Genomic DNA, 144179 nt, shown 5'->3' with positions numbered 1-144179 from the left:
AGGCGACTTCCGCTCTTCAAACAGAAGGGAATCAACAAAAACCATTGGCAGGACAAAAAAGGTTAATATTTATCCCAGCCTTCAGCACCTAGGAGCATGTTGTTTGAGCAAAGCAAAGTACTCTTATTCCTCTGAACGTGTGCCTGGGTATGTGGATGCGTGCATGTGTGTGTGTTTGAGAGAGAAAGTGTGTGTGTGTGTGTGTGTGTGTGAGAGAGAGAGAGAGAGAGAGAGAGAGAGAGAGAGAGAGAGAGAGAGCTGATTACATCAGTGTTGTTTGGGGGAAAGTGGAGTGCTTATGGGATGGTGAGTGGGTGGAGTATCTGAGAGGGGGGGATACAGACCTTCTGCTCCACCCCACCCCACCCCCATCCCAAACTCCAAACTCAACCCCACCCCCCAGAACCCACCCAGCCAACCTCTCCCCCTCCAGGCTCCAAACAGGAAAAGAGCATTCATGAGCTGAGTGGAATGCGTGACGCAAGCTTCAGCCCTGGAACAAAGGCAGAGGAAGCAGAGCTGAGGCTAGGTGACACCAGAGGAGAGGAAAGGGGGAAGAGGGAAGCAAAGAGAAAGAGGGAGCAAGGCCCCAGAAACCAGGAAAACGAAGGACAAAGAACCGGGAGAGAGGAAAAGCAGAGGGAGAGAAGGTTGAAAGTGTATTTTACTGTTCTGTACACAGACCAGTGAGCTGCCACCTAAAGACACACACACACACACACACACACACATGAAAATGAGTTCACACTCATCCATACACACATACGCAGGTACACACATTCAAGTTCACACCCACCCAAACACATGCCTTCTCTCACGCACAGGTTCACACCCACACACACAATCAAAGGGTGGAGGTGTTTAAAAATGGGTGCCTCATTTTGTGGGTGTGAAGGGGGAAATCATAAAGGATTATGCCCTGCCCTACTGTTAACCTACAAAAAGGGACAGATACAAGCTTGTCTTTAAACTAGTTCATACTTCTCCATTGTCCCCAAAGCAAAAACTATAACAACTATATACACAAGATTAAACTAGTCTGGTATCGCCAATTCATCTGGTGACAACATCATGGCATGGGAATACACCAGAATTGCTCAGTGATAGAGTGATATCCTTGAACTGGCTCCTACAGCATGGTCAAATTTACAACATGTAATCCACGTCTGCAAAATTAAGTGAATCAAGCTCAAACATGGCTTCTATAATAATCAGAATCAGAATCAGAATCAGAATAATAATAATAATAATAATAATAATAATTATTATTATTATTATTATTATTATAATATTCATAACAACAATAATAATAATAATAATAATAATAATCATAATAATAATAACAATTATTATTGTTATTATTATTATTATTATTATTATTATTGTTGTTATTATTATTATTATTATTATTATTATTATTATTAACAAATGTATTGAATACCTCTTTAAATAAAATATTTTAGACCTCATGAGATAACATGACATGTTACAGAGATAAAAAGACAATTCGCTCTTTGTTTGTGGTGGCTGAAAAGCAGCAGTCACTTTAGCTACAGTAATTTCCTGCCACAATCAATGTTTACTTAACTTGTTTCTAATAGTGTAATTCCCGCGGACGGCAACCATTATAACCCACATCGCAAGAACATCTCAGCCCGCCAAGCGGCGATATGTGGCCGGTATGCCAGCTAGTATTGACTCTGCGTGACATTCTCTTAGGACAGCGGTAGTAATTGCACGCTGAAAGTTACAGAGAAAGAAGTGAGTTTGTCTGGACAACTATAGCTCCATGTTATATGAAAAAGTTATACTAGCCAATGGTAAATACTTTAAGCTTGTTGCCAATATATTTTAAGAAATGAGCTAATTGAACATCTTTGTCATTGAAATCACAATGGTATTGACCAAACAGTCTTCATGATTTCCGTGCAATTTCGTGCAGCTACCCGAAATTCTCAACTATCCAAAATAACCCCTAAAAATACTCAAAATCCCGATTGACCTAATTTAGGATTATGGGTTGTATTAGGTTCAAAGATGTGTACTGACTAACTGCCAAAAAGAAAAGAAGGTTACATTTCACTCTAAATATTGCCCACGATCAAACTTTTTTCAATCAAGATATTTAAGCGCTAAGAATAGACTACACCAACGACTCCACACATTTATACATTCATATAATTTATAAAAGTAGTGGTGCGACCGAGACAGGTGTTGTAGGCTAAAAACTTCACTTATGTTGCTTCCTAGCTTGCTTTGTAGCGAAGATACAATATAGCGAGTGTTCCGGTGGCTGTGGCATCCCATGGTTGCTAAGAAGAAGAAAATAAACCCAACTCTATTAAGGCTATGTAGCCTATGTGGATAAGTGTGATTACACAGCAACATAGCCTACAAAAATAGCCTACATAACACAATTTAAAAGAAGGAATCACGCAAACGTACTTCACAGACGAAACTGTATCGATGGTTTCGGCTTCGGTTTACAGTCCAGTGACACGAACAGCCTGGAAACTGAGGTGCTGTTTTTCGTTGGCTTAGTTTTAGGAATCCGCTTGGGAGAAAAAGTGACGCAGAGAACTAGACCCGGTTATGTCACTGACATCGGTGAATGTAGCCCATGTAAAGAAACGCGAAAAATACGGAAGGCTATTGAGCTGACAGGTCCCCTTCACTACACAAAACTTTCCGCGATGTTGTGAAAATTCCAGCTCACTTTTCTTTAAAAGGTCCAGAGTAGATCATATGCGTCACATGATCGTTTCGGGTTGTGTTCTTAGGGCGGAGTGATGACCGTGAGGGTGGAGACGCAGGCGGTTCATGGCCGTAGAGGGGATATGAAGCCACAGGGTGGTAAATGGGCGGAGGAGGCAGGGGTGGGGTAGGGTTATTTCACCGAAGTCCCTTTTTTAAAATCTAGGTAGCTACAGTCGAAGGGAGAAATTCACATTGTAGATATGTGTGACAGCTGTTAAAATCCTTTATTCCAAATACCTCTATCTATCTATCTATCTATCCATATATCTATCTATCTATCTATCTATCTATCTATCTATCTATCTATCTGTCTGTCTGTCTGTCTATCTTTCTGTCTGTCTGTCTTCTACTTGGCCATTTGCCAGTCATGGAGATTGACCTGAATCATTTTGCTATTAGTCACAGTAATTTGGCCAAGATAGTTGCATTACAACTACAGACTGCTGTCACTGCTTGGCCAGTTCCTGTCATCCCAGTCTCAGAAGTGTGAGTACAAACTTGTTTACTGTGAGTAAGAAGCACGTATTTTTCTTATTAGATACCGGAAAATTATGACCAGCACTTCCTTGTTGATTTTTTCCCCAGGTCACACCACATGCGGAGTATCCAAGCGACAGACTCGCTCGCTTTGTCAGCTGTGGGTGGTGTTGTGACACGGCAGGTAACCCGGTGTCTGTTTACAAAGGCGATCAACGTAGGTAGAAAATCATGTGAGGCCGAGCGGTCTGCTCTACACTGACGCGATGCACTTTGTGAAACAGTTCCTCCTCACTCTACAGAAGCTGTGGTAACTGGGGCTCTTCAGTTAGGTCCCATTCCTTTCGCTCACCGGGCTGGAATCACGCGGCTGGCTTTCGTTCAAATCCCGAACTGACAGTTATTATACTTTGCTTATTTTGACACCGACAATGACAGGCATGGACAAAGCGATGCTGATGCACCAGTTCTTTTTTCCCAACTAGCGTTTGCATCTGGAAAAACAAAACAAAACAAATGCAATGGTACCTTGTTTGCTTGTTTGTTTGTTTTTTGGAAGATGTAAAACTGCTGCCTTTCTCCAACAGAAAGAAATATGTCAGCGTGAAGATGATATTCACAGCTCTTTTAATGTGGAGGAAGAGAGAGAGAGAGAGAGACAGAGAGAGAGAGAGATTGAGAGAAAGAGGGAGAGAGAGAGAGAGAGCTTGTGTGCTTTAACTGAGACATACCCATCAAGGACTGTTCCCCTGTTAGTCATTCACAGTTTATCTTTTTCTACCCTTTAGTCTCCTGTGATGTTCTCTTCAAAGGAGCCCCTGTTATCTGGTCCTCAGATCAACTATCTGCCTTTTCACTGAGTTCACCACCGTGCCCCACAGAGCAACCCATTCCCGGGCTTTGAACGCAAAGCCTGCTGTTGCCGGGTATGGAACCCAGCCAGGTCCCCATCGCTGCTGTCTGTTTTTCCATGCTGCCTTGCCCAAATTGCGATCCGCGATAAGAGATCATTCCAGTGAATTGGTTTTTCAGGTTATTTTATCGTAGATCTCCAGTGCGGGTAATTCAGCGCCTTCTGACATGTGAGCTTCTGTGGAAATGCATCATGTTCTGGTGTTGTCAAAGAACCCGGAAAGAGAATTAATGTTTTGCCAATATTCTTCTGACAGTCAACTGTAAGAACACATTTCTTGGGGAAATTAGGGTTGGCCAGTTGCACAATGGGGTTGATGTTGTGTAAGGGCGTCTTTGTTGACACTTTGTTCGTTTTTGCTCCTTGAACATGGGTGCACAGGAGTTTATTCTCAAAACTGAATATCCCACTCAAGTACCTGTAATTTGCCAGTTTTTCCACGTTTCTTCTAATGCTGACCCAGTTTAGAAAATACTTATGTGCAGAAAAACTCAGTTTTCTTTAGTGCCTGTAATTGTGGGTAATTATCCCAAATCCCACTTAACTCCAGATGTAAAGCAATGAAGAATTGTGACACATGCAAAGGTAATTTCTCATATTTTTATAGATTAGCCCAACTATGTATCCTTTCAACAGCTGGTAGAAGCCCTGCTCTCAAGGGGAACCAAACTTGGCAGCAAAACATATAGTGACTGATGGTTTGGCTCGGTGAGAATTACCTGCTTGGAAATGGCCGTAACTTTACATGTGGAAAGCGCTGATTACAGACGTAGTTCTGTGCTCTGAAATCCATTTGAAAAGGAATGTGCTTTAAAGCTCAATAGTTTCTGGCTCCAGATTGGACATCATTAGAGCAATCCTCTTTACCTGTTGTTTTGGTCTAATTGCAAAACATTTTTTTATAACTGAGCTTTCAAACAAACCCACACACACACACGTATGCACACACACATTTCAAAACAGGAAATTGGGAGAAAGGGCATTGATCTACACATTTATTATATAAACAATCACTTTAGTGTGATACAAATTGGAAGCTTTATCCTGTTCCAAACCTGGGGGTCAGATGTGTAACATGACAACACATCATCCATGACATTTTCATAGCGAAATACAATATGCACACAGTAGTGTGAAAAAATGTGGGCCCCCCTGGTCAAAAAACCTTTTACAATTAATATCTAAATGACCTGTAAATTGTATAACGTTAAACATTGCTTCACATTTTAGAGCAAAATTACTTTTTAATAAAATGTTTACAGTTTCAAAATAATAAAAAAGGAAAAAGTTTGGGAACCCTGTCGGTTTGTACTCTGTAACTCCTCCTTATGCAACTATAACAGCTTGTAAATGCTTTCTCCTAGCTGCCCTTCCAGCATTTGCCATCAGACCCCTTCAACTCATCCAGAATGCAGCAGCTTGTCTGGTCTTAAACCTTCCCAGACACTCCCATGTCACCCCCCTGCTTACTTCCCTCTACTGGCTGCCTGTCATGGCTCGCATCAAATTCAAAACATTGCTGCTATCTTTCCAAGCAGTTAAGGGGTCAGCCCCAGCTTACCTCCAAGAGATCACCAGACCCTACATGCCTGCTAAACCTCTTCGTTCAGCCACCACAGGACACCCCCTCTCCGCACTTCCACCTCCCGGTCATGACTACTGTCTGTTCTGGCTCCACGGTGATGGAACAAACTCCCCGTGGAGGTCAGAACAGCAAGGTCTCTGACCACCTTCAAGCCAGACTGAAGACGCACCTCTTCAAGCTGCACCTCTCCCCACCCCTCCCTACCTCACTGTAATCCTGATTGGTAGTTGTTGTTGTTTTTTCAGTTCTAAATAGTGTGTCATTACGTGTATTATAACTTGTTTGCTAGGATTATATAGCTAGATATTGCTAGTTTTGTTTGGTTATTAAGATGTTTATTCAAATGGAAGTGTATATCATTCTAGTTTGTTGTGCTGTATAAAAACATTTATTCAATATAAATATAATCCATTAATCAGATTAATCAAATAGGCCCTAGTCCTTATCTTTGTTGTACTCTTAGCACTTAAAGTTGTACTTCCCTCTAGGGTCTTTCAGTGCACTTATCCCTGGCTATGGGTATGCACTTTGCACTTTGCTGTACATCGCTCTGGGTAAGAGTGTCTGCCAAATGGCAATAATGTAATATAAAGCAAAGAGTCTTTCAATTCTCACTTTTATAATTTTCCCCCATTCTTCCAGGCAGAACACGTCTTGCTCAGAAATATTCGTCAGCCTCCTTGCATGTATGGCATGTTTGAGATCTCTCCACAGATTTTCAATAATATTAAAGTCTGGGGACTGTGGTGGCCATTCCAAAACCGTCATCTGTCTTCCTTGGAGGTACTTCATGGTTGATTTAGAGGTATGCTTTGGATCATTATCTTGCTGGAATACCCCACCTCTCTTCGACTTCAATGTCTGGACTGACCTTTGAACATTAGCCTCTAGAATCTCTTGATATTTGGTGGAATCCATTCTTCCTTCCACTCGCACAATATTTCCTGTGAAAAGGCTTCACCCTTTTCTCTCCAAACATACCATTGGTGGTGGCCAAATCGTTTTTTCAGTCCAAGGCACATCGTTCCAAAAGACTTTAGGCTTCTCAATGTTTTCTTTTGCATACTTCAAATGCGTAATTTTGTGTTGAGGTCACTCTTTCTGGCAACTCTGCCATGTAGGTCTTTGTTGTTTAAAGTATGTTGTATTGTTGTCATGTGAACAGCTATACCTGTGTTTGCTACTCTTTTTTGCAGCTCTTTTACAGTGATGTGTGGGTTCTTCTGAACATTTCTCACCAGGTCTCGAGCCATTGTATCTGAAATCTTTCTTGGTCTTCCAGACCTTGCCTTGACTTCACAGCCACAGTGGAAATAGGTAGTTTGAAACATTGAGAGAGTTTTTGTAGCCTTCTCCTTCTTGGTGAAAATCAACCATCTTCATTCTGAAATCCTTGGACAACTATTTAGAGGAACCCATGGTTGTTAACACCAGACAGAACAGCCACTGTTGTTGGATACTTGGCATGGATTTACCTCAGAATAAAAAGTTCAGCCCCAGAATTATACTCATATTTAATACTCAATTATAAAAATAATAACTTGTGAATTAATCATTTTAACATGTTGCCCACCTTTTCTCATGCCAAAGAAGAGCACATTCCTCTCATCACCTCCTCATTTCTTCTTTCTTCTAAAAAAAACTGAAACTGAAACTATATTTCGTGAAAGACAAGTTTCATTAACCGACAAGATTCCTGTGGTTAGGGTAGCTCCAGGGGGAGTGAATAAGCAGGCAGTTGAGATAAGATGTGTTACAGGTGTCTGCAAAGCAGGTAATGAGAACAGGTGATGTCTCCCATAATGTTTGATGTTTTTCAGGCAATTGGTGCATTTTGACATTAATGTATGTATGTGAGAGAAAGAAACACATTTGTTTCAGGATATGTGTGTTATGTCAAAATGTGTTTTGTCATATGTCAAATATGTATTTCTGATTGTTGCTCATTCATGTCCTTGCACGCAAGATTTTAAAATTGTACATGCATGTGTCAAAACATTCAGCTTGCAGTGTATGTATGAAATAACCTGAGATCACAGATTTATTTTTCTACAGTTTCCCCTCCTTATTCTCCCATTTGAAATGGGCAGTTACGAGGCGAATGCACACTTCTGAGATATTTGTCCGCAGGGCAGTGACTATTGCAGCAAACAGCCTTTACAGGCTACATCCAGGAGCCACACATATGTTTATTGTGATATATTTTGACATTAATTTAATCCCTGCAATGAGAAATATATATTTATTTCATAATTATGTTTTTATTCCAGGATCTGACACTGCATTATCCTCAGGAAACTCCAGTGACGTTTAGGGCTTTTTCGACAGAGAGTACTGTTTCACATGCAAATGTATATACATTTAGTGACCACTTCATTAGGTATTAGACTCTTTGCTTAGATGTATTAAGTCTTATGCTGCTGTAGCCTCTCTACTTGTTGTAATGCATGGTTATTTGTGTTACTGTCACCCTTCTCATTAACAACCCATAACTCAACTCATGTTTCTGCCCACAGAACTGCTGCTCAATGGATGTTTTGGGTTTTTTTCGCACCATTCTCTGCAAAATCTAGAGACAATCCCAAGAGATTAGCAGTTTCTGAGATACTCAAACCACCTGGCACAAACAATCATTCCACGGTCAAAGTCACTTGGATCACATTTTCCCATTCTGATATTTAGTCTGAAAAACAGCTGAACCTCTTGATCACGTCTGCCTGCTGTTATGCATTTATTTGCTGCCACATGATTGGCTGGTTCAATATTTGCATTAACAAGCTGGTGTTCAGATCTACCAAATAATGTGATCACTGAGTGCACTTCTTCCACCACACATTATAGAGATATGTTTCAGGATATTGTGATCAAGACTCAGATATGGAGTGAATCCAGGCCTGTGTGTCTTTATGTTGTTTCTCAACTTCCAAATCAATTTTCCACTTGTGAGAGGCGCCAAGAGTTAACATAAATCTGAATAGGAGAGGTATTTTGTATTTCCTGTTCTTATATGTTTAAATATTCCTTACTTCCAAAAAAACATAAACTCCAGAGGCACATATATGCAGTTCTTTAGTACAGAACTTGATGCAGGTCTACAGTATGACACTGCCACCATATATTCTGTAAAGATAAAGTAGAAGAAGGGCGGGGGAGGGGTAGGGTTGAAGCCTGGGTGGGACTGAGGGACCTCGCTTCCTCATTCAGTTGTCTGGGGGAAGGCGATAGGTTAAAGTTTTTATATTTCATATGCAACATTACAGTGAGCTAATGACACAAAACCAGCGCATTGAATTGTGGGGTATGTGCAGGATGGCATGTCCAACATAAGTGTGCTGTCTCTGTAAAGTGCATTCCAAGGATGGGTTTGGTCCGGAGTGCACAATTAACAGCTTCCCAGAGGCATACAGGCTTGGTTCAGCCCGTATTCCACACCCTGTTTGCCTATAGTGTCATAAAAAACCAGTGATATCATCTGCAAGCTAAAAATAAATGGCATACAAATATAAGTGCTCAAAACTGTTTCTTGGAGGTATTCATTCACTCAAAGTCAATGTTTTAATATTGTCTTTTTTTGTATAACAACCTTTTGTCAGGATAGGGTTTTTAAAACTGTCGCACAGACACACTGCAAGTAATTTTACTTACAGCCTGGAGAAATAACAGGTAATAGCTAAAGTTTCTGCACTGTTTTGTTTTAAGCTAGAACATAAACCTATTTACATATCAAGAAACAATCATCTAAAAACAAAGGAAGTAGATAGATATATGACCCTCCCTTGATTTGCTGCATGTTTAGATGTGTAACCTTTATTTATACAGGGAAGCTCGACTGAGCGATGGGAAGCCCTGATTGGATATGTACACAGCAAACTTTGCGAAAATAGATAAAAACGTACAATCAATAAAAATAGCAGTATAACAGAAAAACCTACTGTTATAGAATAAGTAACATACTATAAGTAAAATAAATTATTAATCGTCCAGTCATTTTATTATTAAAATTAAAATTGTATTAAGTCAAATTATTGTTCAAGCAGTAACTCTTTATCAAGAACAAGTGCATTCAGTTGAATCATCATCGAGACACTATGTAAGATCTTTAGTTGGAATGTGTCTGGAATGCAACTTCACAGATTGTATACAGTACATGCAGGTTGCTTACTATTTAGGACAGGTACTGTGCATAAGCATAAGTTGGGTGCAAACTCTTATGCAGGATGCTGTTTCCAACCAACAGCACACAAATAGCCTCATTAACTCCACCCCTACCCCTTTCATCTCATTAAAGTACCCAAGATAGATTAATTGTGACTGAACCAGGATCAGTAAAGAACCACTTAGGCAGAAAGAGTACAGGAACAGAAACTGAATCAGAATCAGTTAAGAACAAGAGAGTCACTGCAATCATTCCAGCATTTTACACCATTACCCCCTCTAGCACCCTTGAATGGGTGTGGTAACGTGTTAGATAAACAGACTGCCAAAATTCCTTGGAGGAGAGAGGACACGACAAGCCGTGGAAGGGTAAGTTGTAGTTACCCAGTACCTGAGTTTCTCAAGAAAAGCACTAAAGTGTCAATCAACCCATGGCAGGCAGACTCCAGGCGTTCTTGTTGAACTTCAGTGACTTCTACGCTCAAAGAAAGAGGAGAAAGTATGTCCTCGAACAGGAGCCGCTACTTTCTGACAAACGGCCTTTAAGCGCTTTTCATAAAGAACTAGTTTTGAGCTCTGAGGAGGAGAGAATAATCCGGGTCGCACTCCGAGGAGGTGCCAGTCCACCATCTTAGGTGGGGTCTTGCTTTACATTGCCTTTGTGTCGAGTTATTTGACCTAAATTGCTTTACTGAAATATTCTCCTACATAAAAGGATCAGATATTGAGTGTAATATATAGATTAATAAATATCTCTACGGGGCTAAAGAAGCATTGGAGGAGGCTCACCCTGTTTAGGCCTTCTTTCCCTGCATGGATTCGCCCCACAGTCTGGCTTCAAATCCGAACCTTTCCATGAACACGTTTGCAATCCTGTGCGGTACACCACATGCCACACATCGCTCGCCATGTTTCGTGTGCCACACCCTTCTCAGGAAAGCCAGTGAGGGCTGGTGATAAACATCCAAAATAAATAGTAAGCAGCATGCCGATGCCATTACACAGAAGCAGAAGAGAATGGCAAGAAAGAATGATTGATCTAAAAGTGGCATGATCTGAAGGGGGGGGGTTTGATCCCTGCGATGGCGCCATCTAGCCTGTGTTTCCTTCTCTATCCTCTCCCCTCTGCTTTCTCACTGTTTGATTAAAGCACATAAAATGGAAGGGTTATCTGCTCTTTGAATTAGAAAAATTTCTCTAGAAAATGAGGTGTTACCCAGTCTCTTCAGATTAATCTGATGTTGAAGTTGATCAGTTGGTCAGTGATTTGGCACTTTGTGTAGGTTCACATTCAGGTCACATAATAGGTGTAGATGATAAGTGCCAGGCCGGCAGACAGAGAAACCAGATGCAACCAGGAAGTAGGTAGAACTGAGGCTTTATTTTCGTAGTTAGACAGAAAGAGTTCAATCGCCGACAAACAATCACAGTGGAGATTGGCAAAGATGAAGGGTTTGTACACAGAATAGCAATCCAAGAGGTTTACGGTACAGAGTCAGCATTCAGAAATCAGAAAGTCTACTTACATGAACCTGACAACGCAACATTGGATGCTGCCTAGCCATTTTTTTACTGCCAATATATCAAGGATCACAATGGAAATACATTTGGGGCTTTAATGCGCTATCCTTGATACTGGAGCTAATATGTTATCTTGAGATTGCCTTACTTTTATTGTCAACTAAACTAAACTAAACTAAACTAAAGTTCACTCTCTCACTGACTCTTCCCAATGATGCAAGTCTGAGGTACAGTAGCCTTCACAACATGAACAAGAATGAGCAGTTCATGCAGTAACAACCTTTCTCCACTAGAGGCAGTACATTATGAATGGGGCCAGCAAGCTAGAATGAACAGTGCAGAACAACAATTCTTATTTCCCCCATAAAATAGCTTTAAGTACACCAAAATGGCCACAGAACCCTGCAGAGCCTTCTGAGGACCAACAACTTGAAGAGCTAATGTCCTACAGCCAGGCCAAAGTCTCAGGGCCCTGCCCATCCTGGTAACCAGTCCAACAGCTATTATAACAAAATGAGCGAAATGCAGAAACATTCTGGTTAAACAACAGTAAATGGTTTCAGTGGAATTTTTAACCTTCCTGAAATTCAAGTGCAAATGCAACCTGACACCAAGGCAGCTAAGGAACATAATTTTCACATTTCGGCACTTGTTTTTTAATGATGTTTTTATGTCTGTAAAGCACTTTGTGCTGTATATGCTTGAAAAGTTTATTCACGACTAGAACTTACTGCTGCAACTGTCCACAGTCTCTCAATCCCACAGTCAAACATACAGATACTTTCACTCCATTCTCAGAGTAAATGTTCAGTGTTAAATCAACGTTAAGAGTACATATGCTCCCTATTTGACTATTATGTACTGCTAGAGTTGAATTACCACTAGACATTTTACTGTGCTGATCAAGTTATTCAATCACTTCATATGGGAAGCAATTTAAGTTTTACACAAATCTGTGTAAAAATTTACAGGATCTCAATGAGAATGTGCGGTATTAGATTTTTACTTTGATACTTTTGATTCATCTTGAACAAAATTGTTTTGGACCTATGACAATTTCCTGAATGTTGACTGACAGTGGTTATATGCCTGATCAGAATGACATTATGACAGCAGATTTCTATAACAAGCAATCTATAATAATCAATCATTTGATTTTGGGCCAGGGGAATTAGATGGATCCAAGGTGATTTTTGTAAACCGGCCCCACACTCTCTATCTAACACACACACCATTTCCTATTTTTTAAAGGAAAAGAGTAAGTTAGTAAACTAGTACAGACTACATAAAAATTTGTCAGACAATTAGGCTTTTAGGGAACTCTTTATTGCTGATTAATTAATCTTATCGAATTAACAGCAATACTCATTGAACCCAACAGTTACAGTAGGGATTGCATGATTCATATATTAACTATTTACTACTTGCAGCATATGTAATCTATTGATCATCTATGGTCCATATATAAAGTCTGATAAATGCCTAATAAAGCGCTCGATAAGTGTATAAACTCTCTGGTCAGTGATCATATATAAACTCTCTGGCCAGTGATCATATATAAACTCTCAGTTCAGTGATCATATATAAACTCTCAGTTCAGTGATCATATATAAACTCTCAGTTCAGTGATCATATATAAACTCTCAGTTCAGTGATCATATATAAACTCTCAGTTCAGTGATCATATATAAACTCTTTGGTCGGTGATCATATATAAACTCTTTGGTCGGTGATCATATATAAACTCTTTGGTCGGTGATCATATATAAACTCTTTTGTCAGTGATACTGCCAGTCTCCGGTTAATAACCAATGCATGCATGCAAAAGTGCACACAAATGCAAATTTTGTTTGTTGGCAAGAAAATCAAAAGCTATAAGTCATTTTTGATATTCTGACCTACTGCTTAAAAATAAAACCTGCAAAGGGCCTGTTAAAAGCGAGACAAAATGAATAATATATCATCACATTAAATTCAGGAAAGTCATGTCATATAATTTTAGATGATGTCACCATACGCAATGTTCCTGGCTCATGCCCAAGAATCTGTCTGGAATCCATCTCCGCACAGTGCGTACGTGTGCTTCTACAAAAACAGAAGCACATAGAAGTGGTTCTTCTGGATCTAGCTCTACCCTGTCCCTATGTTGCTCCAAATTTCGATCACCGTGGTGAAATCATTAATTCTCAACCTGTTCCTCTGCAATCATGTTGAAATCTGTTATTAATATTGCTTTCATTTATGTTAATAAGAAAATATTATCGCTTATCAATATGGTGTTCATCACACAGGCCCGTTTAATGAAAACCCAGCTAGTTAGGCTTTATTTGATCAGTTCATGGTAGAATGAGGTCAAGTCCATCATGTATAACCATGCTCAAGTTTGCAGAGGATGGACCTCCTTGCTGTGAGGCGCCAGTGCTACCCACTGCACCATCCGTGCCGCCTTATACCATAAGCAGACTGGGTCAAATACATAATTGTTTTGTCATTTCAAATACTTTACTATGTGTTACTGAGCTTATCTGGATTATTGAAACGTACGTATGTACAAATTCTGCCTTCTGGTCCTCTTCTTTGGCTCATTTGCGCCAGACAAGATCAAGCTCTCACAGAAACGTATTGTTTGACCCAGGTCTGAACATAAGGTAAATGTCACCACTGGTAAAGCTAAAAATCTTGGTCCTTCCACAATGTGCTGGTTACTATTTCAGATGAAAACTGTATTTTTGCATTTTATTCAATTTTCTGTTAATGACGTTGGTCAATACAAGAGCTACAGTAGCTCCCTACAAGCCATAAAAACATAGCTATACTGCATTTCTGCACAAAGCATTTTATTAAACTGATGATTTGTATATTACCCATATTCCCACTATTTGTTGAAGAGAAAAAAAGTAATAATAATAATAACAATAATAATAATAATAATAATAATAATAATAATGATAATAAACAGGCGTGGCGGCCCTGGGGACCCGCCATTTGCGCCGGAGTCTGTTATTAAAAATTCCACCTGCGAGGGCAGTCCAGCCAGTTCTGTTTGGTCTAAAAACTGAATCATCTTGAACAGCAACCAAAGTGGTAAAAACGGTATTTGTTTGAACATACGAAACATTCACAAATCTACAGTAAGAATTTCCCAAATTAATAATTTTCCTGGTGTTCATTTTTGTGGAATTAAGAATGATTTCAAGCCCCAATGAAACATGCTCGTTGCATTTTACATGAACATGACTGACTGAATACATACTAAATAATGCACAATTAATTCACCATGAATCCTCATTTGTTTTGTCAGCTTAAAAAGCTACTTATGCATTTGAATCTGGCAGCCTCTGCAAGACGCTGAAAAACTAAAGCATTACACCTCTAATTGAGCAATCAGTATGAGCAATAAAAAACATACCTGCATAAAACGGTTTGAAATATTTTGCTATCATTTTCCCTTTCCCACAGACGCTCGTGTGGCCCAGTGCTGATCTATTGCGATAACATACTTTCACATCACGGTTTCCATAGCTACCATATTTACAAAACACATAAGCCAATGTATTTTATAAGAACTGCATATTTCTTTGCGACTTGTTGAATGATTGCTTTCAGTTGCCCGTCATGCAGTTCAAAAGGAGAAAAGATTGTTTCAGGAGCCTTCTATTGCACTGCTTTCAGCTTCCAAAGATTAAGAAGGAATAGTCCAATTGTGCATAATATATCACTTTCTGATAGCCTGTTTTTCTGCCTGGCTTTTAGATAATACAACAAACAATATCTACATGTTTATGCAACTGCCAAAGTCAAGTCACTGTTGATGTAATCACAAGAATGTATTTCTTAAAAAGATATTTCTTGAATATATAGGATTAACTGTGGCCAGTGGACAACTTCTGCTTTAAGACTTCTCGGTATTCTAGTTCATTTAGTGTGCAATTCCCAGGGAGGAATCTTGGGATGGGACCCTTGCAGGAACTTATTTCAAGATATTTGTAAGTATTTGTATTTGTCCTATTTTCAGATTTTCAAACGCTGTTTTAGGGTCCTGCACGGTCGCAAAAAAGATCATATAAAATATTTTAAAACTCAACAGGATCGAACAGTGAGTAAGATCTCAATCGGATAATTCCATGCCTTGGAAAAATCTCTAAGAGATCCTCTTCAGATCAATTCAGATCTTTGTGGGATCTTGAAGAGGTGCCCCATGCTCCTACAGAAACCTTGTATGAATCTAATCGGATCTCATATGTATTTATTTATGTTCCACTTGAATCTTAGTCTCTTGCAGTAATTTGTTTAAATTGCATCCCTGTTTTACTCCAGTGTGGAATAGCCGACATGAGTGTACATATCCATCACTGCAGCCTCCTGTGCAGGGTGGGGAGTGAGTGACCAGCCCATGGTGCACCTGCTGTGGAGCTCCTGCTCCTGCAGTGCTTCCTGAAACATCCGCCACTGGCAGGGTGCACCACCACGGCCAGAACGGACTCGTATAAACTCTATGAGGGGTGAACTAACACTGGACATTTTACTGGGTGCCATGTTGTGGGGTCCATCATTTTCTTTGTGGAATGCACGGTCCTGAGTATTGCGGAAGTATTGCCTTTTTTTGTGGCGGACGGCATTCGCTCAGGCGGTAAGAGCAGTCGTCTGGCAGTCAGGTTGCCGTTTTGATCCCGCCCTGGTGTGTTGAAGTGTCCTTGAGCAAGACACCTAACCGCCAGGCACTATATAAATGCAGCCGTTCACCATTAATGCAAGATATTTGCGGTGTATGTGAAATGTTGTTATCCAGGAATTGTTGTTGCCTGTATTAAGATGCTTGTGGGGTTCAAATTGAATAACTAGTGGAAAATTGGATCATAATATTGCAAAGTAATCTCAGGTGAAAGTACATACATTCTTTTTAAATTTTTTTAATAAACTATGCTATGCTGAAAATTGTGATGAAAATTTTTTTTTAAGACAATACAATTTTATAACTTTTTACTCAATTTCATAAAAACTAGAACAACTGCATTCCAATCTCAATGGCTGTAAATCAAACAAATATTATCTACTGATCTTTCAAAGGTAATCAACCGACATCTGCATCTAGTGCTTCAGTCGTTTTTTGACGGGGTGCTTTGAAAACATACATTTCTGGCCTCTTTAAACTATTCCTTTGAACTCGTCGCTGTGTCCTTGCGTCACATGCTAAATCCTGTCTCTAAGCGCTGGTTGCAGATCAGAGCCAATGCCACAATTTGACAAAATGTTTTGGTTGAATTCGGAGGACTCACTGATCCTGGACCAATTGCCTGCGGGCAGAAAGCCTCTGGAGAGACGCGAAAAACACGGGCGATGCGCAAAGGCAAGTGAAGCGAAAAAGATCAACCAATCATTTGCCTGCATACCGGTCACGCCCTGGCCCCGCTTTGCATGTTGCTGAGTTTCTGCGGTTGCTTGTCAGAAGGGTGTGTCTGAGATACTATGTAAAAATAAGGCTGGCGGTACAGTGCCAATAAAAATAAATACAAATAAAAAAAGACTAACTGAACTCATTGAACTTACTACATTACTTGTCTTCCCACATTTTTGTGATAAATTAAAAAACAGTGTGTTAAAACTATTCATTGAGCAAGTGAGGCAATAAATGACCTTTTCTCAGGGGGGTAAAAAGTACCGAGAAATAAGTTAACATGTGGGTACGGTGTAAAAATGTCACTCAATTAGAGTAGCTAAAAATATATTCGAGTGAAAGTACCGTAAATCCTCAAATTGTGTCCGGGATTCGATTTGAAGTCGGGCCTCGGATAATAGCCGGGGGCGTGGCCGATTCGGACAAATAAAGGCCGGCCCCCAAATACAAGCCGGGGTAATATTGCCTACCAGTAGGGCTATCAGTCCATGAGCACTAGAAGACATTGTTTCGATTTAACTCAATGAAATAAAAGAGCTCTTCTTAATATTTTATATTGTTCATTGGTTTAATACTGTTGCCAATGAAAAGTCGTTGTCCTACACCATGGGTCTCCAACACGTTGCTCTCAAGCTACCAGTCGCTTGCCGCCCCCTTCTGAGTAGCTTGCCAAAGGCTGAAGCAGTGTACATTTAAACACAATTGCTTAAATTCCTGCCTACGAATTTAATCAAAAGTAAATCAGGCAAATTTAAAAATTAACTCAATTTAGGCTACTTGGCTACGCAAAAAGGTTTCCATGTATTTACAGCACAGCGCACGTTCAATGAATGAATGAAAGCGACTGCCTTGGCTCGCAATAAACAAACGGGTGGCAATCCCGACACTCTTTCAACTATAAAGCTTAACAGTGAACCATCAAATACCCCCCAGATTTCAGTGCCCATCAGTCCCAACATTTAGCAATAGAATCAAATAGTCCAAAAGTCAATTAAATCCCAAACCAAAGCGAAAATCTTTTAATAGCCTACCGGTATGCTGCTCCAAACGAAACGTATGTCTCACAATAAAACGCACAGATCCTTAAGAATAAAATTCTACAACAGAAGCCTAATAAGAAATAAACGCCTGCCTCGAATACAAGCCTGCCCCAAATAAAGGCCTGTGCTTTGTGCAGCCTGAGTAAATAAAAGACCCCGGCCACAATTTGAGGATTTACGGTAAAAGAAGTACCTACTTTTAAATGTACTCAATTATTGAAAAGTCAAAAATGAACTTTTTCACTGCTAGGGATATACAATGATATACATTAAGGGACAGAGGTGTGGACTACATCAAAGTTTTTAATTGTGGCATTGAAACACACTAATAAACAATAGATCACATTAGTTAAGCAAAATGCTAATATTAGCTGGCTAACATTGGCTAACACATAACGTTAAGGATAGCTAGCTATAGTGGCACTTGCAGCAGCAGCAGTGGTGAAATTAAATATACTTCTTTCAGTTAGTGTCTAATCGGGCATTGCACAATGAGCAATCAGAATGGGTGTGGGGCTGTAAGCGGGTATGGGTTAGATTGGCTATTTTAAATTAAAAAAGGGATTGATATTTTGGCCAGAGAGAGAGAAAAAAAAAGGATTGCAGTGGATCAGTGAAATTTGGAACATTCTGTAACATTCAGCTGAAATTGCAAAAAGGGTTCAAGCAGAAACCAACGTGGTATGATTTTCTATTTTTTTTTTAGAGGTATTCAATAGCTAAGCAAGATTGCCTCCTAACACATTCATGTTTGGTCTCATTAAAAAGAGACTAAAACTATTAATCTTTTCACAGTAATATAATGGTGCTTAGCCCTGCTTTCAAGAATATAAGGTCATTCATATAAATTAAATCATTCATTAATAAGTACATGCACTGGGCTAGTGCTTGCCATAAAGCATAATGACACCCCTTCCTTCCACACCTTAACTCTGCATCACCCAATCAGGCCAAGCATCCGTGGATAGCCTGGCTAAGGTACTTAAGATGGCCGCAGGAACATGTTAGTGTGTTAGAATTGGGATTTTTGGAAAATGTGAGTTATCCAGCTCATTTATTTTGTTCCTGGTGCACTGAAAGTGGAAGGGGTTAATACTCTGGCAAGGTCTGGCTTATCTGTTTCTCTCTATCTATTTTCTGGTATTTGCAATTTAATATCTTGTCTAATCTCTCCTGTTGTGTAAATTAGAAGTAGTGAGCCTATAAAGAATGTATGATTTTTTTTATTAATCATTCCGATTGTCTGCAGCTTAATTAATTGATTTAATCTTACAATCACATATAGAGTTTGCTATGAATTGCTGGTTGATTCCACCAATTTACTGTGGAATGATCTATCAAAAAATTCAGGGATTTAATTGATAGTTCACATTCTCAATAATAAATATGAAATTAAATTTTAGTACAGTATATTTTATATGCTAAGTAGGCTAAATGAGGGGTTCTAGCACACAATACCACTTGTGCTCAGTATTCAGAGGGCTGAACATCTTAACAATGGCATTGATTATTGGAACCACGGGATTCAGAAAAATGAACGTAATACATAATCCTCACTTCCCCAAGACGAGTAAAAAGTATATTTTTCTTTGAAATGGATTCAAGTGAAAGTTCAAGTATACAAGCTTATAAACACTCAAGTAAAGTACAAATCCCCCAAAGTAGTACTTAAGTATAGTAACAAAGTACAATTACCCAAGTACTTGTCACCCCTGCCTTTTCTTAAATGAAGCTTTCATTTGCCTTCAAGGTAGCACATAGTTTCACATAGTAATTATCAGAGCCATGGGCCTTTCCTGGGACGGATGTCCACTGCTGCTGTTTTCTAATGTGTTGCCACCATAACTCTTCTACAGCAGTTATATAGGCAACATGCATTATATACGCTAACAGATTTTATTTAAATTAAATGTGTCCAGCGAAGCTCCACGTGTGCCCTCTCCTATGAAATTGGCTATATGCCAAACAAAAGCGCTTGGATTATATTCTGTCAGGAGACACTCAGTAACAACGGGAAGCTCTCAGTGTTTGACCGAGAGCCACTCAGGCATAAGCGACGTCACCAAAGAAACCCCTGAATCGTAATCACCCGCAGCTTGGCAGCCCCCTTCAGGGGTCTATGAGAGCAGAGGCTCTGCGCCTAGCTGGAGCTGGAGTCTGCGTTCTCTTAAACGCACCCGCGCACGCCCAGGGCTCTCCAAGATCAAAGTCCCCAACTGCCAAACTTCTGGAGCACAGCCGTTTCTAATCACTGGACACTTCCTGTGTCCTCAGACTGTGACATCATGCCGTATGTGCTTGTTCTGCACTGCTTCAGATGTACATGTAATGATAAAAATAAAATGGAAACACCAACGTAAAGGCACTTCACAGGGCGCTAATCCGCCACATGTGGACACTACAGCCAGTCTGGAACGCAACAAGGCAGAGTTCACATGGGTCTGGAATTAAACAGGAAGGATATGAGTCCATTCTTCCAAGAGAAAGACGATCAACTCCCACTCAGATGAAGTGGAAAATGCTGTCTCAGGCATTATTCTAGAATATCCCATAAAATCTTGACTGGCTTCCGATCTGAACACAGAAAAGACCAGCACATATGCCTAACATGTGTCATGCTCCTCAAACCACTGAGTGACTCCTTGTGTTCTGTGGATAGGGGCACTGTCACTGGAACTCACCCGTCTCGGCCAGAAAGAAGTGCTGTAACACAGGGTAAAGATGATCACTCAGTTCAGCTTAATAATGATTGACATCCAACTTGCCTACTAAGAATACAGTACATTACATTAATGGCATTTAGCAGACGCTCTTATCCAGAGCAACGTACAGTTGATTAGACTAAGCAGGAGACAATCCTCCCCTGGAGCAATGCAGGGTTAAAGGCCTTGCTCAAGGGCCCAACAGCTGTGCGGATCTTATAGTGGCTACTCCGAGATTTTAACCACTACGCTACAGGCCACCCGGTAACACAAGTGCACCCATGCCAGTAAACTGCACCACGCAGCACTATGGACCCACCAATACCCTTCACTGTTAGAACACAGGTGTCCTGGTTCAGTTCCTGTGTCAACACCACTGAGGTATGTGCCAACTTTACAGGTCTTGAAATACCACTCTGATTACATTAGCAATTAACAGCGGGTGTCTACACGGCCATGAGCTTTTACTTTATCTTGTCTCTGACTAACACACACATGCAGCGCACACATGTATGCACACAAACGCATGCATGCTCCCACAAACACACACACACGCACACACACGCGCGCATGCTCCCACAAAAACACACAAACACATGCATGCTCCCATAAACACACACACAAACACACACACACAAACACATGCATGCTCCCACAAACACACACACACATGCATGCTCCCACAAACACACACACAAACGGATGCATGCTCCCACAAACACACACACATCCATGCACACACACACATGCATGCTCCCACAAACACACACAGGCAGCACACAAACGCATGCATGCTCCCACAAACACACACATGTACGCACACAAACTCATGCATGCTCCCACAAACACACACACATGTACGCACACAAAGTCATGCATGCTCCCACAAACACACACACAGGCACGCACACATGCACGCACACACAAACGCACAGGCACACACATACATACAAACGCACACCCACACACATTCTTCACTGGTTTACAGTTGAACACTGATAGAGGGAGTCTCCTGGGAGCCCTTTGGTTCTGTGCCCAGTGTCCAGTGTGAGGGGATTATTGTTGGAGCAGTGGGACCGGCCTTTGGCGCAGTTTACAGAGCAAGGGTTAAGGCATCCACTGCCGCCGTTTTGTCAGTCTCAGGCGGGGATGGGAGGGGGCCAGGCGCCACATTTTGGGTGTGCCCAGCATGTTCTGTCAGCACATCCGTTTGTTGCTGCTGTACCCCACCCTGCCCCCCCACCCTCTATTCTCACTTCACCAGCTGCTCCCCTGTCTTTTCCCACAAAGACCTCTCCTGACCCTCAGCCTTCTGCAGCACACACACATGCACACACACGCACACATGCACACACACACACACACATGCAGAACACACTGTGCACAGGCCACAGTGCACTCAGGCCACACATACTACACACACAATCTTACGTAGCACACTGAAATCTAAAACCCCCCACAGCAAGGTTTTCCCTCACTAATACCATTGTCTGTGTGGTAAACAAAGATAATCCTGTCCTTTAAGATGCAGTTGGCTTTAGAAAGCGCATAGTTTTCAGCAGCATTTTCTTCCAGGAAGAAGACGGACAACAGTCAGTTTCAGAGAATTTAAAAAGAGAGACACGCGATCTGCTGTGGGAGGAGTTACAGTTGAGGACAGACAATAGAACACCAGTGTTAAATTTCCTGTGTCTGAAGATCTGAACAAACATCATCCAACTCCAGAACTCCCTGTGACCCCCCCCGCCGAAGTCTGGACATCAGTCTGAATGAGGTAATGTTGGGTCCCCATCTGCTGTCCAGTTCCACTTGGCAATAAGACCTGCCGCCTGGCTCCCACTCAACCCATGAAAAACAGATCATGGCCTTATCAGGATGTGTGTGTGGACAACAAGCTATGCGCATGCTAGGTGAAGTCAGGGAGGATGGATAATTGCCTGGCCTTTAATATGGAACATATTAATGAACCTGGAGGAGGAGGCAGGCTCTGAGCTCTGAAGCCCAGGCCCGTCTGAGTGCGGTTAGGGCCTCCCCAGGTCCCCAGGCTGGAGTTCCCGCCGTCTTTCATCTCTATACAGCCAAAGGCTTAATGTTCCAAAAACTGCTTCCAGCTCAGAAAGTCTTATACCTCTCCTCACACCCCCCCCCCCCCCCCCCCCTCCCCATTCATGTCCAGTCAATTACGGCCATCAAGACCACATTTCTGAAGAAAAACAAACTCGTATCACTAGACTGACTTGAAGAGATGTGTCAGCAAAAATCTTTTGAGAAGCTTTGGGCGTGACAAAAATTTGTAAACCGAGACTTTATTCACAAATGCCCTTTGCTTGGAACCTTTCAGTTTTAGGGAATCCGAGATTTGAGAATTCCTCACAGGGACAAAAGTTCAACCAGAGCAAATTCATCAGGTGCTGGCGTACCTTGGACAGGTTCCGATGCCTGATCTGAATTTTTACAGATTCATGGGGGTTTAGTAGAGCAATACCAGACACCATGCAGAATTGAGAAACACCCAACACAACCAAGGAGTAATGAGGTGGCCACACCTAGAAGAATGGTCCGGTGGGATGTGTCCATGGTTACAAGCTGTCACAAGGCTCAGGACACACTGCTGAGCAACAGGAGAACTCAAATCACATTGCAGCCCTGTGACCAATTACGAGCAGTCAAAGATTTTAATTTATATCAGAAAATATTTCTGTCCTCTCCCGTTCCCTTTCAGCTGGTAATATAAAGGGATGTGTCTGGTGCCGTCTAGCGCTGTAAATACAGCAGTATCAAATGAGGTCCACAGGAACAAACATAATACAAGCTAGTTATGCATGTGATCTCAGTTTCTATCAGGCATTCTGCTCAGTCAAAATTGTATTACCCTCATAAAGCATTTTTATTACAGAATACAGCAGCAATTTCTTTCACAAAGACACGGTTAGAGAAAAAATAAAACTGCAAACACACTAAAGGCATCAGTTTCTTCTGAATACAGAAGAGCATAGAAATAACGTAGACAACTGAAGACTGAAAATATGTTGGCGCCTGTCCATGGCTATAAACATATCAGCAACAGTCCTATCATAAAGAAAGATCTTTTGATACGAGCCAAAGCGTTCCCGCACCCACACCTCCTGAAGATTGAAGAGCCCATATCCACGAGCTGAAACACAGCCCCAGGCACAAATGCATTCACTTAATTGCTGCATTTCTGCCAGTCTGTCTGTTACATCAGCTCTGGAAATGAGGAGACCTGAAAGAGTAGCAGAAAGTCTTCACGCAATAACTCGATTATTACTGTTGTAATACAGTATGTTGTTGGTTGTGGTTAGCGGATTCAAAGTGATTTATGTTGTTTATTCTGCTGGGTACGTACCGGAACTGATGGCAATCCACCAGCCTATAAGTGAAAGTGCTGGAATGGAGACAAGATATGGAGTAGTACATTCAGGAAACAGGTGGACTGTGCAAAGTTATATGAGTCTCTAAAGGAAGAGCCTAGTCCCCAAAATAAGATCCTGGTCTCTTCATGAGGGCAAGAGTGTGGTCTCTAAATGAGTAGAAGTGCCTGGTCTCTGCTTTTATTCTGAAATGGAGTCCAGTCATCTAGTGGATGAAGTTTGACAAACATCTGTTATGTCCCTGGGACCTTTCTCAATGCATAGAATGCACACTCCAAATTTCAGTTATGTGCAAGGCTTAAATAAAAAGTGGCGGGCAGATTCAATTCACACTGCTACAGTACAGCTGTTGTATGTGATTGAGCTACAGTTTGACATATGGTCCTAAGCCACCACTCCTTTCGGAGTGCTGATGTCACTGGCGGAGGGAGGCGTGTCCTAATGTCACTCCTCCCAGCTGTGATGTCATTGTACCAAAGTAAGTTAATTTCTGCAAAAGGAGATGGTCAGTTACAATTCAAAATAAATCATAGGCCTTAATGGGTCTCTGAGCCGCTCTGAAATAATATGAAGTAGTGAAATATTGTTTAATGTGCAAGTCTAAATGTAAGCTTGCAATGTAATTTTGGGAGAAAAGGGCAGTGTGAACACATTTGGAAATGCACTAAATGTTCAATCAATATGTGTTCAGGGGATTTCACGGAATGCTCACAGAACTTTTTTTTTTTTTTGAGAGGTTTACCAAGACCCTTGCACAATGTTTAGACTGGTTTACCGTACAGTCCTGGCAGTCCGACAACACAACCCTTCAGGAACAGTGAGCGACACAAAAACACAAACACAACAAACATAAGAAGAGCTAAATCTTTACTGTGACTTCACTCAACAGATATGAAAAGTATGTTTATGCATATAATAACAATAATAATAATTAAAACAAACATGTGCCATGATAGAAAGAGTCACACTTCAAAAAGAAACTGTAAAGCATACAGTGTGGGAGCATTGAGACAAACACAGATGCACACCCTGGCACACATGATTTGGGTCACGTTGACATTGTCTCCTGCACTTAAGAGCCAGTGTCCTGAGCTTAGCTCCAAGTTTCAAACAGTGAACACTGAGTCCTGCCACTCATAGCACCAAATGTGCCACAGAGATTTGGGTCACAGTGACAGACTTGACTCATAAACTTAGTGTGACACTCAGAACTTCGCCCCTCCCAACATGCGCCATTTATTTACTCAGTGCGCAAACGCGCATGTGTGCGTGCACACACACACACACACACACACACACACACACACACACACACACACACACAGACACACACACACACACACAAACATCTGAAATATAAACAGTGCATGTACTTTACGAGTTGGCGTGTGCACAACGCAATCTGGAATATTAGGCGGGGGTGTTCAGGCAAAGCACAGTCTGTTGGCAGATGGTGAGGGAACTCTCCGGAATTCTTTGGTTGCTCTTAAAAGCAGGCATTATGTTTTAAGTGTCCCTCCTAACAGAACAGAACAGCAGAGCACAGGACAGGCAAGACAACCCACGCCCACCCCCCCAAATACTGTACCTGCCTGCATTCCTGCACCCCCCCTGCATTATCCCGTCTGTCAGCAGTGTCATCTGCCCACCACCCTGCAGGCATTCAGCCCTCATAATTGAGTGTTACAATGGGGGGGGGGGGGGGGGGTCACCATTCAGGTGCAACCCTTTGCTCTTTGTATGAACATGCAAATGTTTGAACATACAGGGTCAGTAAAGCCGGTCTGGAGCCCCTGTCAGAAGGCCCAGGTCAGTAAAGCCGGTCTGGAGCCCCTGTCTGTAGGCCCAGGTCAGTGCTCTTTGGGAAAAGGCTGGAAGCCACAGAAACTCCTGCGAACCTTTGGCTCTCTCAGATCTTTGGGTCATGTGACACACACCACATCCTCAGCACTGTTTCTGGGACTGGAGGTAACATGGGCTGGGTGTGGTGAGGCAGGGTCGGTAGGAGACTTTTAGATTTTTGGATCCCCGTCCCTGAAATCAGTGCGTGGAGTGCTTGTCCCGGGGAGTGCGGTGGCTCTGGGAGTGGGGCGGGTCCAGGGTGGCCAGTTGGGCCTGGAGGGCGGCCACAATGTCCAGCAGCTGGGCCCTCTCCTGCTCCAGGGACCGCACCTCCTGCTTCAGCTGTCCCTCACTGCCCAGCAGACCATCCACACTGGACTCCAGGCTGTGGATCTTAGCGTGGGCAACCTGGCACATGGAGGAGAGAGGAGAGGCATCAATACAGAGGGATAATGTAAAAGATGAGGGAGGGGGAGAGAGAGAGAAAAGAACACAGAGCCAGCTTTCCATTACTTTTTTTTTTTTTACAACATAGATTGTGGAGTTTCTGATCCTGTAAGCACCGAAGCTGCACAAAGGAAAGGAGGCAGGCCAGTAGAGTGTACGCAGAGCCAGTAGAGTGTACACAGGGCCAGTAGAGTGTACGCAGGGCCAGTAGAGTGTACGCAGGGCCAGTAGAGTGTACGCAGAGCCAGTAGAGTGTACACAGGGCCAGTAGAGTGTACGCAGGGCCAGTAGAGTGTAGTGGATTTTAGTGGATGCGGGGGCTGGTAAGTGGACACGGGGGCAGGTAAGTGGATGCGGGGGCAGGTAAGTGGATGCGGGGGCAGTAGAGTGCAGTAGAGTACCTGCAGCTCCTCCAGCAGGTCCATGTTCTGCTGCCGCAGGCTGCTGTTGGTCTTCTCCAGGTGAGCGTTTCTCTGCTGCTGGCTGAGCGTGGAGGGGGCGTCCAGCAACTCCTCCTGCAGCACATGGTACTCCACCTCATATGCCTGCAGCTGCTTCGACAGGTCCATCTCAAACACCTAAACACAACCACACACAGAGACAGGTCCATCTCAAACACCTAAACACAACCACACACAGGGACAGGTCCATCTCAAACACCTAAACACAACCACACACAGGGACAGGTCCATCTCAAACACCTAAACACAACCGCACACACGGACAGGTCCATCTCTAACACCTAAACACAACCACACACAGCGACAGGTCCATCAAACACATAAACACAACCACACACAGACAGGTTCATCAAACACATAAACACAACCACACACAGACAGGTTCATCAAACACATAAACACAACCACACACAGACAGGTTCATCAAACACATAAACATGAGCACACACACCATGTCCACCTCAAAGACATGCACAGACAGCTCCATCAGCCTCTCCAGGAAGTTAGGCTGAGAGCAGGTGGCTCAGTTGTGATCTGCATAGGATGTTAGTGTTGCGTAAATCCTTCAACACGAGAAGGAGAGGAGATTTGCATTTTAGCACACTCGCAGGACAGCCAGGAGACTGCAAGGCTCCCTCCCCTGCCTACAGTGTGCCTCTCAGGTAAGACTGTGGTCTTGGAGCCGGCGTGTGGGGAGGGCGAGGTGTGGCCGTTGATGGGGCGACCTGATCAGACAGGGTGCTGGCGCTGTGGGAGGGAGCCAAAGGCCGCGTGGCGCCCGACTCGCAAAGCAGGAGCCAGTCTGAGCACGCCCCAAACCCGCCGCCCTTCCAGGACTCCCTTCATCTCTCAAACATTCCAATCTTACTATGGCAACCACCAATCGCCATCCTTTATTCTCTGCCTCTGTCCTAGCTGACCAAACATCACTTTATTGCATCCCGCTGTCATAGCTGCTCCAGGGTGATTCATTCATAAAACGCAGTGTCCCCATGGTGGGGGCTTCGCTGCTGAAGGTGTGTGTGTGTCAAAACTACAGGCTTCATTCCTACTCTGCTTATTAAGGGTTTGACTTTCATAATTTGAAAAAACAAGCGTCACATTTCCCCCCTTTGGATTGATGGTGCCCTGTGACTCAGCAATATGAAGTGAGAGAGGTGGAGACACAGAGCAGTGCCAGTACAGGGCCTTCACTAGCTCTTCCACAGACACGGGGCTGTGAGCTACAGCACGTGCAGGCCAAACAGGCGGGTACATGTTGTTATCTCATATCCTTCATGACCTTACATGTGGGAGCATGTCTCTGTGTGTGTGGTATGTGTGTATGTGTGTGTGTGTGTGTGTGTGGTATGTGTGTGTGTGGGTGAGTGTGTGTGTGTGTGTGTGTGTGTGTGTGTGGGATGTATATGTGAGTATGCAGTACAGGTTTGTACTACATGTGTTTAGCGTGTCAGTGCTTGTAGGGGAGGAGCAGGTGTCTCCTGTGTGGGACAAGTGGGCATGAGCTGTGCAGGAGGGGGGGTTATGGGGCAGGGATGGTATCTGCCCCACCTCCCTCACACACACACACTCACACACACACACACACACACACACACACACACACTCACACACACCCGCACACACCCGCACACGCACACACACGCACACACACACTCACACACACTCACACACCCACTCACACACACTCACACCCACGCACACACGCACGCACGCACGCACACACGCACACACCCGCACACACACAACAGCTGCTGCTAAATCCCTAAAATGTAAAATGAGCTAAATTCACTCAACAAAAGAACTGAAAGAGGAGAAAGAAGGAAGGAGAAGAGAGAGAAAGAGAGAAGCTGAGGACGCTCCCAGAAACACACATTTGTTAGTCGAGGGTCTATCACACTGCCCATTCTGTTCTGTATGAACTGCCACTTAAACACAGACATGACGTACAACACCGATACATTTATACAGGTGGCAGGAACATTGATACTTACCTATTGTAGTTTACAGAAGATGGTGCTGAACTATGACCGTGCGCTACTCAGCCTGGTTATTACGTGCATCTTGAACACAGTGTCCTACCTACATCCTGACCTGTTACTGCTAATCTGATTTCAGCATCAACTATTTTCAGACGTGAGTATCACTGCCTGACCAAATCGGATCTGTGCATGAAGTCACTAAACGGCCGTGTCACCAGCCAAAAACACGGTGAGGAAAACTCTATTACTTCCTCAACAAATAGACCAGAGCATGTAGGATATCCTGCTTGGAGAGACACACCTTTGCAGGGCTCTCTATAGACACAGTGATGCTGTCTGTTCCATTCATTAAGCTGACACACACACACACACACACACGCGCACGCGCACACACGCACACACGCACGCGCGCGCGCGAGCACACGTAGAAAAAAAGACAGACAGGCACACATTCAGGGATCACTTTATTAGGTAGACCAGCTTTGTTAATGCAAATATTTAATCAGCTAATCATGAGGCAGCAACTAAATGCATAAAAGCATGCAGATGCGGTCAAGAGGTTCATCTGCTGTACAGACCAAAAATCAGTATGGGGAAGAAATTTGACCTGGGTGACCTCGACCACGGAACGATTATTGGTGCCAGAGGGTGGTTTGAGTATCTCAGAAACTGCTGATCACAAAAAACATCCAGTGAGCAGCAGTTCTGTTGGCAAAAATGCCTTGTTAATGAGAGCGGTCAGAGGAGAAGGGCCACGATGCTGACAGGAAGGTAACACATATAACCACACAATAAAAAGCTCTCACTCTCTCTCTCTCTCTCTCTCTCTCTATCTCTCTCTATCTCTCTCTATCTCTCAGACACACACACAGACACACACACACACACAGCTTTGGGAGGGCTATTTAATGAAATCCATGGTTCATCATTTCCTGTTCAGGGCAAACCCACAAACACACCCAGACATTGTTTTTCTGTGAACACCCAGGAGCATCACCAACGGTATTTTATGTACCAACCTTATGGTGGAGAGAGGGAACACACCCACACTAACGCACATGCACACACACACACACACACACACACACACACACACGCGCACACACACGCGCACACACACGCGCACACACATGCACGCACCCACACTAACAAATACACGCACATGCACACATGCACAAACACACATGCACACACATGCACACACAAACACACAGAGCTTGTTCCAGGCCACTGAGGCGAAGCCTCTACCTGGTTGATGGTCTTCTCCATCTGCACCAGGCCCAGGTTGGGCAGGGTGGTCTTGATGAAGTCCACGATGGCCTCCAGGTTCTCATGCTGCAGGATCAGGGGCTTGTGGCTTCCCAGCAGGCTCAGGGCCACCTTGAAGATGACCTCTGAACCCTGGAGAAACAGCATGTCTGGAACAAGGAACCAGATGACAGGATACTCTCAGAAAACGGGAAGATGGAGAGCCATCGCTGCCCACTCTCGGCTCATGGTAGAAAACAGACGCACACTGCTCCAGCACACGCTTCAACTCTCCTGTCAACCCAGATCTCACTCCCAGGACAGCTAGACAAATATAGGTTCTGGGTTCTGGGATGGGTAGCCAGGGTTAAATACCGCGTTGTTGTTCTGCTTTGATTGACAGACAAAGGGGAGCGGTGAACGTGCTCAGCCGCACACAGACGGCGTATGTGATGTTAATCACACGTCTGACAGACGGCACAGCGACGCGTTACACGGTAACGGCTGAAGTCCTCGAGCGCGGCTACAGTGCAGTCACGAATAAGAGACAGCAATGAGCACTACGAAAGGAGAGAGGACCTGACACTGCCGGGCCACCGTAGGGCAGGGGGGCATAAACATGTCAAAACGCAAAGGGCCGCAGGCGAGAGGGGCGGGGAGAGACACACTGGGCGTGTAGTCTGGGAGCTGATTAAAGGTACAGAGGTACAGAGGTATGGAGGTGCTAAGCCAGGCTGGATTCGGGGGCTGGAAAAGAAGGGCGGCATGCAGAGGAGACCCTGCACAGGAGTGTGGGTGGGGCCATGGTAGAGTGGGAGGGGCCTTGGCACTGGAAGTATTTAGGTGTGCCGGAGAATGGTCACCCAAACCGTGAGACCGTGCCCCCTCCCCCCTCCCAGAGGTGTGGCCTACCAAAGACGCGGGCCACAAAGCCCAGGGGGAAGTGCGAGGCGAAGGCGGTGAGGAACCAGGGCGCCGCATACAGGCTGGGCCCGATCTCCTGCTGCTCCAGGTGCAGGTACAGCTCCCTGTGGTAGTCATGCAGCAGCCTGGACAACTGGTACATCTGAATCTGAGACAGAGAGAGGGAGGGAGAGAGGGGGGAGAGAGAGAGAGGGAGGGAGAGAGAGAGGGGTGAGAGGGAGAGGGGGGAGAGAGAAAGAGGGGGGAGAGAGAGAGGGAGGGAGAGAGAGGGGTGAGAGAGAGAGAGGGAGAGAGAGGGGGGAGAGGGGGAGAGAAAGAGGGGAGAAAGAAAGAGAAAGTAATACACAGGTATTACCGACAGGAATACACTGGAATCCAGTACAGGGTGACAATGCAGCAGTGACGTGTGTAGTGTCTATGTGCAATGAGAACGAGACATAAACACAGACAGAAACACAGACAGAGAAACAGACATAAAACTCCACATTCCACAAAGAGAAAACAACACACAGAACAAGGAATTACACGACCACATCTAAGGTACAGACATGTAGTTCGGCTGACAGAATCATACACTCACACTAACACAGACTACAAATAAAAACACACACACATGCTCCATCTCTCACGCATTGTAACCAGGAACACACACATATGTGTATATATACATACACACACACACACACACACACACACACACACACACACAGGTACTCACACTCACACACACACACACACACACACACACACACACACAGGTACTCTCTCTCTCTCACACACACACACACACACACACACACACACACACACACACACAGGTACTCACACACACAGGTACTCTCTCTCTCACACACACACACACACACACACACAGGTACTCACACACACAGGTACTCTCTCTCTCACACACACACACACACACACACACACACAGGTACTCACACACACAGGTACTCTCTCTCTCACACACACACACACACACACACACACACGCACTGAAAGGCCCACCTGCAGGATGATCATGTCGGGGCGGTACTGCTTGCGCAGGCCCATGTCGAACATGAGGAACTTGAGCATGGCGAAGGCCTCCTCCTCGCCCATGTGCAGCAGCAGCACCCCGGCCACAAAGCTCAGGCCCTGGCAGTACCCCACCTCGGGGTCCAGCAGAGAGTACGCCTTCAGCAGGTTGTACAGGGACAGCTGCCCCGCGCCCAGCTGGGCCGAGAAGTAAGGGTGCGTGGGAAAAGTGCGGCCTGAGAGAGAACAGGAAGAGGGTCAAAGGGTGCAGCACGATAAAAAAATCTAAACACTTTCCCATTAACTATTTATGGAGCATGAAGAAAGTACAGGCGTACAGTTTAAATTGGTGGCTCTCTGGAGTTCACACGCTTTCACTAGGAAAAGCTAACAAATGTATCATAAATATCATTAATAAATACATTTTACCAACAGACATTTTTTTCCTCCCTACAGATACACCTGTTCCAATTCTAATTCTAATTCTAATCTTGGTCCCTGAATTGAATAAAAAAAACTGCTCCTAGATATGCAATGGTAATTCTTATGATTTATGACATGACATAACATAAGATAACATTATGTTGAGTAAATTAAAAAGGACTTGTCCCATCAAACACAAAAATGTAAACTGTCAAAGGCGAACTGAACTGCAGGCTGTAAGTGTGCCAGCACCTGTTTCAGGGGAAATGTTGTTTTTATCAAAAATGGCAAGAGTTTCGCAAGCGGGATTTGAGGGTTTAACACGGCAGTAGAAGCTCATCAAATTTGACTACATAATGGCGGAGTTTCATCAGTTAAGTCAGGAGAGAGCACTCCTTGCATTCCACAGGGGTGAGGCCGGGGGTACGGTAACAAGCATTCTTCTGAGATTTTGCCTTTTCACGGGAGATAAGCAGACCTTTCTGACGCCACGGCCGCGCTGCGAGTGGGAAGCCCCTCCCTGAGCGGAGCCTGGGACCGTAGGGCGGGAGGCTGCTCAATCAGGAAAACTCCCAACAACGAGCAGAAACACCTCCACAGATAACTCCCAACAACGAGCAGAAACACCTCCACAGATAACTCCCAACGAGCAGAAACTCCTCCGCAGAAAACTTCCAACGAGCAGAAACACTTCCGCAGATAACTCCCAACAACAACAGAAACACCTCTGCAGATAACTCCCAAAAACAGCAGAAACACCTCCGCAGATAACTCCCAAAAACAGCAGAAACACCTCTGCAGATAACTCCCAACAACAACAGAAACACCTCTGCAGATAACTCCCAACAACAGAAACACCTCTGCAGATAACTCCCAAAAACAGCAGAAACACCTCCGCAGATAACTCCCAAAAACAGCAGAAACACCTCCGCAGATAACTCCCAATAACGAGCAGAAACGCCTCAGCAGATAACTTCCAACAACTAGCAGAAATGCCTCTGCAGATAACTCTCAACAACAAGCAATCTGAGATGCACAAAACCGTGGCCTCGCTGGAACTTCAGAGACGGGCAAATGCTCCAGACGAGAGACTCAAAAACAACTTTCATGCCTGATGACTTCTCAGTGCTAAAACGGTCCCATGTCCATTTGCTGTTATTAATATTCACTGCTAAATTTATGCAGAGATGCCCTTAGGCAGCAAGGTTCTTCGCAAAAATGTATTTCATGTGCTCCCAAGCTGAAAGATTTAGGAGCACACTAATGAATCCCAACTATTAGATGAGCTCCATATTTCCAGTTAGCACATTTCAAATGCTCCGACAAATGCTCCTAGCACTGTAGAGGCCTGGCCAGGGCAGTTCACTCACAACTGTCGCGTTTAAAGAAACATTACACCACCATTTATTCAGCTCCATACATTTATATTTACTGAATAAAACCTTGGCTCAGGGGTAAACAAGCAGCGGGTCCCGCCCTACTGGGATCTCTGAGTCCCAAGCCCCGCTCCTGATCCGTTAAACCGGCACGCCGCCCAGCGGGTGACGCTCCAGAGGCGGCATTCCCAGGAGTCTCTCATGAAAGTGGCGCTCGTGTCAACACGCCGCTCTACCCTGTGCAAACAAGCACCTGCGCTACAGTGAGCCCAAAGCTCCCGCTGCTTACACAGGATTACACTGGAGCACTGCGGTGCAGCAGGGCTTACGCTTTCTTTATACAGTCCCAGCCACACTCAACTCTCTGGGGGACTGGGGTGGGTTGGGTTGGGTTGGGGGGGGGGGGGGGAGTGTGCAGGAGGGTGGAGTCTTATCTGGGTCAATCAGGATGGCGTGATGCTGGGTTTGGGGAGGGCTGGTTTGGGCAGGATGGGGGCTCACCCAGGTCGATGAGGATGGCGTGCTGGGTTTGGGTTTGGGTTTGGGTTTGGGTTTGGTTTTGGGTTTGGATTTGGGTTGGGTTAGGGCGGGGGCTCACCCAGGTCGATGAGGATGGTGTGCTGGGTTTGGGTTAGGGTTAGGGTTTGGGGTTGAGGTTGGGTTTGGGGTTGGGTTGGGTTGGGTTGGGTTAGGGCGGGGGCTCACCCAGGTCGATGAGGATAGCGTGCTGGGTTGGGGTTGGGTTGGGTTGGGGGTTGGGTTGGATTTGGGGTTGGGTTGGGTTGGGTTAGGGCGGGGGCTCACCCAGGTCGATGAGGATGGCGTGCTGGGTTGGGTTGGGGTTGGATTGGGGGTTGGGTTGGGGTTGGATTGGGGGTTGGGTTGGGGGTTGGGTTAGGGCGGGGGCTCACCCAGGTCGATGAGGATGGCGTGCTGGGTTGGGGTTGGGTTGGATTGGGGGTTGGGTTTGGGGTTGGATTGGGGGTTGGGTTAGGGCGGGGGCTCACCCAGGTCGATGAGGATGGCGTGCTGGGTTGGGGTTGGGTTGGGGTTGGGTTGGATTGGGGGTTGGGTTAGGGCGGGGGCTCACCCAGGTCGATGAGGATGGCGTGCTGCTGGGAGGTCAGCTGCTTCAGAAGCTCCTTGTAGGGAGTGTCTGTCCCAGGGGTACGGCTTGGCACCCGTTGACTCAGCAGGTACTGCTCCGACAGAAACTTCCAGATCTCCCCGCGGTGGTACCGAGGAACTCCTGGGAGAGAGAGGGGGACAGGGTTACGGAGCTTGCTCCCCTGGCCTTAAATGGAACCAATGAACATTCTCATTTCATTGTGTGTGTGTGTGCATGCGTGTGTGTAACAGTAAATGGTAACCCACCAGGAATTGAGATCAGCCACCTTGCAGCATTACTGAGTTAGCTCAATAACTGCACTGAGAAAGACTGCAGTTATCCACTCAATTCAGAAATCATGCTCGGTGATATACCCCCCTGGTTAAATCATATAGTGTACTACGTTTTGGCTTTGTAGTCATGCTACACCGTGCACTTTCCCCTGTGTAGCATTAGCATTAAGTGAGCAGTGACACTAAAGCAGGACCATGCTGAGGTATCAGCAGGCTTCTCCCTCAGGGTGAGATAATCCCAGTGCAAGAGGCGGGTTCTTAAGACGCAGCCAAGGGACGCTCCTTCGGCCCGGGCACGGGACGGGGCTGAGGAGTGCCAAATCCGCTTGGTGTTTCCAAGGCCAGGAGATAGGCACGGCCAGTGTTGAGCAGAGATTACAGTGGGAGCTGTGCTACCTCACAGGAGCTGATCCGGGGTTTAGCCAGTGAGGAGCAGAGATTACAGTGGGAGATGTCTATTAAAGAAATCTATTAAAAAAGGCCCCACCCAATGTACTGTCTGTGTTTCCCCTGAATGTTAAAAAGAGGTCTGCGACCTCACAGGCGTACCCTGTCCCACGGCCGCGTGGATGGCCTCCCTGTCGAACTTGACCTTGGCGCGGCCCGGCGTTCCCAGCATCCTCTCCCACACCAGCGTCACGTCCTTCAGGCAGGGCGTGATCTCCTCGTAGTCCAGCTTCAGCCGCTTGTTCTGCAGGTCGCTCTCTGAAGCTGGGAAACAGGGAGTCTCCATTACGGCTCAACGCTGCCCAGTCGCAATGACCAGCAGCTAGCGCAAAGGCCACACAACTTTAAAAACACCACAGCGTACTTTTGACCTATCACTTCAATACTCGTGGGTTTTATTTTTAACTTTATCTTTGTTTTGGCCACTGCTGCTACACACACAGAAGTCCAACTAAAGAGATCTGAAGAAAGGACTTCTGTTCTTCTCTCATCTGGTTTAAGCCTTTTGTGGAATGTTTTTTCAAAGTACTAAGTCAGTGTTTATCAAATGCAGGAAGCCAATAGCAGAACTTTACAGTCATTAGCGAGTTCATCCTGTAACGCATGCTTTCTGGAAAAAAAAAGCAACACAAGCAAAATAAGCCATTCACCAAAATGACAGTGAATTTGACTGAATTCGATTTACGAAGCCTGGACTTGAATGAGGTCCTGCCTCCTTAGCTGTTCTGTAAGCATGGTAAAAACAGCACCGCTGGGTGGTTTCTCCACTCCAGGGCACGCCCGTTTCCATCGCCTCCGTCACGTCACTCTTTCCCCTACGTAAGCCGTCTCACGAGCCCCCGCAGGGCGTGCCTGAAGAAGCCTGCTGGAGCCCAGCGGAGCAGAACTGCTGCCCTACCCCAGCGCTCTGACCTTAACCCTCCAACCGCCGCTCTACCCCAGCGCTCTGACTGCTGCTCTACCCCAGCGCTCTGACCTTAACCCTCCAACCGCCGCTCTACCCCAGCGCTCTGACTGCTGCTCTACCCCAGCGCTCTGACCTTAACCCTCCAACCGCCGCTCTACCCCAGCAGTAAATTACGACAGTAAAGGTTCCCAAAACGATGGGCTACCTGAAGCAGGTACGTGTGTCAGGTGGAAAGCTGTTCTAACATTACAAATATATCAAACAATTTCTACATTTAATAGTGCACAGTTCTACTTCAGTAATTTTGATAGAATTTATGATTGAATATGCAGTCAAAATGCAGTAAAAACAGACAATCACGTGAAGAATAAGGGGTGGCTCAGGTAGTTTCAGATGTTTACACCACTGATATGACCTTCAGTTCTGCAGCGTGACACAGCTGCAGTGATCTGCAGGAACCGCCTCGATCAACAGCTCTGCCGTCATTTGGGTCAGAGTTTTCTCACAGCAGGTCCGCACACATAATACCCAGGCAAACAATGTTCTCTGAACAGAAAAGGAAAAAAGGCAGCTATTCTTTCTCCCGCTCAGTAAATGTGTATAGAGAAACAGCGGGCTCTCCGCCTAGTATAAACACGGGTGGAGCCCGATAGTATCTGTCCATCTGTCAACGGATGGGATCGCGATGGAAGCAGCAAGCCTGCTCTATCATTGTATCAGAACAGCGGTTTTACAGAACAGGGCCACTGTTAGACTGAAGGTCAACCAGGGTCACCTGACAGGATCACCCAGTGAATGCTGGGAAAACAGTAAAACAGGAAGCAGACTGTAGAGGGCTGGTCTGCATCTCTGCAGCATCTCCACAGAGCCCGTCTGCCCCAGTCTGCCCCAGTCTGCCCCAGTCTTCCCCCATCTGCCCCGTCTGCCCCAGTCTACTCCGTCTGCTCCTTCTGCCCCGGGCTGCCCCTGCTACGTAGGCCACGCCTCCTGCTCTGCTCTAACTTGTTACTTGAAATGAGACCCGTCTGATCTCCAGAGATACAGCAGAGCCACACACCCCTACTCACACACACCACCTCCTCAATCAGCATCCACACTGCACACAGAGACGCAGTTACTGCCAGCAGCCTTCTAATCACTCATATTTTGTATTTAATAAGGCTGATGATCACTGAATTAAATCTCATGTGATACTCATGTGGACAGACCAAACTGGCATCACTTGGCAGCACAGCCACAGACAGAGCGGGTCTGTGAATCTCACATGTGGTCGTGCAGCAGGTGCGTGACAGCTCCAGGGGGCCCACACACAAAACGCACAGAATAATAAAGCCAGAAGTTATTTTTAAAACTCCTCACGCCCTGCTAGAGCAGCGCCACACCCTTCCTCCCGCTCACACACTGCCACGGCCGGGGGGCTCCCTGTGTGCCTATCTGTCACCACACACACTCCCTGCATGGCTCTGTCACTGTACAGTGCGTGCACACACACACACACACACACACACACACACACACACTCCCTGCATGGCTCTGTCACTGTACAGTGCGCACGCACACACGCACACGCACACACACACCCTGCATGGCTCAGTCACTGTACACACTCCCTGCATGGCTCCCATAGGCAGGGGTTTGAGGGGCACAGCAGGGGTGTGGGGGGATGTACCACGTGCCAATCTATGTTGCATGTGCAGGTACGCCCCCTCTTGACTGGGAGGCCCAATCCCCACAACAGCGCATTACGCACTGACAGCTGGACCAGCTCAGCCCAAGAGAACAAGGCCCAACAATAAAACCGTCAAAATGGAGTCACATCGCATGATAAACACAGGTTACAGGAGCACAAGGCTACCGTTCCCCCTCTCGTGTTACCATAAACGCACAAACGCAAGCACGCCCACGATATCTGCTGTCTCTCACCCTTTCTTTCCCGGTCTCTCCCTCTCTGTAAGGGGAGTAAAGCATCCAGGAGAAGTAAAGAAAATAAAAACAAAAGAAGTACAGCGTGGTACCGTACGCACACCGCAGTAAGGCCGTGGTACGGATTAAAGAAAAGAACAAGCCTTTCCCGCTAACAATAGGAGGTCTCTGCAACCGGCTTTCTAGGTTTAGTCTTTCATGTAAACTCCATTCACCCTTCATTTAGAATGAGAGCAGCGTGTTTCTACCTTCACCTGACCCAACTCTGGACACTACTCCTGCTCTCTAAGTTACATCTGATTGGGAGTGAGGGCTGTCTGTGAAATACCTTAACATCTGCTGTTATTACCTGAACTGCCACCCCCCTGACAAAGTAAACCGCCATGCATAACCCAGTTCTGCCCGTATTCTGCCCACGGTGGAACAGGCCCTTCCGGAACGCTCCGCTCAGCCTGGCAGAGAGGCTGAGATCTTGCAGCGTCTTGTGCCAAGATCCGCGCCCTGCCCCCCTTCCCCCCCGCGCCCTGCCCCCCTCCCCCCCGCGCCCTGCCCCCCGTGTCCGTCTCACCTCAGCTCTCCACGGCACAGCGGTTGCCGAGGGGAGTTGCCAAGGGCGCAGATTTGGCGGCCACGCCCTCCCCTATGGCCCGCAGATAAGAGGTTGTTGTTGTGCAGGCTGGGCCGGGCATGCGGGAGGCACGTCCACAGCTGATGTGCTCTCTCACACAATGCCCCTATTCAGCAACGCTCACTGAAAGGTCACCCAGGGGTTCTAATAACACCAATTATCATTTAACATCCATTAGTCTTCGGGAAAAAGTCAGACGGTTTTGTGAACAAGCACTTCAATTCAAATTGCAGAGGTCATATTTCCTTGTGCTGGACGACTAAGGGGAAAAAACACATGCACAGGCAGGCAAACACACACACGTACACGCATACACACACGCACACACAAACACATGCACGCACATGCAGGTGCACACACACACACACACACACACACACACAGTGCTGGGGCGGGGCTCTCTCTGTGCCCACCAGGCCCACAGTGCCCCAGTCCCTTCCCAGCATTCTCAGCTTCTCTGGAGGTTTCCACGCTCCCACCCCACCCCTGATAATCACCAGGATGGCACCACACCCTGACACACATAAACCCAGGAAAGGCTTTTGAAAAAGGAGGGAACACCCCCCGCACAGAACTCCACCCAAAAGAACACCGTACTCCTTTTTAATCCGATTCTAACCCTCCCTCGCGTATTGGCACCTGTAGACCTTAGTTATACAACAGGGTTGCGAGACACAAGACAAAAGTGGTGGGGGGGGGGGGGGGGGGGGGGGGGGCAGACTGTCTCTTTCTGTGTCAATATTGACCTACATTCTCAGGACCAACACCCTTTTCAAAAGCCTGCTGCGGTTTTCGCTCCGTGCGGACAAGCAAGGCAAGAGCTCCCAGGGCCAGGAGGAAGGGGGGGCCGGGGTTAGGAATAAAAGCCAAGTGGGTCGAGTACAGTGACACGCCCTTTTTAGAACTCACTGTCAAAGAAGAAAATAATCAATCCCTCTGGTATTGCTATTATCATTTATTTATTTATATACATTTTTACATACAGTCGAAGCTGGAATTGACCCCTGGTCAAAAAGCCTTTTACAATTAATATCTTAGCGAACAGAAGCCAACCTGAACTGTAAATGATAAATATGAGACCTTTTTGCAAATTTGATGACAAGATTGCTTTTTATTTTAATTTTTACTGTTTATAGCAGGGCCCTGTGCAAAAGTTTGGGAACCCTTTTGGATTATTCTTTGTTGCTTTTTGAAAAGATGATTAATAAGGCCGAGGTGATTTACTTGTTAGGACTTCAATGAGTCAGGTGAATATAATTCCAGGGCTGAGCTTATTATTCTGAAATAACGCCATGCCTTCTAGAGTATCAGCAGTGGCTGTCCTGCCTGGTGTTAACAACCAAAGTTCATCGAAGCAGTTCATGGATGAAGATGGTTCATTCCCACCAAGAAGGAGAAGGCTTCAAAAACTCTCAAGGTTTCAAACCGCCTATTTCCACTATCAGAGACATTAATCGAAAATTGAAGATAAATGGAACAGTTCAAGTCAAGCAAGGTCTGGAAGACCAATAAAGATTTTCTTGAAATACCAAAGAAAAACCAAAGAAAAACCAAAGAAAGACCAAAACACGATGAAATTAAGTCATCTTATTTTTAATTTGAAGAAATGTGTCATGTTTAACTTTGTACCATTTAGAGGTCAGGTTCGCTTCTGTTCTCCAAAATGTTAAATGTAAAAGGCTTTTTGACCACAGGGGTGCACAATGTTTTGCACACTACTGTAATTCCAGCTTCTACCAGCTTTATCTTTTGAAACATCCCATGGCCCATATAATAGTTTACAGAACATCTCATTACATTAAATGAATGGCATTTGGCAGACACTTATCCAGAGTGATAAGACTAAGACTAAGCAGGAGACAATCCTCCCCTGGAGCAATGCAGGGTTAAGGGCATTGCTCAAGGGCTTATCGTGGCTACACTGGGGATCGAACTGACGACCTTGTGGGTCCCAGTAATGTACCTTAACCACTACGCTACAGGCCGCCCCTACGCTACATCTCTACGTACTTGGCCTGGATTATATTTGTATATATATATATACTTTTTTCACACAGTTAACCCTTTAAGGTGCGAGGTCACAAAAATATGTGATTAGAATGTCACAATCAGAGCTCAACTGACTTAGTTTTTTGAAAACCCCCCAACAAAAACCTATGCTTAAAAGAGTTATGCCAGTAAAATGTGGTATTTGCTGAACGGATTACATCCTAAATGTTGAGCAAATAGATGAAGCAAAGGCACTGAATAGTCAGTCAGAGGCGTGTCTCCGGGCTCACCCTGCAGTTTCTGGTTCTCCCTCTCCATCCTCAGCAGCAGGATCTGCTGCAGAATGGCCTTCCTCCAGAGCTCCCGAAGCTCCGCCCCGCTCCTCTTCCTCCTCTCCTCCGGGAGCGTCCTGAGGGGGCCGTCACAGACCCCGCCCCCGGGGCCAAGGGCCTCCCCCGTGGGGCCACCTCTGTCTGTGGGGCGGGAGAGATATGAGGCTCACAAAACTATGTACACTGCAAAACAACCGCACACTGAGTGCAAACACACACTGAACACAACCTCACAGAGCACAACCAGACACTGAACACGACCGCACACTGAGCACGGCCACACACTGAACACGACAGCACACTGAACACGACAGCACACTGAACACGACCACACAGAGCACAACCACACACTGAGCACGACCACACACTGAACACGACAGCACACTGAACACGACAGCACACTGAACACGACCACACAGAGCACAACCACACACTGAGCACGGCCACACACTGAACACGACAGCACACTGAACACGACAGCACACTGAACACGACAGCACACTGAACACGACAGCACACCGAACACGACCACACAGAGCACGACCACACAGAGCACAACCACACACTGAGCACGACCACACACTGAACACGACCACAGACTGAGCACAACCGCACACTCCACAAAATGCAGACTGCCCTCAACCTCCTGTCCCGCACAACTGCACTCTCCACAAGGGAGAGAGACTCAGCGACTTGGTTTAATCACTCCACAAAACAATGGTAGTAATCTCAGTGCATTATGGAAAACAACTACACAGAATTCAGGAAATCCCAGAATAGGCATGATTAAGAGTAACACACTGAAAGCATGAGCACTGGGTAAACACAGGGAGGAACATGCACTGTGCTGCAGTACACTACTGACCTCCTGTATAAACTCCAAAACCATGTACACAGAGCGTTGCGGTTTATGATCAGGAGATGTACTTGCTTATGTTCAGGAGTCAGACCAAAGATGAAAATCTTGTCCATTTCAAGCATTATCAGCAAAATAAGCAAAACATTTCTTCTGACATGAACATGAAAATGTTTCTGAGGCTTTGACCTGCACTTCCTTACCATGTGACACGCCACATTGGGGCCTGTGGCTACCGAGGGCTAAATGTGGTGTGTGTGTGTGTGTGTGTGTGTGTGTGTTTGTGTGTGTTCATGTGTGCATGACTGCATCTGCATGTGTGTGGGTGCATGTGCATGTCTGCACACGTGCTGGGCGAGTTGTTAGCGCTAGGAGACAGTCTCCAGCGAGGACAATGGAGCTTACGCAATGTAAACCATACCATTAAAAGAGGTGCAGTTCTCCAACCGCTGTGTGAACCATGGTGAACCATGGGGACTGTAGTTCATTAAGGCCATGCAAGTACGCGGAATCCTACACAGCATGTGCTCCATGTTAAATCTGTACAGGGACTTGGCAGTTAGCCGTCCCTTTATAAACCCAGCAATTAATTGCTGCTGTGAAATGACATCCCTGCACGATCAGGACGGGCCTCTGCTTTTTCACAGAATGACGCTACTGACTTCCACCCCGTTTTAGAGCCAGCCATTACAGTTTCCTCATTTCACAGCTATTCCTGTGGTTCATGCTGCCTTGTTTCTGGTGAGAACTTAACTGTATGGAGTATTGCTCAATCTTTGATATTAGACTCTGGTTTTCAATGGGTTACTGGGTTCATGCTTCTGAAAGCTGAGGCTTAGTGTGGCAGGATGCTCAGTCTGTAACACTTAGCATTAACAACTCTGATAATGCTCAGTATACGAGCAGGCAAAAGCAGTCAGGAGTGTGAGTACGCACACGTGCACACATGCACACACACACACACACACACACACATACACGTGCACGCAAACTCGCTCAGGAAACAAAAAAACATTCTACTGGGTTACACCCAAACTACAGGGTGGATCTCAAACCACAAAATACCCTGTTTTGTTTAGGAGGGAAAAAAGACGCACACCAAAACAGTAGTAGTTTTTGTTGTGAAGCTTGACGTAGATCAACCTAGTCAGAGAGACTGAAGCAACCCTGGCTGTCTGGAAAATAACTCTGAGAAACCCAAATGACCTCTGTTTGTCTCTCATACTCTCTCTCATGAACTCGACTCAAAAGCAGAGAACCGAAGCAGAGCACAGTATTATCGAGTACGTTTAACGAGTATGTTACTAATACCTAACTGTCAAAAGCTGCTTACAAAAGTCAAACTATGGCCCAAGGGAGCCAAAAGAGATGTGGAGGAATTTAAAAAGCGGGATTGCCAAGTGGCACCAAAAACTTTAAAGATGCTGGCTGCTGCCCTGCCCTTGGCACTGTTGAGCGATCTCACTGATGCCTGCCGCAGAGACGGCCAGAGGCTTCCACCCTGCACACCACCAGGTCTGTGGCCCAAGTGTTCGCTGTTTGCCTTGAATTCTGCGTATTTTTGTCTTCATAATAAAGCCGCTTGTGTTGGGGTCTGGTACATGTTTCTATTTCACCGGCAGGCCGGGCGTGGCTTTGTAAACCACACACATTGTGTTTGACGTGTGGACATGACACCTGGAAGCTGAATAACCTGTTTTTTTTATTTGAAGCTCGAGGGAGAGGTTGTAAAAATTAATTACCCACTGCCAGAAAAATATGAACTTATATTATATTAAATATTACTTATGATAATTTCCTTCAGTTCTGAATTAAATCTGAATTAAATGATGGAAGGGATTTCATAATCATGAGACTTTTAAATCTGTGGAACATGCTCAATGTAACGAGTATGCTAAAATCTTTGGGTGCATGTGTGACTTTGGGTGCATGTGTGACTTTGGGTGCATGTGTGACTTTGGGTGCATGTGTGACTTTGGGTGCATGTGTGACTTTGGGTGCATGTGTGACTGTGTGGATTTGTGACTTTGGGTGCATGTGTGACTTTGTGTGGATGTGTGACTGTGTGGATGTGTGACTTTGGGTGCATGTGTGACTTTGTGTGGATGTGTGACTGTGTGGATGTGTGACTGTGTGCATGTGTGACTTTGGGTGGATGTGTGACTGTGTGGATGTGTGACTTTGGGTGCATGTGTGACTTTGTGTGGATGTGTGACTGTGTGGATGTGTGACTTTGTGTGGATGTGTGACTTTGTGTGGATGTGTGACTGTGTGGATGTGTGACTGTGTGCATGTGTGACTTTGGGTGCATGTGTTACTTTGGGTACATGTGTGACTTTGTGTGCATGTGTGACTTTGGCAAATCTGGGGCAGCAGAGCAGGGGTCTGGAGCAGCTGTTCCTCTCTAGTGCAGGTGACCTTACGACCTGGAGCATAAATCAGCTCACTGTCACATGATCGCTGTGCTGTCAATCAAATCGCTGCTGTTATTAGTATTCAGACAGCCAAAACTGGGGCCCCTTGAACATTCTACTGCAAAAGTTCCTCAGAATGTCTACTATTGGAATCATATGAGCGTTTGCCCGAGGAATTGTGTCTGGGGTGGGATTACCTGAATGAGATTTTTTTTATTTTATTTTTTAAATACCACTTTCGCCAGATACTGAGCCAGGAGAAACCCTGATAATGGAGTCATGCCCTCATTCATTCACGAATGGCCGAAAACGTTGAGTAAACATGGACCAAAACCCTTAAGGAATAATTCCAGCTCCTTTTTTAAAATCAGGCCTTACATTCTTAAAAAAAGAGGCTCAGACACTTTGTAAAACTCATAAAAATAAAGAAAGGCACCACGTGAGCTGTGAGAGTACACTTTGACACACATGACTGAACGACATCACAAAAGCGTCTACACTAAAGCTGTATAAAAGGGCTTAATGCAGCTCTCTCATCTTAATGCGGATGTCTTAATGCAGATATCTTAATGCGGATGTCTTATATTAATGCGGATGCCTTATCTCAATGAGGATGTCTTAAAGGTACAATAGGTAATTTCAGACTTCTAACGCTGAAGAGAGGAATGGCAGCAACAAATGCGCTCAAACCACAAAACTGTTTATCCCACCCCTTCTCTGTGAACATGCTGATGTTGAAAGGCCATTGGCTGCGGCAATTAAAACCAACAAGCTTGAATTATTGTACAGCTATACGATGTTTTGGTACAGAGTGCCGGGCCGTCAACTGCATATTTTGAAGCCCGAATATAAACACAGGCAGAGGGTGAGTCAACATGTCACTGAGCCCTATTCAATGATAGGAAGGGATTTACAATGGTCTTGTAACAATGTTTTAACACAAAAATCTTACCTATTGTACGTTTTATATGGATGTCTACAACAGATAGAGGGAACAAGCACAGGCCAGACTCACCGGCAGTCTGAGAAAAGAAGGACTAACAGTTAAATAAACAGCTCAGACCCACTGAAAGCACACAAACCGAGCAAACATGGCGCCCTGAACACAACCTCGAAGGCCACCCGCTCAAGGCAAACAGCTCCTGATACGCCTGACAGACTTTGCTCTGCGAGAGGAGCCTAATGTCCCTTCAGGCTCCGCATGACGCCTTGGCTTGACCCGCCACGCTTGTTTTTCTCTTTTCCCCTGACGTTCGCTGCACTCCCTTTACAGAGGAGCAAGTATGATAATTCTATAGCCAGAGGGAAGAGCTCAAATGGGAGTGGAAGACAGTCAACACGCCATACTGTACGTCATACAGGTCTTGTACCGTGACGGGCGACTGGGTGAAAATAATGAATAATGGACATGAGGAAATTTGTTCATTTTGGCTCATTTGTACCAACATTATTATTTTTTTCATATCTGATTAAATTAAAGACAAGAGAGGTCAAGTTTCCCTCTCCACCTCAGCTAGTGCGTGCTGAGCGTTCTGGCGTGAAATGGCAGTCGTGCATCTCCCGCAGGGTTTTACACATTGGTGGACGTTGAGGCAAGTTTCCCCCTCATCACTGTAGAGGTGCTTTGAATGCCTAGAAAAGCGCTATATAAATGCAGTGCTCTTGCATGAAGTTAACATAATCAAATGCAAAATGGCAAAAAACCGTAAAAACCCAATGAGCATTACCTGACAGCGCTGCCTTCAGCCAACTTGCAAAACTGACACTTTACATACAGTACTGCAAGAAAGCCATATATTTACTGAAGCCACTCGGGCATAGCCGTTTGCTTCAGGTGAAGGCGAACACACAGGAGCCCCGCCCAGGGTTAAAGCAACCTCCTGGATACGACCTAAGTCCCACAAGCACTCGCCAACAATGACATCTTCAATCGTCAAACCATTATTAATCCTCCCATTTTCTATGAAGTATAAGAGAGAAATACACTTAACGTGCACCAAATGCTTGGCTGCATGTCGCCTAATCATTGGTCAAACATGGCTGACTCACACAGCACAAACAAAGGCCATATGTAGGTCAGGTATGTTGAAGGTTATGACTCAGTTCACGCTTCTTCTGTACTGCATTATACATTTCTAGGCAGCATGTTTAAAATAAACAACGTGTTTCTGCTGCCAAGGCCTCAATGATAGACCAGTCCCTTTCACTGTGTGTGAAGGTATCCTTTTCTTTTCTATCGTCACATGCTGCTCCCGTGGCTTACATTGTATTATTTTCAAATAAAGAAATAACATAAAGGTACACACAGAGGTTATTTCCAGGCAGGGCGTTCTGGCATGCAGACTCAGCTCCCGCCGATTCCCACTAATCTGTGGCGATGACGTTGGCACAGACCTAAACTACACCACCGTTGAATTTCTCCTGAAAACAAGAGATTAAAGTAGTACCTTTATTCCTTTAAAAAATTTTTTTAAAAGCGAGCAGTACTTGTTCTTTTGTGTCTCCAGAGCTGTTGCTTTTGGACTGACCGGTTGGATGAATAACAAAAGAGGCGTAGGCTGAGCCCCACGCCAATGCCAACATCACCACCTCAGGCCCAGAGCTAAAGCGAATGCAAAAACAGCTACCTGTCGCAGGGTGTGGCGTGAGGCGCCCTGAACATAAAGGCTCGGAAAAAACGCGGTAACCGCAACGTAAACACGGGGTTCCTGTTCCCAACCAGACGAGCGGGCCGCTTCGGGCTCCAGGGTTCTGATGTCCGTCGCCGCCTGATCGCTGACGCAGAGCCTCTGGCCCCGCCCGCCCCCCAGGGCTGCCCCGGTCGCCAGCGGGTCAGCGCAGGGCCGCGCCCAAACCCCCGCCCCGCCCTGTCTGAGTGCCCCGCCCCAGCCAGCGGCAGGGCGGCACGCCCAAAACTCACACCTCGCACGCCACCGTGCCACTGAACACGGCAGGAACCGGTCTCTAACACCCAAGCACACAACACTTTTATTACTCTCCATAAATAACGCATCGCCCAAATGATTTATGCATAGTTACCAATTACATAGTTACACAAACACATAGCTACTGATTGGTATTGTAGCAAGCTTGAGCAATGAACACTCTCAACATTGCCATCCGTTCTGGTTCTTACATCATTTCTTACCACACTTTTTTTGCGTCATGTTTACCAAAGCAGACAAGTACATAAAAAATTTGGCTGCAAAATTAAAACTAAAGAAACACCACCTAATGGGACTGAAAGTGTAGGCTCCCCTTCTTAAATGAATTATTTAATTTAATAGATTCTTTCATCACAGAAAAGAGGAGCCGGAATGCACTGCACTGTTCATATAACGGTAGCGGCTGTGCTCAACTTTGAGTTGATAATAAATCATGAATAATGTGAATAATGTAACATGGTATTGCAGTCTTGAGCAGTTTGTTTTATGCACAGTTATGCAAAAGCAAGACGAATAAAAGCTCACACTCAGAAGAGAGCAGGTCACTGGGTCCCAAGCTTTCTTTTCATCCGTTTAGTTTCTTTCCAACAGGCATGAAATGGTTAAGGGGTAAAAGCTGAAGATTTCAGTGAAGGTTACCATAATCCCTTTTAAACTCTTTTTGAGAAAGACGCCCTGTCCTGGGGAAAAACAAGCATGACCCAAAAACATACCTTGTGTTCAGCAAATTAACTAATTCCTGCAATACTTTCACATGAGAATTGTGGGTAATGTAGTCCAACGGGTGACCTCACAGAGGGATAAATCTACCTCAGGACACAGATAACATCAGAGTCAGGTCTGCTATGTGGGTGGGAGGCGTTTACTGTCAGTAGCAGCGGTGACAAGTCACTGCCCACATTTCCGGACAAACAAAATCCAAGGCCATTTGAAAAATTAGTTCCTACAGTCAGCAATTGCAGGCTGTGAGGAGGATCGCAATAGTTAAATGTAAACTGTTGAAATGCCTTGTTTAACGGTTGGAATAAAAAAAACCTCACACACACACACACACACACACACACACACACACACACACACACACACACACACAGAATACAGTGTATGGTACTTGATTGAGCTGAAATTATCAGAGCCTCCAGTGTCATCGCCCTGCCTCATGCATGAACGCGTCGCTGGGTTCGGGTGAGCTCGTTTAATCCCACAAATCAGTCTTGTGCATCAATCACCGGCATGGTGACCTTTTCAAGCTCACAGTGGTAACCCCGCTCCAACGGGGTGAAGAACACAGCGTTCCACACACGGCTAGCCCCGGGAGAAGAATCGAGGTCGGAGTCAACTCCGAGAGGTGACAGGCTCCCCCCTGACCACATGCCACAACCCACGCACGGTGTGACGCATGGTGCGGGATGTCACTTCCTGATAGGAGGCCGCAGATCACTGCCTTGAGTCACCAGTAATCAACCTGGTGCTGCCCTGCGGTTGGTAGGCTCCTGGAGAGAGTCTTCATTACCATTTCTATCTACCTGCATTGCTGCTATATTACGCTCTTTAAAGAACTCCGTAATCATTACATCATTATACCTAGAAATGTGGGAAGCATCTGCTAAAAACCCTGGGGCTGCTATCGGCCAGCTTCCCCAGCCAATTTAGACAGAGACACTTGCAAACGTATCGGCTAGAAACGCTTACGGGGACACTAGATGTCGTTTTACAAACACACACCCAACTTTCTACATTTTAAAACCGCTAAATTCTTCCACCTGGAGATACATCACGGTTCTCAGTTCTGCGATTGGTCGGTCAAGTGCACGAATGAGAATTCCAGTGAAACATGGGCTGTGCTCTCGCCTCATGCGTGTCAGCACTGCTCTCTCCACAGAAGACAATGGAGGGCAAGTCGCAACCACGAGTGTGCACTCTGCGTGTGAAAGACCCATAATCCCACCCGACCGTTCTCACACATCAATCATCGGCCCGGTGACCTTGTATGAACACGCACACCCTTACAAGAAGTCTCGCTCTTTCAGAGTGAAGAACAGCACGTTCCCTTTCACCCCGGGAGGAGAGCGGAGACTGGAGTAGATTCCTCCCCCAGCCCGGGACTGCCACTTGCTCCGAGACATTTATACGGATGTTACGGGACATCCCGAATGTGGAACGGGCAGAGCCCCACAGTGCCCGGTGTTACGAGTGATCAAACGGGCTGTGCTGAACATCTGAAAGATAAGACCCCTACCCCGTACGCAGGGCTCTACACTGCTCCTATCTTAGGTGCATTAACTCCTGATAATTGATGAGAGCTAACTGGAGAGAGTATTTTGGAGCGCATACACTAATTGGGATGCATTAATGTCGGAGCCGAGGAGCACGTGTGATCCTCGGGCAAAAACGTTACTGTAGCGCAGAGCCGCGATAAGGGCCCTGCACATGGAGACTCCACTGCGTTCAAACGCCACACACTGCCAACAGCAGCCACCTCCTCCAGAGAGGGATCAGAGCTCGATAACAGCAGAGAATCAGCAAAGCGCAGTCATCTCCCATCCCTCAAACTACTTCTGCCCACTTCAAACAAAGTTGCTCATGTTGATGAAACTACATTTTTTATGTCGGCGGGCGGGGAGGGGGGGGGGGAATTATTTTTAAATCACACCTTCGCAAAACATTTTTGGACAATTGACGGCTTGCGCACAACCTGCAATTTGTTGAAAGGAGACGGCAGTGCCTCGAAACCGCTGCCCTCACTCCCGACACGCTCTCTAACGGCACACCTGACGGCCTGTCTGTCACAGAAACAGCACAGCGCAAATAACACTGCCTGCTTTTCCCTCAATTAAAAACGCAGAGAGAGAGGTACGCAGGAAGGGAAAGAGGGACAGAGAGAGAGATAGAGAGACAGAGATAGAAAGAGATAGAAAGAGAGACACAGAGATAGAAAGAGATAGAAAGAGAAACAGAGATAGAAAGAGAGAGAGAAAGAGATAGAAAGAGAGACATAGAGATAGAAAGACAGAGATAAAAAGATAGAAAGAGACAGAGATAGACAGAGATAGAAAGAGACAGAGAGATCGAAAGAGAGAGACAGAGATAGAAATAGATAGAAAGAGAGAGACAGAGATAGAAAGAGATAGAAAGAGAGAAAGAGATAGAAAGAGAGACATAGAGATAGAAAGAGATAGAAAGAGAGACAGAGATAGAAAGATAGAAAGAGACAGAGATAGACAGAGATAGAAAGAGAGACAGAGATCGAAAGAGAGAGACAGATAGAAATTAGATAGAAAGAGAGAGACATAGATAGAAAGAGATAGAAAGAGAGAGACAGAGATAGAAAGATAGAAAGAGAGAGACAGAGATAGAAAGAGAGACAGAGAGATCGAAAGAGAGAGACAGAGATAGAAATAGATAGAAAGAGAGAGACAGAGATAGAAAGAGATTGAAAGAGAGAGACAGAGATAGAAAGATAGAAAGAGAGAGACAGAGATAGAAATAGATAGAAAGAGGAGACAGAGATAGAAAGAGATAGAAAGAGAGACAGAGATAGAAATAGATAGAAAGAGAGACAGAGAGACAGATAGAAAGAGATAGAAAGAGAGAGAGATAGAAAGAGATAGAAAGAGAGAGACAGATAGAAAGAGATAGAAAGAGAGAGACAGAGATAGAGAGATAGAGAGATAGAGAGGCAGAGAGAGAGGTACCTCCTTCCTCCTCACACAGAGCCATGCGTTCTGCACTCTGCCCGGCGCCCCTCCTGAAGCTCCAGACCCACAAGACAGTCACTGGGTTACGGAGGCAGGGCGTGTGAAAGGCACTGCGTGTGCCGACAAGATTCTCTAAATATGTGTTCAGGATTCTTAGAGATAAGAAAGTTTGGCACAGCCAGCCGTACATGCATCTTGTGATTGGGATTGTGAAGAACAATGAATGTTTTTGCTGACCTAAGTAATGGCTGGCTATTATGTGACAACTATGTGAGGGTGATCCTGTGCTGATAGATCTATGGAAATGACATGGTCATCTATACTACAGACACTTCAGGTTCAATACACGTCAGTGCATCTCAGCAGTTTTCGGTCAGGTCCTGCTTTGGTAGGTTAGGCAGGCTAGTTAGGCAGTTAGTTTTTTTGAAGCCCCCCCATGAATATTGTTTCTGCATGGATGCCATTTTCTTTTTTTGGCTTCTAGAGGACGTTTTCCCCTTCACCCCGCTGTCTTGCACCCCACTTTGAGACTTTTGACACTGTGTAAATGCAGCAGTTACTCATGAAGCCGACCGTGCGGGACACCAGCAGACAATTCTCCTGCTCCAGTCCTGAGAGGTAACCAAAACGTCACAACACTCAATTAAGCTTAAAAAGCCTAAAAATGCTTTGATTAAATTCCACAGAAATAATTTCCCTACCCATCACAATCTTTTGAGGGGTGTAATAAAATCGCTAGCAATCTACACATAATTAACCATCCTATTATCTTAAGAGTTTATGACCTCTTTAAAGTTTGGGGTCAAATTTACTGCTAGGGGTCAAATCTGAGGTAAAATATGTTGTATATTTTCTGACATTGTTCTGACAAAACAAAGCATTATGTTTATTGCATGTTTACGATTTAATCCCACCAAAACAGAAGTACAAAAATCATACAGCATCAAGATTGAAAAAATGGTTTTTAAGAGATGTTTAACACTGAATGGTTTCAAAATGACCCCAAACTTAATAGGAGGGTTAATAAAAGCAAAGAAACTTATGAACACTGCGCCGCCCAGTGGAGACAACGTGTCAATGCAGTCATATTAAAGCACTTTAATATATAAAAAATGTTCAACATATTAAAAATCCTAAACACTTAAACAAAAATAATAATATTTTTAATATTTCATTATGCGATGTATGTATGACTATGCTATGTGAATATACCTGCTTCTATGCCATTACCCCTCCCCCCCTCCTCTTTTGACACCAGGGTAACAGAGGAATGAGCTCTGAGCGATGGGTAACATTATTTACTTTAGACTGCAGAAAATTATTTACTGGAATTTAGGGGAATTTTTTGCCAGAATTACACACACATACATACCTACACAGCACAAGCCCCACACACCACACAACACACCACATACCAACACGCCACGCCTCACACAGACACAACACACACCCAACACGCCACACACCAACACGCCACACACAGACACAACACACACCTACACACCACATACCAACACGCCACGCCTCACACAGACACAACACACACCTACACATCACACACCAACACGCCACGCCACACACAGACACAACACACACCTACACACCAACACGCCATGCCACACCTCACACAGACACAACACACACCTCACACCAACACGCCACACACCTACAGACTACACACCAACACGCCACACACCTACAGACCACACACCAACACGCCACACACCTACAGACCACATACCAACAGGCCACACACCTACAGACCATACACAGCACACACCTACACAGCACACACAGACAGACCACTCGCATACACAGCACAAGCCACACATAGCAAACAACACACCACATACCTACACACACCACACACACCACTCACAACACACACACACACACACCACTCACAACACACACACCAACATGCCACATGAGACACATGACAGGTGTTCAGGACAGAGATTCCATGGTCATTACGTTATGTCATATTAATGCATCCCTCAATTAAGAGTGGCAACACCGTTTCCCCTAAAGCGGTGTTGCCCAACCCTGTTCCTGGATAACTACCGCCCTGCATGTTTGCACTCCACCCCTAACTAGGGCAGGGCTGCCCAACCCAACCCTGTTCCTGGAAATCTACCCTCCTGAATGTTTTCATATTAACCCTAATTTAGCACACATTATCCTACTGATCAGGCATTCTGGTTGGGCAGCCCTACCCGAAAAGGTTTCTGACCAATCACACTTCACCATGGGGTGACCTCTCTGTTCACAGAGGGACCAGCGTGTCACTGCTGATGCTGGTCCTCCAGCCAATCAGAGGCCCCCACACTGAGCCGCAGGAACTCACCGTCGTATCGGGGGGGCGTGTCGCACGTCTTCTGGGGCGTGGCCACCCTCAGGAAGATCTGCTGCCTCCAGGACTGCCTGTGGCCCCGGAGCGGACTGTCCTCTCCCACCACCCCGGGGCTGGACAGGGCCGCCACATCACTGCACACACACACGGACACACACACACACACACACGGACACACGCACACACGGACACACGGACACACGGACACACGGACACACACACACACACACACACACACACGGACACAGGGACACACGGACATACACGCACACATGGACACACACACAAGGACACACACACGCACATGGACACACACGGACAAAGGTGTACACAGACACACGTAAACGGACACACACACACAAATGCGCATATGGACACATGAGACACACGCACGTACGCGGACACAAACACGGACACACACGCATACAGACACACAAACGGACACGTACGCATGTACACGGACACACACATGCACACGGAGACGTGGACACATACATGTACACGGACACACGGACGGACACACATATGCGTACATGGACATATGCACACACACAAACACGTGCACACACACACACACAAACAAACAACCAGGTGAGGAAGTTTATTTCAAATTCATATTCAATTCATAATTAAGACTGTTCCAGACAGCCTAGGGGCAAAATGCATTGGCTTTTATAGCTAAGATATGTAATCAGAAATACAAAAACATATTATATGAAATACAAACGCATGAATACACGCTACAGCACTCATGCAAGTCATTTTTAACTCGGTTTAAACATTCCCCTCACAATAAAATTATCTTCTGACCTTTCATCAATATGCCACCTGGGAAAATAGGTTCCCCACTCTCACTTGAAACCCGCACACTTCACCACTAGATGGCGGTATGACCCATGGAGTTCCTGTGGCTCAGCCCAGTCAGTCTCACCACAAATAAATAGCTAACAAAAAATGTTCCTGCAATATTGCTGCAATGTGTTATAACATTGACAAAACATTCCAGAAACATTGCGAAAACATTTTGAGCTCGCTGGACTAGGTTAGGGCTTTATCACTGATGAGGGGAACGGACTGCTTGTTCACAGGTTCTTAACAGCAAACAAACTACGACACACAGATCCACAAATCTCTCCATTATGTAGAGGAGCCGATATTGGACACCGATGATCAAGATAGAGCAGTGATAACTGAAGGTTGTCTGCTCCAAACCAAGGCCCATGAACAGGAAGCATGAGAGCCAGCATGTTCCAGCCCGGAACGCGAATGACCTTCTCCGCTTCAAACAATCCAGAACATGGCTCATCGTAAGCTTATCATACTAAACATTCTGTAATCTTATCGTCCATTTGAACTGCTTCAAAGACAGAGTAAATCAGTAAATACATCTACATGGGTCCTGTCTGCATTATGGGTGGTGATGGATTCAGAGCTGCATTAATGTCTTGTGGGGGAGAGGTGGGTCAGAAATTTTTATGTGTACGTTGCAGTGTTAAAGTCACACTGTTCTCAGAGGGGTGCATGTGTACCTGTCAGTGTTAAAGTCACACTGTTCTCAGAGGGGTGCATGTGTACCTGTCAGTGCTAAAGTCACACTGTTCTCAGAGGGGTGCATGTGTACCTGTCAGTGTTAAAGTCACACTGTTCTCAGAGGGGTGCATGTGTACCTGTCAGTGTTAAAGTCACACTGTTCTCAGAGGGGTGCATGTGTACCTGTCAGTGCTAAAGTCACACTGTTCTCAGAGGGGTGCATGTGTACCTGTCAGTGCTAAAGTCACACTGTTCTCAGAGGGGTGCATGTGTACCTGTCAGTGTTAAAGTCACACTGTTCTCAGAGGGGTGCATGTGTACCTGTCAGTGTTAAAGTCACACTGTTCTCAGAGGGGTGCATGTGTACCTGTCAGTGTTAAAGTCACACTGTTCTCAGAGGGGTGCATGTGTACCTGTCAGTGTTAAAGTCAGAGGCGCTGTTCTCGGCCAGCGGAGGCAGAAATTTGAGAAAGTTGGGCACAGAGGAGGAGGAGTGCAGCCGGGCTCTGAGGCCACTGAGGGCAGTGGAGGAGAGGGGGCTGTGGGGACGGAGCGAGAGGGGGAGCGGTAGAGATGAGAAAAGAGTGAGCGAAAGTGGGATTGAGAGTAAGGCAGCAGAACAAAAAAGGATGTGGGAGAGAGATAACAAGACAAAGTATGCACAAAGGATTAGTAAAAAGGAACCTGCAAATGCTGCAGTAACAGGGTAAATACAGTTCATGTGAATGGAGAACAGATGAGCAATGACACAGGACATGCACTTGCACAGTTGATGAAACAGTGTTAAAGCAAACTCCTCACACGCAGAGGAGAAACAGCAGCCATGTTTATTAACCCTTAGTTTAACCCTCTAATGCGTGAGGTCACAAAAACGTGAGTAGAATGTTCTGGCCATTCTCATGATGATGTAACAATCACTATTGGTAACTGAAAGTAATGGAGTTCTAGAATTTAGAAAAAACATTCCAGAAAAAGCTACTCTTCAAAGGGTTAATAGAGCGCACTGCTCCTGGAGGGCCACACACTGAGCTGTCTGTTTTCTTAGCAGTTTATCTGACCAGTGGCCGCTTGCATAGCTTGCCCTTTCATGTAACTCTTCACCGACACCGGTTCAAATGAACTGAATCGGCTCAGATGAAACACCAGCGCTGTATCCGGTGTGTGATCTAATCCGTCATGTAGTCTAATGCTCTTATTTTGTGTACTTGAGTATAACAGCTCAGTGTAACCTGTTGAGGTCAGTCCCGTGGCCCTCGAGGAGACGAGCTCTGCCACTCCCCCTACAGGTGAGCCGTCTCACCTGCGCTTGGGCCGCCCCCTCAGCTCGAGCTTTAGGGGTCTAAAGGAGGCGGGGGAGGAGGCGGGAGGCTCGGTCAGGGAGGAGGAGGAGGCTCTGTCACGTCCCCGTGAGCCGGTCGCAGCAAAGCATGGAGAGAGGGGGAGAGACACGGAGAGGAGAGGGAGAGGAGGAGAGAGAGGGAGAGACACGGAGAAGAGAGGGAGAGGAGAGAGGAGGGGGAGAGACACGGAGAGGAGAGGGAGAGGAGAGAGGAGGAGAGGGGTAGGGGAGAGGAAGAGAGGGAGAGAGGGGTAGGGGAGAGGAAGAGAGGAGGAGAGGGAGAGGAGAGAGGAGGAGAGGGGTAGGGGAGAGAAGGAGAGGGGGAGGAGGAGAGGAGGAGAGGGAGAGGAGAGAGGAGGAGAGGGGTAGGGGAGAGGAGGAGAGGGAGAGGAGAGAGGAGCGGGGAAGAGGAGAGGAGGAGGTAAGCAGAGGAATGTTAGAGGAGCGAGGGAAGGAGGGAGGGAGGGAGAAGCACAGCCTTCAGCAAACAGAGGAAGTGACACACTCTGACAGGAAGTGGGTGGAGGAGAGAGGTTTCCTTGGTGACAAACTGAGGGGCGTTTCCCATTGTGTTGAGGGAAAGAAAAAAAAACATAACTACTCAACCGCATAAGTTTGACGGCACAGCCGACATGTGAACATTTCAAACACTGAGACAAGAGCAGTTAGATAAATACACTGCACTACTCAGCCATTATAAGAACATACAAACAAAAACTATTCCCGCATAATCAGTAATATTCATTGTTGCCTAACTCTCAGTTAAACGACACTTCTCTACAGGCACATTTCCGAGGACGGCTATGACTCACTATCAAGTGGTTTCTATAAAGGACTTCAACACTTCATGAGCATACTACGTTCATCCCGGGGGGCCTGCGTGAACCCTGACCTCAGGAGCCGGCCTGCAGGAGGCCCTTACTTGCTCTGGTGGGGTGTGTCGGTGCTGACGGAGTAGTGTCGGACCAGTTTGGGCTTGGTGGCGGCGGTGGGGTCCGGGGGCAGGGGTGGGCTGGAGGGGTCGGTGGAGGAGGGCGAGGGCAGGTGGCTGAAGGTGTTGGCCCTTCGGCGGAAGCCCGGGCGCTGGGGGTCCCTCAGCGAGGCGTCCAGCTGCTTCAGGTCCCCCGTGGAGCTGTGCGCCTTCAGGGGGCTGGAGGGCCGCAGGGGGGAGGGCAGAGACTCCACCGGGGACGGCTCCTGGAGGAGAGACAGGGGGCACCCTCTAAAACTGGGCTACTCCACTCGGTGCACTTTGCACTTTGTTGTCGCTCTGGATAACAGTGTCTGCCAAATGGCAATAATGTAATGTAAGGGATTCAATTTTGAAGATCTGTTTCTTCAATTCAACTGTATTGAGCATTCAACTGTCGATATAATAAAATGTTCATTATATCAACATTATTGATCTGTGGACCAGTGACTTTTACACAGCACATGAAGAAGAGAACCTGATATAAACATGTGAAGGCTTGTGTATGTATGCGTGTGTGTGTGTGTGCATTAGTGTATGTGTGTGTTTATGTGTATTTGTATGTGTGTGTGTGTATTAGTGTGTGTGTGAGTGCGTGTGTGTATGTGAGTGTGTGTGTGTGTGTGTGTGAGTGTGTGTGTGTGTGAGTGAGTGAGTGAGTGAGTGAGTGAGTGAGTGAGTGAGTGAGTGAGTGTGTGAGTGTGTGTGTGTGTGTGTGTGTGTGTGTGTGTGTGTGTGTGGGGTAAGTTACCCGGGAGCTGTTGAGAGTGGAGTTAGATGAGTTGCTGTCTGCATCTCCCTCACTGTTCTCCCGCTGGGCTCTGGACCTACTGCTGCCCTGCAGAGATACAAACACAGACACACATACTAACAAAGCCCACATCATACACGGACAAAAACCAGCTTTGAGTTTAATATTCACGGGCATCTCATAATTATTTTACATTGTAAAACCTCTCGTTGCTCTTTTACTGCATAAATACTAATGCTGAACACAACAATGCAGCCGCACACTGCAGCCTCCAGTCTGGCTCCACTGCTGATGGACCTGCCCAAACCCCACCTGCCCACCTTCCAGATGCCCTCCAGGGACTCTGTGAGGGAGCGCTTGGCCCGCGTCTTCAGCTGCTCCAGCCGCAGCCGGCTGCCTGACAGGTGCGCCTCGCTGGGGGCCTCTTCTGCACTCTGAGACGCCTGAGAGGAGGAGCGCCTGTTACCACGGCAACCAAGCCATCCCGCCACAGTGCACTGTACCTGGGTCAGTCTGGACCATGTGACATAGACCGGGGTGCTGCATGAGTCTGTGCTGGGACCATTTCAGTTTTAGTGACAGTGCTGTACCTGTGTGAGTCTGTGTGACTGTGCTGTACCTGTGTGAGTCTGTGTGACAGTGCTGTACCTGTGTGAGTCTGTGTGACTGTGCTGTACCTGTGTGAGTCTGTGTGACTGTGCTGTACCTGTGTGAGTCTGTGTGACTGTGCTGTACCTGTGTGAGTCTGTGTGACTGTGCTGTACCTGTGTGAGTCTGTGTGACTGTGCTGTACCCGTGTGAGTCTGTGTGACTGTGCTGTACCCGTGTGAGTCTGTGTGACTGTGCTGTACCTGTGTGACAGTGCTGTACCTGTGTGAGTCTGTGTGACTGTGCTGTACCTGTGTGAGTCTATGTGCTGTACCTGTGTGAGTCTGTGTGACTGTGCTGTACCCGTGTGAGTCTGTGTGACTGTGCTGTACCCGTGTGAGTCTGTGTGACTGTGCTGTACCTGTGTGAGTCTGTGTGACTATGCCGTACCTGTGTGAGTCTGTGTGACTGTGCTGTACCTGTGTGAGTCTGTGTGACAGTGCTGTACCTGTGTGAGTCTGTGTGACTGTGCTGTACCTGTGTGAGTCTGTGTGACTGTGCTGCACCCGTGTGAGTCTGTGTGACTGTGCTGTACCCGTGTGAGTCTGTGTGACTGTGCTGTACCTGTGTGAGTCTGTGTGACAGTGCTGTACCTGTGTGAGTCTGTGTGACTGTGCTGTACCTGTGTGAGTCTATGTGCCGTACCTGTGTGAGTCTGTGTGACAGTGCTGTACCTGTGTGAGTCTGTGTGACAGTGCTGTACCTGTGTGAGTCTGTGTGACTGTGCTGTACCTGTGTGAGTCTGTGTGACTATGCTGTACCTGTGTGAGTCTGTGTGACAGTGCTGTACCTGTGTGAGTCTGTGTGACAGTGCTGTACCTGTGTGAGTCTGTGTGACAGTGCTGTACCTGTGTGAGTCTGTGTGACTGTGCTGTACCCGTGTGAGTCTGTGTGACTATGCCGTACCTGTGTGAGTCTGTGTGACAGTGCTGTACCTGTGTGAGTCTGTGTGACTATGCTGTACCTGTGTGAGTCTGTGTGACTGTGCTGTACCTGTGTGAGTCTGTGTGAGTGTGCTGTACCTGCGTGAGTCTATGCGCTGTACCTGTTTGAGGTCTCCGTTGTGGCTGTGCTGTACCTGTTTGAGGTCTCCGTTGTGGCTGTGCTGGTGGTTACTCTGCCTCTCTTCATGCAGGCTTCTCAGGTTGGACATGACCAGCTCATTCTCCTCCTGCTCGGTCCTGGGACGGGCTTTCTGCAGGGCAGAACAAATGAACAGTGATCATAAAATTCTAAAATACAAAACAACACGTCTCGATCAGGGACAAATCATCAAGCAGATTTATAATGAATGGCTTGGCTCAGAGACAGAGAGTGTTTGTGCAGAATATCTTTCAGTACTTTTCATTTTGATGTTACTGCAGACCTCCACTAGGGGGAGCTCTCTCCCTGCATTTTACAGCTGTGTCTGATGGCTAACAGTAAACTGCATGGTTTTATGAGGGCTATGATTACCGCCGTCACACAGGGCCATTTAGCTCCCAGTGCAGATGGGAGAGACACTCAGCCATCTGTCCTCACTGTGTTCAGGTGCAGTTAAGCAGCAGGTGATTCTCCTTCACCTCACCTGCATGCACTCAGAGCAACAGCATCTGCATTTCAATTAAAGCACTGCTCACAGAGCCCGTGTTTCAACTTACTCTGGGAACAACCTCTCCTCCGACTGCTTTAACGGAATAAACACCCTGGATCTTCTCTGCAGTGGTTATGAATACCAACACACACACGCACGCACGCACACACGCACGCACACACACACTCACACACACACACTCACACACTCACACACCCACACACCCACACACTCACACACTCACACACTCACACATTCCCACACATAACACACACACTTACCCTCCCTCTCTCTCATACACACGCATACACACACACTGAACCCTTTAATCCTGCAGAGATCAATCATCAGGTGCCCTGGGTGAATTAGGATGTGTGCAGAGCATGCTGATCTGAACATTACAGAGAGAAACAGTGCAACTGCACAGGTGCATGATGGGAGGGCCCAGGTAAGATGACAGATGTGGCCGTTACCATGATGCTCTCGAAGATAGAGGCCTGTTCCATGCTGTCCAGAGATGCCATGTACCGCTGGAGCTCCAGTTTGGCCTTGGATGGGTGGAGACCTGAACACACAACCTACTGGTCAACAGGTGCCACACACACACACACACACACACACACCCACCCACGCAGACAGAAACACACACACAAGCACAGAGACTGATGGACACACACACACACACACACACCCATGCAGAAACACACACATACATACAGAAACACACACACATAGACACGGAAACACACACAAGCACAGACACTGATGGATGTGGACACACAAAAACACACACAGATGCAGACACACATATATATATTGATCTTCAAGCAGCCCAGTAGAGAGGCAGAGATACCCCTTTTCCACCAACTGGCTAAATGGTCTGAGCATGGCTGTGTGGTTTAACTGCGCTAACCTTTGTGTGGTGGGACTGTCCAAGGTGACCAAACTTTATCTCCAGCTCCAAATGCATAAACATGTGAGAAGGTAACTATGACCAACCACTCAAGGAGAAAAGAGCGACAATGTTTCTTACACAGCAACGCTATCGGACACGTGACAGTCGCTGGCACAATAAAGCGAGTTAACAAACAGAGCGGTTGAGGGTGTTTGTTTATGAGCGCGCACAGAACCCAGGAGAACATTCTGACCTTCAATCTTCTCACAGAGTCGATGGAGCTGCTGCATGGGGCAGCTCTCGCACTGCTGGCCCTGGGTCCTCCAGCTCTGCTGCAGGGCGGCCACGGAGAACGCCTGCTTCAAGGTCATCATGATCTCGTCCACCTGCGGGACAGCAAGAGCACAAAAACAACCGGCGTTTGGTTTTCGGCCAACTTTCACGGCTTTGTTTTCGACTGCGCGAAGGGGTCCCGAGGACCTGTAAACTATTCCTGTGGTTAATTATTCACAGGTTCAGCCGTACTTTTAATTCCCGTTTCTGTAAAATTGCTGTTCTGCAAAAGTATGTTTGGCCACAGATGGAAACTTTGGTGTAGTTAAAATAAGTAATAAGCCTAAACATTAATTTTCATAACTAAACTGCTTCAAAAAGGTTGAAGAATAACCTCGACCTGCCACATTCCACGAGGTATTTCTTTTGGAAACGAAAAGCATACAGTACTGTGCAAAAAGTCTTAGGCACCTGTATATCATTCTGTACAGATATGATTCTTTCAAAAATAATTCAATAAAAGGTCCTAAATAAACATACTATACATTTTACATTACATTTTAGTGATTTGGCAGAATAGTTAAACTGATATAGAGCTGCAGAACAGGGTTGGCTAAGACAATCAGCAGGCAGGTTGTTCCAAGCATGTTGGAGAACTTGCCACAGTTCTTCTGCAGACTGTGGGTGGCTCCTTGCTTCTGATCTCAGAAAGCCTTGATCAAGTTTTTATGTAAAAAGGAGTAAATTGCTTACAGTAATATGTCACTTTTTAAAATTAAATACAAAAACGTCTCTGTAAAATTAAATCTTTTGGAAAATGAATATTTGGAAATCTCAAATGTGTTCTTTTATACTAACACACAAAAATAAACGTATATTTATATATAATAAAGTCAAGGGCGCCTAAGACCTCTGCACAGTAATGTATATTTCCAACTTATAAAAATGTACAGTTGAACCAATCCAGAAGAGCAGTAAACTACCCCCGCATAGTGTGTGCCACTGGGACCAAGCCCAGGAAGCTCAGATAGTAACCTGAGCATGTGGGCCATTTCCACTGTCACACCAACAGAACCACACACCTTTCAGGAGCTCAGACACATGACCAAAACCGAAATGTCACTGGTCACGCAATGCTCAAAGTGCAAACAATATAGCTTAGATTTAAGCCCTCTAAACCCTCAAATTAACTCAGCCATTAAGACACACAACAAGGAAGAAAATAAACTATACCTGCATACCAGCCACAGGCCTATAACCTGGGAATCTCCTGTCGGTTCAAACAGGGAAAATGCCCTGGATTTCTGGTGTGATTTCCCTTGTCGCTTAATGTAAACTTCTCACGACTTTGCAGAGACTTGAGTGCCTTTTAAAAACGATACATATAAAAAGTGGTCCTGCTGGTTTTCCCTTGTCACACAACATTCACCTGTGTAAGACTGTTCCAAAACTGTCACATGGAGAGATTAGACCAATTAGAGGGAGGAAAAAACCACATACACAACTGGAATGAGAAAGTTTGGGATGTGCCCCTGGACACGATTGGCCAGAAAATCTTTTCAGTCACCAGAAGATGGCACTGTTTTCAGCTGTGGGCACTACACACTGAGGTCACTCACTTTTACAGGTTTTATGCATATTCAACAATAATTTAAGATATGTGTTGGGACGGAGAATTATGAAATACATATTGATTCCAAGCAGTGGAAAAAGTAAAAAAAATGTGTTGAGCAAACCAACTTTGATCACAGCTTAACATCTCCTTCAAAAGGATTGCGTCTGAATCTCTGTGCAGCTTAGCTAGTGTAGTGCTGCAGGTCTTGGCCATGAAGTATTATCCATAAAAAAAGAAAAAACAAGAGATTGGATTTCGACTACCATCATAATCACAAGTGGTAAAGAAAATTGTAAGCTTACTGGCAGTAAAAAAAAAACCATAGATGCTATGTCTTTCACCTCACACAGGGAATCAATTAAACTACCGTCTTGGTTCCGCGTAACACTTAGTCCTTGCTTAATTTCTCAGCCTGTACCAGTTAACTCAATAGATCATTTACTATGTGTGTTTATAGGACAAAACAAAACAAAAACAGCAGTCTAACTGTAATGAGTCCAGTGAGTCAGATGTGCTCACAGACAGTGCAGTAATGACAGAGGGACAGAGAGGGACAGACAGAGGGACAGCGTGTCACACAGCTGGCTCAGACAGAGGCTCAGACTGAGGCTCAGACAGAGGGACAGCGTGTCACACGGTCAGGCTCAGACAGAGGGACAGACAGAGGGACAGCGTGTCACACAGCTGGCTCAGACAGAGGGACAGCGTGTCACACGGTCAGGCTCAGACAGAGGGACAGCGCGTCACACAGCTGGCTCAGACAGAGGCTCAGACTGAGGCTCAGACAGAGGGACAGCGTGTCACACGGTCAGGCTCAGACAGAGCGACAGACAGAGGGACAGCGTGTCACACAGCTGGCTCAGACAGAGGGACAGCGTGTCACACGGTCAGGCTCAGACAGAGGGACAGACAGAGGGACAGCGCGTCACACAGCTGGCTCAGACAGAGGCTCAGACAGAGGGACAGCGTGTCACACGGTCAGGCTCAGACAGAGGGACAGCGTGTCACACGGTCAGGCTCAGACAGAGGGACAGACAGAGGGACAGCGCGTCACACAGCTGGCTCAGACAGAGGCTCAGACAGAGGGACAGCATGTCACACGGTCAGGCTCAGACAGAGGGACAGACAGAGGGACAGCATGTCACTCAGTCAGGCTCAGACAGAGGGACAGACAGAGGGACAACATGTCACACGGTCAGGCTCAGACAGAGGCTCAGACAGAGGCTCAGACAGAGGCTCAGACAGAGGCTCAGACAGAGGCTCAGACAGAGGGACAGCGTGTCACACGGTCAGGCTCAGACAGAGGGACAGACAGAGGGACAGCACGTGTCTCTCAAGCTCACCAGCGTCCCGTCCGTGCACTGGAACACGTAGCACACAAACTGGCAGCTTCCGCTCTCCAGAGACTCCCTGCAGATGAAGCCGAAGTGGTCCACGTGCCGGATGCCCTGGGGGAGGGGGGTTAGGGTCATTCCCACAATGCACATCAACCCTGCTCTCTACTCTTTATCCAATCCCAGTTAATGAGCTCCCCTCTCCCTGTGTGGCCATTTCCCCCCTCACAGCACCAGCCTGTACCAGCCCCCAGTGCTGCACCTCAGTACTGGAACCAGCTTCCCACGGCGATCAGGAACGACCACACTGAGGACCCAGCTGTTCAGGGTCCCCTCCCCACTCACCTCGCCCCCACATTGCGTGTCGTTCACTCAGATTTCTAGTGGTGTTTTCCACCATTTTATGGCTTATAGGGTTATTAAAAAATGTGTCATATCTGTGTTTATATTATGCATACTTTACATACTCGCTGGTTTAGAATGCTGCTAGCTAGGATTGGAACTCTTGCCAATTGTACTCACATGGATAGACTCTTGTTACTTTAATTTTTTAAGTTTTCCAAGCACCCAGGGGAACTGTATAGATTATTGGTAATAAAACATGCCTACGTCCATAGTCCTTAATGAGGCATGGTGCTGGATGGAACAGCAATGAAAGCTCGGGTAAGCCAAGGCTGCCATTCCCTCATGTAATGCACGGAGGTGAGTGATGCTTTGGGCACCCCGGCCCTTCTTCAGATGAATAAAAGATGGCGTCCTGCTGACCTGGGAGCAGAAGGAGATCTCTCTGAAGCTCTTCTCCATGGCAACCTTCTTGGTGTCTGGGCTCACCAGGAAGATCTGCGACTTGCCCACCTGCAATGGACAAGGGTTTGGGGCTTGAGTGCATTCACGGTTTGCGTTTAGTCTTGTAATGAATATTAAACCTTTTTTTCCCCTTTCAAGTAGAAAACATAACCTAATTTAAAGGTGTGTGTGGGGCTGTGGTGAGTGTGAGGCTGTGGTGAGTGTGTGGGGGTGTGGTGAGTGTTTGGGGCTGTGGTGTGGTTTTTGTGCAGTAAGATAGATGTATAAAGAATATACGCCCTTTACAATGGCACATCCACAAATTATGAACCACATCCCCGTACCTACAAGATGAACAACACCAGATAACTATAAAGATAAACAAGACTCAAATCAACCAGGCCTGACTAATTAAAAGCAGTCTGAATGAAAACAGAAATGACTAGGACCGGAAAACAATGCAGCCTCAGGAATCTGATGGCACATCCCAAGACATAGCCCGGATTAGCATTAATAAAACACAGATAATTTACAGCAGGCCTGGTGTTTTGCTTGGCTCCTGACCAAATTCCAGTTTTAATGTAAATTTCCAGTTGAACAACGTAGAATATATACATAAGCTACATACATTATTTCCTCCTCACATCCTCTGAAGATGTTTTTGTTTTTTAAGCCATTAAATTCAATTGTATGTTTTATCACGCCTTTTAGAGAAAACGGTGACAAAGCCAGAGAAATAGGCAGAAACCTGACAGAGAAACAAAATAAAATGGGGCAGAAAGCAAGCTGAACCCCATAAAGCCAGTGAGGTAAGGCAGCGGCAGACAGACGATGGGAGCAGTGTCTGAGACCGGGAGGAGGGGAGGCGCTGTCCTGGGGGTGGGGGGGGGGGGGTATGAGGGGTAGCTACGACTGTAGTGACACAGAATATCAGGAGCAGAAGTGCTTCCTCCAGTCTGGCCTACTCAGTGCACAGAGCACCTGCACAGTCAGTCATGTCCCCCTGTAAAAGGTTGAGGGCCTGAAAAGGACCAAGCCTGGAGTAATTTTCTTCTCCCCCTTTCCTTCCTCTATAAAAGTGCAGGGCAGGCACAAAGTGCTGCTATTGATTTCCTCCCCACCTCATCTCTGCAGCCTCTGCCCAATCCGTACACAAGGCCTGGCCAGGCACCAAACGACCCTGCTGCCAGAATATTAAAACAAAAGTGTGCTTTAAAGAGTGCCAAAAATGACCCACCCCCCTCCCGTGGCCTTAACCTACCTTTCACACGGGACAAGATGCGAGGAGACTTATACACACAGACCCCTTTCCCGAGGTTCAGCAGTAATGGACACTTGGACACTGTGTAGAGTCAGCAATTGCAGTTACAGAGGGACACAGGAAGTGCAGGAAACATGGGATTCCATTTCCTGTGCAGCTCACAGAGAGGTCTCTGACCAGGCAGAAGCACAGCAGCATGGAAGCCAGACCAGCCACGGCACAGACAAGCAGCCAGCACTCCTCCACCTGTGTGTCTCTGACTGCACTCCTCCACCTGTGTCTGTCTGCACTCCTCCACCTGTGTGTCTCTGACTGCACTCCTCCACCTGTGTCTGTCTGCACTCCTCCACCTGTGTCTGTCTGCACTCCTCCACCTGTGTCTCTGTCTGCACTCCTCCACCTGTGTCTCTCTCTGCACTCCTCCACCTGTATCTGAGTGCAGTCTGTACTCCTCCACCTGTGTCTCTCTCTGCACTCCTCCACCTGTATCTGAGTGCAGTCTGTACTCCTCCACCTGAGTCTCTGTCTGCACTCCTCCACCTGTATCTGAGTGCAGTCTGTACTCCTCCACCTGAGTCTGTCTGCACTCCTCCACCTGTGTCTGAGTGCAGTCTATACTCCTCCACCTGAGTCTGTCTGCACTCCTCCACCTGTATCTGAGTGCAGTCTGTACTCCTCCACCTGTGTCTGAGTGCAGTCTGTACTCCTCCACCTGTGTCTGAGTACAGTCTTTACTCCTCCACCTGTATCTGAGTGCAGTCTGTACTCCTCCACCTGTATCTGAGTGCAGTCTGTACTCCTCCACCTGAGTCTGTCTGCACTCCTCCACCTGTATCTGAGTGCAGTCTGTACTCCTCCACCTGAGTCTGTCTGCACTCCTCCACCTGTGTCTGAGTGCAGTCTGTACTCCTCCACCTGTATCTGAGTGCAGTCTGTACTCCTCCACCTGAGTCTCTGTCTGCACTCCTCCACCTGTGTCTGAGTGCAGTCTGGACTCCTCCACCTGTGTCTGAGTGCAGTCTGTACTCCTCCACCTGAGTCTCTGTCTGCACTCCTCCACCTGTGTCTGAGTGCAATCTGTACTCCTCCACCTGAGTCTCTGTCTGCACTCCTCCACCTGTGTCTGAGTGCAGTCTGTACTCCTCCACCTGTATCTGAGTGCAGTCTGTACTCCTCCACCTGTGTCTGAGTGCAGTCTGTACTCCTCCACCTGTGTCTGAGTGCAGTCTGTACTCCTCCACCTGTATCTGAGTGCAGTCTGTACTCCTCCACCTGTGTCTGAGTGCAGTCTGTACTCCTCCACCTGTGTCTGAGTGCAGTCTGTACTCCTCCACCTGTGTCTGAGTGCAGTCTGTACTCCACCACCTGTGTCTGAGTGCAGTCTGTACTCCTCCACCTGTGTCTGAGTGCAGTCTGTACTCCTCCACCTGTGTCTGAGTGCAGTCTGTACTCCTCCACCTGTATCTGAGTGCAGTCTGTACTCCTCCACCTGAGTCTCTGTCTGCACTCCTCCACCTGTGTCTGAGTGCAGTCTGGACTCCTCCACCTGTATCTGAGTGCAGTCTGTACTCCTCCACCTGAGTCTCTGTCTGCACTCCTCCACCTGTGTCTGAGTGCAATCTGTACTCCTCCACCTGAGTCTCTGTCTGCACTCCTCCACCTGTGTCTGAGTGCAGTCTGTACTCCTCCACCTGTATCTGAGTGCAGTCTGTACTCCTCCACCTGTGTCTGAGTGCAGTCTGTACTCCTCCACCTGTGTCTGAGTGCAGTCTGTACTCCTCCACCTGTGTCTGAGTGCAGTCTGTACTCCTCCACCTGTGTCTGAGTGCAGTCTGTACTCCTCCACCTGTGTCTGAGTGCAGTCTGTACTCCTCCACCTGTGTCTGAGTGCAGTCTGTACTCCTCCACCTGTGTCTGAGTGCAGTCTGTACTCCTCCACCTGTGTCTGAGTGCAGTCTGTACTCCTCCACCTGTGTCTGAGTGCAGTCTGTACTCCTCCACCTGTGTCTGAGTGCAGTCTGTACTCCTCCACCTGTGTCTGAGTGCGCTCCTCTCTCACACCAGGAGGAAGAGGGAAAGGGTGAGGGTTGACTGCAGTGTTCGGCCATTTTCATTTTAACTCCGTCAACGCAGGAGAGGAACGGATCACTTCATTAAGAAGAATCCTCAATAGGCATTTCATTCATTAAATAACAATGTATTTCTTGAATTGACTCAATTGAAATGGACCCCAGATAACATGCAGGGCACAATCAGAGACGTGTGAGATAGAGCGGTTCTCCCACCGAAAGCCAAACAAAAAAAACACCAAAGAAAACAAAGCAAAGGAACAGAGAGGACATACAAAGGAGTAATATTTTTTATTTTGAAAAAAAGAAATCTAAATGTCAGGACGTGGAGGTGGGAAATAGCGGCAGCTAAACAAAATCCCTGCCGAGTCCTCAAGCAGACCAAAAAAGCCAAGGTATGAAGCAAACAACTCCCAAAAACGAAAACTAGCAGAGTGTGGTACGTCCTCTGCCCGTCTAAAAACCCTCGACAGGACAGAGCATCAAGCAGGACGACATCCCACAATGCTCTGCTGCATGCCTCATTTCTTTCCTACTTTGAAAGGAAAAATACAACAAATACATCCTTCTGTATTTGATGTTTGATTTTTTTTGCTTCATGCAGACAGAGGAAAGGAGAGAGGGGGCAGATAGGGCATTAGATCACAGTGCAGAAAGCACCATGGTGGGAAAATGAAGACAGGATTTGGATATGATTGAGTGATCTGCACCACACCCAGAAGTGGACCTGATTATGTAAGTGATCGTGGTAATATTGATCATGGGAAAATGAGGGTTGTTTTCGTCCTCAGTGAGGCAACGCTAGTCTGTGCCTGGGGTCCTCCAGGGCAATCTGATTGGATCTGAGCCTGGAGAAGCCACCGGAGGAACAGGTCTCATTCCTCATGGTGATGTAACCCTGCTCTGCCCTAGTGCCTCAGGCTTCAGCACATCTGTAGGGCGGACGGAACTCAACAGGCAAAACATTGCAACATGTCGACAGGTGAAGCACAGTGTGAGAACTACACAGATTCTACATCCTAGCTTTCAACTCCTATAGGCACCTACACTGAAAAAGATGCAGTTCATATCGACGGCATGAGGTTGTACTTATGCATTTCTATGGGGTGACAGGCTGAGGCTGTGTTTCCGCGAAGTGCATGGTGCGATTCTATTGGATGACAGGCTGAGAGGGCGGGGCAGAGTTACCGTGAAGAGCATAGTGCGGTTCTCCTGGATGCTGGTAGGCTGCACGCCGCAGGGTCCGTTGGTGCCCCTCTTGTGCAGATCCGGGGAGAGGCCGTTTTCATCCAGGGCCTGGAGCGAGGGGAAGCTGGGGTCCCGGCGGAAGAACACGGTCTTCAGGCCCCCGGGGGGGCTGGCAGTGGCGGGGGCGTCCGGGGCCCCGTTGGCGGACGGCTGGGCGAAGAAGGCGCGCTTCAGCTGGGCCACGGCGCTGGCAGAGGCCCCCGCCAGCCCCCCTCCGCTGGCGTGGCGGAACCTGTCGATGCACTCGTCGATCAGGGCGGGCGGGGCCTTCTTGTGCGGCACGCTGGCGCGCCCGCAGAACAGCACCTCAAACTTCTTGGCGAAGATGGCAGCGATGGCATCGCTGTATTCCTCAGGGACCCCCGGGACCCCCGGGACCTCCTCCTGCCGGGCCGAGGTCTTCCCAGCCTGCCGCAGTGTGCTGATGATCTCAGGGACCTGCAGGGGGCGACGGAGAGCAGGGAGAGGGCGCTTTGTGAATCCCAAAAAAACTAACAATATTAATAGAGGGGGGGGGGGGGGGGTAAGTTCTACTGTCTGTGATGGCAAATCCCAGGGAAAATATCAAACCTTCCCTTGGGTTATTCATATACAAAACCTTCCCAGACAGCCTCAGCTAATCTGCAATTAGACAGAGGCCTACAGTACATTCTGAATTGGAAACGGCAAAGCAAACCTGCATTAACAGAAGGATTGGAGTAACGACTGATACCACTTTACTCTGGGAGGATATGACATCACCAAGGAGGTGAAAAGAAAACGCACCACAGGGCGTATCTCACCAGCTCATGATACTCAGCGGCTTTCCTACACACCAAAGCCCAAAATAGTTTTGCTGCGCATTCGCAAACCGTTAAAATTACTTCATGATTTTGAGCATTTTTTAACGCTGAAATCCTGTAGGCGGAAGAACGAGAGGGGAATTAAAAGACTTCTGTCCACAGAAAAGGAACTGAAATCCCAGCCGCAGGATAACTTCAAACATGAAGAGCAGTCTCAGTGTGACGGACAGTCTGACTCTACGCCTACAGGAAAACGCACCCCCGGGCTCTGCTGTCCAGCTGAATCCACCATGCTGAATGAGATTACAGCTGCGGGAACACCGTGAAATATCTGAGAAAGACACACTCAAATGTATTCTTTCTGTGTCTCATTGACCAATGTTTAATCTAAATGAACCTTTTATAGGACTGATTAAAGACAGGTGAAACAAAATCATGTGACAAGACAACACCACTCCATTTACAACTGTCCCGGCACTGAGACAATAAAATCCTCCAGTCAGACTGTGTAGAGTGCCAGGGCTGGTTTGTGTAGTTTGTGTAGAATGCCAGGGCAGGTCAGCTTAATGCCATTACACTCTGAAGCACTAGGGGCTGATCAGGATTATCAAACAATACACCCCATTAGACCTGGCTGGCCGACTCATCGATCCTACAGTCTGGCCGGGGGGCTTGGATTCCATCTTGGTTTAAATATCAACCAACAACACGAAAGACCATTGGCTGAAATAAACTATTCTATTGTGGTTCAAGTCTGGGTCATCGCCTGCTGTAATCTTTAAAAAGAGTAAAATCTGCATTTATAGAAAGCAGTGTATTCTTTCCAGCATTCTGGCTCTTTTTCCTGGTGTAAAAACCCCAGAATGCTGCATTAACACACTGAGTATGAGCACTGATGAGACAGATAACCAACACAATGTGTGTACTCCACAGAGAGCACCATATTAAGGCACCGCATTAAAAAACAGGATTAACAATGACAGGACTTCACTGAACTCATTAGCTCCGATACCGTGAAACAGCTGAAGTGTCATTTTACAGCTCTGGACTCTGCTCTCTCCAGCCCGTTTGAAGGGAAGAGCTGCTCAGCTTGCAGTGGGAATGACTTCATAAACACTCAACAGTGCTCTTTATAAATGTCTGCTGGAAAGGACAACAGGAGGGAAAAAAAAAAGTGGAAAATCTGGAAACGCCGCTGGGTGTTTTATAGCTGGGAGCTTTTGGTAGTCTAACGCCAAAAGAAAACTCAAAGGGAACCAGCAAGTACACGAATGCTAATTCAATAAATCTTCACAGCAGATTAGTAGTGATGAGTCATACTGCTTGACACATTTTGTTACTGCTTCATGTGATTTAAATTGCTCATGAAGGTTCAAGTAAAGCTAAACACTCAAAAGGGTACAATACAGTATTAAATAGGAAATACAACATTACCATCAATTTAAATACATTATGCCTTCTGGTTTATTTATGGCTCATTTTTAATTCTAGTGCAGTGGGCAGGGTGTGAAGTAACAAATAGAAGCATGCCAACAAGTTTGATTTTGGCAATTTGGAGGCATTGCTGATTTAAAGTGGAAAACAACCAAAACTTCAAAGCGAACGGACGCATTATGTTTGAGTCACTCTTCAGCAGCTGGAAAATCTGCCGATTCAATCTGAAGCAGATTTAAAATGGAATCTAACACCCGACAAATAACCAGTAACTCCACTCTCTCCAAAATACTTATTACATTATGTGCATAGATTTATTGGCTGGGAACCCAATTCTTAACGACAAGTATTATTGTGAAGATCAACAGCCCTGAAAGAGGCGCTCCATTGAGTTGGCAAACGTCAGTCTACATGAGACATACAGTACAGAACAGGAACTACAGTGGGGAAGCACAGTATTACACTGTGCTCAGAATTAAATCAAGTTCATCTAGAGAAATGGAAGTTGTAAGCATGGTAGTATGACATTCAACAGACATTAACTCTGGATCAGAAGTCTTTGTGCTCTTCACTTGGAATATACAGGGATCAAACTCCTAGAACCCCTTAAGTTAGCCAACTGTATCTGCCAGGAGAACTCAAAAAACCAACATTTGTCTAAAAAAAGCAATGGAACATTTATCAGATTGAATGAAAATTCCCACACTGGAGAGAGGGAATAAGGGACGATAGAAGTACTAAGTTCATCAGGTCCTTTCCACTGCCTTTGTCAACGGAGACAGGACAATCCTTTGGACGATCTCCACCAGCGCATGTGATGTTTTCATCCTCAAGGGCACGGCCTTGGGAATGACTCTGCTTTCCATTCCTCGCTTTACTGCCAATACGCTGGCTGAACAGTAAAACCAAACATGTTTAACATTCACCTGCCTGTACATTCACCGCACACAAGATGACCGCACACGGCAAGGAAGCATCACAGAAACACTGCAAATGCACGGTCTCTAATTCTGGGGACACATTATTTATAGGCCGGCCACAGTAGGAAGGCCGTGGGGTGGAAGCCCATAAAAGTCCTCCTCACACCCTACGCTGACACGCTTTCCATTATTCACTGGAGAATATCATCCAGCATAAAAGCCACCCGAAACAGTTTTACTATGCTCTCAAAGGCATTCCTGCTGAGACAGTGAACACACTCACCACATACAGTGACGTTCAGCCACCGTGCCAGCAGTTCTGGCAGAGTGTCCGTTCACAAGGCCCCTTAACGGGAGGAACGAAACGAGTGGAACGCATGTGAGCAGAGAGACAGGACAGGGCGCTCTGCGTCCTCTGAAACTCAAACAGATGCAGGACAGAAATAAGAACCTAAAACACAAACAGATGAGCGGGCGTAGCAAGCGGAATGGCTGTCGGGTCGGAGGAACACATTCCCCGGGTCAGGACCCCGGGCGGGGCCGGGACACGGACCGGGGCTGGCGGCGGGATTACTGCACGATCACTGGATGAGCCCCCCCTAATACACAGCCGCTGGGCTATTCCTGGGACCGTGTTTAATCTTGCCCCATGGGCCAGGCATTAAGAACAACTGCCTTTGCCCTTTCTTTCATCTGCCCCCCTCCTCTGAACAGGAGGGACTGTCTGATGTCAGGTTTGGGGGTGGGGTAGTAGCTGTAGGCGGCTGTGTATTTCAGGGCAGAAGATAATACACAACCTGAATTTTCAGGCCACTCAATTCTAAAACCAATATTAATTTGGGATGCATGAAGTAGTACACTATAAATGGCACAGCAGTCATGTAAGTTAGCGATATGCTATAGGTCAGTACACTTTAAAGAATTCACAAAAAATGCTAATCCAAAATCGGAAAACAATCTAAAGTTGTCCGGTAAGGAGTATTGTCCTGGCTGTTGAGCACCTTATAGTCCAGGTACAGGTAACCGGCTTGAAGCGCGTTGGGGCTCTTTTTGCATTGTATTTGTCTTTATTTGACTTGGTACTGTAGCTCAACTGAACTCAAATCTAGTCTGCAGTGAAGGCCTGGAGAATGAGGGAGGTACAGAATGCCAGGGTTTGTCTCAGATCGCTGGAACAAACTCAACAGCCCCTACTTTAAAAATAAATATGCCATGGAATCTTTCATGACCATTTGAGTATGCAATATATACATATATAGGGCCCATGGGACAATAACAGGGTTCATCTTTACCGCCTTTAAGGGACAGGGCAGCCTACAGTATTCCCCTAAGTATGGAACATTACACAGAACTGAGTGTTTTAGTAACTACGCTATTCCCAAGTACAGTCACAATACAAGCCTCTGCAGACCGTGTTTATATTGGACTGAGGCTGTTATACTAAGCTAGCGGATTGTGCAATGCCCCGGTGCAGCCAAGGCTCACGCTGGAGTGATTTTGGCCGCGGGCCCAGGTACAGCAGAGGGGCTGGGTACAGCATAGGGGCTGGGTAAGAGCAGAGGGGCTGGGTAAGAGCAGAGAGCAGAGGGGCTGGGTACAGCAGAGGGGCTGGGTACAGCATAGGGGCTGGGTAAGAGCAGAGGGGCTGGGTAAGAGCAGAGGGGCTGGGTAAGAGCAGAGGGGCTGGGTAAGAGCAGAGGGGCTGGGTAAGAGCAGAGGGGCTGGGTAAGAGCAGAGAGCAGAGGGCCCAGGTACAGCAGAGGGGCTGGGTACAGCATAGGGGCTGGGTAAGAGCAGAGGGGCTGGGTAAGAGCAGAGGGGCTGGGTACAGCAGAGGGGCTGGGTAAGAGCAGAGGGGCTGGGTACAGCAGAGGGGCTGGGTAAGAGCAGAGGGGCTGGGTAAGAGCAGAGAGCAGAGGGGCTGGGTACAGCAGAGGGGCTGGGTACAGCAGAGGGGCTGGGTAAGAGCAGAGAGCAGAGGGGCTGGGTAAGAGCAGAGGGGCTGGCACGAGTCCTCCGAATCCCTGGGTGTCACAACATTCCGTGACGAGATTGACCCCCATGCCCGTGTCACATCATTCAAAGCCATTGCCATCCTTGGCTCAGAATGAAAGCATCAGACTAGCGCAGAACCAGAGAGACACCACAAACTCCCACAAACTGAGTTAATAAGCACAGAGGTCCAAGGGTACTGGGCACGGGGAGGGGGTGAGAGAGAACAATATCTAATCTTGGGTCTTACGTGCAGTTCACACTGGGCAGTAAACACCAGCCGGGACCACTCCATTCTAACAAGCTTCATTTTTTTCACTCCCTAATCAAATCAAAGAGCTCTGGTATGCAACCCTCAGTCCAAATCTATTTTAAATAAATACTTGTAATAGCTCAGCCCCTGGGAACACAGTGGCGCACTGGAGGAAAATACCTGCCGCCAAAGGGAACCGAGAAGATGCCAGGCTGGTCCCCGCAGCGCTCCACATTAAACGCTAAACATTCACCAGGCCCATTCCTCACGGGCGGCCAAAAGCATGTATACTCACTGCCACTGAGGGGAAACTCGCACGTCTAATGCGGAATGCTTATCTTTACGATGCCCTTGTGCCTGCTACTGAGCGTGCCTTCAGAGGACAGGAGTGACTGAGGACCACTGGTCTATGCTGCACCAACCACATAACACATTACTCTTTAAACAACACAATGCATATTTCACCGTATTAAGGATGATGATTCACACATACTGCGCACAGCTCACACAGGGAATGTACAAACACCGGGAGATATGAAGTCAAGTGACTCACTGGTTTTCTTTTTAAGGACAATTGGCTCATGATCATGTTGTAAATGTATTATGAACTCAACTCAGAACTACCGGTCAAAAAGGAGAAACAAGCAGACACACTCAGACGATGACACACACACACACACACACACACTCAGACAATGACACACACACACACACACACATACACATGACACAGAGACACACACATATACACACGACACAGAGACACACACTCACACAATCACACACACACACACACACAAGAAAAAAAACGCACAAACACACAGACACAATGGCAGACACACGGAAAGTTGGACACACTGACACAATGACACATACACACTCAATGACACCACATGCACACACATACACCACACACACACATAAGCATGCACGCGCACACACACACACACGCACGCACACGCACACACACACACAGACACGCACGCACACGCACAAGCACACACACAGTGTGTATTGTGATGCCATCGTGCCTCCCTCTGCCTTCCTCTGTACTTCCCCCAGTCTCTGTAACCGCATGTGTAGTGATGAGGAAGTAGCCCAGGTCTGTGAGGGCTGGATGAGGTCACACTCCCGCACACGGGCTGAGGACTCGTTTGGCCCATTAGCACATTCTTACAGAACCATGTCAGCCCCTGCAACGCGTCCAGCAGCCTCACAGAACAGAACCAGGGTCCCATTCTCAGCCTGAACCACAGAGCGTCTTTAGGGTTTGTGTGCACGGATGAGTGGGGAGTGGGGGCTTTGTGATGTGCCAAGAATAAAAATAAACTTTAGAAACGGCCAAAAAGGAACGGCAGGGTTTTTAAAAGATGGATTGCTTGGAAAATGTTGGTGGGGGCCAGATAATATTCAGGGGCAGGGGGGAGTTGACAGAGATTTGAGGGGGAGGGGAAGATGTCCTTCTTCTCCAGGGCCCGTCTCTAGTCCTCGCACTCCACACCTGAGATCAGTTCTGCTGCCCTGCAGCCTGAAACAGACCCTGAACAGACCCTGCATGGTGACGGGTCACAGATATGTGATTACAAAGCTCTCGCCTTAGCGTAGTGGCTAAGGTACATGACTGGGACCAGAAAGTTGGCGTAGTGGCTAAGGTACATGACTGGGACCGGAAGGTTGGTGGTTCGGGCCCCGGTGTGGCCACAATATTATCTGCACAGCAGTTGGGCCCTTGATCAAGGCCCTTAACCCTGCATTGCTCCCCGGGCATCGCACTGTGGCTGCCCACTGCTCCTAAGTACCTGCAATGGGTCAAATGCAGAGGACAAATTACCCCCGGGGTTTAATAAAGTTAACAGAGTTCTTATAATTATAACTTATAATTTAGAAAAAACATTCCAGGAAACCTACTCTTCAAAGGGAAGGGTTAAGAGTGACTAGTGAAAATGGAGGGATCACAGGGATCTTGTCAGAACAGCGGTGACTCAGTCTGGCATAAACTACTGAAAATGACACCCCCACAGCCCTGTCTAACAGTCCCCTAGCCTTTCAGCAGTTATCCATTTAAATGTGATGCTAATCTCTACATTTTACTCATTCAACACGAAACACTCAACAGGCTAATATCTAGTGAGGATGGGAATGTTATCCATGACCAGTGGAAATAAGTAGAGCATTCCAATCAGGCTTACAGCAGAATCGTGTAGAACACATTTTGCTTATGTGTGTGTGGGTCCACTTCATTGCTTTTCTGTGCATGTCTGTAAGTGGTAGGGCGTGTGTGTGTGTGTGTGTGTGTGTGTGTGTGTGTGTGTGTGTGTGTGTGTGTGCGTGTGAGCACATGTAAGTGAACAGGTGAGCATGTGTATGTCTTGCAGTGCTTGTGCCCCGACTACAAGTTAATTTGTATCGAATTAGAGAAGAGCATCCGGAGCCCTTATGCGATGAAACCAGCAAGAGTGGGATCCACACTGCACCAATAGCTCAGCTAATTGGGCAGGAGAGGGAGTGTCACTACAGTAACAGCAAAGCCAGTTGGGCAGGTGTGGGAGCGTCACTATGGTTACAGCACAGCCAGTTGGGCAGGAGTGGGATCATCACCATGGTAACAGCACAGCCAGTTGGGCAGGAGTGGGACTGTCACCATGGTAACAGCACAGCCAGTTGGGCAGGAGTGGCATCGTCACCATGGTAACAGCACAGCCAGTTGGGCAGGAGTGGGATCCTGCTGGGGCTTGCCCTGGGTGCGCTCTCTTCTCCCTTCCCTGTTCGTGCCTTATAGTAACCCCACAGCTTCTCAGCACTGCTCAGACTGCAGTGTGCTAAAGGCTGACTCCCAGGGAAACCAGCTCTGATTCAGCTTTAACATGGGGCTGGAACACATACACATTCTCTCCCTACCTGGGTCAAAATAAAATAACTACAGATTCCACTCCAAGCTTGTACTTGGATTTCACATATTTCACATCTTAAAGATTTACAGATCTATTACAGGGAGACACAAGACTTTTCAATCCATGCTGCCAAGGCTTGATATGATTTGTGGCTCAGATCAAGTCAAATGAAGGGGTGGCTACGAGAGGCACTGGTTATAAGTTACCGAAAATCATCCACACATGTACAAAAAATGTTTTAAGAAATTGCCATAAAAGTCACATAAATTACCTGCATTTTTGGGTCTTTTAGGGAAGACAGATAAAACAGAATATGGAGGAGTTTTTCCTTGGTACGCAGCTCAGGGCTAACGGGAAGGACTGAATGGGGGTTGGGCGGGTATGCCTTCAGTCTGGGTATACAGGCCTCAGTCTTACTCACACCAAACATCTTTAAACCTTTGAAGAGTCGCTCATTCGAATGTTCTTTCAGAATACTGAACCAGTGTTCTAGAACTTAATTGCTTTCAGTAGTGATCAGCATTAGAAAGAATGTTCAGTTAAGAACATTCTAATCATGTATTCACATATTGAAGGGTTAAAACTGGTTACCCCTGAGCTGCTCGATGCAGGAATCAGAACGGAACAGCTGCTCTCCTGAAGCCTGGCTTCCCTTTTCACCTTAATCCTTAGAGATGTGAAGTCATGAATAATCTTATCTGAACATGCTAATGCTGATGTCACAATCACTACAGGGAATTACAGGCAATATAGTTCTAGAACACTGGCTTAGAATTTTGAACAAGAATACCAAAAAACCTACTATTCAAAGGGTTAAAAGCACCAATTTAGAAGAAAAAAAATGACATGAGTGGCCTGTGTAATAAGCTGCATTCATTTATCAATGAAGTACAGCACTAATTAGAAACGAAGTGGCTCCCCTGGACAACAGTCAGTAAATCCTAGCAAATACAAGCTGTCATGTGTAAAGGTTTGACATTATCTCTAAAAAAAAAAGAAGACACCCTTGACGTAGAGCAGGCATAGTGTGTCACGCGCTGGTGACCTCAGTCCTGTCTGAAACAATAGGGTCAAGGCCACATCCCTCTCGGGCCAAAGATAACAGAGAAGAAGAGCCCCAGACAGGGCCAGAGGATCTGCTTCACAGACCAATGGAATTCAGCCATGTGACCCAGGGACTATACTGGGAGCTCTCAGACAGGAGGAATAACGGTCCCTGCCACCCATTAGGGACTCCTTACCGCAGGCTGCATTGAGGAATCAGGCCGGTTCCAGAAGGTTCCCTTTGCCCTGCAGCCGGAATGCGAGCGGAGGGAGGACCTGACTGTGGACCGGCCACTATGTACACGCACAACTGCAGAAAAAAACGTCGCGTTCAACTCTAAGCACACATTACATCAGCCGCACTGCATCGGCTGACATCATCTTACACAAACACATTAAGGAGATCCTGAGAAACGTCCAGGGTGCAAGCCCTGAGACGAAGGGGTGGTGTTTATACACCAGTGTACCATGAGAAGGGAGTGGTGGGCAGCCCTGGTGTTCCGGTCTGTTAAGAGTCCAAACTCACAGACTCATTAGCTGCACATTCAGACGGTCCGGCCGGCTGTCTGCCATTGGCTTTCTATGCGAAGTAACTGATGTCATTTAGAGACCCAAATGCTGTCATGGGTTTGTACAACGTGCCACTTCCTTTTCAGCTACATAAGGAGCGACAACTCTGATTCCCAAGGTCTTAAACCTAACAAATACATAACAACTTTCCATAGTAAACGCAATGCACCATTAACACATACAGTCTGCAGAAACACATTAAATAAAGTCCTGTTTTGGTTCTGTGACAATCTCTAGGCAGAAAGTAACTGTGGTAAAGATTCAATCAACCAGGGAGCAGTCACACAACCATTAAGAGGTACACAGCAGTCCGCTCCAAACAGGACCTTTACGTCACATCTACTGCACTGTCAACATGGAACAAGGAGTTTCCAACAGGGACAAAAACGAAGCTTCAGACAACGAGACACTGCACACACAGCGTTAAGTGCTGTCGAACACGACGTTTCAGACAATGAGACACTGCACACACAGCGTTAAGTGCTGCCAAACACAAAGCTTCAGACAATGAGACACTGCACACACAGCGTTAAGTGCTGTCGAACACAACGTTTCAGACAATGAGACACTGCACACACAGCGTTAAGTGCTGTCAAACACGAAGCTTCAGACAATGAGACACTGCACACACAGCGTTAAGTGCTGCCAAACACAAAGCTTCAGCCAATGAGACACTGCACACACAGCGTTAAGTGCTCTTCTGCACAGAACACTTTCTGTCACAACATGCACAAGATCCAAAAATAGGACGGTAAAGTCTCTCTCAGATAAAACTGTCCTGCGGTGTGTTTTTATCTCTGCCTGCTGTGATGAGGACAAATGCATACAGTTACAATGCTTCAGTCACAAGTTAGAAGCGATTTGTGTCGATATTCCGTTTGATGAGTTTATAAGCATATATGCGTTTCCTTATTGGGTTAGCACACCACACTCCAATACAGCAGCGAGAATTTGGCTCATGCTTTCACACAGTTAAGCAATTGAACGGAATAGCTTCTGTTTATATCCAGTAAATGGACAATAAAAAAAAAAACGATGTAATAATCCAACAACAGCTCCAACATTAAATGGGAGCAACATTAAACCCCCCTATTGGCCAGCAGTCTGCAGGTGTTCTGACATCAGCTGCTATTCTGAGTCCAGGAAAATGTCAGAAAGAAAAAGGCAGAGAGTCCGAGCCAGGAAGCACTTTCATGCCGTTGGGCTTTTCCCCCAGCTCCCCGTGCCAGTGGGGAATGATGAAGCAGCCCAGCCCCAGGCCAGCCTGACTCCACTGCAGCACAGGCCTCTGAAGGGTGGGGGGTCAGCTTCTGTTCTGCATCATAACCAGCTCAACTGCAGCACGGTCAGAGTGCAGGTCCCCATCCGACCATAGGGGTCACTATGGAGCGATATGGCAGGGCTCCCAGCTCCTAGCAGTGTGTCAGACACAGGGGCCCCAATCCTAACAGTGTGTCAGACACAGGGGCCCCACTCCTAACAGTGTGTCAGACAGGGCTCCCAGCTCCTAGCAGTGTGTCAGACACAGGGGCCCCAATCCTAACAGTGTGTCAGACACAGGGGCCCCAATCCTAACAGTGTGTCAGACACAGGGGCCCCACTCCTAACAGTGTGTCAGACACAGGGGCCCCACTCCTAACAGTGTGTCAGGCACAGGGGCCCCACTCCTAACAGTGTGTCAGACACAGGGGCCCCACTCCTAACAGTGTGTCAGACAGGGGCCCCACTCCTAACAGTGTGTCAGACACAGGGGCCCCAATCCTAACAGTGTGTCAGACACAGGGGCCCCACTCCTAACAGTGTGTCAGACACAGGGGCCCCACTCCTAACAGTGTGTCAGACTCAGGGGCCCCACTCCTAACAGTGTGTCCGACACAGGGGCCCCACTCCTAACAGTGTGTCAGACACAGGGGCCCCACTCCTAACAGTGTGTCAGACACAGGGGCCCCACTCCTAGCAGTGTGTCAGACACAGGGGCCCCACTCCTAACAGTGTGTCAGACACAGGGGCCCCACTCCCAACAGTGTGTCAGACACAGGGGCCCCACTCCTAACAGTGTGTCAGACACAGGGGCCCCACTCCTAACAGTGTGTCAGACACAGGGGCCCCACTTCTAACAGTGTGTCAGACACAGGGGGCCCACTCCTAACAGTGTGTCGGACACAGGGGCCCCACTCCTAACAGTGTGTCTGATACAGGGGCCGCACTCCTAACAGTGTGTCCGACACAGGGGCCCCACTCCTAACAGTGTGTCAGATACAGGGGCCCCACTCCTAACAGTGTGTCAGATACAGGGGCCCCAAAGGCTGCAGTGCCCATTCTCAGGTGCTGCTGCTGCACCTGAATGAGCTGCATCTCCCAGCTGTATGACTGGATAACGTCCAAAACAGCAAACAATGAGTTGCCTGGGAAACCTGGCACCCGCCATTCCATTCAAACACTCGGACAGGTTCCATTGGCTCGCTTGCTCGGCACGGCTGCAGAACCCTGTCTCTTCAGAGCGGCTAACGCACTAATGGACCGCACGCCGCACCCAGGTGCACACATCAGAATGAGAGGACTGAGTACAGACAGAGGGTCACTGTGATGCTCTCGGAGACAAAAAAACTACCACGCCGCTAGCAGCTCACAGCTTGGGAGAGAGAACAAAGCCTGCATGAAACACCACCTCATATGCGACCTCAAATCAACCATCCAGTGAACAGTCATTGTGCACTCACTTCCATAAACTTATCATACTGCTACACAGTACCTTCCCGGACCAGTTTAATAAGGTTTCTAATCACCATGGAAACCTGGCTGTTGCAGTGATTGGACCACAGCCGCTCCATCCTCTAAAACCTCCAATCACAGGAGGGCTTCTTCATTTTCAGCTACTGCTGGACCGAGAATTCCGGTCGGAACATTCTGCTGTGAAGTTACCCAACGGCCCGCAAAGTCAAATATAACCCCTCTGCCACGGACCTGCCTCCACAGAGAGACCCACAGCAGGTCTGAGAGCTAGGGGAGGGGTGCTATGACAATTCTGCTCTCTGCACATGAGAACATGGCATCCGAGCTTCATAAAACACCATGGGTTTTCAAAAGAATACAAGCATATATGAACAGCACCAAAACATGTATTCAATTGATTTTCATACTGACTGGAATTGACTTCAAAACTATGGCCATCTAAACAGCTATTGGCTAACAGTTTCATGGCTCTACGGTGCTCCCAGTTTAGGTGCATTTGCTCCTGACATTTGATGTGTGCTGGAACTGGAAAACCAATTTAGGCGCACATCTACGACTTAAGGTCAGTTACCTGAAGGCATGTACAGTATCACCTCCTGAGGAGTGAGACAAGCTCCCCAGTCCAAACCGCGTCCTGCTGACCACACACTCGACGGTCAGGCATTCAAAGGGTTAAACTGGACAAACAAACTTAACTGCCAGAAGGCACGGGATCCAGGCAACCCAGGCAGCCACCCTTCAGATACCGTCAGAGGATCACTTTGCTGACGACTTAATCTTTCTAACTGCCATTAAAAACAGAAAGAAAAGAACAGTGTACCTTTCACGTAATGAGACTGCAGCTAACAATGCCTCACATTGTGCTCTAACAAAGAAAGGATGTGTAAGGACGCGCTTCAGTTACAACTATTCAACCCCAGCCAGGGAGACACGCTGATATCTCAGTCCACAATGCCCTAAATCTACAAAAGAACAAGCAACACTCAATCTTCACCCACTCAAATGCAGTGAGGCAGCGAGGCAGAGTGAGGTAGAGTGAGGTCAGCGTGGAAGTTAGCGTGCTGCGCTGGCGTGTGAGAGACGGAGGGGCCGGGGATCCTTCCGGACTTACCTTCCCCACCCAGCCGAAGAGTGGAGGCACATCCCAGCCTTTCACCTCCATACGGTCCTTTTACTCAACATCTAAACTCCCCCTTTCAGCTCTCTCCTACTTTCTCTCTCTCTCCTGCGTCTCCCGCTCTCCTCGCAGGCTGCGGTGCGTCCATGCAGACGGTACGGAGGAACGCTGGAAGTTTTCAGCTCCTGTTGTTCCTGGGAGCGGGAGCTGGGCTGGGCCCGCCTCTCCCAGGTCTCCGGGCGGCGTGGTTCACTCCATTCTCCACTCCCACAAACAGCGGCCTGCTGGTGACGTCATCACAGGGGCTCCTCTCCTCTCTCCTTCCCCCTCTCTTTCTCTCCCTCCCCCCCTCTCTCTCTCTTTCTCTCCCTCCCCCCCCTCTTTCTCTCTCTCCCCCCCCCCTCTCTCCCTCCCTCTCCCTGTTCTCAGGCTGTGGAGCAGGGCTGAGGGAGGTGGGGGTGGAGGCACACACAGCCCCGCCCGCAGTCTGGGAGTGACGGAGCGCGCACAGCTGACAGACCCACGCTTCACACCGCCGTGCGACTCGGGCAGGAAGTGCGGAAGTTTGCTCACGGACTAGTCGCTGAAAGAGCCTGTTGAGCCCAGAGGCACTAACCATGAAAGTGAGACGGGGGTGGGGGGCAACACACCACACACGCACACACCACACACGCACCACACACACCACACGCACACACCACACACGCACCACACACACACACACGCACCACACACACACACACCACACACGCACACACCACACACGCACCACACACACACACACGCACCACACACACACACACACCACACACGCACACACCACACACGCACCACACACACACACACACACACACACCACACACACACACTGCCTGCTTATGAAGCAGAACACACACACACACACACACACGTGCACACACACTGCCTGCTTATGAAGCACACACACACACACACACACACACACACACACACACACACACAGACACACACAGCCTGCTTATGAAGCAGAAAACGCACACGCACACGCAAGCACACGCACGCACACACTGCCTGCTTATAACGCACATGCACTCTGCCTGCTTGTGAAGTGTAGAAGTATTAATCTAGGAGCAGAAAAGAACAGAAAGGGCATTTAGCTGAACAGGGGATTCAGAGCACAGTGCTGAAGTACTCTTCTCAGACCCAGTTTCTCCAAACAATCTTGGTCTTCTTGACAAGACACTTGGTCCAAACTTCCTAATCACCAGAGCTGAAGTATCAGGGTGTCTGTTGGTTTTCTACAGCCTTCTTGTTCAAGCATGACTGAGAATGAGTCAGCCGGGAGCATCATGACTGCACTCCTGCTTCAACATCCTGCTCTTTTATCAAGCAGGGAATGAGTGTGGAACAGCAAAACTGGCCCACAGAAAATGAAGTGGTGCCCTGAAAAGAAGACTGTTCGCAGAGAGAATTAAATAATATCCAGTCTTAGAAAATGTACCAGTAAATTGAAGACATAAAAGCCCTTTATTAAATGAGAAATGAGCTTTTGAACAAAATGTAGCATAAAATGCATATTCGACCTCAAAAAATATTACCTACAACTACCCTACAGGCTGTCAGAGTGGAAACATACCAAGTAGCTGGTCTTATACCAATGAATGACCCCTTTAAGGTGTGACATCACAAACACAAATATGGGATTAGAACGTTCTTAACTGAACATTCTAATGCTGATGTAACCAGTAGGGTCAGTGAAAGCAATGAAGCCTACTCTTCAAAGGGTTAATAAGAACATTGTTAAATGTGAAGATGACAATGAAGAAATTCCCAGGCAAGCCTAATTTCACATGTACCCACAGTTTGATATTTGACTGGTCACTGCCATGGTTCAGGTTGCAGGGCCTAAGTTCAAAGTTCACAAAATGAATCAGAGCTCGTTTAGGCACCAAACAAACAAAGTGGAGACAGAGAGGGCCAAACACACATCGACTGACAGAGAGGTCAAGACACTGACGTCAGCTCTGTGGTACTGCATTTTTACCTCCCTCCAGCACTTCAGCGGTGTGAAGCCAAAACGTGGTTTGAAATGAATAGCTTCTCCCTTTCAAGAATTTCTTTGCCATTTCAAAGAGTCCTGCTCTCATAAGCAGTGACTGTATGACATCACATTTACAGTAAGGCATTACACCTTACACAAAAGGTCACCAAATTACATCACATTTTAGACATTTATATTTCACACACAAGCAGCCACAGTATGACACATTACACATTTAACAGCCCATCTCACTCAGAGTAACACAGCGTACTCACATAAAACCCACTCACTCAGAGTAACACAGCGTACTCACATAAAACCCATTCACACAGCTGGGTACTTACTGGGGCAGGCATGGTGAACCTTTCTCAAGGGTGCCGTACTCTGGCTCTGGCCCTGCCCCACCGAGGAAATGAAACGGCAACCTGTGAGGGACAAGCCCAGTTCCCTAACCTATATACTACACTGCCACACATTACAGTCACAGGCAGAGTTAAAACGGCTAGTCAGCAATACTGCTCAATACTCCAGGTAGAACTACAGTGCGAAGGCCAAAGGGTGTTTAGAATGAAACTAGCGCCATGTTTAACGGGTAGCACAGGGCTCAAACAAGGGGACTGACATGGGTGACATTTACAGACTAAAAGTGGCTCAATGGCCCAAGATACAGGAGGCAATTCACAAGATGCTGACTTTCAGCAAGGCATGACAGGGATTGTTTTTACAAATTATGTGGGCATATATTAATTGGACTTTTCCGTTCAGGGAGCACTTTCTCCCTCGAGATTCAGTGCGGTTTCTCATTTCTGACTGAAAACCACACAGAATCCAAAAACAGAGCCAGAAGCCTATTTTTCAGACCGTAAAAACACAGCAAATTTGCAAGATGCTGACTTTCCGTGAGGCACGACGGGGATTGTTTCAGTTCTCTCTTTGTCAGGACACAAATGCTTTCCTGTTTTTTTGTTCAAGGGTTTCAACTGCATGGGGCCAGGCTTTTAAGTAAAAGGCACGTGGGGTCATTCTCAAAATAACAATCACTACATGGACGTCACAGGGGTAGTGAAAAAAAGAAAGAAAACTCCAATGCACAGTAAAGTCAATGAACATTGTGCTGGAACACTGACCATCCCAGGCTGAAATCCATCAGATCTGCAGTAAGTCTCCATTTTGTCTTGCATTCTGAATAACGGCGTTGACACTGGGGCAGCTGGCCCGCCTTCACCCGCCCTTCCCTCATAGATCCCTTTCAACCCCCTAAAACACAAAGCTCAAAACTCCCACAGCACATACCACACAATGAGCAAAAGCACTTTTGTAAAATGTACACAAATGTACATCAAATGTATAAGAAAGATGTTTGTCTAACCGGCGTACAAGAAACTGCATTTACACCAAAGTTGGAGTTGATTCAGTTTCAATTAAGGAAAGAAATCCTCATACAGCATTATTATTGCCATGCCTCCCCAGTCCACAGTGGAAATGGAATTACTGACATAATTAAACTGGTGTGAGAGTCTTCGAAAAGATATTACATGCAGATATTGTTTGCGCAACATGCATTTTATAACCCAGCTCAATGTCTCTCACAACAGACCAGCACAGAACCCCCCTTCTGTACAGAAGTCTGCACAGAAACCCCCCTCTGCACAGAACTTTTTTATCATAACACAGTTGTTGTCATCTGAAATGGTTCTGAATATCAGTTTTGACATTGAGAAAACCATCTGAAATGGTTTTGAATGTTTTCAAGATGGCCGCCAAATAGCATTGATTTCAATGGTAATGGACTAATAAATCATTTTTTAAGCATTTTCCTGCTGTTTCCTACATTTAATCAGATTGCTAAATTGTCACAATCGACTGGGACATAAGTTTAATTGGGAAGGAAGCAAGGACATTTTTTCATGCTCAGGTTGACATTACTGTGGAACTGTCCATTTGTGACCTCACTACCAAAAGGGTTAAAGCTGGCAGCACACCCTAAATGCCCTCCTTATCAGACCACACATTAAGCGCCTTTCTCTTTTGCTAAACTTAGATTTATGACGCAAAGCCGGTGCTGAAACCAGTAGTACCCCCAAATCAATGTCTACTACGGTTCACACCTCACACATATGGCAGAGGGTTCCATAAAGAACTAAAAAGGTTTCCCCTATGGAATCAAGTCAAGTTACCCTTTCAGAACCCTTTTTTCTAAGAGTGTAGTCAAAACAGCGTAACGTTAGCCGTTCTAAGTTATGATGTTAGCTCGTTAGCTACGACAACATTCAAGGTGCAACTTTCATCCGGTACCAGCTAACGACAGGCAAATAGCCTACAATACGCAGTTTGGGGCGTGACGAAGTGCTAGGTAGACAGCTAGCAGTACAGGGGAACAACTGGTGACATTCAACCATCAGAATACAGTATGGCCAGAGCGCTTGAATAATACTACTATATAGCCAACGCAAGTCTACTCGTCATTTTACATTACATGCAAAATATTACCACAGGTTTTATGAAGACACATGCTTACTTTTACAATTAATTATAGATATGCTTGCCAATAAGCAAAATATTAATGCCTACGTGAATGGTAAATTGGCAAATAAATTCACAAGCTATTTAACGTTAACTATTCCTGTTTGTAGCAAAATTATCTAGTAACGTTACGCTATTAGTTAATTAGCGAAACGTGATGAACGCTTCAACAGTTTACTACTTTCAGCAACCTCGCTGCCTAGCTAGCTTAGCCTAGCCAAACTTGTGGGGCACTGCGATGTCACCGCTTGCTAGCTTGCTCACGAAATTGAACTCCGCAAACATGGAAGTATGTCAAGAATAAACAAACATATTTGAAAGATTGTAGTGTAAGTCACTCACTCTTTGTTGCTCTCTCTTGGCATCCCGTTTAAGCAAGTTAAACTTTTGTAGTCGTGCTTTCATTACCCCAGCCCCTAACTTTTCCCAAACCGCATGCAACTTCAGTGTGTGCCGTATTGACGACTTTCAATGGGAAAATTAGCTTCTTCCTCTTGCCTTCGACGACCCGCCGTTTCTAATCCAATAGCAAGACAACAAAACCGTAAATGCTCCAGTAAATTTTAAGAGGGAAAAACGACTTTGCCCCCTACTGTAACTAGTTTATCGTCTGAAACCCCTTCCAATAGCGGGTTTTCTGGATATTTTCCGTTAAAGATAGCATCTGTCTTCAGGAACAATGTAAACAACATTTCCTGGATGGCACTAACTAGCTAGATTATTAGGATTAGGCTATGCCAGTACATGGTAGGCTAGCCTACCACTATCGAAAGTTGTTTCTCTTAGTGAAAATTGCTATAGCACTTCGTTGAGAAACTCTAAAATACTTTGCTTTGGATTAATTTATTACATTAATACATTTTCTTAATTTTATTTTGATATCCTCAAAGATTGAAGTTATTTATTAGTGAATTGCTTAGCCTACTTAACAATGGTTATACTGCAATAAACTGCTGTCGGCCTTTATAAAATTAAATTAAATGCTATATTAAATAAACTGTACACATGCAGTGCAATAATGGCAATAAAAGTAAAACTCAGCTTTTAATTATATATTTTAAATGAATTGCTTTTGGACATATATGTATGACTATGTTACTCAATGAAAATATCATAGTAGGCTATTTAAATTTTAAACAATTAAAACTGATGCTGTATTCGTCGTTCTCCATTGTCTCCATTTCTCACGCAGTACATATGGTGCAGCCCTTTGAAAACAGGATACTGAGCAAAATATTGCAGGGTAGGTTTGCTGTAAAACTTAACACAAGGTACCACCTAGTGGCACAAACATAAAGAACTACATTTGCCCAAAAGCAGTCATATATAAAATATTTAGCACACGCGCTATTATATCATTTAAATAATAAAGGCGAAATATGTTATTCTAACTCTAAAGAAGAAGAAAAAATATTTTCTTTTCTTTTTTTTATACATAAATTGGACAGCATACACTGGTGGTAGTTAAAGCATTCATTTTTGCCCTCATATTGACAACTGCAAGATATCCAAGGGTACAAATATTTCAAAGCTTGTGGTATTCACTACAGCAAGTGCATTTGAGCCCCTTCTCATTTCAACAGTTTGAAAATCTGCTAGTCAAACAGGACAGGCCCTTTGGTACCAGAAGGGTACTCAGGTTGGATTATTCAGTCAGAGACATTTCCAGGGAATAGTACTCTGCATTGAGAGATATGGATGGTGAGCACACTGGGCACGTAAAGCAAGAGGTTTGTGTTTAACTTGTGTTTAACTTGAGCAGCAGGGCTAACCCACACATTCCTTCATGGTATGTAAATGTGCTTTTGTGTGTGTGTGTGTGTGTGTGTTAGTAGGAGGGAGTGGAATTAAATGAGAACACACCTCCTTTGGCTGCAAATGCATTTGGTGGAAATACTGATTGAGACACAGTGGGTAGGGTTAGTCCTGGTGCATTGTTACCCACTCAAATGATAACTCCAGAGGAAAAGGGAAGGATTAATTGATATGGTACTGACAGAGGATATTGCAGGGATGGGATTGGTTCACAGTTATGACTGGCTTTTACAAATTTGGGAACTAAAAAAGTGCTACACAGTTGCTCTAAAAAAAAGAGTATTCAGACATGTTCAATTTGAGGCTGACCAAGACTACTTTAAACGTGTTCAAAGTGTGTTTTCTTGTGTGACCTGTTCTTGTGCTTGAGTCCGTGCACCAATGAGAGGCCTTCTTCAGTCCTGCTAGCTGTGACCTCATTTCTATTTTACACTTTTTCACAAATTGTCAAGCCTTGCACATGGCCCCAGTTAAAGCTCTACTAAACACTGTGGCCCACAGAGATGAGGGAGCTTGTCTCAGACAAATAACTTTGTTCTCTCAAAGAAATCCGTTACTTCTTGTTTTCTGTTCCACGTCTGAAGGTTCCTTCAGAGTGGATTTACCCGTTGGCCTGCTGACCTCCCTCCAAGAAGTGCTCTCACTGCACACTGGTGACAATGACTGTCACAGAGGCAAAGGAAGTGGTTCCTATGACAACTGTGCATTATTTCCTGTTTGAGAACACAAAGAATACACAATAATCTTTCCTTTTGGGTATCTTTACATTACATTACATTAATGGCATTTGGCAGACGCTCTTATCCAGAGCGACGTACAACAAAGTGCATCTCTCTGTAAATGGATCATCAATCTACATTTGTCAAAGTTATAACTGACAACAGCCTTCTCACCCCATGAAACCCACACAGGGCTTCAACACCGATAACAGTATGATCCAGAATCAGCAGAATAAGAACCAAAAATAGACATAAACCCAGAAATCTTTACTGGCAGCAGTTGGGAAATTATTTCACTTCTTCAAAATAGGTCTCACTCCCTCCATTCATGCTGTTCTTGAAACTTTAACAAACGGCCTGTAGCGTAGTGGTTGAGGTAAATGACTGGGACATGCAAGGTCGGTGGTTCTAATCCTGGTGTAGCCACAATAAGATACGCACAGCCATTGGGCCCTTGAGCAAGGCCCTTAACCCTGCATTGCTCCAGGGGAGGATTGTCTCCTGCTTAGTCTAATCAACTGTACGTTGCTCTGGATAAGAGCGTCTGCCAAATGCCAATAATGTAATGTAAAACTGCTATGTTTCTGGGGGAGGAAGCTGCTGAAGAGGTTCTCATTGGTGACCTCCAGCTGAGGTTCTAGCCTCAGTGGCTCATCCACAGTCCAGACCAGGCCCTGACCAGAGTCCTCCAGGGAGGAGCACAAATGGTCACTCTCTCCAAAATAAAGGTACAGCAGAGGCACATTTCTGTTATTTAAGGAAGCAAAATCCCAACTGTATCCTGAAAGGTACAATATATTTTAGGTACTAGTCAGTTACAAGCAGAAAAGCTACACATAAATGATTAAACTCATGGCTATGGGGACAATTTTATTTACCTATAGAGTACCACCCCAGTGACAAGCCTTGTACTTTTTTGGGCATTTTCATACTCTTTTTTCTGAAAGTGCATAGGCCCACCCGGGGAGGCAGACAGGGTCTTGTGTGCCTTGCTGTGTAAGGGTAACCCTCCTCCCCTCCAGGCACCTGTGGTCTGTCAGTGTCAGCTTTGGATGAACTGGAGCCACCAGTGCAAATGTCCGCTGTTCACCTGGTGGACTGCTGAGAGACAAGAACCAACAGCTGGCAACGCACACATGCTAGTGGAGACGTGTGCTATTGAGCGTGCATGCTAGCGAACACGCATGCTAGCAAAAACGTATCCTAGCAAACACGCATGCTAGCGGAAACGCATGCCAGCAAATATGCGTGCTAGGGAACGCCCATGATGTTCTTAACTGAACATTCTGATGCTGATGTAACATTCCCCCACTGGCAATAGATGCAATGGAGCTCTAGAACACTGATTTAGAAGAAAAAAGCCGACTGCTCAAAGGAGCACAGCACACTCTCCTGCTTTAGTCAGACATGTAGGAAGCAGAGAAGGTACCCAGACAGGGATCAATCCCCCACCTGCTACAAGGGGAATCGCATACGGGTTTAGAGTCAGCTGCCCCACAGACTGAGCCACACATCTCACCCACTCCTTCATATTCTGATGGCAACATCTGGGCAGCATTAACTGGATCTGGACTGTAGCTTTACTACAGTGCATCGCTGTATCAGCCAGCAAAAGAGGCCTAATGCGCTGCATTAAGAACCAGCTCTGTGTTATCTTTAGCACGACTGGATTTTATGACTTTGTATGTAACACGTCACTTTTTTCAGAGTACTTGGGCTTACAGTTCACTCTGAACGATTAGCTTGCTGACTGGGACACTGATTAGGCTTTCCCCCAATTCACGCAGAGCATGTCCTTTGTACCAAAATAAAAAGGCCCATGTGGGATTACAGTATCCGGTATCTCAAAACTGGACAGCAAAACAAACGCTGATGAGGTCACTTAGGCTTTTTATAGCCATGAAACTGAGACGGGTCAGATGGTAACCTTTTCCAGAGCTGCACAAGGACCCTCTCTTTACTCATCATTATCCCACCATCATATTTCTATCCCCTCTCTCCCTACCTCTCCTGCTCTCTCTCACACTGTCCAGTTAAAAAACAAATATGCTTCATTGGCACGATCACACAACCACACATGGGTACAATATTTCCAAAAATGTATTCTCTCACTCCAACTCCTGCCCTCTCACACTCTCTCTGTCCCTCTCCTTCTCAAACACAGACACACACAGTCTTAGTGTGAAGCTTTGTGATGGTGAAGGTTAGGGCGACCTGTAGCGTAGTGGTTAAGGTAAATGACTGGGACACACAAGGTCAGTGGTTCGATCCCCAGTGTAGCCACAATAAGATCCGCACAGCCATTGGGCCCTTGAGCAAGGCCCTTAACCCTGCATTGCTCCAGGGGAGGATTGTCTCCTGCTTAGTCTAATCAACTGTACGTCGCTCTGGATAAGAGTGTCTGCCAAATGCCAATAATGTAATGTAATGTGAATCTGAATAATCTTTTTGGACTTCAGCTGGAGGAAAAACCTCGACACAGAACTATGCATCAATGTCAGTAATGTCATCCACCTGGGATTGGACACACATACTGCCATAGCATGATGCTCCTGCCACTCCCCCACCCAAACACAAACCCCCACCAGTGTGTCACTGTGCTGGGCGCTGGCGTACGCCCCTCACCTTGAAGTGGTCTTCACAGCGGAACACGTAGCAGGCGCAGCTGGACTCCTGGCGGATGAGGCAGCCGAAGTAGCTGGGGTCCTGGCTGTTGTGGATGAGCTTGTGTATGCGGTGGGGCCGGTGCTCGAACAGCAGCGTGTGGTGCAGCGGGTCCCAGGGCAGGCCGGGTCCTGCGTCCAGGATACACCGCACACAGCTGGCAGAGACCTGGAGGCGGACTGCCTGGTTCTGAGGGACGGGTGCCACAGGCCGGGCGGGCAAGGATGCTCGCCTGCTGGGTTTCTCCCTGTCGCCGGGTCTCCGGATTTCTGCCACCACCCAGGGCAGCATGGCCATGGTGGTCAGTGGGTGGACAGGAAGTGACCCGACCAGGTGAAGGATGTACTGGAATTCCAGTTCCTCATCGGCCTCCTGTGGCTTGTCTTGCACCTTGACCGGAGGGGTGTGGGTGGGGCTTCTGCTGCCATTTTGGCTCAGGTCAGGCTCGTTTCTGGGTTTCACTTCAAAGAAAATCCCCTCCATCCCCACAGGGATTCAATCTAGGGCAAGCAGACAGAAATGTGTTCAGGAAAAATGAATATATTACATTATGCACCTAGGTCTCTGGTACACCTCACTATAGAGGAACCCAAAAGACCCCAATGTTTTATGCTAAGGATATGCTGACAAGCAGTTAGGACAGTTTGAGAAATGACAGTCTGTTGTAAGACATAATATCACTTGGCACTTATTTCGGTCATATCCTTGGGCATTGGGGCAGTCTCATTTTGCATTTGTTTTCATTTGTCAAAAGGTGAGATTGATTAATTGGCTCGGCTTCTACGGTGCTTGGGGAGTCCCCGCTCATCCCATGCCCGCGGTCTTTCATCGACTAAATAAATCTGCTTCACTTCTGGAACACAAGGTCAGGCCGCGCACACGAACAGGCGCTCGAGTTTCAACTTTGTTTACCGTTTGGCAACTGTGCGTAAAAGTAGCTAAATGTTATTATATTTTAAGAATTCCGTTATATCCATTCACATTTGACACACAGTGTGTATGTTGAACAAGCCATGTTCCAAACTCATTTCATGTTATGACAGAAAAATATTTAAAAACTTTGACTGCGTGCCAAAATATAATTTTAAGAAAAAAAAACAAAAAAACAAAAACAATTTCAGTTTTGTCCGTAAAACGGAAAACAACGGACACACCATTCAAACTTGAAGTTGCGGGAAATCAACTCGTATGGCAAGAAATACACTGTCTCCCCAGGTTGTGTGTTTGTTGTGAGTGCCTAGTGAGTCAATTTTATGGCTCAATAATATTATTGTTGTTTCTGGTGCACATATTGTTTTTCTCTCAAAAATACAATAACTCGCACAATACTTAATTCACACTCCGCTGTCATGGTTCCAGTGTGTGCGCCTTGACCAAGTCTATTGTGCCAACAAGACAAGGTCACCTCTGTCTTCTTTTCTTACCCTTCAACCGTGCCTGAAATATAAAGGAACACTAAAGGGCAATCTGACCCTGCTTTACTAAGCGAGTCCAGTATTGAACTTCTCAAAGTAGTTTTCCAATTAATCTCAGTAGTACAATTTGAACTCCACTTGTAACACATGGTTATTCGGCTATCTTTTTTTAAAACACATCCTTAAAATGCTCCAGTCAGCATCCAGAGATCGAACATTGGCAAGTACATATTACGCAGACTTTTGCTGTGATACTGGAGCAGCGGTGAACTTTATAGCGGGGCTTTCGCTGAAATACGCAGCCTAGTGATGGTAGCCGATGGTAGTTAACAGTCAAGAGTAGGTTTCCGAAGGGAAATGGTGGCCGAAATTAGTTTCAAGTCGTAGAATAGCCTACTTTTTAGCCAAGGATTCTCATAATGTGTAATTAAATAACCAATGCAGCCTATAATAGATCACGCAATAGTGTAATTAAGAATATATATACAGCAGGCATATGTAGCCTACAGCCTATTAACATATGACTTAAGTCATTATAATACCTAGACAGGTTCAGAGATCAAAACACCACAGTGAAAAAGATTATGTTGGATAAATCGGTGCAGGACATGCATTTTTGTTTTCTGCGTGCGGTGGTGCCCGTTAGTGCTGTACCTACCTTTGCGGATGCTATTTGAACACAGCAGGACTGGGACAAGGTTACATTGGGATTAAAAGTAAGATTGTCAGTCGCTATCAACCCGTGTTCCTCAGCTGCGATTCTTGACGAAATCGTCTGTTCTCCGATATTTTAGGCTACCTCTCAGTTTAACATAACATCAACGCTGGTTCGTCTCCCGTCATCTTCAGCAGCACGCCTGTCACGTCCGACGATTTCCTTTCTCGCGGTCTGTGAAAGCGTTAGTGCTTGTATTGAGAAGTTGCAGTTTCTGTTCAGAGAGAAGCCAAAACGCAAACTGCAGCGTGCACCTCTGAAATCTGTAGCGAGCGGGTGCCCGCACAGTGAGCGGCGCTATAAATAACCGCAGCTAATCTCAGGAAGAGATTGATAAATAGGCTACAAATGCGGCATATGAGGATGTGCTTCAAAGGAGCGTGGTGCATTTTGGAATTAGTCGATTTGTTTGACAAATGAATGAAACTCACAACTAAACGCATCATAGTTATCACCCTTCGCACTACTTTAAAAATAAACTTTTTTCGCCAACTCATGTAGCCTATAAATAACGGTGTAACATAGTTACAAAGTAATGCAATCATATCACCAGATAAACATAATACATGGTTTCCGTGGAGGTAAACGGCTCAATCAATATCAGGAGTACGTTACTTGGCATTACAAATAATCAAATTGCTCCACCTGCCGGTAAATGTACAAAAGCACTCTTCTTTTTAAAGGACACAAAATGAGCTGCAATGTCCGCTAAAAACTGGCAACGGAACTGGTCACACGACTAAAGCGTTGTCCGCCGCATAGCTGCGCAGACAGCGGTTTCCAGTTCCGGATTTTGCCTAATGCGTCCCCGTTTGAAAAATGCACTACACTTTTGCGAGGCCACCTCTGACTGTGACATTTGCGTGGGAAGAAAAAGGCAGTGCGGGTGAGTGGCATTTACCCCGTCCAACACAGGAAGCAACGAATGCGTATTAAAATAGGGCTTGCACGTTTAGAATTAGAATCATTTATGAACACACGAAGAAAAAAAAATAGTTCAGTGAACTTTATTGAAATCATAAAAGGCATGAAAGTGTAACCCTGAAGCATATTTTCTAAAGAAAATGACCTATGGTGTTGAGGTCTTAATCGCAATTGCTAGAAAACTGGTGGACAGACGATAAACTCTTTTTCAACACACACACACACACACACACACACACACACACACACACACACACACACACACACACACACACACACACACACACACACACACACACACACACACACACACACACACACACCTCTTGATGAAAATAACAAAGCTGAGCCCTACAGTTACATGACCCTGGCCATATTGGTCCTACAGCTGTACTAATTACAATATTTGGCCTGGGACTGACAGGTGCGTTAAATTGTTCTCAAAATTGCAGCTGCAGCTGGGAATGCTATTGTAACTTAATGATAAGGGACATTTCATTACCCACCTCCACCCACACCGTAAATTAAACTGTAAAATTAATTTATTGGTACTGTAGCAAAGGGCTATAATTAAATACTATAGCTATAGTAGTTTTAAACGGCAGGATTTATCTAAACAAATGCAAACACTAGACTTTGGTCTCAGCTTAGTTGCCATCCCACAAACTCCCAATTCTTGTATGGATAATGGTGAATAAAATGGGCAATACAAATAAAAAATGAATAAGGGAGCTCTGAGAAGGGGTTCCAGTGAAAGTAGTGAAGGGACATGTGAAGCATAACAATAGCGGCCATCTTTGAAATATGGTGCTGTGTGGCCATTTTCACTAAGAGCACTGCACAATGTGCTGGGATACAAACATTATATTTCGGTAACATGAGTTTAACATTTGGCCCCTTTATCACAACACTGTCATGCTGAAATGTATTACATGCAACATTAACATTTCAAGTCTATTGTGCATCATATTACATTTTTAATTTTTAAGGAAAAAAGGAGCAAGATTATATCTCAAATCAGATACTGATCAGTATTTATATACTTTGTAATAGCCTGACAGAAGGGTGGTACATTTTAGTTACAATTTGCTAAAGATGGAACGACAAAAATTATACTTCAAACAGCACCACAATGGGAGAGCTCCACCCTTAGGCCATTTACAGACGTGCAGCAGTGATCCAATTTAGTTAATTTATCCTGTGATAAAGGGGAGACAAGTTTGCCAGCCCATCCCCCAACTAGTATAAAGAAAGATAACTTAAAAAGATAACTCTAATCTTACCATTATATGCGTTACCTTGAACATCACAAATGAATTTGAGTCAAATGTAATCAAACGGCAGAATTGGTAAAAAAAAAAAAAAGAAAAATGGGAAATTCAGTTGAATAATACTTAGGCCTACTCTTTTAGAAATTGAAAACATATTAATCTTTTGACTATAAATTACATTTGATTATGTTAAAGGTTCATACATTTCATGAACATTTCAACAATGCATCCAAATTTGCCTAAACACTTTAGATATACCAGTTTAAACTATTGCATAAATTAAGATTGAGTTTGTGTTACTAATCTCAATTTTGTGTAACAGTTGCTACAGAAGACAAAAACGTGTTTAAATCAATTGTGAAGTTTACTACGAAGGGCCCAGCAGCTAGGCTTCCATTCTGACAGCGCTGACAGCACATTATGTTTACATAAAAATGTCAAAAAAAATATTCTTACACAACAAATGCACTACCAAGAATTTGCAAACTCCAAACTCCAATTTGGAGTTTCACATTGTTAATTTCTCATTCTTAAAATTCTTCTTTGATCTTGCAGTTAAGTCGACAGAAAAAGTATAAAACATTTACCAGGAAATATGGCTCCTTTTTTGCTTTACACAAAATCTAATGTAAAATTAAACCACCTCTCTCAATCCAGAACATGCTGGAGGGAGAGAGCTGTATTGGATAGACATTAAGGTTCTGTTCCACTGAAAAAAATCTAATTTTCAGTCATATTTACCTTTTCTGTTTACTGCTGCAAATCATCCCTCAACTATTCAACTTTCAGGATAATACCACTTTTTGAATGATTACACCATGTGTATGGTAAAGTGAATTGGTGATAAAAAAACTGCCTCAAAACAATCTTCCAACATGTCTTATAAGTCATCCAGAGTCATCCGAACTTAGTTGGTTCAGATTATAGACTGCTACAAAAATGTTCAAATTATTCATGATGGTGGAAATGACAAGAGTATGTAAATGAGCTGACACTTTTTGTCAGAATTTATATTTTCAAGTCAATGATAATTGAAGTATGAACCTCTGAAATGATCTGGAAGACCGAAGATGCGTTTTGGGTGGAAAATAACCATAAGCACGTTGCTGCTGGCTTACTGGCTATGACTGACTGGAAACCTACACCTAGAACAGATAAATGAAAAGGAAGTCTCCTATTTGTGAGAAGAATCACAGTAAAGTAGTTCCTGTGGCCCTCACGAAGGCAACGAAAGCAGAGAGATGAATTCCCTTGTTTCACTTGAAGAAGGCAGCTTTTGTTATTAACTGAAAACAGTCATACACCAGATAAATCCAGTTCCCCAAAATGAGTTGGAATTGGAATTTACAAGGAATTTGGCATTACATTTACAACAACTGCAATTATGCCTATTACGAAGGATAGCTGCATTATGTAAGGTCTCAGGTAGATATTTTTTAAGCAGTAGTTCAAGAAAAACAATTTCAACTTTTAAAAAATAAATTTGAATGATGAAATCATCACTGCTGGTCAATCCTGTAACACAGACTCTACACTAACACACGGGCTGTGTCACTCTGGCCTGGGTTTCAGGTTGTTTTTCTCCGGCTCGAAGAAATGCTCCACAATGGCGTCCACCAAGTCATCCAGCTCCATCTTCAACTGTTTCAAGTCACTAAAATGGAAGGAAATGCATATGCTTGTCAGGGACCTGCTGATATGAACAAACTGACAACCAACAAACTGACAACCAACCTGCCAACGAACTGTAAACCAACCAAACAACTGACAACCAACCAACAAACTAATCAACAACCGAATTGACATTGCATTACATTACATTAGTCATTTATCAGACGTTCTTATTCAGAGAAACATACAATAAAATGCAAATCAGAACCGGGGACAAGTGCATTGAAGACCCAACCCAGACATCAACTTTCCAAGAGCATACCATGGTTGGCAGCTAGAACACCTTGAATACTAAAACGATGAAACATCAAGTGCAATTATAACCAGATGACAACAAACTGACGAAGGAAGAAAGGCTCAGGATTTGAAGTGTTGGAATGCAGATTAAAAGCCACATTCACCGTCACTCAGTCCTCAGCAAACATTAACAGCATTTTGGCAGACACTCTTATCCAGAGCGACGTACAGTTCATTTTAGACTAAGCAGGAGACAATCCTCCCCTGGAGCAATGCTCAAGGGCCCAAAGGCTGTGCGGATCTTATTGTGACTACATTGGGGATCGAACCAGCCTTGCGGGTCCCAGTCATGTACCTTAACCACTACGCTACAGGCCACGCTAAGCGAGTGCCCTGGCCGTCTCACCTGTTCCCAGGTGCAGCACACAGCTCGGTGTAATACTTTATCTTCGGCTCTGTGCCACTGGTCCTCATGGTGGCCACGCCCCCGTTTGAGAAGGTGAAGGTGATCATCTGACTGCTCTTACTGGTGGGGAGAATCTGAGACCCAAAAACAGAAAAAGCATATTAGAAAAACCAGCACTGTTCTCCTCTCACCTGTGGTCCATTGCATATGTGCCAAACATTCCTATGTACCATTTCTGAACCAATGTGTGAATACAAAGTATAAAAAAGCTGATTGGTCTTAACATATGCGCAGGTGTCATTTGTTCCTGGTCAGGTGAACAGTTGGCAGCCATTTACCATTCTCCAAATGATGAAAAAAGGGAATGAATCTTACAGCTTTGTTGTCGGTTTGGTCGCTGTCGTAGCCGGTTGTGAGGTCTCTCACGCCCGACACAGTGAAGCCTCCGCACTGCTTGGGGTAGGTGTTCTGCCCAGTGAAGTTGCGTAGCCGCTCAAATAGCTGCCGGATGGTGTCCTGGTCATGGCAGATGAAGTAGGAGTTCTTGGTGATGTGATAGCCATACCTGGGACACAGGAGAAAATGGAGGCTAAGGAACGGGTCTTAAAAATGAAGAATTAACTTCCACAGAGACAAGCCATGAACCAGGAGACGAACATGCCGGTTCTATTGAGAAAGATATATAAACCAGTCTCCCAGTGCAGTGGGGATATAAATCAGTCTCCCAGTGCAGTGGGGATATAAATCAGTCTGCCAGTGCAGTGGGGATATAAATCAGTCTGCCAGTGCAGTGGGGATATAAATCAGTCTGCCAGTGCAGTGGGGATATGAACCAATCTGCCAGTGCAGTGGGGATATGAACCAATCTGCCAGTGCAGTGGGGATATGAACCAATCTGCCAGTGCAGTGGGGATATGAACCAATCTGCCAGTGCAGTGGGGATATGAACCAATCTGCCAGTGCAGTGGGGATATGAACCAATCTGCCAGTGCAGTGGGGATATGAAGCAGTCTGCCAGTGCAGTGGGGATATGAAGCAGTCTCCCAGCGCAGCGGCAGGAGGGACTCACTCATCGTAGATGGCCTTGAGCTGCTGGGACAGAGTGCTGCCCTCCTTGGTGATGTAGGTGGTTAACTCGGCCGCGATGGCTGCTGCACTGACCCCGTCTTTGTCCAGGACCGCGGGACAGCACATGTAGCCTAGGAGACAGGTGCGATAGCGAGAGAGGCTCAGAGCTGGAGACGGCCGGCTACACGCTACATGCTACATGCTATGACAATCAGCTGAACACTGTCAGCTGTCATAGCTTTGAACAGTTAGGCACTGCTTCCCATCTGTGTGTGTGCCGTGTCTGTGCAAGTAATACACAGCCTGCCTGAAGTCTGGGGCCCAATGCATTTGTTTGTAATATCACACAGCTATGTTCAAATGTTCTTTATTGCCTTGGAAACACAGACTAAGTTGCCTATAGCAAAGGAACATGAATGAGTCTGTAGCTGAGTTCAGTAAGCCCAGAGCTGTGTGAGTGTACCTATGGCCTCCTCGAAAGCAAACAGCACCGTCTTGCCCTGGTCCAGCAGCTGCTTGGCCCGGTTCCCCATCCATTTGAAGCCGGTCAAGGTTTCCTGGCCGAAGCACAGGAAACATGCTATTAGGAAATGGCAGCTGTGCACCACCCAAGTGTGCGGGACTTTGGCAATGGTCTAATTTACCCCACATTTACCATATAGGGTTTTGAGACTGTGAGATGAATAGTGGTAAATAAATGCAATCTCTTCTTCTATCATTCATCAATTAAATGAATAATTAATTGATCAATTGGTTCCCATCACTCATACCTCAAAGTGGAAGCCTTGCTTGAGTGCAATGGCACGGAGGATCTTGGACGACACGGTGCTGGCCAGCATGTAGACTTCCTTCACCTTGGCGGGTTCTGGAGACTTCTGCCTCCAGCAGCGGAACAGCCACCACCCCAGCAGAGCGCCCAGCTCGTTTCCCGAGAACACCTGCCATTGGCCACTAGCACAGACACGGAACACAGTTTAGCTACTAGCCAGTCCGTGACTCAACCAATCAGAATGCATCGCTCATAGCATTTTTACCACCACTTTATGACAACACCACGTCAGACATGAAAGTTGCAATGTTCGGAACATAGTGAGCTAACTTGGTGTTGGGAATGCGGTGAGTTCACGTTTCTGCCATGGACACCCTCACCTCTGCTGTTTCTCCGCCACTGCCAGGCGGTCAGCGTCAGGGTCGTTGGCCAACACCACTGCTGCCCCTTCTTTTTCAGCCAGAGCAAAGGACAACGTCTTGCAGGAAACAAAATTGTGGAAAAATGCATTTAAACTTCTGGGCTCTTTCCTCAGTGAGACAGAGAGGTACACACTCCAGGTTCATAAAGTAAAAGTTGGCATTACTGTTTATTCTAGTCACTTGGATTTCTGAATTTGGACAATTCATCAGCCAGAAGGTAGAACTGATTCATGAAATGTGCATGGGTTCATGGAAAGAAATGAAGAAACACATGGCAGGACTTTTACTTTCTCACCTCTGGACTTCCCACCTCTGGCGAGGCTGTTTGGTTCTGATTTTGTCTGGTATGTCACATCATTACAATCATTGCACAGGCTGAGGCCAGCTTGCAGTACTAGAATAACTATGTAATCCATGCATTAACAGAACATGGTCAGGTGTGATTCTTGAATGTAAACGGAATAAAAGGGCTGCGTTAATCTCACCAGCACCCCCTCTCCTTCCTCGGGGTTGGGGTACTTCACGGTTGGGAACTCAGGGTCGGGGTCCTTCTGCTCTGGGACAGCGAAGGGGGGACGCAGGTCAAAGGCCTCAAATGCTGACTGGACAAATGCGTGTCCCACCCCATGGACAGACGTGTGGACGAACTTGACCTTTGAACTCTTGTTAAGGCTCCTGTAAAACAGGGAAACGGCAGATTTACACCGGAGGGAATTACAGCCAGAAAATAAAATGAAAATGAATTGGTAAAACCACACAAATGCTAATCCCTCCTTAGCTGTTTTTACAAAATTCTAAGTCTGTCTTCTAGAACTCAACTGGTGTCAGTTACCAGTAGTGATGGTTACATCAGTATTAGAACGTTCAGTTAAGAACATTCTAATCACACTCACACCTTATAGGGTTAATAATCTTTATATCAGTGAATGCACACTAAATGTTCTGGGAAAATACACCTGCCATGCTTCACTATGAAGATGCTACAAATCATTAGAGGTTTGTGACGTATGAAACCCCTTCAACAGTAAAGCATTCAGCACCTAAAAGGCGGTATATAGATGCTGTCCATCATCTCCTCATCATCTTCCTCATCATAATCCGCTTCTCATTGGCCTCCACTGGCTTCCTATTGCCGCACGCATCCGTTTCAAGGCCCTAGTGTTTGCATTTCAGGCTGCTAAGGGGACTGCCCCACCTTACATACAATCCTTGATCACTCCCTACTCCCCAGCTAGACCACTCCGGTCTGCCAGCTCTGGTCACCTTATGGTTCCCTCTCTACGTGCACCTGGCGGTCGAGCTGCATGTTCACACCTGTTTTCCGTTCTGGTTCCACAGCGGTGGAATGACTTGCCTACCACTGTCAAGACCGCAGAATCCCTCCCCCTATTTCGACCCAGACTAAAAACACACCTTTTCAAACTCTACCTTAGTCCTCCCACCTGATTTCCCCCGCCCCTCCTTTCTGATATCCCTATCCTTGTCTAACCCCCACCCAAAAAAAAAAAAATTGCACTTATGATGACGACTATATGTTTAGAACAGCATTCCATGTGTATTTTCCTAGTTCTGAATGTGATGCTTTGACTTGTGGTAGAACCTATGCACAAGTCGCTTTGGATTAAAAGCGTCTGCCAAAATGTGTGACAAAAATGTAATGTAATGTAATTATCACCACCCCACAGCATGCAGTAGAACAGGGCTGCCCAACCCTGTTCCTGGAGATCTTGTCGGTTTTCAGTTCAAACTACTTTGGCTCATCTGAGCAGCTAATTAGCAGCTCAGTGAGATCTCTCACTGTTGAATTAGATGTGCTTTGTTAGGGTTTGTTATGGAAATGAAACCCTACAGGACTGTTGGTCTCTAGGAACAGGGTTGGGCAGCCCTGCAGTAGAAGGACAGTGTGATGGGGCTGCACCTGTTGAAGCAGACTTCCTGAATGGCCTTGAAGTATTCCCTGTGGATGTCCTGGAGGGGGTCTTTCACCAGGGGGCTGTCCCGCACCAGCTGCTCCTGCCAGGACTGGGGCCAGGGCTCCAGGTTCTCCTCGATGGCGCTGGCGATGCCCTTGTCATGAGGCGGGATGATCTGGGCGGCATTGTCCCAGTACACCTGTCACACAGCCATCACAGGGGAGGAGGCGGAGACTGCATTACTGCTGCAGCTACAATGCATTCAACCAGACACCTGCTAAAGCCCTTTCCACCAGGAAAGACTACCACACACCTGCTAAAGCCCTTTCCACCAGGAAAGACTACCACACACCTGCTGAAGCCCTTTCCACCAGGAAAGACTACCACACACCTGCTAAAGCCCTTTCCACCAGGAAAGACTACCACACACCTGCTAAAGCCCTTTCCACCAGGAAAGACTACCACACACCCGCTAAAGCCCTTTCCACGAGGAAAGACTACCACACACCTGCTAAAGCCCTTTCCACCAGGAAAGAGAACTCTAACTATAAACAGGAAACCCTTTGCTATCCTTTGCTTTGAGTCCACGCACTCTGCAAACCTGTCAATAAGCATACACACATTTCTTTTTTTCTAAAACAAATTCATATCAATGAGAAATGAGTTTCTTTAAAGTACAGAACAGTACTCAAATGTTATTACTGGAATTGAATCTACAAACACCTGCAGGTGTTGTTAAAGCACATCTTTAACAGCTCTCTGGCTCTCTAAAAATGAATATTCGTAAAAAGTCATGGCTATGGATGCCAAGTAGCCCATCAATTAAAGGACCTTGTAGTTGCATGATTGATTTCACATTAACCAAATACTCTCCACTCCTTAAATTGTAAATAGGACTGCCTGAGAGATTAAATGGATGTCTGTGAGAAGAGCTATGAAGTCCCCTTTAGTTTGTGAGTCAGATTCACAGAACTGTATCTGTGGTCAGATCACATATTGTTTACCAGTAGCTGCACTCTGTCTCTTTGTATTACTCATGATGCACTACCACAAGCCCAAGGCCTGTGTGTGAAATACGATTATACCTTGTAGCCGTTGTCCTGTTTGGGGTTGTGAGATGCTGTCACCATGATCCCGGCACACAGCTTGAGCTGGGACACTGTGAAGGGCTGGAAAAAAAAGAAGGGGGAGGGGGGGTTGTGAAAGTGTGAGCGTGTTTACTGGAACTCTCTGCAGCTGTAAATGTGCCAGATATTTTTTAAAAACATTTGAAATGAGGTCAAATACCATAACCAAGAGGGGAAAAAAAAAAGCAACATACATCATAACAGACTTTAAAAACAGATAAACAGATTGAATTTTTTTTTAACTTTTCCATGGAGCTTATTAATCAAGTGATGCTTATACAGCAGACATAAAACAAAGCATTTGGACACTAGCGGCCCTGTTCTCTTGACCATGTGCACATTGAGTGCACACCCACGAGAGCTGCGCATGGCCCACGAGTGCTCCTTCTCTGATTGGTGCCTGGTTTGAGCCCAGGTTGTAGATTGGCTGAGAGCACTTGGCTGAGACGCAAGAGGCACATACTAGTGCAACGGAGCAGAACAGCCCCAAGGGGGGGGGGGGGGGGGGGGGGGGGGGGGGGGTGCTCTGCTGCTGATTGGCCAGACAGTCTTCACACCTGACTCCCAGGCAAAGGGAGGGTGGAAAACCAGCAGTTCTCGGACCTGGAGGACCATAATGTGATGATCGCTGTCCTATTATCTATCCTCTAGAGAACATATATATCCTGATATGGCCAGAATGGCTTTTTACAGCATTTACCAAAACCTAAGTGATGGATTTTCAATCCATGAAAGTTGCGGATTTGTGAAACACCCAGATGCCCGCTATTAGCCTTTGTCTGCACTTTTGTGTGTAACTTGTGCTCTGAGTTCAATCTCTGTTTGCTTGGAGTGTTGCCAGCAGTGCTACCTAACCATCTTTGATGACAGAATATCATATTGACTTTGATGAGTATGTGCACATACGATGCCTGTCACCCATACCAATAAAGATATTAACATTTACAAAAGATACAAGTATATAAATGGAGTATATGAAATATGTTAACAATGTTAACTCAAATTGAGAGCATGCAGACCCAGTTAAACACCCCACTGTAAATTCCTGCAGATGTTGGTGTCTTCAGATCAGACCTTGAACTTTACCCAGACACAGATAACTATAGAATTATGTGGGTGTACAAATTCTAACCCAAACACAGATCCTGAATGCTGTGATAAGACACAAGATCAACACATTTTCAAACATTACAGGTTCCGTGAACAATTTTGGAAAGTCATTATCTGAAGTATAAAAGAAGAATGTCTTCAGCAGAATAAAGAAAACTAAACTGGTTTCAAGGTGTTCAGCCTGTCAGTGTGCAAATACACGTATATAGCTAAAATATTCAAAGCAGGGACGTACCACAAAAGGTGTGGGAGTGATGTCACCGAAGAGGTACACAGGGACTCCGTGGCTGATGAGAACGGCGGTGGCGAGAGCGGCAAACCGCTTACTGCTGCCCCCGCTGACAGGGTGTGCTCGCGCGTCGAACCCGATCACCACCCCTCTCTCCTTCACGTCCGAGAAGCACTGCTCCAGGTACCTGCACAGCCCCTAAAAGGACAGCAGGGTTACAGCGTCTATAGCACACATACCATCTACACCGTCCCTACTGACCTTGACCTTGACCTTAACCTTAACCCAAACTCCTCGTGACAATGTGGATAGCCTCAGGACCGTATAGTCGTATGAGACTGAAACTCCAGTAGGTTTGTTTAGGTTGTTTACTAAAGTCTAATCTAAATAAATAAATAATCTAAATCAAAAGAAGAAACTGACATAATACAAGCAGTAGATCCTTTATTTGGGCAATGAAGTCTCCCTTATATGCATGTTCATGTTGTCACATTACAACCAGGGCATGGACCGAAACCCATTACATAATCATGCAAAGCTCATCACATTCTGAAGCCCCACAGTCCCCAGGCTAGCTGCTGTGTTACCATGGCAGCGCAGTTCCTGCTTTGTCAATGTGACAGACAGTTCCGCTGTGCACTTTGCCCTTTCCAGAGGTAAGCCAAAGGTGCCGAAACATCTTTAAAAATGCCTAATTAACTTTCTCTTTCTTTTCTGGGAGCAATAACCTTGTGTAGACTTGGCAAACTATGTTTTTATATATAATATATATATATTTAGGGCTTTTTCAGCCTTATTTGGACAGCACAGTGTACAGAGGCATGAAGAAAGGGAGGTGAGAGGGAGAGATGTGCGGCCGCAGATCTCAAAGGTCGGTGGTTCTAATCCCAGTGTAGCCACAATAAGATCCGCACTGCCATTGGGCCCTTGAGCAAGGCCCTTAACCCTGCATTGCTCCAGGGGAGGATTGTCTCCTGCTTAGTCTAATCAACTGTACGTCGCTCTGGATAAGAGCGTCTGCCAAATGCCAATAATGTAATGTAATGTATTGTTAAAGATGTTGAAACACCGTTGGTTTTTTCATAGACTGGTGTCAGGTGCACACCAGACCTCCTCACCTGCGTGGTCTGAATGATGGTCAGGTCGTTCATGCAAGAGATCCCTGGGCCCATGGCGGCCCTCAGCCCTGCCGTCCCAAACTCCATCCGCGCCCCGAAACACCTCTGTAGCTCCTCCACAGACCCCTCTTTCACCATCTCCCGCACGGCCGCCAGGGTCTTCGGGTTCTGCGGTACATCAGACGCAGAACCTCACATGAGAAAGTTGACAACAGGAAGGGAACATATTAAACATGGAGCAGGGCTGCCCGACCCTGTTCCTGGAGCTCTACCAGGTTTTCATTTAGATTTCATTTACGTTTTCATTTCAATTATAATTTGGTGCGGCCGATTCTACCAATTAGCAGCAAACTGAGATATTTAGCTGTGTAGCACAGAGCAATCCAAACCCAGCAGCTTGCCCAAAATATGGGAGTAGGCCCGCTCAGGAGGAATGGATGAAATAAAAGACAGTTCTGTCAAAAGGACCGGAGCTGCAAGCACTAACTGGCTTCACTCATCACGTGCTGGAGATCTGGACCTGCATAGTTTAAGTTAACTCATTATCATCTGATAATTTATGACTGATACTCCATCACAGGACAAACTTCTCTGTCCCCTAGCCTGTGTGTATGCGTGTCATTTTACATTAGGCTAATCTAGTTTAACTTGAAAAAGAGCATATTTACTTGACTCGTTTTGGCTCCTGACATTTCTGCTTAAGTGGCAGCATTCCAGTTCCTCTTAAGGTGAACACTTTTCACGTGCCAGGTAACATGACCAATTAGTGGACAATGGCATGGTTCTAAAAAGGACTGAACCTTGCTGTAAAACCATCTTGACCATCTTGAATACTGAGCTGGTCTGGCCATAAAGCTGGTCTAAGCTGGGTCAACCAACTAGTGCTGGTAGCTAGTCTGAGCTGGTCAAACCATGTCATGTTGAGCTGGTCTGAACTGGCGAACCAGCTACCAGCCGTTTCAGAAAACCAATGTCGTAGTCAACCCATGGTCAACTCATGGTTTTAGTAGGACATTTTAAAATGCTGCATTATTACGCAGGAACCAATAAACCAATAAATACTAAGCAAAATCACAACTTTCATTGTTTCAAAAAAACATAACTAAATTGTATGATAAGTACTGTAAACACTGACGTTAGCTAACGCTACATTCCGTTGCAGGTTGTGTCCCAAGCCGGTTACAACTTTGGAACTTTCCGAAAGAGAACTACATGCGTTTTGGCTAATAACTAAGCTACCCATTCTTGCTAGCTAACGTTTGCTTCGCTGGGAAGATAATTCCGTTTAAAAAAAACTAACACACGCGATCGATTTCGGCATTCAGTAACATTGTAATAGTGCTCAACTGCAACACATCAGTGTTTTAGTGTCACTGTAAGCGACCATAATCATAAACCACATTCCTCAGGAGGAAAACTACCACTGAACCAACGTTAACTTCTGGTGGAAGCGGGCGCTTAACAGAACACGGTGAGTTTACCTTCCTCCTACTTTCCTGTTCGTAACATCGTGAGCTAATTTGGCGTTCGGAATACGGTGTGTCTACGTTACATACATCAGATAGCGAATTGCGAACATATGTAAACAATATTTCGGAGTAACCTACACATTACCAAACACCTTGATACGCAGCTGCACAGTTGTAGTTCTAATTAATGTCAATAACAAATCCCAATCACTAGCCAAAAGGTAGCACGCACGTCAACGTGCTTCGTAACAATGTAACAGCTTCTAGAAGATGGCGAGCCAGCTGGATTTACATTTCATCGCAATGTCACTTGCGATTTATGAATTCGTGCAGCTATGAACGTTAAATAGGGCATATTGTCTTTGAATATTGGCTAGCCAGTCAGCTAAGCTGCTAACATGACAGCTAGCTTGCCAGGCTTACATCACCTTGTCGAACTGCAACCACTGTTTGATGGCATGGTTGAGTTTGATGTCCCCTGTGGTCGCGATGTCATAGTCCATGTTTCTTCCCTTCGTTTGCGTTGTGAGAACCTTCCTTTTAGTAACGAGTAATACTGTAGCTACAGTAAAGGTACGTCCATGCAGAGCATCTACAGCCAGAAATATATGGTGTTGCGCGTTCTTCCCGGGGTAGATGAATGAGTCCGTAGGCGCGGCTCACGTCGAGATGACTTCCTACAACAATGTTCGTGTCACGCATGGGCGGGGTTTGCCACTTCAATACTGAACGTGAATCACAAGTGAACAGCACGTTTAACTCATTTACTCTAGGTCTAACGGACTTTAGGTCTAATACAGTATATCAGTAAGTATCAATATTGTTTAGCTGTTTAATGTTATATATATATATATATATATATATATATATATATATATATAATTATACATTAAAAACATATTTTTGATTAACCACATCCTACCTTCTAAAACTGGACAAAAGGAGTGCAGCCATATTTGCCTTTAGCCGTTACATTATTTGCACAATGTTTCCACAAATGAGACACACAAATGTAGTACTGTACAATCTGACTTCATTAAAGATGCAACAAAGTATAATTGGCAGACATATACCAACTGTCAGGAAATCACTTTAAGAGCTATCTTGTCTAATTCTCAATAGAACAGTTTCCACAACAGTCAAACACATTTCAAAACATGGACTTGACATTGGACATCTATGGTTGGTAGCACATGAGTAGAGAGCAGGTTTGTAAGTTAACCAGCAACCAGCACTTAATTTTCTTTCTGGTGAAAAACACCCATCTACGAAATTCAGTACAAATATACAGCAAGAAGTGTACTCATAACACCAACTATGCAACCATGAACCTCACCAAAGTGCATGGATAATGCCAGCCACAAGACCACAAACATTCACTCTCAGGGAAGCACTTTCCAATGGCATGGTGAGACGTGTAAACTGACTATTATCGATGATACCACTGTGTGAGATACACCCCAAGCCATATATTTTACTGACGATATCAAAGTCAATTGTCAATGTGTCACGCGTCAACATTTTTTTTTTTTCTTTGTCTCAGTATACCTATGAACTATAGCTACGAACTATAGCTACAGAAAATTATATAAAAATAAATTGACCTGGGCTGCCCTGTCTTTGGTCAGCACTATTACATGAAACCAGATTCTACACATCCACCAGACACTGAGCTCCATATCTTGAACGCTAAAATGCACTGAAGCCAAAGCAACATAATCTGACCCCTCTTCCTTAAAGTCATTCAGTGGGAGACCAAGCAAAAATGGAAGAACACCTCATATAGTGCTCCACAGTGCTAAAAACACCTGTTAGCAACAAGGACCTCTTATAGTTAAGGAGTGAGTGAGTGTCAGCTGGAGCCGAGTATCAGACAAGTCCCAAGAGCTCAGCCGTTTTGTTTCATAGTATGAGCGGTCAACGGTCAGGGGGTGTTGGGACATGTAGTCAAGGAAGCGACTGGACCAGGATGATCTTCTCGTTGATGCAGAACCGGTGCAGCACAGTCAGCAGGTTCTCGCCACAGCGTGACACCTGTCGCTCCATGGCCAGACGGAAGTCCTCCTTCACTCCCTTAGTGATGCCGCGAGTCACCGTGTGGTGCCTGGAAGAGGAGGAGGAGGAGGAAGAGGAGGAGGAGGAGGAGGAGGAAGATAGTGTGAGGACTGTGGCATGAGAGTGATCCACACTGCAGGACTTCCTGTTGTTGAGATCTGTCATCGGTCACTGTCATCCAACAGAGTGGAGCACGTGTGACAGTCAATGGGCGTTTCAGGAAATAATGGGGAGGGGGGCAATATCTGGAGTGCAGGGACCTGTCAGGACCTGTTAGGACCTGTCAGTGGTCGGATTAATCATATTATTTGTGTTGTCTAAATCCATGGGCTTTCATAAGGCCAGAAGGAATAATGACACTACACACGAAACCTCCCAGACTGGAGAGGTCACACAGGCCCATTGACAAAAATAATTCACACACGCAGAACAGCTGGCTTGGTTTACGCTAGGTCATGTGAGCGTTTCATTAAATCAGTCACCCATGTAGTGGCCACTGAACTACGATGCTATGCAGAAAGTTCCTGTTGCCAAGGGTCTTGTGCATCTAATTTGTGTCAACTGACTCTAAACGACCACAATCTACTGAAATTTGTCCCACCCTCATCCAAGTGTGGGGACTGCATTCACAAATTTAATGTACAAAATATATTTTTAGAATACAACAAATAAACACACACACACACACATACATACATACATACATACATACACACAGAGAGAAAAAAAAGGTAATGGTGAGGACACAGAGTCATGCAGGGAGAACCGCATTGCACTGGATGAGAAGAAGGCAGAGAAGAGAGTAGAGGGAGGACAGAGGAATGGAGAGTGCAGGGCAGGGGCTGGCAGGAGCTGGGCTGGGGCTCGCTCACGCACCTCGAGGTCAAGCTCAGCACTCGATCTCAGCACTGACTGGCCCGAGAGCGGCTGCCCCATTAGCTCCATATAGATTTGAAAGCAGGAAATGTTCGTTTTTCTTTCTTTTCTTTTTTCTTTTTTTTTTTTAAACATTAGTTGCAAATCTGCCAGGCCGGACAGTCCAATACTGTGTGGAGCAGTCCGTCAGGAGGCCAGTAATCCCCCTGCTGATGGGGGGTCTGATTCCCTGTCTGCTAGGGTACTTTCTGTGCCATGACACCCTCTCTATCTAGAGCCCTCTGCTTTCCCCATCTGAATACAAGGAGAAAAACAGATAAGAACGAGGGACTGTCTGCACTCCATTTGAGGATAAAAGCAGCATTTTTCTAAAGACCTTGTAGCAGAACGGCGTTAGTCAAACATCCCCGAGAAGGCAGATTTAAATGCAATATTTGAATTAACAGGCGCAGCTGGTTTCTGGAAAAAAGCCCATGTGATAAATCACTATTATACAAGCCCTTAACTCTGCCGCCTGAAGAGATGAGAACATTGCACATACATTTTTTATTGCAAGATAATGGAATCTGAGTTCGTGTGTATGAGAATGTGTGTGCGCTGTGTATGCAGTCACTGTGAATCCACAGTAAACCCGCCGCTTCTTCTCGCCAGCCGAGCTGCGCAGTCGGCGGGCCAGACAGCTGCGCTACGCAGACAGACTGCAGGTGCAATGAGGCGAGGAGCGCCCTGTCAATCAAAAGGGGCTCCCCCTATGGTGATGCAGTGAGCAACTCTGTGTTCCTGCCACAAGAGCTCCTATTGGCAGCTGGTCCTCTGGACTGTGTCACGGCACAAGTGCTTTTGTCAAATCAGTGAGGAGATAAAGATGCTACATGCAGGAATAACGGCTCAGCTGGAAGCAAGGCTAAGAGAGGCCGGACACCAGCCAATCAGCTGGAAGCAAGGAGAAGAGAGGGCACATTCCAGCCAATCAGGGCAGACTATGTTGGCCAATGAAAGTATAGGCTATGACCTGGTAAGGAAACACAGTCAAATACACTCATTCCCTCCTTTTATTCACCGGACAGCTGGATAGGCTGTTTTGGCAACTGAGTATAAGGGGTGGGCGTCAAAAATCGCTACTAAGAGCAAGAACATCCTACTCGAGAGAAATGGGGAAATAAATCATGAAAAATGAAAACCAAAACGGACTGGATACATCACAATAGAATAACAAAAAAAACTTACATACAGTACAATGTAACTTAATTACAATGAGGAGTAAAATGCATAAAAAATAAAATCCAACTGGAGAAACAGCAGGTGAATGACCAGGCTGAATGGAATTGGGGGGTGGGGGATTGGGGGGGTGGGGTACCTGTCAGCGGTCTGCACCCCAGGCAGCAGCAGGGTATTAAACTCCTGGGATACCAGCCCCAGGGCAAGGCTGGGGTTCCTAGAGACAGCAAACACCATCATTCAGCTCCCACAAGCAAACCTGTAACCCCTCCCTCAAGGTCAGAGGTCAAGCCAGCTTAATAGCCAATGAGAGGGCACCAGAGGAGGGCAAAGCTTAAAACCAGGACCTGTGTGCGCATTCAGTACCCAAAAGGAGCACAGACCTACCGCACTCAGGGCTCTATCCACTACCTGCTCACACGGATCGACACACAAGAGTGTGCTGCCGCCAGTGCTGCAGCGGAGAATGCATTTCCTTCACTGATCGTGTGAGCCTGCTCCTTGCTGACTGTCAGACCAGTATCACAGGCCTGTGAGAACAAACCCAGCCACAAAACTGGAACTCCGTGCTGTGACTTGCCCAGCAGCAGCCAGATCAGGGCGTTTTACAGGAAATGAAGTTAAGCAACATCTTTGAGTTCTAAGAACTATGCACATTATTCCTCAAATGTATTACTCTTAATACTTCATTATGCTACCGAGCCTCCAAAGGGGCTCGTATTTATACAACAGTTACCCTTTTCTCTCCGGGGAATGAAGTCTACTCCACCATAACAGTAAAACAATCCTGCTTCAGTAATGGATCCTCAGCTCTTCCTCACTGAATGTGCCAGTAACATGACGGGAGTTCCTAACTGTCCACTAAAGAGTACTTTACATTGGAACAGTAGCCCGAGCATGCACTGTTCAGCCCCTTATTGCCTTTCCCAGTACAGTGAAGGTATTGTCATTACTTGGGGGAAGGATATCAGCTGGTCAGAGACACTACTGTTTCTACATTAGACCCCAGAGCATGCGGGTCCATCCAGTAGCTCTAACCGGCAGTGTCTAGATACTGAACTCAGCTACAGTGCACACCTATTTCTCATCATTTCCCCTCTCCTCTAATACCAGTGTGTGTGTGTGTGTGTGTGTGTGTGTGTGTGTGTGTATGTGTATGAGTATGCGTGTGTGTATGTGTATGTGTAGATGTGTGTGTAAGGTGTGTGTGTGTGTGTGTGTGTGTATGAGTATGCGTGTGTGTATGTGTATGTGTAGATGTGTGTGTAAGGTATGTGTGTGTGTGTGTGTGTGTGTGTGTATGAGTATGCGTGTGTGTATGTGTAGATGTGTGTGTAAGGTATGTGTGTGTGTGTGTGTGTGTGTGTGTGTGTGTGTGTGTGTATGAGTATGCGTGTGTGTATGTGTAGATTCGTGTGTAAGGTATGTGTGTGTGTGTGTGTGTGTATATGAGTATGCGTATGTGTAGATGTGTGTGTAAGGTATGTGTGTGTGTGTGTATGTGTACATCTGTGTGCGTGCGTGTGTGTGTGTGCCTGCGTGCGTGCGTGCATTTGCGTGCATGCATGTAGAGGTGGGAGGGACCTCACTTGATGAGCATGCCCTGATTGGGCAGCAGCTCGAGCTGAACTTTGCCCCCTTCCGTGGTTCGCAAGTAGGCAAACTCCTCCAGCATGTCAATGTCTGCACAGGCAGGTCAGGAAGAGGGCACAGTGAAGGGGAGGTGCACACATCACCAAACCATGTGCCCTTGCTGAATGTGACCAAGAAGGACCAATCCAAAAATCAGTTTTTGCATCAAAAGGGTGTGGATTACTCTTAAATGAAAGGATACTGGTGACGTAGTTGAAGAAGTTTTCATATTGGAAGCTGCCTTGCTGACAGATCTTATCCACCGCTTTGAGGAACAACGCCTCACCCTGCGGCCAATCATGTTGCAGAAGGACGACCACATGACCCAGGGCCAGGTCATCTCTGTTGTCAGTGAAGGCACGGAGCTAATTCACATAGGAAAATCAGGAGATTGAAGTGAGTACAGTAACAAGGTAAAACAGAATATTTACTCCCCCTCCCTCCCTTCACCCCCTGCTCCCGGTGGTGCGACCCAGGGAAGCGGAACGTACCTTGAAGCAGGCCAGCATCAGCTGCAGGCAGAAGGGCATGATGGCCTTGCTGGTGCAGGGCAGCAGTCGCAGGTCTGTTCCTGTGACAAATACAGCCGTGACAAACGGACACAGAGCCACGGTTTTAAAGGCCTCCGCACAGTCACAGGGCAGTTTCCCTGATCTTAGGAGAAAACCTTCAGGTTATAGGAAATGCGGTGAGCACAACCATACAGGAACAGGGCAGGCAGGTACGTAGGTAGGCAGGTAGAGAGAAACTGGATATACATTTGAGTGCCATAGAATTATCATTCCCACACCTCCAGCCCCAAGCCTAAGCCATGTCCTAACAGCTGAAGGAGTGCACCTTTACGAAATTTTGTCCTGGTCCTGGGCACTTCTTCACTCGGCTTGCTTGGGTTCGGAGCCTGGGGCACCAGCCCCCCCACCACTTCCAGAACTTTCTCACATGCCAGCTGAAAAATGCGAGACACACACACACACACACACACACACACACACACACACACACACACACACACACACACACACACACACACACACACACACAGATGTTATAACATGAGCAGGAAAAAAGGAAAGAGCTGCTGGTGAGCTAACAGTGGAGGCAGGGCCTCAGCTGACACAGAGGAGGCGGGGCCTCAGCTGACAGAGGAGGCGGGGCCTCATGACTGCTCAGTTTCACATTCCCGTACAGTGGGACCCTTCACTTCACTTTCTAAATTAAACTTCAGGGTCATGCAGCACGAAATGGGTTTATTAAGAATAATGAATTAGATTTATATTTCAAATTCTTTCTATATGCTCCGTTTATCGTCTCTATACAATCCCAAAAGTCCACGAGGACCTTAATTAGGTTCTGAAAGGGTGCCTTGTGCTGCCCTGGGACTGACAGCTTATTGACAACCCCACATTTTAACCACATACAACACCATTCTCAGCCAACCACCTACTGTCATGAGTACAGCTGATCTTCTGAAAATGGTTTTTCACTCCAAACATCTCTAGTGACCAAGACACTATCTGCTTTATAAACCAAAAATCTTGCAATCCAAGCCCACATGCAGAGGCAGGGAAATGCATCCATGTATAAATAAATAAAAAAGAGAATATATATATATATTGTTGGAGTTGTCTTTGAACATAAGATTTTAAGAGCCAGTTTCACAGACACAAATTCATAGTACCGGACTAATGTTTTTGTAAAATTGAATTTAGTCTAGAGCTAGGCTTAATCTTGGTCTGTGAACCAAGACTGAGAGATATGAGGCGAGCGGTGTTTTGAGCTGTACCCACCCGGTGCTCGCCCAGGGCGTAGTGGCAGGATGCCAGCTGGATGAGGGCACGCTGGTGCTCAAGGCTGCCTGGGGAGCCCATCTGCCCCGGCTGGGGTGGCTGGAAGGAGGCCAGCTGGTGCAGACTGGCCAGAGCCTTCCTGTACTGCCCCTGGAACATAACACCACCCCGTCAGACCAGCTACACTCATACAATACAGCATCTGCCAGGTTTCACTGCCCCTGGAACATAACACCACCCCGTCAGACCAGCTAAACCCATACAATACAGCATCCGTCAGCTTTCAGTTTCCCTGGAACATAGCACCATCCCTTCAGACCACCTATACCCATACAGTAATACAGGATCCACTTTCCTGAACTGTCCTGATGGCATAATGACAGAGGGGATGGTGAAGGGAGGGATGGCAGAGGGACAGAGTAATGGGCGGAGAGATGGGGTGATGGTAGAAAGAGAGGATGGCAGAGGATGGATGAAGAGAGGGATGGATACCCCAGTGTTACCTGGTATATGATCATGTCCGTAAGGAAGATCCTCAGCCACAGCCAGTTCTCTGTCTTCCAGGAGGCACAGATCCTGTTGAACTCTGGGGGGGAAAAAGAGCTGATGAGCCTACAGCCCTACAGACTGGAAATCTCAGAATGTCAGAGTAAAACCTAGGCCACTCACTAAGCGTCAAGTAAACAAATAAACAAATGTTCCATAACAATGACTCTGCGTGCTTGATGTTTAGGTTTCTCCTAGTGACCTTCATATGTGTATTTAAATTTAGCTAGCTAACAGTAACGTTACATTGTCTATATTTATTGTTTGGTACCGTGTTTTTTAGCAACATAATATTAGCAAAAAAAAAAAAAAAAAAAAAAAAAAAAATTTGTTTCGGAAATAGTACCTGACACGGTGACCAATGCCGTTGCAGCATTACTGGATGTTCTTCTAGTAAACTGCTTCGTGATTGGTTAAGATAATGTTTTGTCTATTACGTAGCCCTATGTAAAATAGTAAAAAAAAAACAAAAAAAAAAAACATTCTAAAACCACCCTGTCTCATCTAAAGTCGTCGATTTGATGTAGACTGGGCTTCAAAGTGCACAAGAACCATGTCAATATGAGAGAGGCCCACGTGCCTCCAGGGCCACACATATGCGCACGCGAAGCGTACCAGTCTCCAGGGCCTCGTGAGAGTGCAGCAGGTCCCAGCTCTCTCTGGCCGTGCGGAAGCTGTCCAACATGTCTGCCCAGCCCGGCATCTCCGCTTTACTGACCAGGATGTGCCGCCCGCGACCCTTCCCACTGCCATCTTCATCATCAGAGCTCTGGGACACACAGACACACACAGGTATTAACATGAGAGAGAGAAAGAGAGACACACACACTCAGAGGCAGTTGAAGAGAAAAATCAGGGTGGATAGTGCTGGGTAAAGGAGCCCCGCCTGTCATATGCATGGGTAAAGCTTTTTTACACACAAACATTCACAATGCCTGTCTGAATGTGGCATGCAAATCCATCACAACAGTCATGACAAGGAGTTGCACAGTACAACGATTGGCTTGCACACTCACAAAGACACACATACAGGCTCACTCACACACACACACACACACACACACACACACACACACACACACACACACACACACACACAGGCCCACTCACACACACACACAGGCTCTCACTCACACACACACACACACACAGGCTCTCTCACACACACACACACACACACACACACACACACACACAGGCTCTCACACACACACACACGCGCGCACGCACACAGGCTCGCTCACACACACACACACACACACACAAGCAAAAAGGGTGACTGCTACAAACACAGACAAGGGTGATTGTGGACTGAGGACAATGGGCTTGTCCCCAGAATACTGCCAGTTCATATGGAACACTACTGTCCTGCCGTGGCTCCAAACACAGAATGCATGTGAACCTAAAGGCATGTAAATTGCTGTTGATAGGGCGGTTTGCTAAGCATTAAGTAGCACACGCTGTGATCAGTGCAGTGAAATTAAGCATCTAGTGCGGAGTTTACAACTGTGTATGGATAATTAATTAAGGTTATCAAAATGTTCATAACTTTGAACCATTTTACTCAGCTGAGAATGGAGTTACATTCAAACATGTCCACGCAGTTCAATAAAAAGATGGCATGCAGTCTGAGTATATGCTTGCATGTGTTTTCATGTGTATCTTATACGTGTGTCTGCGCGTAAATGCGTGTGTGCACCTGCATGCTTGCACATGTGTTGGTGTGTTTGTATGCGCACGTATGTGGGTGTGTGTGTGTGTGTGTATGCACATTTACATTACATTACATTACAGGCATTTGGCAGACGCTCTTATCCAGAGCTACGCACAGCTGATTAAACTAAGCAGGAGACAATCCTCCCCTGGAGCAATGCAGGGTTAAGGGCCTTGTGTGTGTGTGTGTGTGTGTATGCACACGTGTGTGGGTGTGTGTGTATGTGCACGTGTGTGTGGGTGTATGCGCATGTGGGTATGTGTGTATGCGTACGTGTGTGTGTGTGTGTATGCGTACATGTGTGCGGGTGTATGCGTACATGTGTGCGGGTGTATGCGTACGTGTGTGTGGGTGTATGCGCACGTGGGTGTGTGTGTATGCGCATGTGTGTGCTTGCGTTTGTGCACCTATGTGCTGCGTGTGAGTGTGTGTCTGTGTGTGTGTGTGTCTGTGTGTGTGGGTGTAACTCTCACCATGGTCTTCTCCCTGCCGTCTCCCAGCTTGCGCTTCTTGTGAGCGTGTTTGGAGCCCCTCTCCAGCTCAGCCTCGCTGAACACAGAGGACAGGTCCTCCAGCAGGATCCAGGGCCCGGCCCCAGGGCTGCTGTGGGCTGAGGAGGCACAGCCGAAACAACGCTGACACCCGGAAAACTACACTGACACACCAAAATAACACCGACACCCGGAAACTACACTGACACACCAAAACAACACTGACACCCGGAAACTACACTGACCCACCAAAATAACACCGACACCCGGAAACTACACTGACACACCAAAACAACACTGACACCCAGAAACTACACTGACACACCAAAATAACACCGACACCCGGAAACTACACTGACACACCAAAACAAACTACACTGAAACCCCAAAACTACACTGACACCCCAAAACTACACTGATACCCCAAAATAACACTGACACCCGGAAACTACACTGACACCCCAAAACAAACTACACTGACACTGCAGGACAGGCCATATGCTATATGCTTATGCGCTACCTGTTTTGTGTATTTTGGGTGGCACTACAGCAATATGTGAATGGAAGCTATTAGCTGTTATTAAAATGCTACCACTTGCTACGATAGTAGGAAAATGAAAGCAGTTCCAGAACTAGTAACAGTACAGTACAGTACAGAGGTTAGCACTCAACATTTTACTGCGCGTGAGGAATTTCACAGCTGAAATAGCCTGCGCGGGGAAAATGCTGGTTGTTTTTGGGCCGCTTCTCGTCCTCACCCTGGAAGAGAGCGGGCTGCACAGCGCTGACGTACAGGTACGCGCTGTGGAACAGCACCAGGGTGGTGCAGGTGACCACCTGACTGCGGCAGCAGGACTGCGTCTCCCCCTCCAGGCTGGGCAGGTAACGACACAGCTCCTTCATGCGCTGCAGGATCTCCACATAGCTCCTGCACACATGAGCATTTCATACTTTTATTCATGTCCACTTACCAAAGGACATAAACAATATAGACACACAGTACAGAATAATGACATGGACACTTATTATTATGATTATTAGGGGTACAGGTAAGCATTGCTGCCTACAAATATCGCGGCTACCTATTATTGCCGACATGCTCGCAATTTTGCCCAGCCCAGCCCAGCCCAGCCCAGCTCAGCCCAGCCCCAGCCCCAGCCCCAGCCCAGCCCAGCCCCCTCACCGGCTCCCTTTGTCCCCCTGCCACTCGCAGCGCGCCCCCACGATGGCCAGGATCTCCAGCAGCCGCTCCCAGGGCTCCGTCACCAGGGACGACTTCTCCGTCAGCCCGTCAATCACATAGCGCTGAGAGCCCCGCAGGGCACCGGGGGACTTCAGGCCCACGCCCTCCTGAGAACCTTCAGAGAACCCAAACAGCATTCAACACTCCTGCACCCAAACACAGGGACCGCAAGAGCATTCAACACTCCTGCCCCCAAAACACAGGGACCGCAAGAGCAATCAACATTCCTGCACCCAAAACACAGGCACAGCAAGACCATTCAACACTCCTGTACCCCAAACACAGGGACAGCAAGACCAGTCAACACTCCTACACCCAAACACAGGGACCGCAAGAGCATTCAACACTCCTGTACCCCAAACACAGGGACTGCAAGACCATTCAACACTCCTGCACCCAAAACACAGGGACAGCAAGCCCATCCATTCAACACTCCTGCACCCAAACACAGGGACTGCAAGAGCATTCAACACTCCTGTACCCCAAACACAGGGACTGCAAGACCATTCAACACTCCTGCACCCAAAACACAGGGACAGCAAGCCCATCCATTCAACACTCCTGCACCCAAAACACAGGCACAGCAAGACCATTTAACACTCCTGCACCCAAAACACAGGGACAGCAAGCCCATCCATTCAACACTCCTGCACCCAAAACACAGGGACAGCAAGACCATCCATTCAGCACTCAGACACTAAGCGGAGTGGTGGTACCCGGCAGCGTGCTGTCGGCGGAGGGTCCGCGCGTCACGTAGCCGATGTAGAACTCTGCGGCCTTGTGCATGTACTTGTAGAGCAGGCTGGCAGGCAGGCGCATGTCAGGGTTGTTGATGATCAGCGGCAGGACGTCACATACTGCGGAGGGAGGGGCGCAGGGGGAGAGCATGGGGCTTAGCGTTAGGGTGACTAACAGGAAAGCTACAATCAATTGCTACTTTTGTTTGGCTATGTAAACTGTTTATTGCTGTTCCTACATAAGTGTATTATTCTTTTGCATTGTATTGTATAAGAACAATTTTATAGATATAATCCATTGTCAGATTCATCTAGAAGGCCCAAGTCCTTATCTTTGTTGTATTCTTAGCACTCGAAACTGTACTTCCCACAAGGGTCTTTCAACACATTTGCCCCTGGTTATGGTATGCACTTTGTTGTATGTCACGGTAGATAACAGCGTCTGCCAAATGCCTATAATGTAATGTAATGTAATATAATTCCTTCACTCACAATGAGTTACAAATGCACAAAAATTATAGATATAACATGTTGCTTGAATTTTGAATGTACAGTAGTTAAGCATGTTAAAAAATAAGTAATAAAGAACTGAAGCTATACTTTTTCCAGACACAAGTAAATGTTCTATTCAAATAGTAAATCCATAGAGTGCCACCTCTATATTCATACGTTCGAAAGAGTGAGTGTGCCTCAACAGTGACACCGTGTGGCCAAAGGCTCTATTGCAGGCGCAACGTTCTCACCGAACAGCTTCCTGAAACAGTTGACGGGCGACTCCAGGTCCTCGTTGCTCTCAGCATCGAGAAGAGTCTCTCCCAGACTCACCTGCAGGAACAGGAGCATTTCACCACAGGGCAGGGAAATCCTTCAGAGCGCCAGTATTTACTGGAGTACATACAATAGTACTAGCATACATACTTTGATATACACTCAGTGAGCACTTTTTCAGTTATTCATTACTTATTTTTTAGACTTAATTCTTCTGCTGCTGTACCCAATCCACTTAGAGGTTTGACATGTTGTGTGTTCAGAGATGCTCTTCTGCATACTACTGTTGTAATGCGGTTATTTGCATTACTGTCACCTTCAACCAGTCTAGCCCTTCTCCTGTGACCTCTCTCATTTACAAGGCGTTTCTGCCGACAGAATCTCAGGAGAACAGTGGTTACAGAAATACTCAAGCCAGCCCATCTCGCAACAACAATCATGCTACAGTCAAAATCACTGAGATCACAATTTTTCCCCATTCTGATGGTGAACATTAACTGAAGCTCCTGGCTCATATCTACATGATTTTTTGCATTGCACTGCTGCCACACGATAGGCTGATTAGATAATCACATGAATAAGTAGGTCTACAAATAAAGTGCTCAATGAGTGTACTTCAAATTAAACTCACAGATATATTTGTCCTTTGTCATGCCAATGCCAAATCTAATTATTTGTATGCCCTAGTCACAGGGTCATTGTTCAGGTAAGGACACTGAATTGAGTTAAATAATAAATCATGGAAGATTAAATTAACTTTCCCACATTGATAATTCTTAACAAAATGCACTACTGTTGAGCTCAAATTAAGGAACGGGGACAAGAGAAAAGGCCCATATATAGCACGGGCTGAAGGGGCCATCGAAGCATCCCAGGCCAGCCAGTGGAGGATGGGCTCCCCCTCTATAGCCGGGTTCCTCCCAAGATTTCTTCCCATCAGGGAGTTTTTTTTTTTATCCTAACTGGGGAGTTCCTTCCCCTGGGTGCTTGCTATTTGAGGTCTGGTTTCTGCTCTTTTTCTGCTACGTGTTTGACTGATTTGTCGTGACTGAAGCAGATGGCACTGACCCCATGCTGAACCACAGACTCTGGGAAGCGTCTCAGCAGCAGCAGGAGCATCTCAGCCTTCTCCAGGGTGTTAAAGCACTGCTCCGTGGCCTTCAGCAGCATCTCACACTGAACACGGCCAGGCAGGGTCTCAAACAGGCCTGCCAGGACGACAGTGCATTATCACAGGCAGGGTCTCAAACAGGCCTGCCAGGACGACAGTGCATTACCACGGCAGGGTCTCAAACAGGCCTGCCAGGACGACAGTGCATTACCACAGGCAGGTTCTCAAACAGGCCTGCCAGGACAACAGTGCATTACCACGGCAGGGTCTCAAACAGGCCTGCCAGGACAACAGTGCATTACCACAGGCAGGGTCTCAAACAGGCCTGCCAGGACGACAGTGCATTACCACGGCAGGGTCTCAAACAGGCCTGCCAGGACGACAGTGCATTACCACGGCAGGGTCTCAAACAGGCCTGCCAGGACGACAGTGCATTACCACGGCAGGGTCTCAAACAGGCCTGCCAGGACGACAGTGCATTACCACGGCAGGGTCTCAAACAGGCCTGCCAGGACGACAGTGCATTACCACGGCAGGGTCTCAAACAGGCCTGCCAGGACGACAGTGCATTACCACGGCAGGGTCTCAAACAGGCCTGCCAGGACGACAGTGCATTACCACGGCAGGGTCTCAAACAGGCCTGCCAGGACGACAGTGCATTACCACGGCAGGGTCTCAAACAGGCCTGCCAGGACGACAGTGCATTACCACGGCAGGGTCTCAAACAGGCCTGCCAGGACGACAGTGCATTACCACGGCAGGGTCTCAAACAGGCCTGCCAGGACGACAGTGCATTACCACAGGCAGGGTCTCAAACAGGCCTGCCAGGATGACAGTGCATTATCACAGGCAGGGTCTCAAACAGGCCTGCCAGGATGACAGTGCATTATCACAGGCAGGGTCTCAAACAGGCCAGCCAGGATGACAGTGCATTACCACAGGCTGGCTCAAGAAGGGTCTGACACAGACACATGCAGCAGTAAAACAGACAGTTGCCTCACACAGAACACAAGCAGAAAAGGTCTCAAAACGGATTTGAAGCATTCCTACAGACAGATAGGGACAGGGCAGTAAAGGGTCATTCCCACTAATTCTGTTTCTATTAATTTTCTCTGTAGAGTCCACGCAGGAGCCTGATGGATGCAGTCGGGTAAGTGGTGTATGTTTGCCTGTTCTGTATTTGTATACCTTGTTCTATGCAAATGAATCTGTCTAACGCAGCTTGCCTGGCTCACAAAAGTAGGATCAAACTTTCAAACTAGAAGTTGCAGATGAAATATGAATCGAGATTCAGCAACAGCATTGCATCGTAATTTTTCTTGTGTTAAAATCTGAAAAACTCAAACCAATTAAAATATGAAAAACAATGACCAAAGACCATGTAGAATCTAACCAATAGTGACCACCACAGTGAAAGTAAACGTTTATATGTTTACCCAATATGAAAAATTTATGAATTAATCAATCACATTTCACCAGTGGGGTCACTATCCTATAAGGTCACTTTTATAGAATTGAAAAATGAGCCACAGGTCACTCTTCCATGGGGGTGACGTTCTCCTGTACCTCTGAGGAACAGCGCGTGTTTGTCTTGGCAGTCGCTCCGCAGCGCTGCAGTGATCACCGTGATCTCCCGCCAAACCGCCGGCTGCTCCGGGAAGTTCACAAACCTGCAGGACAGAGTCAAGAAGGCCGGCGTCCATCCCACTTCAGACACTGGAGCAAACAGGTGTGGAGTTTCTGCTTTTCCAACAAAAATGGCAGCACACAAGCAGCACTGTCCAATACTATGCCATTTCCCAGGGCAAGAGCATCAAAAAGGAAAACGACTGCAAAGCTTGCTTAACCTGTTCACCTGTGCGACCCCCAATGTCAAATGTACAGACATTTTGTCAGCCTACAAAATGTTGCAGCCAAGAGAAATGCCATTAAATTAATGAAATTAAGAGATGTGTCAATTGACAAATGCCAGACTATTCATGTTAATTGTGAGTATTTCCAGGTAACATGCAAAAGCCAGTGTCATTTGAGTGCCTATGCATACAAGGCACACGGATATTCCACAACCTTGCAAGTGCATACAGGGGTGCTTACTCGTGAACTGGTAGTGTCTCCGAACTAAATTAATTAGCGAATGCCCTTTGATGGTCTCAGATGGAAACGAACAACAGCCACATATACACATCAGTAATTAAATTAAGAATCATCACAATTACTTTCAGTGAAGAGTAGGCCATGTATTTCCTAAATATCTGGATAGCGTTTTTTGGAACTTACATATCGTAAAGTAGCCTGCCAGCAGAAGCTGTCCTCTCCGCGTTCCGCTCGATGGTATACATTTCATACTAAGGGGCGGGAAAGGTGTAAACATGTTTGACAGGTAGCTCATTCTACCACGTGCACTGTACAAACCACAATACAATACATAAGTGGCATGACTAGCCTCACAAAGATCCAACTTGACTTGCGTTACCACATCGCAACTATCTATTAGATTAGGTTAACTGACCGGCGTTGCACGTTGTCGCCATTGTTTTATAATCAATTAATTACAGTTACCATCTTGTAAAATTTACCGACAGAAATCACTTTACCCTTCTAAGCTAGTTTACGGAAGCTAATTTCCTTTACATCGTGGGAATACAAAATACCCCAACTCACCTGTATGTTGAAATCTGCGGGGTAAAGTGTTCGAGCAGTTATTAGCCACGCTTTGGCAGCCCATGGATCATCACTAACCAGTTCCCGAGCTCTTTTTACTAAAAACTCACAGTCCCCCTGCGCCGACATGTTTGCAAAGATGTCTTGCAAGCTCCGTTAACTATCTTGTCGAAAATAAGGACATAACACACACTGTCAAGTGCCTTGGCGCAGAAAAAGGCAAGGTGCGAATTGGTTAAACTCGGGCGTGAATATAGCTATCAAAGTTCGTATTACATCTGATTATTTCTAAAAACATTTCTAAATCCGTGCCAATGATTCATTGTTATTTCCGATTCTGAAAAGAAATTGAGCGTTTTGATGACATATTTTGGCCGCATAAAGATGACGCGGCGCCAATACGATGCGCTGACTGGTGTACGCAGCGGGTGTACGTAGCAGTACATGAATATTCAAGTATCCTGGGCCTGGCTATAATAATTAAAATATTATTGTTTTACTTTTAGCGTTTTTGTACATGCACCTTTTCCGATTCAGTATTGACACACACATTGTATTCTCAGTTTATTGTGTAACATATGTACGGAACGCAGATAGAGCTGTGTATGTGCTCAGCAGTATGTAATGTACAGTGCTTGGACAGTGGGGTCATTTCTGTTCTTTTGGCTCTGTACTCAAGAACATTGGATTTGAAATGAGGTTAAAGTGCGGACTGTCACCTGTAATCTGAGGGTTTTTTTACATCCATATTGGTTGATCTGTGTAGGGATTACATCCCTTTTTATACATTGTCTCCCCATTTTAGGACAGTTGGACAGCTGGCTTCTTAGCTGTTTCTGATTAGTCAGGTGTATTCAATCACATCCTTAATGCAGGAGAAATAAGAAAAGAAAGCTAAGATAAGAAAGCTCTAGTCTGGATTCCTGCCTTCGGAGTCAATTATCGGTGTTTGTCAACATGAGGACCAGAGTTGTGCAAATGACAGTCAAGGAAGCCATTATGAGGCTGAGAAATAAGAAAAAAACAGTCATGGAAAAATGCCAAACAATAGGCTTAGTTTAAACAGTTTGGAACATGACTAAGCAGAAGTCTGTGCCCTTGTCCTCTGCCTGGCAAGTTTGCAACCATTCCACATGTTTTGTCGATGTGTGTTTTTTGATTATTTATTTACATTGTGACAATCAATTAATCAAATCTGTCCCTTTTGAATTGACAGTTATTTTGCTTTCCCAATACTATTGCATGACAAAGGGAATTGCATGCTTGTCACCTAATTTTTATACTTTACTGAAACAGGAAGTGATGGAATGACTGCCAAGTTAGGTCACCTCTCAGGGGCTTGAGGCACTTAAGACCCTGGGGCAGCATGTCGCCGAGTGGCAAAGGTGCATGACTAGTGGTTCAAGCCCCAGTGTAGCCACCATAAGAAATTTGGAATGAAAAAACAGGTAGCCAAAAGCCAAGTTTGGCCGGCTCTCAGAGAGCGGCATAATTGGCTCGCTGCTCCAGAGGGAGGGACTTGGCAGGGTTAGCGGATCACCGTGTACAACAGCACCCCGGGCGCCTCGGAATCACACTAATTGGATTAGATAGGGTACAATTGGCTACCAAATTGGGAGAAATAAATTTATAAAAAAGAAAAAAGAAAAAAAACAGGGAGCCTGCCAGCAAGCTGTAAAAAGGTGCTTTCCAGCATCACTGTGCAGGTCTCCTGCTTAGTCTAATCAACTGCAAGTCGCTCTGAATAAAAGCATTAGCTAAATAACTGTAATGTAAGAACCAGGTTTTACATAAGTATGTACCCTACTGAAAAAACAGGTCAAGCTAGGTTTTGAAACATCTGGTAGCTGGTTGACCAGATAGACCAGGTCAAGCTATGTTTTGAAACAGCTGGTAGCTGGTATTTCAAGCTGGTCATAGCTGGATTTTACAGCCTTCTTGAGGAATAAAACACATCAATATATACAAATACAAACATTCCTGAAAAAGAGAAGGGAAATCAATCAATTAAAAAAAAAAAAAATCTTAAATTGGCTGCATAAACGTGGATTGGACTGGAGCCTGAACCCAAGATTTTACACATTTGGCAGTAGTTTTGTTTCATCTTTACCGCCGCGCGTCATCAGCAAAGCGCCGCCGTGTGCGTGGGAGGCGCGGGAGCAATGACGCAGAATGGGTCTGAACTCCATTTTCAATGAATGGTAGCTGCTGTGTTCTGCGTGTCAAGGTACAAAGACATCGTCAGAGGTGACAGCGGTACAACAGAGGTATAGTGGAGAGGATTTTGCTGGTTTTTAATAGATTTTTTATATTATTTGAACGGCATCGTGGAACATTTTTGCGCTTGACCATCATTGCGTTTGCGGGGTTTGTCTGCCTGAGTCACGCCTGATAATTCTGTTCACCGGTTGACAGGTTCCTCAAGTCATTCTACAAAGCTAGCTAGCATTAGATATATTTTCGGCTTATTTCCAAAGTCAGAAAGTTAGCAATTACCGTTCACAGTTTATCAATGTCACATAGCCATTGTATTCAAAGGTAACGTTAGCACAGGCCAACCTACCGGAGGGAAGGCCACAACTGTAACTGGGAACAATCTTGACCTTTTGACTTCAACGCGTTGTCGTTAGCAGTCAGTTCAGCCACTGTACAGATAGTAGCTAACTATATCAAATGATTTTTTAGTTGGCTAACGGTGCATTTATCTGCAGCAAGGCATTGCAGCTCGACCAGCAAAGAAGAGATCGCGATTGCTATCGTAACGTTAACATACATACCAAATGCTCAGAATACACTTTACAGTTACTTGAGTGGTGTAAGCTTGGTTAGCTAACGTTAGTGGGAACGTCAGTTTTTTCGTGTCTTCTGTTTGAATATTTATCCGCGGGCATGTGTCACTTCAGCATATCGTAATATAAAGTGACTGACTTGTGACTACGTTAGAGTATAGGCTACTGTAGATAGCCAAAGCCGCGACAATGAGTCGATGACACTTTGCACGTTGGGTGACATGTCCCACAGACTGCTTAACCGTCTCTGAGCACGGACGTAAAGCTTTGGATCCGGGTTTATTGAACTGTCAAATTGAGGAAACCAAAATGTAGTATCACTTGGCTAAGTTAGTTTTTCTTTGTGTTTTTTTTTAAACATTCGGTGACCGTTCCGTTACTGCGATTGATGGACTGCCATATGCTTAATGGCAAACTTGGTTCCATAAGCTGTCATTACTATCCAACGTTACAGTATTTGTTGCTCAATCATTTGGACTTTGAAAGCCATAATAAATATTAAAGTAACGACAGCTATCTACCTGTCAGCTACCAAGATCCGCTGACTACTTGCACTGATTGAGATTTAAGAGGAACACAAAGAAAGTCAAAAACATACCGTTGCTTTCGTGGGAAGGTCAGCTTGTAAGCATGGTTACTAAATATAGACAAGTTTCTGCACCATTGAGAAATGCGTGACATCTGTTGCTTGCCCAAGAGAAAGCTGTCTGTTAGCTGCTAAGTTATTTTACATTCAATTCAGATGTAGATGGGATTGGTGGTTTTCAGAGACTTCAATGTATTTTAATTCGAGTGTCGACGTAGCCGGCGTTCAATCAATCTCCATTAACTGAACACACATGTACAGTAAGTCTCAAAACGTCACAGTGAGGCGGACTGGATAGCTCGGTGGAATAGCTGCCCTGCTGTAAAATCCCGCTATGACCAGCTTGAAATGACCAGCTACCAGCTGATTCAAAACCTCACTTGAGCTGTTTTTTTTGGCAGGTTGAGAAGCTAAGGTTTATCATGAAAGGCGCAACAATAGGCTTATCCATCTAGGTCAGAATGCGATATTGCATTGACAAGTTGTAAACATAAATCAACATTTTCAATGTGGGAAGTGATCGTAAAACAGCTTGCAGTTAGAATTTTCGGTGGTAGGATTATCCTTCTGATTTCAGCGTTATAAGCGTATATGGTCACCTCTTATGCTGTAATTTGCACATAGTACAGCACATAACTAATTGCATTGCGTTTTACTCCATTTCACATTATTGAATAATATAACAAACCAGTCTGTAATATAACACATAGGTTGAACATGAGTTCACTTGAGGCCGTCATATGACCTATGGACCAGGAGCGCCATTAAAAGCTGCTGTACATGACTTATATACATGTACATGACTAGGGTTTGATATATATATATCAAACCCTAGAATTAGAGACGGCTGTGACGATTGTAAACAAATTCCCCCGGTGCTGACTGAGTAGGAGTTGTTTTTGTTGTGGTCTTCTTGTCGCGGACTCTCCATTGGGCGACAGTTGCGGGTAGTTGGTTTGTCATCGCGCAATTCGCTCCTTATTATCGTCTTGAAAGTTAAGTTATAGAGGCAGTGAGCAGAGCCAGCAGTGGTGGGTGAACGAATGGAATTAAGAGTGCCCGGGTACGCGCACTCCTGTAACCTGATCTCTGCTGGCACGGTTTCCGGGAGGGCAATATGGAGGTACAATGACCTTGTCTTAGGGCCCACTGCCGGAGAGCAGGCGGAATGAGCGGCCAGCTGGGCGATACATGCGTGCTCTGAGGAACTACTGAGCATTCATTCAGCAGAATTTGGCAGTCAAGTTGTTTATCCTCCTCATCTGCTTCTTTTAAAGTAACAGTGCAAGTGTTTCGTCTGCCGAATTAAAGAGGCTAAATGTATGACATGCTCCCAGGTTTCTCATTCCCAGTGTGTTAATGTTGCTGCAGGTGAAATACAGTTGTTTTTAATGTCAGCTTCACTGTTCCAGAGATGATCTTCTGAAACATGAATTCTAGATCCAGACCTTTGAAGGGTTAAAAAACATTCTTCTCCATTTTACATACATACTGGCTGACACCCATGACATGTTTAAATGAGATTATATTTGACAAGTTGTCTTTGAAATATTATTTTGTCTTTATTGATATTCATATATATATTTAAATGTAGCCATTTGGCAGTGTTGTCAGCCTGCGGCTTCAACATAAGAGTTTGCATATGTGACCATCTCACCAATCTTGTTCTCATCTACCCTCGATTTAGGAATTTTGCATTCAGAGCTGCCAGCGTACATCTGCCAACACAGAGCTAACAAAGGTAAGGGTGTGTTTGTATTTCCTATTGATGAGACAAGGCAGCTTTATCAGCTACTGCTACCGGAGGTATTCTGATGTAATCTGATGGCAAGCGTCTCTCCAGGGAGAGGGATGAGGATAAAGAACAGACAGGCTGCTCGCTTGCTCAGTTACTTTCACAGGGAAAGGGAGGGGCCAGGGCAGCGCACATAGTATGTTTATTTTATATGACACATCTGACCAGGCCTCACTTAAAAAACTACATGTCAATACTTTGATGACTTATTTTTGCTTTGCCTTGTTAAGAAGATGGCATACCAGCTCTCCCTGGCATACCAGCAATTCCACATTCCATTAGAGTTATTTAGCTGACATTTTTATACAAAGCGACTTACAGTTCATTAGACTAAGCAGGGGCCAATCCCCCTGGAGCAATGTGGGGCCTTGCTCAAGGGCCCAGCAGCTGTGTGGATCTTATTGTGGCTACACTGGGGATCGAACCATTAACCTCCCAGGTCTCAGTCAGATACATTAGTCACTAGGCTATAGGCTGCCCTTGAGCTGAGAGAAAAGCCTACCAGACACAACTGCCAAACTGACATGACAAATCACCTTTTTACAGCTTGCTGAATAGGCAGGCTACCTGTCTTTTCATTTCCTTTTTGTTGTGTTATTGACTTAATGGATGTGCATATGCACTTCTGCAGATGTTGTAATTAACATTGAGAAGCAACTATCAAGAGCATAAGAGAAGAACTAGATCAGACTGGGCTCGGTGGGGTTGGGCAGGACACGTTTCCTGTAGCACAGCAGTGTCTAGGGGTTGTGGTTTGTTTTTGTTTACTTTCTGTTTTGTTCTTGAAAGTCTGGTTGGGAGGAACAGGATTTGTTTTGCTGCATTTGACTTCCTTTCATGAACAATGAAGTGACTTATTTTTAAGAAGGAATCTGACCCTTAATGTTGGTCAATAAAACACAGCATGGAGAAACTTAAGTGTGCAACTTCTGATTGTTTAAGGAATTGCAGCCATTACTTCTCAGGGTCACGGTCATGTTCCTGACCCAGTTTTTTTCTTTTAATGGATTTATTTTGTATTTTCTAAACACTCGGCAATAAAAGCTTCTTTAGATTTTTTGTTATACCTAAGTGAATCCAACTTTGTGAAGGTCTATATATGCAGTCCAGTGGAGCACAGAAGCCAAGCCGGAAATAATGCGCTGTGTCATTCTTTATTTGTCAGTGTGTCAAAAGTCTTATGTTAGTTTCCTCAATGTTGTTATGGTGTTCTGAATTTCTCACAACATAGCATACATATGAAGGCTACATCCTGTAAAATAGAAATATGTATAAAATATATATTAGAAAATAGAAAAATGCCATACTCCCTGTAGACGATTATAGAAATAGCCTATATGAAAGCTATAGATAGTGCAAATGGAGATTGATTGATTTTGCTGTTATTTTGGCTCTGACAGGACATGGATGATTCAGTGATTAAATTTAAAAAGCCAGAGTTATATTCTGCAGCTGACTTACAGGTACTGGCAAACTGCTGACCAACCCCCCCCGTCCCATCTTGCAGGCCCTATTCGTAGGGCCCCTATTCAACACAAACTTTGTCCTTAATGAAAACAAAACTTTGTTAAAACTTAGCAGTTACTCGAAGCTTAGGGAAGCTTATAGCTGTGTGCGTAGGTTGGTGGTCTGACTCGCTGTATCGTGTTTCCAGGTGGACACCTCGGGGCCTACGTGACCGTCGATGTCTTTTGCTAGACTGGCGTGATCGTGTCCATGGGGGTGGTCGCCACCATGGGCCCCGAGGCGCAGCAGGGGAAGCAGGGGAGCGGGCTGCTGCTGCCCGGACTGGACCCCCGGAAGAAGCACTACGTCTGCGGCTCGTGTGCGGCCTTCACCAACATCGCCATCACCTTCCCCATCCAGAAGGTTCTGTTCCGGCAGCAGCTGTTCGGCGTGCGGGCCGGCGAGGCCGTCACCCAGCTGCAGCGTGACGGCCTGCGGAACCTGTACCGCGGGCTGCTGCCCCCGCTGCTCCAGAAGACCACCACGGTGGCCATCATGTTCGGCCTGTACGAGGACTTCTCCCGCGTGCTGCCCCGCCACACGGGGGCGCCGGAGCTGCTGACGCGCAGCGTGGCGGCCGTCCTGGCGGGAACGGCCGAGGCCACCCTGACGCCCTTCGAGAGGGTGCAGACCCTGCTCCAGGACCCCCGGCACCACGGCCGCTTCCACAACACCTTCCACACCTTCCGGACGCTTCTGCGGGAGCACGGGGTGCGGGAGTGCTACCGCGGGCTGGGGCCCATCCTGCTGCGCAACGGGCCCAGCAACGCCCTGTTCTTCGGCTTGCGCGGGCCCATCAAGCAGCAGCTGCCCCGGGCCCAGTCGCCTGCCGCCAACATGGTCAACGACTTCATCTGCGGAGGGCTGCTGGGCGCCATGCTGGGCGTGATGTTCTACCCGCTCAACGTGCTGAAGGCGCGCATGCAGTCGCAGGTGGGCGGGGCCTTCCAGTCCTCGCACGCCGTCCTGCTCACCATATGGCGGGAGCGGAACGGGAAGGTCACGCACCTGTTCCGCGGGGCGCACCTCAACTACCACCGCTCCCTCCTGTCCTGGGGCATCATCAACGCCACCTACGAGCTCCTGCTCAAGCACCTATGAGCCCCCCCCCCCCCCCCCCCCCCGTCCTGGGACACGCCGTCTGAAAAGGAGAGAGGATGTGAAGACTGTATGCGCTGTATTACGTCATCAGCGCGCGTCATCACCGTGGGACGCAGACCTCAGATACGTAATTGTTTAGGATTGAAATACTTTTATACGCTTTACTGAGCTTGTCTGGTGTATCGGAACCTATGAAATACCCGCCTTCTGGTCCTATTTGATGGCTCAAAACCAGAAAAGTTCAAGAGCAGGAACGTATTTGAATCCAAAACAATTGGGTATTTGACCCTGGTCTGGTGCTGCTGTTGGTGTTGCATTGCTAAATGTACCCTCAGCCAGAAGCTTCGCATTTGTTTGGGTTGAGGTAGTGCTGTGGGGGCAGTTGGAGAGGGAGGTATTTCTCTGACGCACAACAAAGTGAACTCAGCGAAGGCCCAGCACAGAGTCATGTTAAATGTGCATTAGGGCTCTTAGGGAGCAGGCTTTGATATGAGCTGAAAAGCCTTCAAGATGAGAGAAGGTTTTTGTGGTGAAGCTTTCCTGACTCCCCAGAGAAATGAGTGATGAGTGTGCCTACAGAGAAAATGGACAAAGGGCCGAACATCATTAGACATCCGTTTGTTTCTATCTTCCTAAAGATTTTCTTCTGTTTGGTAAATACATGTGAGGAGCGAAGAACTGGTTCTTCAAAAAATCTTTTTCTAATTATACGGGCCGAAATGTTTCTTTTCCTGTCAATTTTTTATATAGCACATAGTAGTCGTGGGCTATTTTAGTGATGCGGTCATCTTTTTTTGTCTTTGATCTCTTCTAAGTCCAAATCCAAATAACATTGTCCGTGTGCATTAAAAAAAGTGTCAAAACTTGCATAGCTTGATGTTGTATATGTGTGCCTGCCTCAGTCGCATACAGTAAACCCTAAGTACTCCTTGTGGCAAGATAACCCTGGAGAGGGAAAGGCCAAAACTAGCAGTCTCTAGCAGTGTGCTGAGAATGAGGTCATTCTGACCTGTATATTTGCACTATAGGATCAGTTTTGGCTTCATTTTCAGCTTCAAAGCCAGTCAGAGCTTACATGCGAAACCTACTATGACACCTTTGAATGGGGGAAGGTGTTGTCATGTCTTTCAGTGGCCAGTCAGTTTAAGCAGAGGGGTTTACTAAGACATTTAGCATGTGCAAAACCTTTTTGCACTTTCAAAGCCAATGACATGACTAATGATTGGTCATGGTATTTCATTTTGTGTTACTAGTTGTGCACGTGCAAAAGATCTGAGGAAAATTGGGCCCTGAGTGTTGCTTGGTTGTGTTGCCTTAGAGTTATACTGTACCAGAAAGGCTTGTGTTGTGTTTCATGACCGAACATGGCTAAAGCAAAATGTTCTCACAATGTTACTGGAATGTTTTGTCGATTGTTATAACATTGCCAGTACATGGCAGCAACATTGTGTTATATAAAGAATATTTAGTGTTAGCTGGATACATATTTCTTTCCATTTCCTTTCACCATTCCATGTTCCTTCATTAACATGCATTCATTTCTTTTTTAAATCAGTACTTGCCTGCCTGGGAAGCATGCGGGCGGGGTTTGAAGGTGAGGAGGCCATTACTTCAGGGTCTCTGAAGAGAGACCATCTGATTTATCACCCATGTTTTGTTTTGTTGTTTTTTGTTTTAAGCCTCTCTTTGCAGTGTAAGCTTTCCCTTCTGTAGATGGGCTGTGTTTTAGCTTTGTTGTGGTCTGATCCCCGGCGATCACTCTAAGCGAATAGGCTTACCTAGGTTACAGTGTGATCTGAGTGCTTTGACTGCATTACTCTGCGGGGTAAAGTTCAGGGTCGTAGTTCTCTTGGAGGAGCCTTCCTGTAAGTGTGTATTGGTGTAATAGATGAGCGTAGGCGTCTGTTATACTGCACTGCATACGCACCTGTTCCACAGGGACCCAGAACTGGGAAGATGCAAATGGTGCCATGCAAGGGTAAAACCACAGTGTTTACTGCCTTTTATTTTATTTTTATCTTTTAAGGGGGAGAGGATGTCCTCTCTTTTCTTCCTCGAATAAATGGAAACTTTGAATACAAGCTTGTAATTCTGCAGCCGCCCAATGGTATTACTTGGCAAACCTGATGGGGGGAAAGTAGTGCTGTTTTGTGTCAAGAGTCTGGGAACATGTGGGAGGGGCCTCAGGGGTGAACTGGCCAGTAAGCTCTGGGGGCCAGAGTCTTAATTCATAATGCATTAGCTTCTTTTGTGATTTTTTTCTTTTGTTTTATTATTTTTTTCCCCCACTTGTCATTGTACTGTGGTATGATGCCATAATGCTGTTCTGTACAAATCGTCTCAACGAGAGGCAGTGAGCTAAAGTTTAGTGAAAACTTTTGGGAAGTGATGTTGCGCATATGCCTATGTATACAAGTACAATCACCACTGTTTGCAGTTGCAAAACTCAGATGAATTTAGGTCGTTATTTAAGGAGAGGAACTAATGATGCTAAAATGGAATCATTTTAAAACGGAATGGAATCTCTGCTTATGAAGGTGGTAAGAAACAAGCAAACTTGTTGGTATCTGTAAGTGTAATCGCTTTGCAGGAACATGTTGAGTCTATTTTTAAGGCAATAAATTGATTGTCAGTTTCACAGACAAAGCCCTGTTTATTTTGTTGGACATCCTGTGTTGTTGTTTGCACAGCACTGAGGTCACAGCCATATGGACAGCCTGAGCAGAGTGCATCAGCACCCTTATGGCCTCATTTAATGGATGCAGCTCATACAATCTGGAATCTTCTATTCCACGGTCCTTTGTAACGGAATCGGCTAAATAAGCCGGTTGTAGCTTGCGGCCCTCCAAACCCTGCCTGTATCACTGCTGGCACTGTTTAATGGGTAGAAGAGTGCTTTTGCTTAACAGGCCAGCAGAGGGCACACGTCTCCACGTGATCTCTGCTTTTTCCTTGATAAACGGCAGACTCCTTTAAATGCAGGTATGCGAGGTAAGCTGCACTGCCGAAATACAAAACGGTAAAATTAAATAAAGCAAGGGGACCACATTTACCTGTATATTCACAAGTATTTAAGGAGAGTCATTCATGAATACACACAAAAGCCTTCATGTAAGCATGCTTTTTCTTTTTGTATATTCATTACAGTATCGGTTTCACAAATGTCATAATTATCATGTAACTGTACCATAATGCACGTGGTTACATCCTTTCTTTTAGTAGGGGATGGAAAGCAGAAAAAGTACACCTTGCTTCCAGTGTAAAATAAATAACGATGATAAAAATTGGACGGGTTATTGAAGTGATTGCTTTCGATATTCTGCAAAGTTAATATAATTGTGAGTTTATTTCATCGGACAAAACCGAAACAAATGCAAATTGACTGATTCATGTTGTCTAGCTGTAATCAAATCCTGAAATAAAGTACTTGATTATCTTTAGCCCATAGTATTGTTGGATAGCATGCATAACCATCAACTAAATTAATCACTGTTATTTCATACCATGTTGTATTTTTGTCTTATATGCCAGATAATTTCCAAATATATCTATAACGCACCAAATGTATCTATGAGTACTATGACACCAAAGTACTTATGTGCAGTGTCTTCGGCACTTCTTTAAAAAAAATTAGGTCACACTGCAACAGGTTAAGTTAGTTAGTCTTTTCTTTTCTTTTTTTGGTTGTTGTTGGTGTCTTACTGATGATTATAAACTATGCTTCTGATTAAATTTCGTAAACGGTGCCACCGCTGAGGTGTGGTCGTGGAAGAGTGTATGCAGACTTTTTATTTTATATTTTTTTAAACAAATTTTACCGTTCTAAAGACTGGCCATATTTGCGTGTCAGTTCTCCTTTCTTTTATTAGCCAGACGGCTACACCAAAAGTCATTAATCAACACCTTCTTCAAATACATACAAAAATGTAGTAGATTTTTAAATTGTATAATTTGCACAATTACTTCCCTGGGTTGTCATATATTTATTATTTCAGATGCGCAAAGCAAATATACTGCAGTTCGAGAGGCTTCGTTGTGCCAGAACAGCCTTTCGGTCTTCCCCTGTTTAAGACCTTCCTGAAGTGCAATCAGATTAAAGAGATTCCCTCCACGAGTGTTCGCACTAATGGAAGTGCTGTGAGGTTATATATAGTTCGAACGGAACCCGTGGCACAAACAGGCTTTTACCGTCTCTGGAGTGTCGAGAATAAACGCAGTGTGCTTACAGGCTTCACTCACCTGTCCCAGCAGATCTGGTCCTGGCACTGATGCCACAGTTGACCCTGACTGGGAGTTTTAACGGGACGAAAACCTTCTGAGAAATAGTTCAAGTCCGATAGCCTTCTGTGACACATCAGAATCAAGTATTATGAATGTTCCGTGTAGTGTAGGTTTCAGCATAGTAATGTGGTTATTAAGACTCACGTCCCCTACAGGGGACAAAAAGAAATCACCGGATCTTCGGTGAATATGCAGTTTTTAAGAGTAAATGCTGCCGTTCTCTCTATCCTGAATGAATAGAAGCTCCTATACAGCGTTCGGACACAGTGCTGTCTGAGAGGCCTCCTTTGGGACAAGGCCTTAAACAAAGGTCCCAACTTCAGATCCCAATCTTTAATGATCTCATGTTTTTGGTACGAGAAGGGGGTAGCAGATATGTACAAACCTGGTGCTCTCTCTCGGGTCATCATTGGTGCTATATAATCCTGTATAATCAATGTAATCCTGTATAATCCCTTATTTTCACCTAGACTGAGTCACATTGTATACTATGCAGTGTTAACCTTCTGTTGATAAATTGTCAAAGATGTCAATTTGAAGTCCATATGTGATAATACATTAGCCCACTGCCATAGTAACAGAGATTAATGAGATGTATAGTATGTGTTGCCAGTGGAAGTTGTCCCTGGTTAAATTATGAAGTCATTTGACTGCCAATGCTTTTGTGTGCCTCGTCTTTCCGACGAAAAGGATCCTGAATACTTTTAGATTAATTTTAAACTTGCACTTTATGTCTGTGGCTTTTCCCTCAAAAATGTCAATACTGCCCTATTGCACTTTTGTACCAGCCTCAGTAGAGGGTTTTTGTGCACTGAGCAGGAGTGGGAACTTGGCTGGATTGAGACTATTGGATCATTTTAGTGTGGCGCAGTTAGCAGTAACCCTTACACAATCCATGTTTCTTATCCTCCATTCGTTTACCTCCCAGTGGCACTGGAGCCTCTTTCTAAAGGAGCTGCCACAATCTGCCACACAAGCCTTTCTGACACACCCTTACGTTTATGCACTGGCACCTTACATGGTTCTCTCTGATCAGAGGGAAAACTGATCGCATAAATCCAGAATTGATATTGTGTTATTCATGTAATGTGCACGTGTTCTGATGAGAAATGCCTTAATCTGTTGTAGTGTGGTGTGATGTGAAGCTTTATACATTCTGATATTTGCATGTACAATCAGAGCATTATGCATCCCTGTATGCTGAATGCATTCCTTATGTCTCACTTTACCTAATCACTGGGCTAATTAATTGTATAATTGCTATAAGAGCACAAAGCAATTTGAACATTTATGCATGTTAATGTGCATGCTGTTGTTAATGTGTAGATTTCCATACTTGTCCAAATACAATGGATATTCATTGATGATTCACATTTCTGGGTAATGTATTATAGTATTTTACTGTGTTCATGATTCATTTTATCGATTGAAAGTAAAGTTTTTTCTGCTTTTCCACTTCTGAGTATCTGTACTGTACATCAATTCATATACAGTCCCCTCCAAAAGTATTGGAACATTTTGCAATACACTGAATACATTTGGGGTTGAAATAAAAAGGTGAACATGAGACAAGAGTTCAGAATTTCAGCTTTTATTTCCTGGTATTTACACCTCAATGTGTTAAACTACTTAAAACATGGCACCTTTGGTAACAGTCCACCCAATTTTTAGGCAAGCAAAAGTATTGGAACAGAGAGTATTTAAGTAAATATTTGGTAGTATATCCCTTGCTTGCAATAACTGCATCAAGCCTGCGACCCATTGACATCACTAAACTGTTACATTCTTCTTTTGTGATGCTTTTTGTGCAGCTTCTTTCAGTTGTTTCCTTTCAATCTCCTCTTCTGGAGGTGAAGTGCACGCTCATTTGGGTTAAGGTCTGGTGATTGACTTGGCCAGTCTAAAACCTACCACTTGTTCTCCCCAGTGAAGTCCTTTGTTGTTGTGATGGCAGTGTGTTTTGGGTCATTTTCTTTCTGCATGATGAAGTTCCTGGTAATTAGTTTGGATGTATTTCTCCCTAAGTTGGCAGATTCGTAGACTTCTGAATTCATCCTGCTGCTACCATCATGATTCACATCATGAGCCTCCTCCAGAAGCAGCCATGCAAGCCCAAGCCATGATGCTTCCTCCATCGCGCTTCACAGATGAGCTTGTATGTTTCGGATCATGTGCAGATCCCTTCTTTCTCCACACTTTGGTCTTTCCATCACTTTGGTAAATTGTTATCTTGCCTTCTGATTCTTAGTACTGATGAGTGGTTTGCATCTTGGGGTATAGCCTCTGTATTGCTGCTCTTTGAACAGTTTATTGAGATACCTTCATCCCTGCCCTGTGGAGATTGTTTGTGATGTCACTGACTGATGTTTTTCTTCATAGCTCTCACAATGTTTCTGTCATCAACTGCTGTTGTTTTCCTGGGTCTACCTGTTCAATGTCTGTTGCTCATTATGCCAACAGTTTCTTTCTTTTCCAGGGCATTCCAAGTTGTTGTACAAGCTATCCCCAATGATTTTCCCTCTTTTCTAAGCTTCAAAATGGCTTGCTTTCCAGCTCTTTGGTCTTCATGTTGTTTTATCCTTTCTAACGCAAATGCAGACTTCACAGGCAAAACCAAAGGCTAAAACCAAGAGTAGACACTATTTGTTTCACCAATCAATCTAACAGGACACATCTGGGCAACAAGAAACACCTGTCAGTCACATGTTCCAATACTTTTGCTCACCTAACACTTGGGTGGTCTGATAAAAAAGGTGATATGTTAGTTTTTTAACAAATCAAGATAAAAATACCAGGAAATAAAAGCTGAAATTCAGATCTGTCAGCGTAAGTCCATCTTTTGACCTCAAACTCAACTGTCTTCAGTGTATAGATAACTATACCATATAGATATTTTGATTGCTTTTAATGTCAGCCACAGTCAAGGTTGTTACTGATTTTTTCAGTGAACCTGTCTGGGTGCTACACTTTAACATACTCTCACCATCAATATCTTACACAGAATGTACAGGTTTAGTTTAAGATATTTTATTTTGCAGTGAGAACTTGACCAAAATGAAAATGACCAAAATAAAATATCGATTGGACACGTTTTAACATGTTTGTTTTAATATTTGGAGTACAGCATAAAAAAAGCAAGAGATTGTCCCCATTCACTCATGTCCCTGAATCAATACAGTTTCCTGCTTGTCAGATATTTATGGCTTTCAGCGTGTGCTTCATGTTCTGTCAGCATAGCTAACACACCCTTTTTCACACCCTTCATTGTAAAATGATGCTCTTATTATTCCTATTCTCCTACTGTTACAACTTAGCTTGGTCTACCAGCTTTAACCCTTTATAGTGTAAAATCACAAATATGTGATTAGAATGTTCTTAACTGAACATCTGATGTCACAATCACTACTGGTAATTGAATTCTTCAACACTGGAAAAAAGGGTTTAAAGGGTTAAGGCAAAAGGGGGTGGTCTCTACCCCTTGTGAATCATCATGTATGAGGTGCTTTTAAGAGCATTCCATAGGAAACCAAGTTTAACAACTCCATGCATGGGAAGCTCACGCCTGAATTGCAAGAGATTTTGCAAAAGCAGGTGATTTGATGCAGGATCAGAGATGTTTCATGCTCTTATATTCCAGAACCATGAAAGCTAATTGTATCATACTGATAAAAAAAAAACATAACAAGGGAGCACAGTTTTCTGGGGCATAGGGCATGATCACAAGCCTAATCTATGAAGATAAAATAAAATATTCTTAACAGGTGAATAAAATGGAAATGCAGCAGTATTCGAACAGTGAAGGATTCTGGTGGTTCCATAATAGTATGGGGCACATTTTCTCAGCATAATAATATATATAATTATTGGGTACAATAATAACTCAGGAGGCATGGTCAGTGTTTCTGAATTGTACCATGCCATAATTTTCACACTGTTAATTATTTTTCGCTCATTCAGAGAGGCTATGTTCATCAAGATTCCCAGTGGTTACCCAGTGGTTTGAGGAAAACAAATATTATCCATGGGCCATGGCCTCAGTGACCCAATCAAGCATTTATGGGATATATTGATTTGACTTTTTTGTGGAAAAGTGGTGTCGACTTGCTCCAAGGCCATACTTGTTACAAGAGATGGCTCAAGCCTTTAAGTGACTTGGCATTAGTATTTTAACTATTTTGTTTGCTTCCCATATCTATTTATGATAAACCTCATCCTGCAAATAGCCATATGATATATATATGATACTTTCAGACCTGAACATCAACCACTATGACACATTGCTACAAAATGGAAGGCACCCTAAGGTACGAAATAAAGAAAATAAAGCTTTTTTGTGCTTTGCTACATCTGCATTTAGCTTGGCTGAAATAAGTGATTCAATTTTCTGCCCTGTTGTGGACCGACATGTAAAAATTCTTCCATATTCCCCCTTCCCCGATTTGTCCTTGTGGCATGTGTTCCTGTTTAATTCCCTTCATTATGCTCATTTTGACAATGAGGGATACTAATAACATGAGGTATTTTGAGGTGAAGAGGTAATTAAAGTCATTTTTTCTTATTCCGATCACTATGGAGCTCTGAGCTATGTTTTCCTCAGGAAGGGTTAATTAGTAAAATGGTATTTCAATAACATCTGACAGTGAAACAGTTAAATCACCTGCATTTGTAAATCCAAGATTTGCTGATCTACTAATAAACAAAAATAAATAAACGGTAGTAATTTATCTGTTAATCAGTGCCTAAATGCTACTTTAGTGCCTGTCTTCCAAGGTGACTAATTTATGGGACAAGGATGCATTGTAACCAAAAGACACCCCCTTTAAAACTGCCTGGCATTTCTGCAGTTTCTCTATAGTGTAGTGTATCTTGTAATAGTGGTCATTTACTTTCAATAGAGCAGTTCCTTCTTGCAACACTTTTCAAACTTAACATTTCCAGACGAAATACAAAAATAATAGTTGCTGTACTTTAAAAGTCCACAGACACATAGTCATGGAGGAGACCCAACATTCTCTGTCACCTCCAAGGAGTTCTGTTTGTTGCTTTAGATGTTGCTTGAGATGTTGCTAGAGTTGATAGATCCTGTGATAGATCAGCAAATAATATGGAGCAGAACTTTTCGGCCCTTTTAGGGTCACACTCAGTACTTCATACAGCACAATCGGATGAGTCTTTAGCAAACCGTTGGATAGGCAGCTGCCCACTAAACCTCCTTTCAGTTTTAAAATGGTCAACATTCAAATATCAGTGCATTTCCCCCTGCTCCCCACACAGCATAGATCAGTGTAACAGTAAAGAAGTGAGCAGGGAAAACCCAGTCACAGTTTGTTCTGTGGTAGAGGAAATAGAGAGGACCGTACAACAGAATAGAAACTGCAGAGAAGACTGTTCGTGCTTTAAGTTACTTGATTCCTCAACACCAGAAACCAGAGTAAGGAAGTGCCTGAGAGCAGGAAACATAAGTAAGTAAATTAATAAATAAATGCATAAATAAATGCATATATACAGAAATGTAAGAATGTAATTAAATAATATATACTGTATATTTCATATACTTGAAAAAAAACTAAATATTTAAGTAAAGAGAAGTCCATCTATTTTACTGCTCTTGTCATAGATATTGTCGGAGACCAAGCAGCGGTTGTAGACAGTGTGGTTTGGCTGCCCTCGACACACCCTTTATTTACTGGCCTGAATGTATGTCAGGGTGGAAGGATGAGTGTGTGCTCATGCTTCACACGAGTGTCTCTTTGGTGATTCAGGGGTCAAAGGTCGCCTCAGAGTGCAGTGAGGGTGCGGAAGAGCTGTGTGAGGCAGAAGACTGAGGCCGTGAGTGCAGTGCATTGCCTGGCCAGCAGCTTGACACTGAGGTCTTGGCAGCTCTTCTTCCCACCCGCATTCTTGGCTGCCTTGGCAAACTCCCCGAATGTTCTGGCTACCTCCCTCAGGCCCGACAGGGCCTCGGCATGGCGGCCTTCACAGCGGACGCAGCTGGAGAACCACAGGCACACACTGGCCAGCTGCACCAGGGTACGGAAGCTCTCGGCCAGAGACCTTAGAGTCTCCTCAGGGGCCTGGCCCACCCGGGTGACCCGCTGG

At 45.7% G+C, this 144179-nt stretch overlaps 6 protein-coding genes across 12 annotated transcripts in view; 1 reads left to right on the top strand and 5 right to left on the bottom strand.

Moving 5' to 3' along the window:
- The window catches only part of klf3 (Kruppel like factor 3 (basic)), a 19664-nt gene extending 16889 nt beyond the window's left edge, over nucleotides 1–2775 (bottom strand). The window contains exon 1 of the mRNA XM_061245700.1: nucleotides 2446–2775. The gene's annotated coding sequence lies outside the window, so the exon portion shown is untranslated. The remainder of the gene's footprint in view (nucleotides 1–2445) is intronic.
- A 22012-nt stretch (nucleotides 2776–24787) lies between these two features.
- Nucleotides 24788–95632, bottom strand: tbc1d1 (TBC1 (tre-2/USP6, BUB2, cdc16) domain family, member 1). 4 transcript variants are annotated; one of them, XM_061244811.1, is made up of 22 exons: nucleotides 95393–95632; nucleotides 93281–93819; nucleotides 69783–70280; nucleotides 65244–65333; nucleotides 64488–64592; nucleotides 61510–61642; nucleotides 60835–60926; nucleotides 59834–59983; nucleotides 58461–58583; nucleotides 58141–58227; nucleotides 57342–57616; nucleotides 56381–56473; nucleotides 55494–55619; nucleotides 53545–53684; nucleotides 41243–41425; nucleotides 35608–35769; nucleotides 34748–34906; nucleotides 31850–32094; nucleotides 30830–30989; nucleotides 29918–30087; nucleotides 26628–26804; nucleotides 24788–26187 (listed from the first exon to the last, which is right to left on the bottom strand). In XM_061244811.1, exons 2-22 carry the CDS (start codon nucleotides 93800–93802, stop codon nucleotides 25978–25980), a joined length of 3900 nt encoding a protein of 1299 aa, XP_061100795.1. In that variant the 5' UTR covers nucleotides 93803–93819; nucleotides 95393–95632; the 3' UTR covers nucleotides 24788–25977. The 4 variants fall into 4 exon arrangements, with proteins under 4 accessions (XP_061100795.1, XP_061100797.1, XP_061100796.1 ...); XM_061244813.1 differs by lacking the exons at nucleotides 93281–93819; nucleotides 95393–95632 and adding an exon at nucleotides 88464–88821; XM_061244812.1 differs by lacking the exons at nucleotides 55494–55619; nucleotides 56381–56473.
- An 808-nt stretch (nucleotides 95633–96440) lies between these two features.
- pgm2 (phosphoglucomutase 2) lies at nucleotides 96441–109869 on the bottom strand. 3 transcript variants are annotated; one of them, XM_061246126.1, is made up of 13 exons: nucleotides 109612–109869; nucleotides 107715–107882; nucleotides 106603–106794; nucleotides 105216–105299; nucleotides 104136–104329; nucleotides 102703–102892; nucleotides 102176–102273; nucleotides 101797–101977; nucleotides 101490–101583; nucleotides 101028–101157; nucleotides 100334–100523; nucleotides 99959–100092; nucleotides 96441–99298 (listed from the first exon to the last, which is right to left on the bottom strand). In XM_061246126.1, the coding sequence occupies exons 1-13, from the start codon at nucleotides 109684–109686 to the stop codon at nucleotides 99196–99198; spliced, it is 1833 nt and encodes a 610-aa protein (XP_061102110.1). In that variant the 5' UTR covers nucleotides 109687–109869; the 3' UTR covers nucleotides 96441–99195. The 3 variants fall into 3 exon arrangements, with proteins under 3 accessions (XP_061102110.1, XP_061102112.1, XP_061102111.1); XM_061246128.1 differs by lacking the exon at nucleotides 109612–109869 and adding an exon at nucleotides 109196–109598 and having other exon boundaries at nucleotides 107715–107905; XM_061246127.1 differs by lacking the exon at nucleotides 109612–109869 and adding an exon at nucleotides 109196–109598.
- A 330-nt stretch (nucleotides 109870–110199) lies between these two features.
- On the bottom strand, nucleotides 110200–126555 carry ints10 (integrator complex subunit 10). Of its 2 annotated transcripts, XM_061246255.1 has the most exons (18): nucleotides 126023–126555; nucleotides 125639–125706; nucleotides 124928–125031; nucleotides 123319–123458; nucleotides 122226–122307; nucleotides 121462–121602; nucleotides 120686–120860; nucleotides 120261–120430; nucleotides 119485–119621; nucleotides 117913–118066; nucleotides 117255–117337; nucleotides 116752–116901; nucleotides 115802–115910; nucleotides 115456–115535; nucleotides 115167–115329; nucleotides 114922–115015; nucleotides 113472–113549; nucleotides 110200–111287 (listed from the first exon to the last, which is right to left on the bottom strand). In XM_061246255.1, the coding sequence occupies exons 1-18, from the start codon at nucleotides 126149–126151 to the stop codon at nucleotides 111131–111133; spliced, it is 2214 nt and encodes a 737-aa protein (XP_061102239.1). In that variant the 5' UTR covers nucleotides 126152–126555; the 3' UTR covers nucleotides 110200–111130. The 2 variants fall into 2 exon arrangements, with proteins under 2 accessions (XP_061102239.1, XP_061102240.1); XM_061246256.1 differs by lacking the exon at nucleotides 113472–113549 and having other exon boundaries at nucleotides 126023–126543.
- Nucleotides 126556–128159: 1604 nt separating this feature from the next.
- Nucleotides 128160–139540, top strand: slc25a51a (solute carrier family 25 member 51a). Its single transcript, XM_061245178.1, has 3 exons — nucleotides 128160–128289; nucleotides 131085–131138; nucleotides 132847–139540. Exon 3 carries the CDS (start codon nucleotides 132909–132911, stop codon nucleotides 133797–133799), a length of 891 nt encoding a protein of 296 aa, XP_061101162.1. The 5' UTR covers nucleotides 128160–128289; nucleotides 131085–131138; nucleotides 132847–132908; the 3' UTR covers nucleotides 133800–139540.
- Nucleotides 139541–143741: 4201 nt separating this feature from the next.
- The window catches only part of LOC133131517 (FERM and PDZ domain-containing protein 1), an 11468-nt gene continuing 11030 nt past the window's right edge, over nucleotides 143742–144179 (bottom strand). Inside the window, exon 15 of the mRNA XM_061246899.1 lies at nucleotides 143742–144179. This exon is cut by the window's right edge and continues 2266 nt beyond it. Within this exon, the coding sequence (XP_061102883.1) occupies nucleotides 143858–144179 (322 nt within the window). The 3' untranslated portion in view covers nucleotides 143742–143857.

The sequence above is a fragment of the Conger conger genome, chromosome 6, assembly GCF_963514075.1.
Source record: "Conger conger chromosome 6, fConCon1.1, whole genome shotgun sequence".
Lineage (NCBI taxonomy): Eukaryota > Metazoa > Chordata > Actinopteri > Anguilliformes > Congridae > Conger > Conger conger.
Note: the sequence above shows the minus strand (reverse complement) of the source record. Positions and strands in the feature narration are given on the sequence as shown.

Bases quoted from the DNA above. Each gene is read 5' to 3' on its own strand.
- ints10 (XM_061246255.1), bottom strand. From the start codon at position 126,151: ATGTCGGCGCAGGGGGACTGTGAGTTTTTAGTAAAAAGAGCTCGGGAA. The intron at 117,338-117,912 runs GTACGCTTCGCG...TTTCCCCCCCAG, and splicing joins TCACGAGGCCCTGGAGACTG to AGTTCAACAGGATCTGTGCC. The intron at 115,330-115,455 runs GTACGTTCCGCT...TATGTGAATTAG, and splicing joins TGATGCTGGCCTGCTTCAAG to CTCCGTGCCTTCACTGACAA.
- pgm2 (XM_061246126.1), bottom strand. From the start codon at position 109,686: ATGGACTATGACATCGCGACCACAGGGGACATCAAACTCAACCATGCC. The intron at 102,893-104,135 runs GTGCAGCCCCAT...CCTGTTTTACAG, and splicing joins CAGGAAGTCTGCTTCAACAG to GAGCCTTAACAAGAGTTCAA. The intron at 100,093-100,333 runs GTAAGATTCATT...TTTGGGTCTCAG, and splicing joins ACCAAACCGACAACAAAGCT to ATTCTCCCCACCAGTAAGAG.
- slc25a51a (XM_061245178.1), top strand. From the start codon at position 132,909: ATGGGGGTGGTCGCCACCATGGGCCCCGAGGCGCAGCAGGGGAAGCAG.
- tbc1d1 (XM_061244811.1), bottom strand. From the start codon at position 93,802: ATGGAGGGGATTTTCTTTGAAGTGAAACCCAGAAACGAGCCTGACCTG. The intron at 53,685-55,493 runs GTACACATGCAC...GTGTGTGTGCAG, and splicing joins TCTGACTTTAACACTGACAG to TGATGTGGCGGCCCTGTCCA. The intron at 32,095-34,747 runs GTGAGCCCCCGC...GTTCTCTCTCAG, and splicing joins CGCCATCCTCATCGACCTGG to GCCGCACTTTTCCCACGCAC.